At 46.2% G+C, this 121,660-nt stretch overlaps 2 protein-coding genes across 5 annotated transcripts; both read right to left on the minus strand.

Annotated features, from left to right (window-relative positions):
• Nucleotides 1–488: 488 nt before the first annotated feature.
• Nucleotides 489–21,462, minus strand: LOC127585456 (protein lin-7 homolog B). Of its 2 annotated transcripts, XM_052042921.1 has the most exons (6): nt 21,380–21,462; nt 16,557–16,675; nt 12,833–12,904; nt 12,319–12,528; nt 9,855–10,062; nt 489–6,089 (listed from the first exon to the last, which is right to left on the minus strand). In XM_052042921.1, the coding sequence occupies exons 1-5, from the start codon at nt 21,414–21,416 to the stop codon at nt 9,895–9,897; spliced, it is 606 nt and encodes a 201-aa protein (XP_051898881.1). In that variant the 5' UTR covers nt 21,417–21,462; the 3' UTR covers nt 489–6,089; nt 9,855–9,894. The 2 variants fall into 2 exon arrangements, with proteins under 2 accessions (XP_051898881.1, XP_051898879.1); XM_052042919.1 differs by having other exon boundaries at nt 489–10,062.
• Nucleotides 21,463–28,081: 6,619 nt separating this feature from the next.
• Nucleotides 28,082–101,673, minus strand: LOC127585454 (neurotrophin-4-like). 3 transcript variants are annotated; one of them, XM_052042914.1, is made up of 3 exons: nt 101,599–101,673; nt 70,683–70,984; nt 28,082–28,840 (listed from the first exon to the last, which is right to left on the minus strand). In XM_052042914.1, exon 3 carries the CDS (start codon nt 28,818–28,820, stop codon nt 28,098–28,100), a length of 723 nt encoding a protein of 240 aa, XP_051898874.1. In that variant the 5' UTR covers nt 28,821–28,840; nt 70,683–70,984; nt 101,599–101,673; the 3' UTR covers nt 28,082–28,097. The 3 variants fall into 3 exon arrangements, with proteins under 3 accessions (XP_051898874.1, XP_051898873.1, XP_051898875.1); XM_052042913.1 differs by lacking the exon at nt 101,599–101,673 and having other exon boundaries at nt 70,683–71,049; XM_052042915.1 differs by lacking the exons at nt 70,683–70,984; nt 101,599–101,673 and adding an exon at nt 65,444–65,570.
• Nucleotides 101,674–121,660: the final 19,987 nt, after the last annotated feature.

Raw genomic sequence — 121,660 nt, forward strand, 5'->3', positions numbered from 1 at the left:
ACATTTGGTGATGAACAGATTACACTGAGGGAAATAACTTACTGCTTCTGTCCTGGTAACACTCATAGATGGGAACTAAAAAAGTGCAGTGTTTGTTGACAACCCTGCATCAGCCAATGTGTTGGGGAGAGATACAGGAGTCACAACAAACAGTCTATTGTACAAAACCATTTTACTCAGAAAATGCCGTTTACCGGGTGTAGGAAACAACGTATGCCAACTCCTGGTAAAAGCACGGTAATTTCTCCAGGAAAGTGCAACGAGTGGAGGTTATTTACGTGTACATAATGTGTAGTCGGTCTCAATCACTTAAAGCAGGGTGTCACTACGTTCCATTGATGGGAAGTCACGCAATCATCTCCAGTCCAACTGGCTAAAGTGCCATCACAAAATGCACTCGTTTAAACAGGACAATGCACTTGACCTTACACAAAATAAATATTTGTGCCTTTTTCGCTGCTTTAAATAATATATTATTTTATTAGGCAATAAATTAGACTGCAGCTATATGAAAGGATTATGGAAACATTTAAGACTTCAGCTGCATATAATATACATCAGTGCATATTACATCAGTACAGTAGTACAGTTACAGTACATTTAGGATTTACAGACATCCCTCCATCAGCTTCCAGTTAGCACACACGATGTGTTCCAGGTATACAACAATATTTCACAAGGTTATGTTAGGAAGTCATGACCCCGTATCTAGCTGGCTTTCAATTGAAATACTGGTGACATACAACAAGTATTTCTGTGGGGGAGGAGGGAAGGGAAGGTGTTTCACACACTATATTAAGGTTATTGGTAATAGAAGCAAATAATTTGCCAAAAATCAGCTAATTTAAAGATTCCACACTGATCGGACATCGTGATTGCCCAGCACTGAAGAGCATATTTATTTGCTTTTTAAAAAGTAGTTTATGCTCAGAAGTATCTGACAATCAATCCCATTCATCCAAAGCAAAGAACTGTGGATGATGAAAGCCTTAAGTAAAACTGGAAAATATAGGTCAGACAGCCCATGGAGGTAGAAAGAGAAAGAGTTAATGCTCCAGTTCAATGAGTGATGAAGCCTTTCTCTCTCTCCAAACTTGCCACTTGGCCTGCCGAGGATTTTCTTTTATTTATGACTGATTCCATTGGCCTTGTGGGAAGAGGAACAAACAACAAGAGTTCGACAACAAGCAAACTGTTCAGCTCCTTGCACTTCAGGATCCAAGCCAGTGTGCAATGGAAAGCTTTTAGAGAGATTTATGAGAACATTGCTAAGTTTAGTTACGAAGGAAGAGTGAGTGGTCTTGGGTTTTATGCTTTGGAACAGGGGATGCTGAAGGGAGATATAACTGAGTTATACAAAACTGTGTGAGACTTGACAGGGAATGGGAAGAACTTATTTACTTAGCAGAGCAGTCACTAACCAGTACGCATAGATTTAAGGTGTTAGGGACAATTAGAGTACAGCTGAGGAAAATAAACGATCATCCAGAGTGGTGCGTGGATCTGGAATTGACACCCTCACAACATTCATTAAGTATCCAAATGCGCATGTGAAAATCTGTAATCTACAAGGCTACAGACTGAGAGCAGGAAGTGCGATTAATCTCAGCAACTCTATCAGAAAGGAGGGATGCAATGGGACAAACGGCTTCCACCTGCTATGAAGTTTGATCATTCTTTCCCCTACATAATTGTGTTTATTTCCTTATGACGAATGCACACTTGTCCAGGAACCATCTCCGCTGGTGCCATTGCTGCCCGACTTTTGTCAGTTTTGGTTACCAATAATTGAGGTTAGCAACGTAAATTGTGCAAACACCAACCTATAGTAATGGTCACCAAGCAGCGAGTGAGACACTGACCTCCTTTAGCTGCCTTTTCATTATACAGGCTCTCAAGTATTAGTTAAAATCAGTTCTGCTTGTTTTCTCATTGTTAACTTGAAGTCATTGGCTTAACATCTTATAGATTAAGGTAAAGAATATCTATGAATGAATGTTCATAGGGTTGCTTAATGGCCTAGGGAGTGAAGGCACAACTCAGTGTAGCACTGAAGCATACAAAGCTGAAGGTTCCAGGTGGTGGTCCATGGTCTGTGCCAAGCAAACTGCTTATAGCCATGGTAGCAGTGGGAACACTGCACGTGAAACATCCCCTGGGCAATGGAAGGAATAAACCGACTGGATTCCAGTGAGACTGTCATTTACTGGAGGCGTGCATAACAAGGCAGGTGAGGATACAGACTGGGTTCAGTTATGCTTCTTGTCATAAGCTGTGCACTTGGTGAACAGCCACTTGGATGAGGTATCCGAACAGCAACAAATGTTTACATTGGTCGGCATAACATCGTTGGCTGAAGGGCCCGCACTGTGCTGTACTGTTCTATGTTCCATGGAAAGGACATTCAGGAGGAGAGAGGAAGGCTGGGGAATGCTCAGGGGAGAAAAGGGAAAGAAAATGAACATTCTGAAAGACAGCACAGTCTTGACAAATCAAATGGGAATTTCTGCCCATCCTTAAAACTAAGTTACAAGTTTCAAAGTCCTATGAGAAACACACACAAAATGCTGGAGAAACTCAGCAGGACAGGCAGCATCTATGGAAGGAAATGAACAGCTGACTGTAGTGTTTTTGCATCAAAGTGAAAGGAAACCTTCTGGACAGAGTCCCATCTAAAATGGACTTTCTTTTTGTTCTAAATGTGTTCTTTCTTGTAAAAATTGTGTATAATTTATGTTTAATTTGTGTTTTTCTTGTGAATCCTGCTTATATGATGCTAGGTGCCTGTGATACTGCTGCAGGTAAGTTTTACATTGCATCTGTGCATACACGTATTTGTGCATCTGACAATAAACTTGACTTTGACTTTGTCTGTCTCGTCCAAGGGCAACGATCACTCACAAGATCTGCAAAAACAATGCGGTTCAGACATAATATTTGTATCAAAGAGTGACTGGACACAAGGCTCTCAGACTTCTGTAATCAGTTAGCCCTCTCACAATCAGTTGGCCCCATCTCCAACAAGGTGCCCAGTGGTTGTGCTACCGGACTAGTAGTTCTGAAGCCTGGACTAACAACCCGGAGATGTGATGTCATATCCCACTATGACATTTCATACATTTAAGTTCAGTTAATTAAATAAATCTGGAATAAAAGATAGTATTACTTAGGTTGACCACTGCAGCTACATGACCTCTGTTGTTCCTTTAGGACATCTGCCTTCCATGGTCAGTTTGATCTAAATGTGACTCTGGACCCACAGTGAAGTGGATGCCTCTTACCTGTCCAGCACCCACTGTCTCAGGGTCATGTAGGGATAGGCAATAAATACAGACCTTGGGAGCAATACCCACATCCCAGAGAATGAATTTAAAACATGATGCAGTATGACAGAAATAAAATTAAAGCACCTTAAAATTGGAAACAATACTGAGAATAGTTAATGAATAAATGGTTTAAAATTTAAGTAGGACATAGAAAGAGGGAATAGAAGGGAAATGGAGAACATAGAAAGGTAAAAGAGTGCTCCTGTCAAAACCATGTTTTACATATTCCTCATTTCTAATATCCAATTAGCTGTATTATAGCAAGGTTAAGGCTAATTCAGACTGCACAGATTGAGAACTAAATTAAACGTCTCTTTGAAACTGCCAGTAACATAAGGGTTAGAATCCAAAAAGTTGTTTGCTCTGAGAATACAGTGCATTAAGGAATTAGTCAGGTCATTTCTAAAGTTTCACAAGTCAGCATGTTTTTTTGCAGGGACACTGTTCCCATCAGCAGGGGTGCAAGAATACTGATCCAAACTCTCCTTCCTATTCGACAACAACTAGTTTGCAGAGAGTAGAATCCAAGTAATGAAGGCAGCGACCAAAGTTTGAGAGGCAAATTATGCTTATCAGAACTAAGAGGGTGTGCCTTGTGGGGAAAATCAACAGGCTGGGGCTCCTTCCTCTAGAAGAGAGAAGGCTGAGGAAATGACAGCAAAGATTTCAAAGTTCTGAAGATGTTTCAGCTTATGTACAGACCAAACCAGGGAGCCATAAATATTCAAACAGGAAATTAAAAAGGAATTTCACCTAGAATGTACCAGAACTTGCTGGTTAAGGTGAATGGTATAGGTGCAGTTAAAGTAAAACTAAATAAACACAAGGGAAAAATAAAACAGAAATAGGGTAAAGTATATATGAACAATGGCATAGATTTGTTGAACAGAACAGTGCGTTTCTCTACTCTACATATAGTTTGAAGTGTCCATTTACTCTCCCTTTACTTGACCATGCCCTGAAAAATGCTGGAAACATTGTATGACAGTGGACTATCATGGTCACCATGGACTTTAGAACTGACTGCTGGGTTCTCTGAAGAGAACAAGTTTGTCCAGACTGTTTCTATTGTATTGTAACTCATCCACAGTATGAGCTGTTTTCTCAGTACTCTCTTTAAAATAAAATACTGCTCCCAACAAATAAAATGCCCCACTCTCTCCCATCTCAAGAAATATTATTTCTCATATTTTTTTAATCAGACAAATTTGTGCATTAATTATTGGTCATTCTGTTGCCATCAACTGAGTTGGCACAACAGTCACCAGGATAACGACCAGTGAACTAATGAACTGTACGTGACAGTAAATAGGCAGGTAGGAAGCATTCCTGATGTAGTACTAGCCCAAGGGACACACTGGCTACTGAGCTTTCAGTAACTACCAGGAGTGGCAGAGATGAAAGTGAGCCAACACAGGCTGCTACACACACCAGTAAGAAAGTGGCCAATGCTATGTTTCTGACATGACTGCACCAGTAAGGAATTTACACACAGTACTGGTAAGAACTTTAAGTACTGCACCCCTGAAGGATGGATAAACAAAATAAATCAGTCCATATCTTTACCAATATACAAAATCAAGAGTTACAGTGGAGGAGGGGTGGCGAACAACACCACCAGAAATAGCTACAGTCAGCTAAAGACTTCAATACATATAACTAGTAACCAGAGCCCAGTATGCAAATCTAGGTCCGATCCAAAGTTCTAAGACAAGCTACGAAGGCACCACTTTTCAGACAGTCAGCAGCTGCTCAGAAGGGGACAGGTTCACATTAGATCAATGCATTTTCAGGTAAACTGCAGTCAATTGCACAAACAGAGACAAAAATAATTAGTGCTGCTGTACAATTGTTCACGAGATATTTCTTCCTGGGAGAATGAGGGGAGGAAGGGAGCGAAGACTGGACTCTATTGGAAACAGAACAGTTCATTAGAGAACCTGACTCATAAATCAATCCCAGTTGTTTCAGCATTTAAAGCTCTCCACAAATAGTTGTAATTCTGTCCAGAATTCCAAATTATTACAATAATTTCAAAAGGTAACAAATTTCAGGTAATTGGGTCTCATTCAGGTTTTCCTGACACTACCCAATTAAGCACTGCCAACTTTATACTGGGAACATGAAACCTCAAATTGAATAAACATAGATGAACCTCTTGTTTCCTGCAAAATAGCAATGTTCTTAAAATATAAATGTTAAAAGTAAACTTTCAATCCTATTCCTAAACCGATTTCTAATACAACGAAATACCTTTGCTTGTGGAATTCCTATAGATGGATGAATAACTCAAGTTATGGAGTTGGGATGTTATTTCAGGCCTCGATATGAAAGAACCCATTCACAACAGGAAAATGGGACAAGAGATTGAAAACATATTGGTCAATTAACAGGAACTATGAATAGATTTTTCACAGCTGGAGATTTCGGCTCTTTATAAGCTCCTGAAATTTAAAGTGGTATCACCTTCAACGAGAAATGTCCTTCACATGGAACTACACCATGACGTTATTGCACTGAAGCACATCACTGAACGTACCTCCAGGTGCCCTCAACCCCACCAACTTCTCCCAGCATGTGCCAACATTTAATTGCGAGAAGATGATACCCTTGCTCAGTTTAATTAAGCACACTGTTTCTCGTGGTCAGACCTACAGTGTGGGGTCACTTGGCTACATGCATAACAGCTATATCACATGCTTGGTACCATGCCCACCTCTGGAGACAGGAGATCGGAACGGCTATCCTCTGGATTCCAAGGACCTGGCACAGAGAATGAAAAGTAAAAAGCTGCACACTGTAACTTCCGATATCCCCTGACCTTTTCCCTCCAAAAATTACATCTATGACAAAAAAAACATATTCTGTACTAAAGATCTAGGATATCTATGGTTTGGAAATAAGGTCAGCGAAACAGGCAAATGTGTTGGAGCATGTCGAGGTTAAGAAAGCAGTGTTGGAGCTACTAAAAAGCATCAGGATAGATACGTTCCCAGGGTTGAATAGGTGAATTTTATAAATGACTTGGATGAAGAGGTGGAAGGGTGGGTTGGTAAGTTTGCAGATGACACGAAGGTTGGTGGTGTAGTAGATAGTGCAGAAGGTTGTCATAGGTTGCAACAGGATATAGGCAGGATGCAGAGCTAGGCAGAGAAGTGGCAGATGGAGTCCAGTCTGGAGAAGTGGAAGATTGAACTTGAAGGCAGAGACATGGTTAATGGCAGGATTCTTAGCAGTGTGGAGGGACAGGGAGATCTTGGAGTCTAAGTCCATAGATCCCTCAAAGTTGCTGCGCAATTTGATGGGGTGGTTAAGAAGGCGTGTGGTACGCTGGCCTTCATTAGTCGAGGAATTGAGTTCAAGAGCTGTGAGGTAATGTTGCAGCTCTATAAAACTCTGGTTAGATCACACTTGGAGTATTGTGTTCAGTTCTGGTCGCCTCATTATAGGAAGGATGTGGAAGCTTTGGAGAGGATGCAGAGGAGATTTACAAGGAAGCTGCCTGGATTGGAGAATAAGTCTTATGAGGAGAGGTTGAGCAAGTTAGGGCTTTTCCCTTTGGAGCAACGCAGGATGACAGGCGACTAGATGGAGGTATATAAAGATTATGAGAGACATAGACATGGACAGCCAACACCTTTTCCCCAGGGTGGAAATGGCCAATGCAAGAAGTCACCCATTTAAGGTGCGTGGAGGAAAGTTCAGGGGAGATTTCAGAGAAGTGTTTTTTTTAAAAACACAGAGTGGTGGGTGGCTGGAATGCACTGCCGGGGGTGGTGCTAGGGGCCCATATGATAAGGTAATTTAACAGACTCTCAGATAGGCACATGGGTGAAAGAAAAATAGAGGGTTATGGGAGATGAAGTAGAGAGGGGGATAGATTGAATGTGGATAAGGTTTATATAGATCAGCACATCGTGGGCTGTGCTGTACTGTTCTATGTTCTGTGCTTAAGTCACAAATTATGCACTGCCCCTGTACATCAATGTTATTTTACGCATTATAACAAATTGAACACTACTTCTCACCAGTGTTCAATCCCAGTTTACAAACATCACAACAGTGGCTACACTTTATAACAGAGCCTGGCTACCTGACCCCAGCCCACGTGACCGACTGGATGTGTTGGCTTTGTTTCTGGTCGGATGTGTATTCTGATATAGGTTCAGGTAGGGTCTGTACCTAACCAGGTCAGGCTGATTTATTTAGTATTAACACATGTCCTCTGATCTTCATCAAAGTTTCATTCTCAAACAAATCAATTGCACAATTGCTGCTTATATGGTGCTATGTGCCTGTGATGCTGCTGCAAGCAAGATTTTCATTGCACCCGTGCACACATGTGCATGTAACAATAAACTTGACCCGACTTGACTTAAAACAGAAAATGCTGGAAACACTCAGCAGGTCAGGCAGCATCTGTGCAGAAAGAAACAGAGTTAATGTTTCAGTTTTGACGAAGGGTCTCGGACCTGAAACATCACCTGTTTCTCCCTCCACAGATGCTGCCTGACCTGCTGAGTGTTTCCAGCATTTTCTGTTTTTACTTCAGACTTCCAGCATCGACATGTTTTTGAGATTGTTGTTAATGATACAAAAGAGACTGTAGATACTGGAATCTGGAGCAACAAACAATCTGCTAGAGGAACTCTGCGGGTCAAGCAGCATCTGTGGGAGGGAAGGAATTGTCGATGCTTGTCCCAGGTTCCTCCAATGGATTGTTTGCTGTTCAAGATTGTTATACTTAGAGCATGGGGAAAAACTATAACTCCTTAGATTCAGATCGGGCACGAGTAGGTCGGGTTTTAATTTTGTACCCAACAGACTTCTACTTTATACATACTTTATATTGGCTATGAAGACGATAATCTTTCGCATTGATAAGAGGATAAGTAAAGACAACAGTCTGTAACTTTCTTCCCAGGTAACTCTTGGTTTCAAAAAATCACAAAGTGAGACTTTGACTTAAAAAAGCAACACATTCTCGTACCGTTCCAGACAAATCTTTGCTTTTGCTATATTAAAGCCTCCAGCTGTCATCAGGAGATGTTTCCACGGGTGGTCCTCCAGGAATTCAGCTGAGGAGCTGAGCTCAGATCATTGAGTGTTGACAGACTACCTGATTGGGGGAACATCAGCTACAAGTTCAGTCCTGCCCACCACATCATTGGACAGTGAGTAGGAGCAAGGGTGCCATCTGCATTTTACATCCTCCATGGGCATGACTCCAAGGGATCTAAGAACAACATTGCACACTGATCACTATGTAATCTTTGGAGAGATGGATCACAGACTGGGTGACCACTGTAGTGAATACCTTTATCTGCAAGTTTGACTGGGGCATTAGTCACTTTAATCTCTCTGTCCTGACCTCCTTCAGTGAGGCAATGAAGCTTAACATAAGCTCTGTGAGGTGCATTAATACTTTCAATTATGTGCACACTACAATGATTTCTATGATTTCAGATGTGACTTTCTTATTTCCATTTACACCTCCTCCATCTTTTCTTTCTTTACTTGTCCTTTTCTTTCCTTTTGCCTTGTACCAGCACGTCTTTTGTGTTTTTAACTTCAACCCCATCACACACCTTCCATTCTACTCTCTCCTTTCCTGCCCTTTCATCTCTAACTTTCATCAGTGTTGATGAAAGCTCAATAACCTCAGATGTTAACTCTGATTCTCACTCCACAGATGCTGCCCGACCCAAGTATTTCTGGCATTTTCATCACAGACTGCAGAAGAGATCAGTGATGGCCTGGAGTTCTGAAGATTGCAGCAACATTGCCTTTGTACATTAGGCCAGTACTGATGTTACACCACTATTTTCAAATTCACTAATGACGAGCATTTGTTACTCAAATAAGTTCAAGGATATACTTTAGAGCAGCCCAAATATAGAGGCAATGATAGAAATATATAAATAATGAAAAGGATTAATAGTGTGGTTATTGATCATAGTATTCTAGCTGGATAATTGGGGACAGCAAGGGGATGAGTTAAGCCGTGAACTGAACATTTCCGAGAGCTGTGAGCCTCGAGAATGTAGCAGCCTGCTGTGGTGGTCGATGACTCTCTGCATGTCTGCAAGAAGGAACTGGCAGAGTCCCTGGCAGAAGCAGAGATCATGTACCAAAAACTGAGCATTGGCTTCAATGATGGAGAAGCAAATGGGCAGAAAACTCAGGTTGTATTAGAACATAGAACAGCACAGGAACAGGCCCTTCGGCCCACGATGCTCTGCCTAACTTCTTGTATTCTCCTAGATGGTTTCTATCACCCGTGTTTCAGTGAGATATTCTGTTGAATACTGTGCTTTTTGCCTATCACAAGATTACATGGGTGCAGAGGTGGTTGGAGAGAGAGGTGGTGGTGGTAGAGGAGAGGTAGGAAGTGTCCAGACATGATAGTTCATCGTGGGCCAGCTTTGATGGAGCAGCTCCCTTCCTGCCCACTGTTTCTGCACATTTGCATGAAGATTTACACCAGCTTTTTTGTGACTGCCTCACATGTCATGAGGCCAACATTACCAGGTGAACTCCTGACCAAAGCCTTCTGCCTTCCTGAGACCTACGAGTAGCTGGTGTGCTGCTGCCTACGGCGGGCGGTCCTCATCTTCTCGAAGCGAGCCTCCATTTCTTCCAGCACTTTGGGCGTGTACCGCACCACCAACTTCACAGTGCCTTGTGCTGCTTTCAACAACTCCACAGCCTTCTCATGCTGCTCCCCCTCCACGCTCTGGGTACAGAGAGGCAGTGAGACAAAAAGAAGCAACAGGTGAATTTCAGTAATACAATGGAATGAAACGTACCTTTCGAAGCAGTAATGCCCCAACTCCTGCTCCTATTTACTTGCGTCCTTTCCCTTCGCCACACTGCTTCTGATGGTCCACAGTCAGACAGCGAGTCTGGGCAGGGATTACACAATATATACAGCACAGAAGCAAGACGTTTGGATCAACCAGGCCACGTTGACATTTATGCTCCACTCTTTCCTCATTTCAACCTGGTCAGTGCACTACCTGATAGTAAGTAAAAGCTTGTTGAATTCCCCTAACTTGGCTGTAGATCCAAAACATTCCATTGAGCCCCTCTGCAGAGCTGATGTTTCTGCTTTATGTACAGTACATCTACATCTTCGAGAAGAATGCAAAGTAGAATAAAATCCAGTGTGTTGGTAAAATGCAGATGTGCTGTAATCCCCATTCCATCACCACCCATCCCTGTTACAGCACATCTGGAGCTGCTGGTGAGCAGGGTGCCAACCCCTGGTGGTTTCTGTCAGGAGCAGTGAAAGTGCCTCCACAGTCTGACTCATTTAGCTACGACCTCAACGTTGGAAAAATAACTAAAACTTTAAAATATGGATCTAGTAAACACAGATATTTAAATGGCATGCTTTTTAAAAAGATATTTATAAAGGTAAGCATAACCTGTACCCTGTGGCTAAGCATATCTAAGCTGCCAACTCTGGTCACCAAATGAAGTATTTAAATATATGGAGACCTAAAACAGAATAATATCAAACTCTGTGACGGTGTCCTGGAGAATTGACCGTTAATATAAAAGCTCATGATGAGGGATAATTTCTTCTCCTCAAGGGCAGCTGTGACTTGTTGTAATTCTTTGTCACAGGGAGGAGTGGAGGTGACTGAATGTATGCAGGGTGTAGAGTGACAGACCGTTGGGGAGTTGAGGGTATGGCGAGAGTGTCGGATGGTGCTACTGAGGCCAGCACTGAATCCACCCTGATCTCACTGAAGGATGGAACAGGCCTGAGGGGCTGATTAGCCAACTCCTGCTTCTGTTTTTCCTTTTTACTCCAGATCCCCAGCTGAGGGGAGGCCCATCACTGTGAAACCCATCAGAAGATGTGAAAGAAGTGAATGGGATTTATAGTAACCTTTGTGAAGGCTGAAAGAGACGGCCATTCCTGGGAGGTGTCCCCAGGCAAATAACTTGGTCTAATCGGCCATGCACCAATCGAAAAATAGGGGGCTATGTGGGAGGGAAGGGTTAGATAGGAGGGTGAAGTGTTGGCACAACATTGTGAGCCGAAGGGCCTGTATTGTGCTGTAGTGTTCTATGTTCTATGCAGACTGAGCCCAAATGAACAAGGCGAACCCTGATTGGGCAGCCACTTCGCCAGTCTTCAAGTTATGACGCGAAGCTTCACTTGGAGTAACCACATGCATTTCTGAGATCTGCAGCTCAAAAGGAAAAGGTGCAGTGTAGATTCACTAAACTAGATCTAGTGAACACATGAGCTTCACCGATACCCAAGCTAAACAAATTGAATTCTGAGGGTAAATTGCATAGGCACAGCTTTATTTCCTCTAGATTAAGGGGAAATCTGACTGACATTTGAAGATAAGTAATTGGGTGGATTGAGACAAATGATTTCTGCTGGAGGGGAGGGCAGGGCAAAACAAGGGTTTAAAGTTTAATAGAAAAGCCAGATTGCTCAGAAGTTATGTCAGAAAGAACATCTCTGGATAGAGATTGGTGGGAATCGAGAACTCTCAACCCTACAGGTTGATGAGACTGGGAGTCAACTGAAAACACTGGACCTCAGATTGATAGAAATCTGTTTGGCAATGTGTTCATGAATATGGAACAAAGGGGGTTGAGGTGCAAACCTAACTGAACTACAGATCAACACACAAAGGGCTGGAGGAACTCAGCGAACACAGTTGCCTTTTCAGGTTGAGACCCTTCATCTGGACCCAAAACACTGACTGTCCATTTCCCTCCATGGATGCTGCCTGGCTTGCTGAGTTCCTCCAGCATTTAGTGTGTTGCTCCAGATTGCAGGAACTGCAGTCTCTCATGTCTCTGTTGAGCTACAGATCAGCCTCTGAAAACTTTAATGGCTTCCTATAACATTCAGTATTTTTCTGACAGACAATGGAAGACTAGTGCTTCAAAACACATCAACCACTTCACCCACTCAGAGATCAGTCGAAGTTTTAAGATATTAAACGTCGGCACCCACCACTCCGTTAACCGAGAGAAGCTGATCACCGCGTTTAAGTCCTCCATGTCTATCAGCCACTCCTCCGGGAATGATTCGGGATATGTAGATGGGGGAGTTCTGTTCCTTCCCACCCATTATGTTGAAGCCAAGTCCCTCTTCTGTCTTTGGAAGTTCCACGACCCGAGGGTGTGCGTGGCCCTCACTGGCTGCAAAAGCTGCAACTGTTGCCTAGATTTAGGGAGGGGCAAGAAGTTAATCGTCACGGCTGGAAGCATTTTCTCCGACAGGAAAGACAAACTTGCATTTACAGAGCCCCTACGCATTCTCAGGACCAGAAGCATTATACAGTCAACAAAGTACTTTCTGATGCATTGTCACCATTTGTATGAAATGTAGTGGGTAATTTGAGCACAGCTACATCCCACAAGTAGCTCAGACGTGACCCACAGCCGCAAAAGGTGCTACAAAGTGTACATTTCCCCTTGGGATATGGTTAAGCAGCTACAACTTGCATTCAACAACTAATTGTTACCTTGGCTGTTGCGTGAGCTCTGATCTCAGGGCTGCCACTGATGTCGAGCGTCTCGTAAAGCTGTTCATACACCTGGAATGAGAAACATGCAGCCAATTAACAGCACTTGTCCCTGGCCTTACACCCCTCTGGACCTGTCCAAAAGACAATTCCTGTGAAGTAACAGAACTACAGGAAGGAAAGAAAGATGAACGGCAGCCAGAGAGCATTCCCCAAGCACACGTGCTGGTGCTAATCCTGTGCTTGTAAGGAACTACTGCAAGTCCACCCATGCAGACAGAAACAGCCAACCCCTTCTTCACGCTGTCTGCACATCTGTGGTTCCCAGCACACAATCAGGGGAAATACAGTAATCCAGATGCCTCTGTAGCAAAGCAGTCCCACAATACCCTGTATCATTAACGAACTGCACTCTGCTCTTCAGAAATTAGTGGAATAGACTAATAACTATAATCACCCAAGAACAATAGATATTCACTGGTGGGTTATAAGCTAATATCAACATATCTCTTGTGGCAAGTTCATGGTATAATTATAACAACAGGACCATTAATCAAGAGCAGGCATCACATTTGCCTTCAAGACTTAAAAAAAAATTACTAGTTGATCTCCCATGGAGTTGCACACAGAATGAAGATTGAATACAGAGTTTACAAGAAGCAGTGTTGGGTGAGAAATATGCAAAGTCTGTCCTTAACTCGATCAGCTTCTTTCATTACAAATTCCAGCATTTATAAATAATGCTATGAACGTACAGATGGTGTGCACTCCTGCCCACGAGTGATGGTCCTGCAGTATCCCTACTGGATGGAGGGAGGCATTGCAGCATGATGGTTGCACAGGCAGATCCCATGACAATGCAGACTTTTGGAGAGATAATGGGAATTGTAATTGGTTTATTATTATCACTTATACCAAGGTAAAGTGAAAAACTTGTCTTGCATACAGTTCAGAATGCAGAGTAAAGTGTCACAGCCACAGAGAGAGTGCAGTGCACGTAGAAAATAAGGTGCAAAGTCATAATAAAGTAGATTGTGAGGTCAAGAGTCCATCTTTCTGTACTAAGGAAACATTCAATAGTCTTATAACAGCAGAATAGAAGCTGTCCTTGAGCCTGGTGGTACGTGCTTTCAGGCTTTTGTATCTTCTGCCCGATGGGAGGGGAGAAGAAAGAATGTCCCGGGTGGGTGGCGTCCTTGATTATGCTGGTTGCTTTACCGAGGCAGCGGGAAGCATAGACAGAGTCCATGGAGGGGAGGCTGGTGTCCGTGATGTGCTGGGCCATGTCCATAACTCTCTGCAGTTTCTTGCAGTCACAGGCAGAGCAGTTGCTGTACCAAGCAGTGATGCATCCAGATAGGATGCTTTCTATGGTGCATCAATAAAAGTGTGAAAGGGGACGTACCGAATTTCTTTAGCCTCCTGAGGAAGTAGAGGCGCTGGTGAGCTTACTTGGCTGTGGCATCTACGTGGTTGAACCAGGACAGGCTATTGGTGATGTTCACTCCTAGGAACTTGAAGCTCTCAACCTCAGCACCGTTGATGTAGACAGGTGCATGTGCACCACCCCCTTTCCTGAAGTCAATGACCAGCTCTTTTGTTTTGTTGACATTGAGGGAAAGGTTGTTGTCATGACACCATGTCACTAAGCTCTCTATCTCCTTCCTGTACTCCGACTCATCGCCATTTGAGATACGGCCCACTACAGTGGTATCATCTGCAAACTTGTCGATGGAGTTAGAGCAGAATCTGGCCATGCAGTCATGAGTGTATAGGGAGTAGAGTAGAGGGCCGAAGGTGCAGCCCTGCACCGTAGGGGGCCGAAGACGTAAACTTGTCATGCCACGCATTAACTCCAGCCTCCCAGTGTTGAGAATAATTATGCTGAAGGTGTTGCTGCCTATCCTTATTGATTGCAGTCTGTTAGACAGGAAGTCAAGGAATAGGCTACCAGCAACGGTGGTGGAGGCAGATACGATAGGGTCTTTGAAGAGACTTTTGGATAGGTAGATGGAGCTGAGAAAAATAGAGGGCTATGGGTCTCTAAGGTTGGGACATGTTCGGCACAGCTTTGTGGGCCGAAGGGCCTGAATTGTGCTGTAGGCTTTCTATGTTTCTATCTAGTTACATAGGGAGGTGTTGGGTCCCAGGTCTCAGGTTTGGTGATGAGTTTGCCTGGAATTATAGTATTGAAGGTGGAGTTGTAGTCAATAAACAATAGTCTAATGTAGGTGTCTTTACTGTCCAGATGCTCCAGAGATGAGTGTAGGGCCAGGGAGATGTCATCTGCTGTGGACCTGTTTCAGCAGTAGGCAAATTGCAGTGGGTCGAGTTTGTCTGGGAGGCTGGAGTTAACGCGTGCCATGACCGGCTTCTTGAAGCACTTCATGATGGTGAATGTCAGAGCACCAGGCAGTAGTCATTAAGACATGTTACCTTGTTTTTCTTAGTTACTGGGATAATAGTGGTCTTCTTAAAGCAGGTGGGAACCTCAGGTTGAAGCAGGGAGAGGTTAAAAACATCTGCAAATACCCCCGCCAGCTGATCTACACAATATCTGAGCACACGGCCAGGAACACCATCTGGGCCAGATGCTTTCGGCAGGTTCACTCCAGAAGACTGATCTTACATTGTCAACTGTGACTGTGGGTTCAGGTGCATTGGAGGCCGTCGGGGTGGGTGGTGACATTTCACTCCCCTTCTGTTCAAAACGTGCATAGAATGCATCAAGCTCATTCTACACGGGAAGGGACGTGCCGTTGTCGGTGGTGCTGCCCAACTTCGTTTTGTAGCACGTAAGCCTTGACACAACTGACGACTGTTTTGGAACTCTATTTTGGACTGGTATTGTCTCTTGGCATCTCTGATAGCTTTACGGAGGTCATATCTCAATTTCTTGTATAGGTCAGGGTCACCTGATTTGAATGTTGCAGTCGTAGACTTCAATAGGGAGTGGAGCTCCTGGTTCATCCATGGTTTCTGGTTTCGGAACGCCGTATTGTCCTCTTTGGTATACAGCCCTCAACACACTTGCTGATAAAGTCTGTGATGGGGCAGCTATGGTGGAAGATACGACTGATGGATTTGTATCAAAGGTGTAAACAGAGTGTTGGAAACAGTGGATTCTTCAGGTGGTTTGGATGGTGGGTTTGTGGTGGTAAGAATTGAGGAGAGGGAAAAACAGAGACAAAGGCACACTGCACCACCACCGATGACAGAGTGCAACTGCTGTGTGTAACACGGTTCTGTTCCATAAGAAAATAGTGGAACTGGAAGATTTTTAACATTTTCTCCAAGGTGAACTGATAAATTAGACAGACCATACAGCAAAAGCTTCAAATTAACCGGTCTGTGCCAGTCCTATAATCCTTTTTTCAACCCAACATCATCAGTACACCTTTCCTTCTTTCCCTCTTTTCCCCACAAAAACACTTTTCATTCCAACTATTCCCAGGGCAGGAAATTCCACATTATAAGCATGTTCTGTGTAAAATTTTAAAACTTCGAATTCATTTTTCCCCATTGTTAATGGGATGTCAGAGTAAAATCTACAGATGAGCTTCAGGGAAGGGCAAAGGGGAATTAGGGGAGGGCACTGGGAGTTGAGGGAGGGCACTGGGAAAAGGGGATACACACTAAAAAGGTTACAGGATGATATTCACGCTGAGCAGACAGCTTTGCAAGCACTAGTAAGCAATGGGACAGTCGGGAACTGGGCACTGACCTCTCGGATAGCAGAACAGAACTTGCTCTGAAGAACCCGCTGCAATGTCTGCAGTTTCTGAGGCGGGACATTGCCACTCCGCTGTAACTTCTCCAGGAGCTCGATTGCTCTGGCAACATCTGGAACACACAAAAGGTGTCATGAGTCAACCAGCCCTCGAGAACTCAGGCCCTGTGTCCCTCATCTCAATCTCTTCCATTCCCCTTCAACTGCCATCCTTGCACGAGGTCTCTCTCCCTCAATACTGACCACAAGGCCCCTCTTCTGCTCTCTTCCCTCATCCATTGGATTGAATTTACTCCCTCACTATGTCACCAACTCCCAATATCTCCTTCAGCTTACTCCCCAACTCACCAGAATATCCCAGCTCAACTGCAACAGCCTTTGGTGTACCAGACCACATCTGTCTGCTCAGGTACTGCACAACATCTCACAAACTAGTTTGAAAACAAGCACAAGAGGTGGCCTGGTCAAATTGTTATACCCAGAATGAACAGCATTAAATCATCTGGTCATCATACATTTTTGCTTGTGGGAGCTTATTGGTTGCAGAGGTTTCAATATTACATCAATGACTGCACTGAGAAGATGTTCGCTGGCTGTAAAGCACTTTCCATATTCCATACAACATGGGAGATGACCATTCAGCTCATCAGGTCTATGCTGGTTTTCAGAGCAATCCAGGCCGTGTCCCTATTTTTCCCACAAATTCTCCCCACAGTCCCATCAACAGCCCCAGATTCCACCACTCACCAACACAGCAGGGACAACTACGGTGGCCAATCAACCAACTCACATATCTTTGGGATGTGGGAGGAAACCCATTCAGTCACAGGGAGAATGTACAAACTACACACAGACAGCAGCGGAGGTCGGGATTGAACCCAGGACTCTGGAGCTGTGAGCAGCAGATCTACTAGCTATACCACTGTGCTGCCCTTTGGGGTGTCCTGGGGTCATGAAAGGCATTAGATAAGCCGATTCTCTTTCCTTCTTATAAAGTCCAACAAAAGGACTAAAGAGAAAAACTGGGACTCATGAAATAAAGGGGGGTTAGTGTTGTATGAACAAAATGTTAACTTGAGAACAGTTGTAAATAGGAGACTGGTAATTGGTATAGTTCCCAAGATTCAGTAATTGGAACAGTTTTTTTAAAAAATGACTTGTGTAGGGTAAGATTTCAAAATTTTTAGAGAACACCAAACTAAGATGTGTGGTAAACAGTGAGAAAGGCAATAGACTGCCAAGGCATTCAGGGCTTACAATAACGTCTCCTCTACTTGGGAAAACCAAACTTAGATTGTCTGTCTGCTTTGCAGAACAGCTTCATTCAGTTTGCATGCTTTAAGTTGCCTGTTACATTAATTCTCCCTCTTATTCTCAACTCTTCATCTTTGACTCCTACACAGTTCCAGTGAAGGTAAATGAAATTTGAGCATCAGCACCTCATCTTTCAATAAGCCATGTTATAACCTTCCAGAATAAATAATAAATTCAACAAATTCAGGTAACTATTGGTTCCAGCATTTGCATTTCTTTCATCTAGTCATTTCAGATTTCATTCTCCTGTGTAGCTCCAAACAAACTTTGTTATTCATTAGTCTCTCCCACTCACTACTACTTTTGTTCCATCTCTCTTGGTCTCCACCCTTTCTCGGAGTTTCCTTTTTGTTCTCTCCACCTCTCCCCTTTCTCTACAATTTAAAACACATTTTATTTCTAAGATTCCTTAGTCCTCATGAAAACTTACCAACATGAAACATGAAAGGCAGCAGAGTGGTGCATTTGGTAGAACTGTTACCACAGAGACCCAGGTTCAATCCCGACCTCCGGTGCTGTCTGCGTGGTGTTTGCACAGTGACCATGTGGGTTTCCCCCGGGTGCTCCGGTTTCCTCCCACATCCCAAGGTGTATGAGTCTGTAGGTTAATTGGCCGCTGTAAATTGCGGCTCATGTATGTGAGTGATGGAATCTGGGGGGAGCTGGTGGGAATGTGGGAAAATTAACATAGGATTAGTGTAAGCAGCTGCTTGACAGTTGGTGCAGACTTGGCGGGCCTGTTTCCATGCTGTATGACTCTATGGCATTTCTCTTTATAACGTTTCCCTCTCCACAGAAGCTGCCTGACCTACCGAATATTTTTAGCACTTTCTGTCTTTATTATGGATTTGCAGCATCTACAATTCTTTTGCTCGCCAAGGTTACAGCGAACCACAATACAAAGATTAGGCCACAATAGGAATACTGCATATCATCTCTGGTCACCACACTTTAAGAAGGTCTTGAAGGTCCTAGGGAGGGTGAATTACTAGAATGATATGAGGGATGTCATGATTCAGCTTTAATCAAAACATAAACTGATGGAAATACGCAGCAGGGTAAGCAGCATCTGAGGAGAGAAAAATGGAGTTAATGGTTCAGGTTGAAGGCCTTCCATTAGTTGAAAGGCAGCGAGGTCCACCACACCCATATCAGATGGGAGGTCATCAACCTGAAATATTAATTCTCTCTCTCCATAGATGTCTGACCAACACTTCCAGCATTTTCTGTTTATATATCACATCTAAAGTTTATTGATTTTCAATTTCAAATTTCAGCTCCAGAATTATGGACATGGTTACAGGAGAGGGTGCAGTGGAGATTCACCAGGATGTTGCTTGGGATGGAGCATTTCAATTATCAGTAGAAAAAAAAGACAGGAGACGGCAGCTGCTGGAATCTGAAGCAAAACAAACAAACAGCTGAGGAACTCAGTGGGTCAAACAGCATCTGCAGAGCGAAATGGACAGTCATGGTTTCAGGTCGCGTCCCGATGACGGGTTGCAACCAGTAATGTCGACTGTTCATTTCCCTCCATAGATGCTGCCTGACTCCGTGTTCCTCAGTTAGCTGGATTTCTTCTCCTTGGAATGGAGGAGGTTTGGGGGCGTGGAGGTGAGGGAGAGTGGAAATCTGATACACAAATTTATGGAGGGGCATTGATGGGGTGGATGGTAGGAAACTATTCTCCATAGCAGAGGTATCTGAAAATAGAGGGTATAGGTTTTGGATAAGGGTTAAGAGCTTAGAGGGGATCTGAGGAGGATTTTTGTTTTGCACGGGGGTGTTTGAAATCCAGAACATAATGCCTGAGGGGTGGTGGAATCAGATACTCTCATGATTTAAGTATCTGGACAAGCACTTGAATCACCAAGGCTTAGAAGTTTATGGATCAGTACTGGAAAATGGGTCTACTACAGACAGGTACTTGATGGCTCGCATGGATAATGGTGGGCTGAAGGACCTGCTTCCGAGCTGGATGACTCTATGAGTAGACTGAAGAAAATTGGATTGTTTATCATAGAGCAGAGGGAAGATTTGATAGACGTGTCCAAGATCATGGTGCATTGAAATAGGATTAATGGAAGGAAGCTTTGAAATAGTTCAGCCATGGGATCACACTCATGAATGTTCTCCGTGCCCACCCACCAGTGCAGTTATTTGCTCCCCATAACGTACTGCCTACTGTACACAGAGGTAGTGTGAGTAAAGAAAGTGTGGGGATCAGAACAAAAAGTTAAGGATTTTAAATTCAAGGCAATGCTTAACCCTGTGCTCAACAAAGGCTTGATTCAAGTTAGGACATGGGCTGTAGAATTTTGAATGACTTGAAGCTTACAGAGTGAAATAAGGGTGAACTACCAGGAGTGAAATTGTTTAGTTCTACAAGCAAAGGAAGCTTGGGCAATGTGACACAGGAGAAACTAGAGGGTCTCCTCAAATGGAGTAACATGCAACTCCATGACTGTAACAATCCCATTCAACTTTAGACTGAAAGGGGAAGAGAAATTAAAAATTACTTTATAATGGGGATGAGAATAGCAGTTTCAGTCTTCCAATAGTCAGAATAGTCATACAACACATAGAGGTCTTTCAGCCCACTACCTCTGTGCCATCCATCTGGGCTAATCCAATTTACCAACACTTGGTGTTGGTACTATGCAGTGTACTATGTTGATTCAAGTGTTTATCTAGACACTTACATTTTGTGAGAGTACCTCCTCCACCAACTCCTCAGCACGTTCATTTCCAATTCCAACTACCCTCTGTGTGAAAGAATTCCATTTCAGATACTCTCTGAATCTCTTACCCTAAACTTAAACTCATACTCAATGGATTTGGACACCTTTGATATAGGACAAGGCTTCCTACTCTCTACACCATCTACAATTGGGAGTAATTTTCCATGACTGGGTGTCAAGATAGTCTGATGATTTAGACAGTCGAGGGCTCAAGATAGTTGGTGATGAAGCAAAGTGCTGCGGGATGGCCTCAGGTAAATAAGGGGAGAACATAAAATATTTCTTGAGTAGATACCATGAAGAAAGGAGACAACTCCTCGCCCCCGCCCCAATACACACCTACCTAGGTATGTGTTAAGTGCGCTAACACCCCCAAAGTCCACACTTGGTGCCAGAACATCCGCCCAATGGGCCCGATCCCTCATCAATGGGGCAGTGAGAATAATGAACCAAGTACCAGCGCACAACCTGACCTCACACCACTAGGGCTCCGCCTCTCGCACCTATTGGCTCTATCGCCTCATGCATATACAATCTGATCTCATGTATCGACGGCTGACTGGCCCGCCCAGATGTCAATCAAATCCTAGCCAGACTTGATTGGTCAGTGGAATAGCGGCACCTCATTCATAAAATAATCTAAAAAGACACCGAAGACACAGAGCGCCGTCTCTGTCCGCCCCGCCAGCTGCCGGCGGGACAGACGCGTCAGGCGCCGGTGGCCGGTACTCTGCGGCAGCCCGCCCGCTCCGTCCCGCTCACCTCTCTCCAGCGACAGAGACTCCGCCAACGCCGCCATGGTCAAGCCGGCATCACCTGACCAGCAACTATAGAGGGGCACATGACCTGCCCTAGCAACGCCCCGCCCCCATGTGTGCTGCACTGAACAGCTTCAGCCGCTGGCGTCGCTGTTACAGAGGACGGAGTCTGGACCTTGCTTCCCATTGGCTCTCATTGCTTGTCTCCCATTGGTCTATCCTGCCAACTTTCTATTGGTTCATGGAGCAGGCTTCCCATTGGCTCTCACTGCCTGGCTCCCATTGGTCCATCTTTCCAACTTTCTATTGGTTCATGGAGCAGGCTTCCCATTGGCTCTCACTGCCCGGCTCCCATTGGTCCATCTTTCCAACTTTCTCTTGGGTCACGGAGCTGGCTTCCCATTGGCTCTCACTGCCCGGCTCCCATTGGTCCATCTTTCCAACTTTCTCTTGGGTCACGGAGCTGGCTTCCCATTCACCCTTCCCCTGCCTCCCTTTGCCTCCCTGTTGGATCTCATTGACCTCAATTACATAAGAATGTAAGAAGTAGGAGCAGGAGTCGGCCATCTGGCCTGTCGAGCCTGCTCTGCCATTCAATAAGATCATGGCTGATCGGGCCGTGGACTCAGATCCACCTACCTGCCTTTTCCCCATAACCCTTAATTCCCCGACTATGCAAAAATCTATCGAACTGTGTATTAAATATATTTAATGAGGTCGCCTCTGCTGCTCCCCTGGGCAGAGAATTCCACAGATTCACTACTCTCTGGGAAAAGCAGTTTGATAAGATTTCTTTATTAGTCACACGTACACCGAAACACACAGTGAAATATATCTTCTGTGCAGAGTGTTCTGGGGGCAGCCCGCAAGTGTCGCCATGCTTCTGGCGCCAACATAGCACGTCCACATCCTCATCTCCGTCCTAAATCTATTCTCACGAACCTTGAGGCTATGTCCCCTAGTTCTAGTCTCACCTACCAGTGGAAGCAACTTTCCTGCCTCTGTTTTATCTATCCTTTTCATAATTTTATATGTTTCTATAAGATCCCCTCTCACTTCCAGCGAGTATAGTCCCAGGCAACTCAATCTCCACAGAGGCTAACCCCCTCATCTCCAGAATCAACCCAATGAACCTCCTCTGCACTACTTCCAAAGCCAGTATATCTTTTCTCAAGAAAGGAGACCAGAACTGCATGCAGTACTCCAGGTGCGGCCTCACCAGTACCCTGTACAGTTGCAGCATAACCTCCCTGCTCTTCAATTCAATCCCTCCAGTAATGAAGGCCAACATTCCATTTGCCTTCTTGATAACCTGTTGCACCTGCAAACCAACCTTTTGCGATTCATGCACAAGCACTCCCAAGTCCCTCTGCACAACAGCATGCTGCAATCTTTCACCATTTAAATAATATTCTTATCTTCTATTTTTCCTTCCTAAGCAGATGACCTCACATTTACTAACATTGAACTCCATCTGCCAGACCTTGTCCACTCACTTAACCTATCTATATCTCTCTGCAGACTCTCTGTATCCTCTGCACAGTTTGCTTTTCCACTCAATTTAGTGTCATCAGCAAACTTAGATACACTACACTCCGTCCCCTCTTCCAAATGGTTAATGTATACCGTGAACAATTGCAGGCCCAGCATTGACCCCTGCAGCACCCCGCTCACTACTGATTGCCAATGTGAGAAACACCCATTTACCCAACTCTCTGCCTTCTATTGGTCAACCAATCCTCTATCCAAGCTAATACATTACCCCCAACTCCATGTATCCTTGTCTTATGGATAAGCCTTTTATGCGGCACCTTATCAAACACCTTCTGGAAATCCAAGTATACAACATCCACCTGTTCCCCTCTATCGACTGCGCTCATTATATCCTGAAAGAACTCCAGTCAGCTTGTCAAACAGGACCTGCCCTTCCTGAATCCATGCTGCGTCTGCCTGATGGAACCACTTCTATCCAGATGTCTTGCTATATCTTCCTTAACGCTAGCTTCAAGCATTTTCCTAAATACAGACATTAAGCTAACTGGCCTATAGTTACCTGCCTTTTGCCTACATCCTATTTTTAAACAATGGCGTAACATTCGCTGTCTTCCAATCTCCTGGGACCTGCCCAGAGTCCAGAGAATTTTGGTAAATTATCACAAATACCTCTACTCTAACTTCCACCATTTCTTTCAGTACCCTGGGATGCATCCCATCAGGACCAGGGGACTTGTCTACCTTTAGATCCACTAGTTTGCTCATCACTACCTCTTTAGTGACAGCGATTGTATAGAGGTTCTCACCTCCCATAGCATCCATAACATCTCTCTTTGGCATGTTAGACGTGTCCTCCACCGTGGAGACTGACACAAAATAGTTGTTCGAGGCCTCGGCCATTTGTCAAACAGGACCTGCCCTTCTATTGTTGCCTCCTGAAGTTCCTGCCTCCCACTGATACCTTGTCAGTGTCCCCCTGTTCTAGCTACCTGGAATCTATCGGCTCCTTTTGGCTGCATCCTGTCGGCCCATTGAAGCCATCCATTTGCTCCTATTCCCCACTTCCCATCATCTCCATTTGCCAACTTTCCCACTTGCTCCAAGTGACTGCCTCCCAATGGCACACGTTGCTGGTTTCCATTGGCTGTTATTTATTACCTCCCACTATTGTTCTATTGAAGGAAGTCCCTCTATATCCCTCTACCCTCTAGCAATGATCATCTGCAGTCCAGATGAAGGGCCCTGACCCAAAATGCTGACTGTCCATTTCCTTCCACAGGTGCTGCCTGACCTGCTGTTCTCCAGCATCTTGTGTGTTGTTCCAGATTCAGCACTTCCAGTCTCTTGTGTCTCCCTCCATCCTCTGTCTGTTCTGGCCTCTTAAACATTGCCAGCTGTCTTTCATGACCAAGCCAGTTTTGAATCTAACCTACCAAGTCACTATGGATCCCACGTGACTTAATCTTTTGGAATCACCTACCATGAGGAACCTCGTTAAGTACTTTACTAAAGTCCATGTAGACAACATCCACTGTCTGAGCTTCATCAATCATCTTCATCTCCTCCTCAAAAAGCTCAGATTTGTGAGACATGACCTGCCCCGTACAAAGCCTTGCTAACTATCCCCAATAAGTTCATGCCTTCCAAAGTTGAGTCAATTCTGTCTCTAACAATCTTCTCCAATAATTCTCCTGCTACTGATGTAATTTCCTGGATTATCCCAATTACCCTATTTAAACAAAGAAACAATGTTGGCTATTTTCCGGTCTTCTGAGACTAACTGCGGCTAAAGAGGATATAAAGATCTCAGGCCCCCTCAGTATCCAGCGATAGAGATGTTGAGGTTGTTGTGTGGATACAAAGAAGGCAATAGGGGTGAGTGAATAGGCAACATCTTGGCAGATGGAGTACATTGTGGAAGAATATGCAGAAATACCAAATATTCTTTAAAAGAGAAATGTTGATATTCAAAAAGACCATGATGTCCATCTACATAGGTTGCCGAAAGGTAACATGTATGTGTGGCAGGCAGTCAGGAAGAAAACTGGATGTTGGCCTTTCATGCTCATGGATTTGAGTATGAATAAAAGTGCCTTGCATGATACAGGCCTTGGTGAAACCGTACTGAGTATTTTGGTCTGCTTACTTTAAAAGGGATGTAGTTGCAATGAGAATTCATATAGATTGAATCTTAACTTCTGTGGTGTGAAGAGAGGTTTAAATTAGACCATTATTCCCAGAGTTTCAAAGACAGGTGACCTTGAAACATTTAAAACTCTTGGAGGGATTAACGGGATATAAACAGGATGTTCCCCCTGGCTGAGAAATCTAGATCTAGGAATCAAGGCTCAAAGTTATGGGTAGGCTGCTCTGGTGGAGTGAGGAGGAGAGTAGGGAGGTGGGTTTAAAGAGGAAGTTGACTAAACACAAGAACATAAGAAAATAGGAGAGGTCACTTGGCTCCTAAAGCCTGCCCTGCCATTCGATATAACCATGGCTGATATGCCCCAGGCCTCATTTTTCCAGTTCCCCATCACCCTCAGTCCTCCCCATCTTTCAAAAAATGATCTACTTCCTCCTCAGATACCCCCAGTGGTTTAGTCTTTAGGGTAAAGAATAAAGAGAGGGGGACAAGGCTAAAGAGGAGCAGCAACACTGGCATGGACTGGAGTGACCCAATGGTTCTGGAACATCATCAGGAAAAGTCGAGGGAGGTTTTGTAGGTCGTGTTGCACAGTGATGGGGGGAGTTCTGGAGGTTTCACCATGGAACTTACCAGATGGTCAAACAACTCTCTCCTGTCCCCAACGTGACCTCTTTTTACAACCAATAAACAGAAGTAGTCAAAGAAAATGATGAGTTTTAATGCTTCTGATTTATTATTCCTCCTAACAGTGTCCAGGAGATGAACATTTAACTCCTGAATCGCTGGTGGAGGCATTGGCCAAGAGGCTTTGAGTAAGTAACTAATTTGTTCAAACAAAAGAATTACTTTTATACCTTGGACACCCCCCGACTGACTGTGAGATGCAGTGACTGTTACAGTGTAGAAAATGCAGCAGCCAATTCACACACAGCAAGATTCCACAAACAGAAACCAGATCAAGACCAGATTAACGACCCTGGATGAGGGATAAGGGTTGTCCAGGACACATCAGACAACTTCTTTCACGTATGTTCAAATAGGAGCTTTAGTGTTAGCCCTAAGAGGGCAGAGAGTGCTTTGGTTTAATACCACCTCCAGAAGAAGACACATCCAGCAGTACAACTGTCCCTCACTGCTGCTTCAGAAGAGTCCGCTTCAACTTGTCCTCAAGTCCGGAGTGGGTCTTGAACCCACACCTTCAGCTCAGGGCCCCCCACTGTACCACTGAGAACTTTCCACCCCTAGGACCTGGGTTTGAATCTGGCTGTCCTGAGTAACAAACTGGGTAGAGATTGGTCACAATTTTCCAATTAACCTCACCAAAATAATTCCAATTGGATAGCCTCCACCTGGCCCAGAATGGCGGTCGCTCCATTGTATGCTCAGTCCATTCAGATGGAGGGCTGAGTCATCACACCAAAAGAGAAATCACATGTCCGTGTAGTCCTGTTGGGGTTGAAGGTAAAGGGTCTCACAGTGGGTTTGATCCCGGGATCAGCTGGTCGCCTGTCAATGTTGGTTCCCTATTTGTGAAGCTGCACATAGTTAAATCATTAATTCACAACATAATACTACGGGTTGTTGAGTTACACCAGTGGTAAGTTCTCTCCCTGGATTATACAGGCACATTTCCTTCTCTTTCTCCCTGTTCGACCCCTCTCTAGGCAGCATTTGGATAAGAGAGTGGTCTCCATAACATTCAATTTACCCTGACAAGGTGTGTCTGGGATCCTTGACCAGCGAACCTGTCTCTCCCCAATACTTTCCAAACCTGCCATTACAGCAGCACAAGTGAATGATCCCTGCTGTGCCTCAGGCAGACATTCTCCCTTCAGGTTTACAATGTTAAGGAAGGCACCCCCCCCACCCTGATATTTATCTGTGGGGATACATATTGAGAAAAACATGGCCTGATTCAAAGGTCCAGTGTGCTTTGCAAAGCAACATCAAGTGGAATCAGAAGAGTACTGGGCAAAACTCTACAACATGCTGCTTTACATGCTCCCACATGGCAGTGCTGTGGTCACACTGATTTGCAGTAAAATTCCCAAAATCTGACATCTGATTGTTCAGAAATCCTGACAGTCTGGTCTCTGGGTCACTCTGTTGTCTGGAGTATGAGCCGTGGGTCAGAGACCAAGCAGGGTGTATGGCCAGAACCGGGGTCAGGGGTATGGGGTGAGAGTACAGCCAGGAAGCAGGAGCCGGGAGCTGGGAGCCGGGAGCTGGGGTCAGGATCAGGGGCAGGAATCGGGAATGCAGTCAGGATCCGGGAGCTGAGTTGGGGTCAGGAACATGGGAGGTTTGTGACTGGAGTTGGGGTCCAGAGTGCTGCCATATTTCCTGCTCCCTTTAAACCCACGGGGTAACATGTAAAATGTGAAATAACAGTGTGTTTGTGTGTAAGTGGAAGTAACATTCAATAGTCCAGATAATCTGCTGGTCCGGCCCTATCAAAGTCCCAAGGGTGCCGGATTATCAGAACTTTACTGTAATTCGGAACCTGCAGAGAACCCCTGCCACGACCCAAAACCCTGCCTTGCAGAATAAATACATCTGGACGTCTGCCCTACACCATCACAGTGGAGCAGCAGAAGTCTGCCTTGTACAAACTCTTCTCTCCTAATCCCATTTTTCACAGTGGCGACTTGCTATGTAAACAGTCACACTGCAGGTACACTTGGCAGCCTGAGACGGCATACCACAGTGGCGACCGTCCCTGCCCCTCCCCAACCCCAAATGACCCAGGCTTGGAAATTAAAAGCAGCACTTTCCTCTCCTGAACCCCGCGCCACTAATTGCACTGGCCCATAACCAGCTTATAGACTCCCCACAGCTGTACCAAGACACAGTGTCAAGTGAAGAAAAGTATATTTCAAAATACAATAAGTTAATACAAACGGTACCAATATGTAAATTCAGGAATAAATACAGCAGTTCAATGTATAAACATAACTTTTTACATGCAATCCATAAAACTTAGTGAAATAATTTATATATTTTATATATTTACAACAATATAGATAACACCAAATAAAAAGGAGGGGGTGGATTTGGGTCCTGGGCCAAAGAAGGATGAAGGTCACACCCGTCCGGTCCGGTTGATCAGTGTGCAGACACAGGAGGTGTCTATCCGTATCCAACGCCAACCCATTCGCTTCTGGGCGTCCATGGTCAGAGCTCGCACGTACGATTGCTTGGTCTTGCACTCTGAGATCCAGTGCCTCTTGTCGACGCCCCTGCACCCACCCTGCGCGGTGGAGGAACGCTCATTACACTTGGTCTCATAAAAGTACTGTTTGAGGGGGCCGGTGGAGGTGGGCACGTCTGTCAGGATGGTCACTGTCTTGCCCAGGACGTCCACGGCTACCCTTCGGTCCGTCACCCACTCGCTGCTGCTGTCACACACCGAGAGGTCGCCCCTGCGGGATGGGTCCACACTCGCTGACTGCCTCTTCACCCTTGAAGTCCTGTTAGCCATCTCAGTCTGGCTCAGAGACTCCTCCATGATAAAGAGCAAGGGTGGGTCACCAGGGGGTCTGGTGGCCAGGATCACCCTTGGGGAGTAGAGGTCCCACTCCTTGCTCGAGATCTCAGAGTCTAGACCCTGCATGTCCAGCATCACCTCCTCCAGAGGGCTCTCTCCAGTCGCCTCATCGACCATCTCGCTCTCCATCAGCCGGGGTTGCAGTCCCAGCCTGTCCCAACCAGAGCCACGGCCTGTCGAGGCGACGTCTGATTGCACAGGAGCAGCCTGGATGTTCCCAAGATACAAAGCGACCATGGTGTAAAGGAGGGTGATCATTACTCTGCTCCCTCACAGACCTGCAGAGAAAGAAGAGCAGCTCGTGGTTAAATATGGACCCAGAAAATGTGAGGGGTCAAAGCAGCACTCCATGAGTGGAAGCAAGAAATGTCTGCACAGCTGACCTCCGGTGCTGTCAGTGTGGAGTTTGTATCTGTGATTGCATCCCAGAGATTTGCTGGTCGGTAGGTTAATTGGTTACAAGTGTAGGTGGATGGTAAGAAAATCAGAGGGCAGTGTATAGGCACATTGAGAAAAACAGTTTATGGGGGGACATAGGACTTGGGGATGCTCTGAGAGCCAGCATTGGCTTGATGGGCCAAATGGCCTCCTTCTATGTCGTTCTGAGATATGAGGACTGAATTTATGGATCAGTTATGTTGTGATATCTTTAGTATGGAAGACTGCCTTGTACAATTTATGTATAATTCATGTTCTGTGTGTTGTCTGAACCTACACGCCTGTGATGCTGCTGCAAGTTTTTCCTTGTGCCTGTACCTCACCATACTTGTGTGTGTGACAATTATAAGGCAGTGATAGAGGGGAACTATTTCCCTTGTGGGGTAAAGCCATTTCCTCACACAGTCTGGAGGGAGCAAGAACATGGAGAAATCACGGGGAGAGGGTGATGGGGAGGGGGATGGTGAGGTGACGGGGAGGTGATGGGGAGGGGGATGGTGAGGTAATGGGGAGGTGACAGGGGAGGAGGCGGTTCTGAAGCACAAACAGCACCAGGAAGAGAAGGGCCGAAAGGCCTGTGTTATTACTGAGGTAGCCAGAGCAAGAGGCCTTGGGATTTAGTGTGGGTCAGACAATGGGAACAGTCACCTTTCACGTCTGAAATCATGTGACAACCTCAGCCCCAACTCACTGCTGAGATTCTGTTGTGAGACACTTAAACACTCTGAGTGGGTGAGGTTTAGGGAAGGTGTGAAATGTTTCGAGGGGATCTGAGGATGAATGTTTGTCCCCCAGAGGGTGATTGGACTGCCTGAGTGGTGCTGGAGGCAGGGATGCTGACATTTAAGAAGCTTCAGGACAAACACGTGAATCACCGAGACTGAGAGGCCAAGCGCTAGTGAAGGGGAAAGTACTTGATGGTCGTCATGGACACAGGGGGTCGTTTCTGTGCGATACAACTCTACAATGCTCAGCCCAGGTGGGGGGGGGGGGGGGGGGAGTGTCTAGGACATCCCCTGATGGGGATCACAGGCTGTGAGTCACAATTACAGTGAACATGTAGGCGAAAATTCTCCAGCTTGCTGTCCTCTACTGCCGAGGGAGTCACGGCTCGGAGACGAGTTTGTGACTCAGGCCCAGTCAAAACCTTTAAATGTCTCACAACAGAATCTCAGCCCATGAGTTGGGGCTGAATCTGTCCCCGATTTTAGAGGTGAAAGTTACTGTTATTCCCATTGCATAATCCATCCTAAATCCCACAGCAGTCCCTAAAATTTTATTATTAAGTTATCCATGAGCTATTAAGGAAAAAAGATCTCTCATGACCTTCCTAAATTGCTGTGGATCTGTTGATACAGATTTTCCCAATTGAAAATTGAAAGGAATAATTTTGCAATATTCTGCATTCTGTTATTGTTTTCCCTTGTACTGCCTCAATGTACTGGTGGGGTGAAATGATCTGTGTGGATGGCATGCAAAACAAAGTTTTTCACTGTGCCTTGGTACATGTGACAATAATAAAGCAATTACCAATTGAAAAGCTGATAGAATGTTATTGTTTATTGCTGAGAGAATTGAATATAAGAATGAGGAGGTTATACTTCAGTTGTATAGAGCACAAGTGAGACCACATCTGGAGTACTACTTACAGTAATGGTCTCCTTATTTAAGGGAGTTAGTGCATTGGAAGCAGTTCAGAGAAGATTCTCTCAGTGAATATCCGGAACGGGTGGAGAGGTGGGACAGGGTGGGCTTGTATCTGCAGGGCTTTGAGGAGTGAGAGGTGACTTGATTGAAACCTACAAGATCCTAAGGGGTGTTGAGTGGTGTGGAGAGTGGTTCCTCCTGTGTGAGAACCTAGTATTGGGGTCACTGTTTAAAATAAGGGGTTGCTCATTTAAGGCAGAGTCAAGATGAAACTATTTCTCTCGGAGGACAGTGAGTCTTTGGGACCCTTCCTCAAAGGGCAGTGTGAGGCGAGGCTTTGTACTTTATAAAGGCAGAGGGAGATAGAGTCTTGGTAACAAGGGTGAAATGTTATGGAGGGTAGACCAGAATGCAAGAGGGTAAAGGCTTGAGTTGCCTATTCCTGCTCCTAAATCCCATGTTCTCATCCTGCCCAATGCCGTAACACAGAAGGTTGCTACCAAGATTATTGGTATTGGGATTGGTTTATTATTGTCACTTGCACCGAGGTACAGTGAAAAACTTGTCTTGCATACCGTTTGTACAGATCAATTCATTACACAGTGCAGGTACATTGAGTTAGTACAGAGTGCAGTGAAGTAGTGCAGGGTAAAAACAATAACAGAATACAGAGTAGTTTCACAGCTACAGGGAAGTGCATTGCAGATAGACAATAAGGTGCAAGGTCACAATAAGGTAGATTGTGAGATCAAGAGTCCATCTCATCGTATAAGGGAACCGTTCGATAGTCTTATGACCATGGGATAGAAGCTGTCCTTGGGCCTGGTGGGGTGTTCCCTCAGGCTCCCGTACTAACTTCTCAAACACCAGGTAGGGAACTCCAGAACCAGCACATGGGTTTGCTACAAAAGTGGGGAACAAGAAGAGGCTTTTACGGCCTACTGCTTAACTCACTGAAGCCTGCAGAAGGTCCCTGCAGAAGTCCCTGCAGAAGTCCCTGCACTCACTTCACTCCCAGCCTGTGGGGAGAGGACCGAGACTTCCAGAGTGCGCTGCAGAAGGAAAAGTTCCCTCGTCCTACTTTTCCTTGCTCTGTGTCCCCTCAGTCTCACTTCCTACACCAAAGCAAATATTTTCTCCATATCAATAATATCAAATGATTTCAACATATTGAACATCTCAGTCAGATCAACCACCAACTGCATCCATTCAAGGGAACACAGTCCATGTTCAAGTAACTTCTTCATGGGTTTGGGATCTCCAGGAATATGAGGAGATCCTGGAAAATGGTGGGATTGTGCTGGGTGGGTCCATCATGGACACGATGGGCTCATTGGCCTTGTTCTGCATTGTAAGTTTTCAATGATTTTGTATCGCCATTCCTTCATCGTCACCTGGAGTCCTGGAGCTCCCTCCCTCAGCAGCAGCAGCGTGGGAGCAGCAGGGGCACCTTCATTGCACCGACTGCAGCGGTTCTGACTGTAGCCCACCCCCACCTTCTCAACAACGTGCCAGCTTTTGCACTCTTGCCCAGATTCCGTGAACGGACAGGAGAGCTCTGGCCTGTAGGCCTTTTGCTCCACACGAGACTCTTTCCTCTCAGGGTACCAGATCCTTCTATCCTCTCTCCCTCATGCACTTACACCGCTCAGTCCTTTGGGGTGAGTTCAACATGTTTCCCACTCTCTGGGTAAAGATGCTTCTGAAGTGGGTCCCTGAGACCCTCCCTTGTACTCGTGGGCCCTAACTCTGGTCTCTACGGGAGCAAACATCTTCCTCCCGCTACAATTATCCCACATCCCAGCAAATGGGAGGTCACATGTTCAAGGTGAGAATACACAGAGAAACTGCAGGCTCCCTTTGAGGGAGAATGCTCCAAATTCCTCAAATATTTGCAGTTTCTTCATCAGAGATCAGTGTACCTACTCCTGCTCAAATGGCAACAGGTTCTCTGTTGCATCAATGTCACACTGTGTCCACCCTTCATACCTGTGAAGGATGTCTTTAAGTATTGGGTTGCCTGCAATAACACTTTGTATCAGGGACTGGGTTACCAACAAATGAAGGAGGTTTCAAAACCATAGCTTCTCTCCACGTTTCAGTGGGTAGAGCTGCTGCCTCACAGCTCTAGAGACTCCAGTTCAATCCCGACCTCCAGCGCTGTCGGTGTGGAATTTGCACATTCTCCCTGTGACCCTGTGGGTTTCTCCCGGGTGCTCCGGTTTCCTCCCACACCCCAGAGGCGTGTGGGTTGGTGGGTTAATTGGTCACAGTAATTGCTCCTAGTGCGTGGGTGAGGGGTAGAATCTGGGGTTAGGGTGGGGTTCGTGTAAATGGGTGGTTCGTGGTCAGCACAGACTCAGTGGGTCAAAGGGCTGTTTCTGTGCTGCATCTCTGTGTCCCCTTCTGTGTCCCCCCCTCTGTGTCCCCCTCTGTGACCTCTGACCCCCCTGTGTGCCCCCTCTCTGTGACCTCTGACCCCTGTGTCCCCCCGTGCCCCTGCCCCCCTGTGTCCCCACTCTGTGTTCCCCTCTCTCTGTGCCCCCCTCTGCGTCCCGCCTCTCTCAGTGACCCTCCTCTCTCTGTCTCCCCTCTCTGTGTCCTCCCTCTCTGTGTTCCCTCCATCTTTGACCCCTCTCTCTCCGTGACTCAGTGGTGCTGTTGTGGGGAGTTCCAGGATTGAGATCCAGCAAGGATGAAGGAACAGTGATAGAGAATCATTGAAAATTTACAGCTCAATTCAGGCCATTTGGCCCAGCCTCCCCTTCTTGGACTCTGCCTTTACCTCTCGCTGCCTTGGTGAAGCAGCCACCCCACCCACCCGGGACATTCTCTCTTCTCTTCTCTTCCATTGGGTAGAAGATACAGGAGCCTGAGGGCACGGACCACCAGACTTAAGGACAGCTTCTATCCCACTGTGATAAGACTATTGAATGGTTCCCTTATACAATGAGATGGACTATGACCTCATGATCTACCTTGTTGTGACCTTGCACCTTATTGCACTGCACTTTCTCTGTAGCTGTGACACTTTACTCTGTACTGTTATTGTTTTTACCTGTACTACATCAATGCACTCTGTACTGACTCAATAGAACTGCACTGTGTAATGAATTGACCTGTACGATCAGTTTGTAAGACAAGCTTTTCACTGTACCTCGATACAAGTGACAATAATAAACTAATACCAGCACCATCGTGCCTGTTTCTGTCACAAATACTCAGAGATGAAATTAAATCGAGATTAATCTCAGTCAACCTTCCCCACAGCGCATGGAACCGGGTTTTTACTGAGGTGCAGAGGCCAGATATGGTGCTGTTATGGCATTGCAGAGCCAACGTTTCCCAAGCCCCTTTAGTCACAAATTTGGACAAGTTTATTTTTTCAGCTCACGTCACGGTTGCAGCTTAGTTATGCACAGCAAGATTCCAAAAACTACCAGAGAACATCGGCCACATCCCAGAATAGACTTCCCATGCTTCTTCCAGGGCAGTTTCCTGGAATCATTTGCACCCACCCAAAAAAGCAGAGGGGACATCACCAGATAACAGCACCTCCAACAGGGTGGCACTCCCCCTGCACTGCGCTGTGATCTTTGTGCTCGCCTCTGGAGTGAGATTTGAATCTATAGCCTTCTCATTTGATAAGACTGCAAGGGTGACATAGTTCAGAAGTCGTCAAACTTCACAGTGCTCATTTTCTCTCTGGCTCCACAGACTCTGGTTTCCTTTCTGGTCTGGAGGTGCCCGACTGCCGGTGTGAGGCTCCCATCCCAGCCTGTAGCAACCAGCTCTGCCCACTGGGTGGCAGTGCTGTCCATAAACTGCATGTCTGCCTGGCTCTGGATTCTCCTGGGGTCACTACACTTCGCATCCAATTATCCAACCTCAATCCCGCCTCTCCAACCCCTCGCCCAGCTCTCCCAACCCCACACCCGCCTCTCCCAACCCCTCGGCCTGCTCTCCGGGCAGAGATGGAGCAGACTCGGGGCTGTAGTCATGAAGCACCTTCACATTCCAAAGCTCATGTGTAATTCTGGAGTGTTCCTGGGTGGCAGAACCCCCTCATGTTGACAGTGTTGCTGTGGTAACAGGGGTTGTGCAAACCCTGTGCGCTGGAATTGGATTAAAGCACCGTGGTTCCCCTAAAGGCTAGGCTATGTCATCTGGGGGGTGCAGGGTGCAGGAGACAGGGTGCAGGTTGCAGGGGGCAGGATGCAGGGCACAAGGGGCAGGGGGCAGAAGAGAGGCAGAGGGCAGGAGACAGGGGGCAGGGGTCAGGATTGCAGGGGGCAGGGGACAGGGAGTACAGGGATTGCAGGGGACTGGGTGCAGGGGGAGGGGGCAAGGATTGCAGGGGACAGGGGGCAGGGGTGCAGGGGACGGGGGGTGCAGGGATTGCAGGGAGAAGGGGGCAGGGGACAGGAGGCAGGGGCCAGGAGGCAGGGATTGCAGGGGGCGGACCTGCCTTTGGAATAAACCCAGGGCGGACCAGGAGGAGGAGGAGGAGCGTGGGTGTGATCAGCCTCCTGCCTCCGTCAGGATCAGTTGTGGATCAGCGTGAATGTTCCCACACAGAGAGACAGCAGAAACAGGCCCTTTGGCCCATCGAGCCTGTGTCAACTATCAACCACCCCTTTACACTAACCCTCCACGTCCTATTTTAGTGTCTGCTCGTTCCCCTTCAGCTAAACACCAGCAGCCGGAGGTCAGGATTGAAACCTGGGTCTCTGGAGCAGTGAGGCAGCAGTACTACCTGCCACTCCAATCCGCCATCCCTCTTTCCATTTGAGAAATAAACAACTCAGTCAGAAGGTCTGGTCCCAATTTCTCCCGCTAACGCCCCACAGACACCGAGCAAAGGAGGAGCTTGCACTGGGGCAAGGTGCCGACTTTCAGGCAAGGCCTTGAACCGTCTGCAGGGAATAAACTTCGCAGGAAGAGCAGTTCCCCTCTGGGCCCGAACCTACCCCTCAACCAATGTCGCTGGGACGGAATGCCTGGCCAATCATCACAATCTCTGGGATCTTGCTGTACAAGTCAGCATTAGGTTCCTCGCATTGCAACCGGGGGGAATCTGGGGAAAGGCCCTTGTTTCTGGTGTCCATTGAAAGTTAAATGTGAATACTCCTCAGTACATGGCTCTGCACACAGTTCTCTTTCACAGATCCTGTTGTGTTGGGAACTGTACAATGTGGGAGAATGTTCCGGAGTCATGCCCTTGGTCCTCTCAGTCCAGGACATGCCCTCTTCTCATTACTACCATCGGGGAGGAGGTACAGGAGCCTGAAGACCCACACTCAATGATTCAGGAACAGCTACTTCCCCTCCACCGTCAGATTTCTGAACGTTCCATGAACCCAAGAACACGACCTTGATATTCCTTTGTTTTTGCACTATTTATTTATTTTTGAAATTTATAATAATTTTATATCTTTGCACTGTACTGCTGCCATAAAACAACACATTGCATGTGTTATGTCAGTGATAATAAACCTGATTCAGATTCTGTCAGCAGGGGGTGTGACTGAGCCTGGGTCTGCGGTACAGAGGAGGGGACTGTCATGCTGTTTCTGTTCAGCAAGGGGTGGTGTTGAGCTGAGGAGGGAGGGCAGAGAGTGCCAGGCCTCATGGTCAGGGCAGGGGAAGGATGGGGAGGTGAGGACCGGGGTGGGAGGGGCTGATCTACCTGTTAATGGAGGGCTCTTTTCCATCTGTTCTTCTAAAAAAAAGTCTCCAACACTGATGTGGCACAAGCCGTGGTTAGAGAAGACAAAGGCAGAGTCACAGAGAGATCCAGCAGGGAGACAGGCCCTGAATCCATGCTGCCCATCCATCACCCATTTACACCAACCCCGCACTGTACTGTTTTATTCTCCCCACATTCCCATCAACTCCCATCAGATACCCCTCACCTGCGGACAATTAACCCACCAACCCGCACGTCTTTGGGATGTGGGAGGAAACTGGAATATCCCAGAGGAACCCCACATGGTCACAGGAAGAACGTGCAAACTCCACACAGTCAGCACCCGAGATTGGGATCGAATCCGGGTCTCTGGAGCTGTGAGGTGGCGGGTCTACGAGATGCGCCATGGAGCTGACCAAACAAGACAAGGGAACAATGGCAGGAATTTAAACAATGCCCCTTCACACTCTTACTCCACTGTCACCAATGAGGTAGCACCGCGTGTCTGCAGAGTCCCCCAGACACACTGGAAGGATCAGTGAACCAATATCAATGTCCTCCCCTCCGGCCAACGCCCCCATCAGTGAGACCCCGGTCACAGCCTGTCAGTTCAGACCCGACACCAGACTCCTGAAACAGACTCTTTGTTCCAAGCTCAGTCAAGGGAAGAGATTCCCAGGCAAGGTGGAGGAAGAGATTTGAGGATTCACTCCCGTGAATCCCTTCCCACTGTCACTGAGGAGCAATGGGACGGCGTTGAGAAGCTCGAGTCCATGAATCCGGAGCACAGGGGTCCAGTGTAAACGGAAGGAATGGACTGGTTCACAAACTCCCTCCCTGTCCACCTCCTGCCTCATCCGTGGAAGAGGCTGCACTTCCCACATCCTCCTCATTGGCCCCCAAACCTGGAGCGGAACCAACTCATCCTCCACTCCAAAGGACCTCCAGGATAATTGAGAGTGTCCCGTTCCCTAAAGGGCCGGAGAAGTTGTAGACAATGGGACTGGATCGAGGAAAGGGACATCTGCCCACTCTTAACCCAGAGGACAATGCACGAGATCTCAGAAATCAAAACGCAGTCAGATATGTTCCTTGACCTCGATTTGAACTGGTCTACAATCCTTCTGGCCCTTAAAGGGACAGCCCCTTGTTGCATTGGTCACCGTGTGGACCAAGTGTGGGGAAGGAGATAATGTAGTGAATTTCAGCAACATGGGGCCCTGATACAGCACAGAACAGTGGCCTGAAAGGTCTCTTCTTTTGGTGGTCCTGAGGGGCTGGGTCAGAGTCTGTTGGCTGTAACTCAGGTTGTGCCTGTGGGTCGAGTGTTCACTGTTCAATCACCCAGACCAAGACCGGCACTGACGGAACACGTCATCCAGCACTGCCCTCGGCTACCTGCTCTCAGCTGGAGGAGGAGGGTCATTTCTCTCCAGTGACCCTCAATCAGCATTTGTGGGATCTTGCTGTGCACCAAACTGGCATCCAGGCTTCCTCCAAAACAGTGTGACCTCACCTCAAGGGCACTTCAATGGCCGTGGGCCATTTTCAGAAGCTCCAAGGTCTCAAAAGACCACAAAAACGAAGTTGCTTCTATATCCAACTGGCAACGAGAAGTTTGTGCTGGGGTTTGAAGGGAGCTGTGCGTACAGCGGAAAGTTTCACGGTGTGGTGGCAGTATACAGAGCAGAGAGGGAAGAGGATTGGGCCCAGTCACTGACGGAAGTGTCTGTGGAAATGTTGTATGCATCAGCTGAACACCCTGAGACAATTGATCCGTCCCACCATCATTACCACAGTGAGGAGGGCAAACAGAAACAACTGGAACATCTGGACGTGAATGCTGTGAGTGAAGGCTAGCTTGTTCACTGATACCTCTCATGAACTCGTTTACAGCATGGGTTAAATAAGGAGTAAAGCTACCTCCGCACTGTCCCTTCAAACACTCCCAGGGCAGGGACAGCATAGGTTAGATCCAGACAAGTTTCCCTCTTCACCTGCCCAACACTGCCAGGGCAGGAACAACACCGATCCGTTCCTGGGTCCGGTCCGGTCATTCACTGGTCAGTTCCTGAGTCCGGTGAGTCAGCAGTCAGTTCCTGGGTCCGGTCAGTCACCAGTCAGTTCCTGGGCGCAGTCAATCACCGGTCAGTTCCTGGGCCCAGTCATTCACTGGTCAGTTCCTGGGTCCGGTCAGTCACCGGTCAGTTCCTGGGTCTGGTCAGTCACCGGTCTGTTCCTGGGTCCGGTCAGTTCCTGGGTCTGGTCAGTCAACGGTCAGTTCCTGAGTCCTGTCATTCACCGGTCAGTTCCTGGGTCCGGTCAGTCACCGATCCGTTCCTGGGTCCGGTCATTCACCAGTCAATTCCTGAGTCCAGTCAGTCATTGATCCGTTCCTGGGTCTGGTCATTCACTGGTCCAGGCAGTCAGGATATCTGTCCAAGCTGAATCCCTTCCCCTGTCCGAGGTTATGTCCGTGCCAGGGAGTCTTTGGGAAAGGAGCTCCACCGTCACTGTCTTGCTGGGGACTTCCAGGACCAGAGAGTGATTAACTTTTGGAATTCCTAATCCAAGAGGTCTGGAGGCTCAGTTACTTCCGAGACAAGGGTGGATGGGGTTATGGGGAATCAAGCGATCGGAGGTTATTGCATGAACGGAGCGCTGGGGTAAAAGATCAGCCGTGATGTAATTGGATGGTAGAGCGGGAATGAGGGGCCAAGTGGCCTCTCCCACCCCTGCTTCTAATTCTTATGTTTATATGTCATGTTGGCTCAGAGCTACTCAGAACATCCATTCCCATGTCCAGCTCTTACCCATGGTTCTGCAAGTTATTTCATGGAGTCAAAATGATGGACCACAGAAACAGGCCTTTCGGCCCACCAACTCCATACTGACCATCAACCACCCATCTGCACTGATCCCATTCTCCCCACATTCCCATCAACTGCCCCCAGATTCTACCCCTCACCTACACACCAGGGGTAATTTACAGCAGCCAATTAACCTTCCAAACTGCACATCTTTAGGATGTGGGAGGAAACCGGAGCACCCGGGGAACCCACACGGTCACAGGGAGAACGTGCAAACTCCACACAGACAGCACCCAAGGTCAGCATCGAACCCAGGTCTCTGGAGCTGTTAGGCAGTGGCTCTATCAGTTGTGCCTCTGAGCCACCCAGTGTATCCAACATCAGTGTATCCCCAATTGGTTCTGTTCCCACCAAAGTCAAGAGTTCTCATTCTCAGAGCTCAACTCAGAAAATAAATGCACCATTAAACATTGAATGAGTGAAACTTTGTCAACAAAATTCTCAGATAGTTGCTAAGATGATCAAGACCAAATCAATCATCAACAATGGCTGATGTAACACAACCAATTCAGTAGCACTCATCACTGATCCTGGGTCCGGTCAGTCACCGATCTGTTCCTGGGTCTGGTCAGTCACCGATCTGTTCCTGGGTCCGGTCATTCACTGGTCAGTTCCTGGGTCCGGTGAGTCACCGATCCGTTCCTGGGTCCGGTGAGTCACCGATCCGTTCCTGGGTCCGGTCATTCACCGGTCAATTCCTGGGTCCAGTCAGTCATCGATCCGTTCCTGGGTCCGGTCAGTCACTGGTCTGTTCCTGGGTCCAGTCAGTCACTGGTCAGATCCTGGGCCCGGTCATTCACCAGTCAATTCCTGGGTCCGGTCAGTCACTGGTCGATTCCTGGGTCCAGTCAGTCATCGATCCGTTCCTGGGTCTGGTCAGTCACTGGTCTGTTCCTGGGTCCAGTCAGTCACTGGTCAGTTCCTGGGCCCGGTCAGTCACCGATCTGTTCCTGGGTGGCTCATCACTGGTGTGGTAGGGGCATGATCAAGTTGGGAATTAAAGGGCTATTAAAGAAGCAATTCAGGGGGACCTTCCTTTACCATCAACAGTTGCCACAGCTGCCTGGCAGTTCTTGGTGGGCCATTGCAACCTTACCCTACCTTGCAAAGGAGGAGAAACAGAAAAGGCTGGAAACACTCAGCAGGTCAGGCAGTATCTGCAGGAAGAGTTAACATCTCGGGCTGAAGACCCTTTGATGAATCTCTGCTGAAGGGTCTTGGACCTGAAGCAATGACTCTGTTTCTCTCAGACTTCCAGCATCTGCGGTCGTTTGATTCCTGTACATTCAGTCAGCTATAGAGGATGTACAATGCGACTGTGAGGAATTACAGTGTGCTCACAGAGTAGGGCTCAGTCACAGATCCCCAGTGCTCCTGGTTACCTGCGTAAAACAATCTCTACAATAGCTGCAACACTTGTGTGAGGGCAATAACTACAGGCTGAACAGAACATTAACATCGATCCTGACACAAACTGGAGTGAGAACTGGAAGGGGGAGTGAGGGGTGCAGAACAAAAGGGTGAGGGGGGTGAGATCAGAGCACAGGTGGGTGAGGGATCTAGGAGACAAGAACGTGCAGACAGCAGAAACAACAGCAGAGGGGAAAACTGAGGGAACGACGTAGTGAGGACAAGAGGAAAATTCCACAGGAGTTTGTGACAGGACCAAAGTGTGCAGGGTGAGAGGGAGAAAAACATTACACGAATTAAGAAGGAACAAAACAGAGACTTGAAATTGAAAAGACCAGTCAAGAGAGTGAAGCAGGGAGGAAGGGGCAATGCACAGGAATGTATGAACAGAAGGTGCTGTCTGCAAATGCACTGCCGTTACTTGCCTGGTTGATGCTGCCAGCAGCCCCTCAAACTCCTAGCCTCTAACACCAAGGGTAGCAGGCACATGGGAACACCACCCCCAGCAGGACCCCTGCTATCTTGACCTGGAGGTACATCGCCATCCCCTCACCTTGCTGGGTCTAGTTCCTGGAACTCTCTCCCTAACAGCACTGTGGGAGAACCGTCAGCACATGGGCTGCAGTGTTCAAGGCCGTGGCTCACCAACACCTTCTCAATGCTAATCAGCGATGGGCAACAGATCCGGTCTTGCCTGAAATGCCAACATTCCCTGAATTAACTACAAAATAAGGAGAGAGAGAGTGGGAAGACAAATCTGAAGAAGAGTGCACAACAGAGACAAATGATGAGAGAGCACCCATGGAACGTAAACCATGTGCGGAGAGATGAAATTATTGATAGAACCCACACCCTGTTACAAACATCTCAATGAGCCAGTTCTTGGAAACACTGAAAAGCAGTTTAACTTAGCAATGACGGACACACTGAAACTTGTGTACAAAACACAGGATAGATGCATCATCAGGTCAGGAACAGAATACACTCCAATTACCGTCATACAACATCAATTACCTCCTTCCAAGGACAACTGGGTGATTGCAAAACTTTGTTTCATTGTCAGAATCTCCCGGGGGGAGGGGGGCTTTTCTTTGGGGGGATAAACTGTTTATGAGGGAAAAAAGCCTGTTGCCATGGAGATGGGTGAATAGTCATTTTCTATGAGACGACGGCAATAATGAAGGTGACCTCAGAGTTGCTGTACACCACATATGCTGCTGAAACTAGGGAGTAGGCAACAAAAAGTACACCTATGGCTGCAAGGTTACTTGGAATATCCTGAAGCCTAAAAGGTGCTGTACAAAAGTGCGGCTCAGTATCACTGTGGGTAGTGTCATGCCTCACAGATCTAGAGACCTGGGTTCGATCCCAACCTCTGGTGATGTTGGTGTGGAGTTTGCACGTTCTCCCTGTGACCACGTGGGTTTCTCCTGGGTGCTCCGGTTTCTTCCTACATCCCAAAAATGTGTGGGTTGGTGGGTTAATTGGCTGCTATAACTTGTACCAAGTGTGTAGTTGAGGGGTAGAATGTGGGGAGAATAAAATGGGATTGGTGTAAAAGGGTGCTTGACGGTCGGCACAGACTCAGTGGGCTGAAGGGCCTGCTTCTCTACAAACTCCTGACTAAATAAGATATTTATTTATTAGTCACGTACATCAAAACACACAGCGAAATGTGTCTTTTTGCATTACTGAGAATGTGCTGGGGGCAGCCCACTAGTGTCGCCACACTTCCGGTACCAACATAGCGTGCCCGCAGCTCCTAACCCGTACATCTTTGGAATGTGGGAGGAAACCCACACAGACACAGGGACAACGTACAAATTCCTCACAGACAGCAGCAGGAGATGCAGGTTTCCCTTTACAAGAATACCCCTTTCACCCTCTCCATATTCAGATAAACACAAGCTCAGAAAGAGAAATAGGAGGGGCCATTCAGTCCCTCGTGCCTGCCACACTGTTCCAGAAGATCACTGTTGATTGTTTGCCTCAGACTCGCTTTCCCGCACCAACTCCTAATGAAGAAAATGAAGGGCAGGAAGAGCCCCGGCATCTTCGTCACTGGATCCTTTATGGAATCTTGGCATGACGTGGAAGGTCGACCAGATGAATCAGGGTTACTCTGCAGATTGGTAACTGGGCTAACAAAACTCTGGAGCTTCCATCCAATCCTCTGACCACTGCTCAGTACAATTTATCAAAGAATTGAAGCAAAAAACTGCAGTGGTGGAAATCTGAAACAAAAATAGAAAATGCTGGAAATATTTGGGAGAGCCAACGCACAGCTCAGCAGACAAGGAGCATTGGATGAAAGGTTGTTGACCTGGAACTCCTCTCCCCATAGATGCTGCCTGACCTGCTAAGTATTATTTTACCTGACACAGCTGGTGTTTATGTGCCCACCCCTGGGAGGGGGCAGTGGGGGTGGTAAATCTCAGCCGGTGGTTATCAGATAATCACACTGCTGACTGGAGTCACATGGAGGCCATACCCCAGGTAAGGACAGTGGACATTAGTGAACCAGGCGCGTTTTTACAACTGTCATGGTCACTGTTAGTTAAACTAGAACTTAGTTGAGATTTATTTCATTAATTGAATTTCATTTTCCTCACCCAGCAACAGTGCATCCCACCCTCAACCTCGGAGCCCCCCTCCCTCCCTCAGCCTCGACACTCTCTCCCTCCCTCAACTTCTGACCCCCCCACTCTCTGATGCCTCCTCTCTCTCTCACCACCACCCTCCCTCACCCTCCAACCCTCTCACTCTCCAATTCACTCAATTTCTCACCCTCCAACCCTTTCTCTCCCTCACCCTCCAATGCCCCCCCTCCTTCACTCTCCGCCCCCTTCCTCCCTCCTCTTCTGCACTTCATCTCTCTCCCTCACCCTCCAACCCTGTCCCTCCCAAGAGAACAACACCAACTTCTGCAGTGACAAAACCAGACAATGCTGGAAACGCTTGGCAGGTCAGGCAGCATCTGCGGAGTGAAGTTTCTCCACGCCAAGATGCTGCCTGACCTGCTGAGTATTTCCAGCATCTTCTGCTTTGGTTTCAGATTTCCAGCATTTGCAACTCTTTCTATTTTCATTACCAACTTCTGCACCTTACAGCCGAAACTCCTCACACAGGAACACAGGATGTGTGATGGACCGGATGAGAACACAGGACGTGTGGTGGACCCATTGGTGAGAACACAGGAGTTGGAGCTCACTGATTGTGGCTGATCTGCCCCAGGCCTCATCTCCTCCTCTGTACTGGTCCCCACAGCCCTCAATTCTCTGATCTTTCTAAAATGTATCCAGCTCCTGTTTATACACCCCAGTGATCTAGTCTTCCGCATCCTCTGAGGACCTCCACATCCTTGTGAAAAACAACAAGACCAGATATCATCCTCCAGTTGTGCCGTAACCAGGTTTCTACTCCAGCTTACCACAACTGCACCACCTTTGTGTTCTCTGCCTCATTCATGAACTCCCAGGACCCAATTTATTTTAACACCGGCACTTGAAACGTACCCACACAGGGGCCTTTGCTTGTGGTTACTCCATAACCAATGAAGTACCTTTGCGGTGTTGGTATTGTTGTAATGTCAGAAATGTGGCAGCTGATTTGTGCACAGCAAGTTCCCGCTAACAACAGATCAACAAACCATCATCTCATGATGATTGAGGGACAAATATTGACCAGAAGCCCAGGGAGAGCTCCCCTGCAATTGCTTGAATAGTGCCATGGCCTGGGTCAGGGTGGGATGGGAACTGTGGGGAGGTGTAGGGCTTCAGCTCACTGGTAGTGAGGGGGGCAATTGGTGGGCTGCTGGGGCTGGAATGCTGGGTCGTGCGTCCCCCGGTCCACCTACCACCCACAGATGGCCTCCCCTCCACTGCCCGTCCAAGTCCCTCTGGGAAGGCGCAGTGAACAGTCCATGGGACAGGAGATGGATGGAATGAAGGCTGCCTCATCCGGTCCAATCCACGGAAAAGATCCCAAGGTATTCCCTCAACAAAGAGCGGAAGATTATCCCCTGTGCCTAGCCCAATGTATGTCCTTCAGTCAACAGCAGCAGAAATGTACTCTCTATCCACTCACCCCACTGCTGTGTGTGGGATCTTGCTGTGCAAGAACTGGCTGCTCTGTTTTATATCTTCCAATGGACTATGAAGTATAATGAGGCTATACAAATGTAAGCTCTTTGCCTTTATCTTGCTTTGGCAACTGCAGTGGCCTGAACAACAGACAGGGCTGTATGTACACATAAGGAACTTCTTAGCTTCAACCAGGCAAGAAACTCCAGCGATTACAGGAACAGATTTCAATCAGGAACCGGGAACATATTGTGCACTAGGCAGCCCTCCCACTTACGAGATTGTACATTTGTTTGTAGGTCGTCTGAAGCATTTTATTATAACTTTCCCATGGTGGCAATAAAAGTGGACGATATTTGTGAGGGGAACCACTGAGCCCACTCCCAGCAGTGTTTGTGCGGAGGCTGGGTGTACCGAGAGGCGACTGAGGGGGGGCCCAAGGCAGAGGTTCTGCTCTGGACTAACAGAGCGACTGTGGTGAGAGGCAAGAGAGAGATCCTGGGTAAATGGTTGCTACATGGGCAAGTCACATCGCTGCTCAGAGACCTGTCATTAAACTGCTTCTGCTGAAAGGCTTCCCTGGATAAACTGCTCTTCCATAATGAAAAATTCCATTGGGAAACATTCCATGAGAATTCCAGGTCCATGTTGAGCAGAGGTTGTTTGGGATTTTTGGGCAGAGACTGGATATCCAGTTTCCTCCTTCTGCTCTTCACCTCGACCACTCCCAGTAGGACAGTGTCCACATTCCCACCGCTCCCTGGGAAAGGCATTCTTCCCCCAAACTCCTTTCAGATTTATTGGAGACAGCTGCACTCATAGCCCAGAGATGGACATGTCAAAACCTTTCCTCTCTCAAACCCCGCTCTCAGTCTACACTTTCCAACAGGTCAGTCCAATCTCTCAATTGGCGAGGCTTCCCAGTTCTACTCTAATTCTGTACACGCAGCTCTCTGTCCTTCCTGGTAATATAGAATTGTTTGGAACAGCACACCAAGTATGGTCTACAGGTCCTAATCTAATTTTAACGGACTATTCTTTCTAATCCCTTGAGGTTCAGGGTAAATCAATGGTCACTTGGTGGTTTGATGCCTCCCATGATAAACTTCAACTACTGAGGATGAGCCTGTTCTTAATATTGCTCGTTAGCTCAGTGAGTGGCACACTCACATGTGTCTAGTTCTTAGGCCCAACCTCAAAGACTTGAGAAGAGTCATGGAGGCACACATCACGGAAATAGACCCTTCAGCACGACTTGTCCATGCTGATCAAGATGCCCATCTAAGCTAGTCCTATTTTCCTGCATTTGGCCCATATCCCTCTAAACCTTTCCTATCCATGTACATGTATTTTAAATGTTGTTATTGTTCCTGCCTCAACCAGTTCCTCTGGCAGCTTGTTCCATATATGCACCACCCTCTGTGGGAAGAAGTTGCCCCTCAGGTCCCTTTTAAATCTTTCCCCTCTCACCTTAAACCTGTGCCCTCTAGTTTTTTTATTCCCTTTCCCTGGGAAAAAGACTGTGTGCATTCACCCTGTTGATGCCCCTCATGATTTGATACACCTCTAGAAAGTCACCCATCAGTCTCGTATGTTCCAAGGAATAAAGACCTAGCCTGTCTAACCTCTCCCTATAACTCAGGCCTTCGAGTCCTGGCAACTTCCTCGTAAATCTTCTTTGCACTTTTTCCAGTTTAATGACCTCCTTCCTATAACAGGGTGACCAGAACTGTCCACAGAGAACATAGGCCTCAGCCTGATACACTGGTGAGGTACGTGCTGCATTGTTAGTGGTGCTGTCTTTCCGATGAGATGGCTGCCCTTCTAGAGACATGCAAGAGACCCATGTCACTTCAAAGAGCAAGTCAAATTGCTCCATCAAGACAACTGCTTGTGGGAGCTTGCTGTGCACAGATGAGCTGTCATGTTCCCTACATTACAACTGACTGCGTTGTAACTGTTCTACGGTGGCTGAAAAGTGCTTTGGGAGGCTCTGGTATCTGCACTAAAGCGACCACAGGTGACCTCCATGTTACGGGGGATTTGTGTTCCTACAAAACTGTCCGTATCGGGATTTTCTGTAAGGTGAAGCCTCATCACCTGTGTGTGCATCAAGAAACGCAAGCTGACAACAATTTTGTGTTAAATTTTTAAATTTTTAAAAATTTTTATTTACAGCATGGTAACAGGCCCTTCCGGCCCAACGAGTCCGCACTGCCCATTTTAAACCCAAATTAACCTACCCATATGTCTGGAATGTGGGAGGAAACCGGAGCACCCGGAGGAAACCCACACAGACATGGGAGAACACACAAACTCCTTACAGACAGCGATGGGAATCGAACCCCGATCGCTGGTGCTGTAATAGTGTCGCGCTAACCGCTATGCTACCGTGCTGCCCACAAACTTATTTTGAATCCTTGAATTATGTGTTAACTTATTTACTTTCCTTTCACATAAATTTTGTTCTGTATCTCAGATTTTTGGGTGGTGATTTGTCAATTCTGTAGGGGTGACTTTCTGTTACCACAACTGCCATAACACAGGGGTTGCCTGGATAGTGCTTTCCTGTGAAATATTAGTGCGAGTATTTCTGTTACTTTACTTATTGGCCTGTTTCTTTAGTGCTAAAGTCCAACTTTGGTACATAATATTTATGAAGGAACCATGTACCACGCCCTGATTCTCTCAGGGTGGGAACTGTCGTTGCTGAGAGGTGTTCCTGATTTGCAACTACGGGCCCAGATTTGACTGCATTTTCTACCAGAGCTAAAGTACCGACAGCAGCTTAATTGCCTTTGATCCAAGGCCTTCCTGCTGCTCGCCTGCTCTGTCACAACATGTCAGGAGAAAAGTTAGCCAGGAGTGTGCTGGTTATGTTCCTGGGCCACTAATCCAGAAAATGTGTGTTCACATAGCAGTGTGAGAACGTAACCAGTTTAAATTGAAATCTGGCCACTCCATCAAGGATGGGCACAGGAAGACCATTAAACATGTAGGTGAACCTTGTCAACATTGTGGGGATCAAAGTTCTCTCACCTGTCTTCCCCCCCCCCACTCCCCCATTTCTCCCCCCCTCCTGCTCCCTCCCTCATCCCCCACCCCACTCTCCTGCTCCCCCTACCTCTCCTGCCCCCACCTGCACCTTTGCCCAAAGCAAAATACTGCAGCAGCTGGAAATCTGAAAGAAACTCAGAAAACGCCGCAAATGCTCACCAGGTCAGACCAGCATCTGTGGAGGGAGAAACAGGGTTCAGGTCATGACCCTTCATCAGACCTTCCCAGGACAGATCTGCCAGAATGAGGGGCCTTTTTTTTGTCATAAAAGGCCCAGTAATTACAGTTAATTTTGGGTTTTCTGGAGGCGATACCGAAGAGCAGAGGGTTCCTGCCCTGAAGAGCATTGATGAGCCAACAGTTCAACAGTTTGTGGCCCCTTTCACCAACACCAGACTTCAGTTTTAAACTGGTGAAATTGTCCATCGGTGATGTGAACACACATTTTCTGGATTAGTGGCCCCAGAAGATAACCAGCACACTCCCAACAGGTGCTGACTATTCTCCTGGCGTTTTGTGTTTGTAGTTTAGCAGATTAAACAGTCTCACACATGCACACATTACATCACACCAGTTAATACCTCACTGTCAGACCAGCGAGTGCTCCTCATCACTGGGGCATTTGATGTTGATTAGTGACCCCATAAACAGAAGGAAGACTGAAGATAAGAAGCAGGAACAGATCACAGTGCTCCTCATGCCTGCAGCGCCACTCGCTAACATCATGACATCCATTTATCTCCATCCTTAGTCCCTCGAGTCCTTGGATTCCACACTCCCATCAATATGGATGCATCTCTATGCAGCCTCTTGTGACAAGACCATTGCAAAGTGCCTTACAGCCAATGAAGGAATCGCTAACAATTCACACATAAAATGTAACCCTACATTCACTTCATTGCTGTAGGCGCTTTGGGACGTACTGAGATTGTAAAATGCACAGAAATGAGGCCCATGTCGCATTACAGCAAAATCAGCAGTTAACATGTGCACAGCAAGATCCCATAAAGCACAATGCAATAAGGAGGAAGTCATCTGCACATTCACTGACTCTGGTTGAGGCAGAGATATCAGAAGTGACTATCTCCTCTTTGAGTAGATTGTATATGGGGCTGTGTTTTGTCATCCTAACTGAGGGACATCACTGACATTGCAGTCCTTTCTTGCTGGGAGGGTCAGTCAAGATTTTTGTGCTCAGCTCCCTAGAGTGGGATTTGAACCCACCTGACAGAGGCAGGATGTCCCGAACGTGCAGGTGCCGAGAGGGTTTGCTGTTTGCAACAGGACAGATCAAAAAAGTAATTCAATATTCGTGCCCCTTCTCTTTCTCCTCCCTCGCCCTCACGACCTACCCATCACCCACACCTCCTTCCCTTTATTCCATGGTCCACTGTCCTCTCCATTCAGATTCCATCTTCTTCAGCCCTTTGCCGCTTCCACCCATCATCTCCCAAATTCTCACATCATTCCCACTCCCCTACCCCCCTCCCCATCTGGATTTACCCATTGTCCACCAGCTCGTGCTCCTCCCCCTCCCCATACCTTTTTATTCTGGCTTCTGCCCTCTTTCCAGTCCAGATGAAGGGTCTTGGCCCGAAATATTGACTGTTTATTTCCCTCCATAGATGCTGCCTGACCTGCTGAGTTCCTCCCCCTGTGTGTGTTGCTCTCTCGTGTCTCCAGTATCAGACGTCTGCAGGCCCAGAACCAAACACCTCAAGGATGACTCTCCTGATCTGAGCCAGCGGAAGACTGGGGCCAGCCGTCACATCACCAGACCCCGTCCACACAGAGCAGAATGTGACTGACTCAGTGACTGTGTAAGGAGCAGCACAGCTAACCACCCAGAACAAGGCCGATTGATATCGTTACCAGGGCACTTGGAACGTGGGAACATAACTGCACAGTTTAATCACAAGGGGGCTACTAGGAATGTGTGGGATCTCATGAAATTGCTCCACCTGCTCTTTTAGAAGAGGTTTTATTGCTTTAAAAATAAGATGAAAAGGTCAAACCATTTGCTATTAATTCACAGACAAAATGAATGCAATGGACCACTCGTTACAGCACTTCATTGTTGGAAAGTACTTTGGGATGTAGTTAGATTGCAGAATGTACTGGCAAGTCTTGCTTCTCTCATTATGTTTTTTGGATCACGATCGTCCATCTGCAGGGACCTGGAGCTTTGCCCCACGCGTGGCCACTGCAGCTTTTCCCAGGCTCTTTATTTCTCTGCCAGAAGATCTGGCACTGGCTACTCAGCCCCCTGGCCAGCTGAATCCAGCTCACTCCTGCTTCCGGATGAAAGGCCAAACCACAAAAGACCTTACAAAGCACGTTCGCTGCCTCCAAGGGGAGGAGAGGCACTTGATCTCAAACAGGTTCACACCACGGGTCTACAGTGTGGAGCTGCTTAGATGCTGTGTGTCCCATAACAGCCATTTTACTGAACCAGCATTCCCCGGGTGAAAATGTGGCAATTTAAACTTCATTAGTCAAATAAACTCAGAATAAAACTGATGTCAGTTATAAATCGTTACAACAACCCACAAAATTCCTTCAAGGAAGGAAATCTGCCGTCGTGAAGCACAGGGTGGTGGAGACCACAGAAGCTGGTCTCACGACCCATAACATTCGTACTGACCTTTCTCTACCATCTACACTAGACCCCTTCCCCCACATTCCTTACCCATAGGTGACCCCATTCACACAACTGATTGAGGCTGATTCTGAATCACCTCTAGCAATGGCTCAGCAAGAGACCCAGGTGAAGAGCAGTCAGAAGTAGAGATAAATTCCAACAATGGCTGCAATTCATGGAAGAAACTAGGCCACTGGTCAATCGTTTGGGAGTAGAGCAAGCTTTTATCCTCTGGCCTGGCTCTCCTTCACTGTACGTCAAACGAGGTAGGCAGGTTCATAACAGTTGTACTCTGACGGAGGCTCGGGTTTGCTAAGTGGCCTCAGGCGCTGCTGCCGTGTTTATCCCACAACCCATGTTTCCACAAAAATGGGTCTTCTGCTTATTATTGCATTGTTGCCTCTGGGACATTGTTGTGTGGAGCCGTATCCCAGTGCGACATTGACTGCTCTCCTGCATTAGTTGTGGTGTGCTCCAAGGAGTGTGCCCATTCTCCAAAGCCCTCCTCCATGAGGATAATGCCCAGAGTAACAATATGGGGAGCTGCAACCCCTGGACTGAGGTGTTGGAGCAGAGGGACGAGCTCCCCAAATCTGTGACCAATATTTCTCTCTTGACTACAAGTCAATCTGATCTTTGCTCTTTGAGGGAGCTTGCTGTGCACACATTGGTTACAGTTCCTACATTACAACAATGACCATGAATCGGAAAGTTTTTAATTGGCTGTAAAGTGCTTTGGAATATTAGGAAAAGTCCTATAGAAATGCCCTTGTTTCTTACTGCTGGTCTTTCCGATTGCTACTGGAATGTTGGTCATTGGCCAAGTAGAGGAAAGCTCTGATAATCCTAGGGACTGTGGTGGTGCCGGACCACCAGATTTTCTAGACACAAGGACATATACCTGTTAATACCGAAACACACTCTTATTTCACTGTTTTTACAGGTTACACAATGATAAAATAAATTTTCCAATGAACCTGGTGGTTTTAAAGGGAGTGGAAAGTACACAAACACTCCTGACCCCAATCCCAGTTATAAACCTTCCCAAATTCCTGACCCTTCATGCTCTGGATCCCAATCCCTCTCCCAGATCACATTCTGGAGTGAGCCAGATACCAGATCATCAGGATTCCCTAACAATTGGACGCCGGATTATCAGAGTTTTACCGAATAACATAATCAAGTCCCAACATCAAACCATTCTTCTTACTTTCATCTTCTACCTTGGTCTTTTAAAGCTGCTGCTTACTCAGGATGAGGAGGGAGGGGAATATTGTGCCGAATTGCTCAGTTATTCAAACCTGAGGTGGCAGGAATTTCTTGCAGAGGGTAGCAAATCTCTGGAACCTTCTGTGGAGGCAGAATCATTGGAAGTACAAAATGGAAGGAGATGGGGGAGTTGAGGGCAATGGGGAACCGGCACAGAGGAGGAGGTGACACCTGGGGCAGATCAGCCGTGGTCCTAGTGAACGAGGCTGAGTGATCTCCAACCCCTGTTCTCACCGATGAATCCACCACACATCCTGTATTGAATGGTGGGTTAGGCTCGAGGGGCTGAGTGGCCTCACTTGCTCCTATTTTCTTGTGTTGTTGTGAAGGAGTTTCAGTGGGCTGATCCACCACTGGATGCATCACAGACCAGACTGATGCTGCTCTTACCCCACTCAGCAGTGGGTGCAGCTGCTGAGCTCCCCCACTGGTATCCCTGCCCACAGAGCAGTCACCCTGATTGTCCGTTGCACCCGGGCAGGCCATACCTCAGTCCCCGGCAAGGCCTTGCAGCTGGCACATTAGCATCGTGCCTTGGGATGAGCCGAGCTCCACCACAAAGCCATCCAGATGCCTGTAAATATTCTGCTTCTCATTGAAAATGAACATTGAGATTTGAGACGACGGGGACCTGGATCAGCTCTCATCCACAACACTGCTTTCATCTTTCAGCCTAGCCCTCTCCTTCTGATGAACTATTTCTGGAAAAATGCACAGAAACAACAACAAGAAAAAGCCAGCAAGGAGGAAAGCACCTGTCCGGGGTCTGACGCTAATCAAAAGCAGCTTCTCCCTTTAACTCTGATTTGCGGGAACTCTCAGTGACTCAGTTTTGTCCCTGAGCTACAGCCCCTCCAGGGAAGCTTTTGTTGGTCAAATTCTCTCACTCCAAGGTTCCTGACTGAGCGTCTGGACATAATAAATCACCACAGACTCACTGAGAGAGACAGGGCAGGAACAGGCCCTCCAGCCCACTGTTCATGCTGACCCTCAACCACCCATTTATACTGATCTTATGTTAATCCTGTTTTTTCATTCTCCCCACATTCCCGTCAACTCCTCCCAGATTCTACAACCCACCCACCCACTGGGTGCAATTTACAGCAGCTAATTAACCCACCAACCAGCACATCTTTGGGATGTGGGAGGAAACTGGAGCACCCAGAGGAAACCCATGCAGTTACAGGGAGAATGTGCAAACTCCACACTGACAGTACAAGAGTTCAGGATTGAACCTGTGTCTCTGGAGCTGTGAGGCAGCAGCTCTGCCAGCTGTGCTCCCCTGACATCCACGGAAACAGCTGGACGGTTGTTGGGAGCTGGGGCGGAGTTTCCACATCTCCCTTTGTCACCCTCACCTCCTCTCTACCTCCAGCCTCCTACTAAGGTCTCCTCCAATTCCAACCTTGCACCATTATTAGTGGCCATGCCTTCATCTGCCTGAACCCTAGCCTCTGGGGTTCACTCCTCAGATCTCTCCGCTACTCTTTTGAGACACTGCTTAAATCTGACATTTTCCCCAAAATCTCAGTGGCTTGGTGTCAATTCCTGACTCATTCCATGAAGTGTCATGGAGCACATTAGCACGTTAAAGGACAAGTCATTGTTGAGAGGCATTTGTCATTATACAGACCCCAATTACAAAGCCTGTCTTGGCATCTGGTGCTTTGAAACAGAGTTTCTGCCTATAGACCATAAGATATATGAGCAGAATTAGGCCATTCGGCCCATTGAGTCTGCACCATTGTTTGATCATGGCTGATTTTGTTTTTCAACCCCATTCTCCCACAATTTCCCTTTAACCTTTAACCCCCTTACAGATCAAGAACCCATCAAGCTCTGCCTAAAATATACCCAATGACTTGGCCTCCACAGCCGTCTGTGGCAATGAATTCCACAGATTCACTGCCCTCTGGCTGAAGAAATTCCTCCTTACCTCAGTTTTAAAGGGACATCCCTTTATTCTGAGGCTGAGCCCTCAGATCCTAGACTCTCCCACTGATGGAAACATCCTCTCCATGTCCACTCTATCCAGGTGGTTTCAATGAGATCAACCCTCATCCTTCTGAACTCCATCCAGTACAGGCCTAGAGACATCAAACGCTCCTTATATGACAAGCCTTTCATTGCTGGGATTATTCTTGTGAACCTCCTCTGTACCCTCTCCAGGACCAGCACATCCTTCCCTAGATATGGGGCCCAAAATTGTTGACAATATTCCAAATGCGGTCTGACCAATGCCTTATAAAGTCTCAGCAGTACATCCTTGCTTTTATGTTCTAGTCTCTCAAAATGAAGGCTAACATTGCATTTGCCTTCCTTACTACTGACTCAACCTGCAAGTTAACCTTAAGGGAATCCTGAACTAGGACTCCCAAGTCCCTTTGCCCCTCTGATTTCTGAATTCTGTCCCAATTTAGAAAATAGTCTACACCTTTATTCTTCCTACCAAAGTGTATAACTCCACACTTCCCTATGCTGTATTCCATCTGCCACTTCCTTGCCCACTCCCCCAACCAGTCCAGGTCCTTCTGCAGACTCCCTATCCCCTCGACACTACCTGTCCCTCCACCTGGCTTGGTGTCGTTGGCAATGTTGGCATTCATTTCTAGAGGAATAGAATATAAGAGCAGGGATGTGATGTTGAGGCTCTATAAGGCATTGGTAAGACCACACTTGGAGTACTGTGTGCAGTTTTGGGCTCCTTATTTGAAAAAGGATGTGCCAACATTAGAGAGGGTTTAGAGAAGATTCACCAGAATGATTCCAGGAATGAGAGGGTTAACATATGAGGAACGTTTGACGGCTCTTGGGCTGTATTCCTTGGAGCTCAGAAGAATGAGTGGAGACCTCATAGAAACATTTCAAATGTTAAAAGGCCTGGACAGAGTAGATGTGGCAAAGTTTTTTTTCGTGGTAGGGGAGTCCAGTACAAGAGGGCACAACTTCAGGATTGAAGGGAGCCCATTCAGAACAGAGATGCGGAGAAACTTTAGCCAGAGAGTGGTGAATCTGTGGAAGTTGTTGCCACGGGCGGCTGTGGAGGCAAAGTCATTGGGTGTATTTAAGGCAGAGATTGATAGGTATCTGAGTAGCCAGGGCATCAAAGGTTATGGTGAGAAGGTGGGGGAGTGGGGCTAAATGGGAGAATGGATCAGCTCATGATAGAATGGTGGAGCAGACTCGATGGGCCGAATGGCTGACTTCTGCTCCTTTGTCTTACGGTATTGTCTGCAAACTTGGCCACAATGCCATCGGTTCCTTCATCCAGATCATTAATGTATGAAGTGAAAAGCTGCAGTCCCAACACTGACCCCTACAGAACTCCACTAGTCACCAGCAGCCATCCTGAAAAAGACCCTTTATCCCCACTCTCTGCCTTCTGCCAGTCAGGCATTCCATTTTGGGAGTTGTCAACAGATTATAACTTCTAGGACAGTCCCTTGTGATGAAGGATGAGGAGTGGAAGGTTCCTGTGTATGAATTCTTTGAAGGTGGGGTGTACCAACAAAAACACCTCTTTACATTCCATTTATTTCATCCAACTTGATGAATACACAAGGCCATTCAGCCCCTCAGATCACACTCCTGCAGCTCCACTTCTGTCAGACTTTCCAAGTATTCATCAAATCCCCTTTGGAAGTTCCTGTGGAATTTGCTTCCACAGCCTTTCACCAGATCACAACAGCTCGCTGAGTAAAATAAAATTCTCATCCTCTTCCCCTCTGACACCTTTGCTAATTTGCTGTCACAGGGGACAATCTCCTCCTTACTTGCTCTGTTAAAACATTGCAATTTGAAACAATTCTAATGAGATTCCCCTTAATCTGCTAACAGGAACAGGTCTCTCTGGTTTAAGGGATATTGAAAGTAATTACATCCAGGATTGGCCAACCATAACTTGACCTTGGCAGGTAGTGCCATCAAATTGTTATTGCACAGGAAGAGGCCACTCTGGCCATGAATCCAAGTAGGGCCCTCTATCGAACAATCTAGTTCATCCCGTTCTCCCACCCTTCTCTGAAGCTCTGCAAATATCCCTCAAGTGAACATTCCCTCAGGAATGCCCTCACTGACTCCACCAACACTTTCCACTACCTTCACAGCCAGGAAACTTCCAGAGATCAAAACCACATAAAAAAACATGGTCCTATCTTGTTTATCAAAAGCGTAAAAAAAAACCTTCCCTCATCTCCCCTTTGTACCGTCTCCCTGTCAGATGATACCCTTGCCCTTGAGCCATCTACCAATGGCAATTACTTCCCTCTGTTGTCTCAGTCCAAGCCCATCATGGTCTTGTCCACCTGCACCAAATCTCCGCTCTTCCTTCTCCCTCCAAGTTTCCAAAACTGCTCACAATAATCCAAATGTGGTCTGATCAACACCTTATAAAGCCTCAGCATTACATCCTTGCTTTTATATTCTAGTCCTCTCGAAATGAATGCTAACATTGCATTTGCCTTCCTTACTACTGACTCAACCTGCAAGTTAACCTTTAGGGAATCCTGCACTAGGACTCCTGAGTCCCTTTGCACCTCCAGTGTCTGAATTCTCTCCCTGTTTAGAAAATAGTCTATGCCTTTATTCCTTCCAACAAAGTGCATGACCATACACTTTCCTACACTATATTCAATCTGTCACTTCCTTGCCTGTTCTCCCACCTGTCCAAGTCCTTCTGCAGACTCCCTGCTTCAACACTACCTGCCCCTCCAACTATCTTTGTATCATCTGCAAACTAGGCCACAAAACCATCAATTCCTTCATCCAGATCATTAACACATAACCCAACACTGACTCCTGCGGAACACGACTTGTCACCAGCAGCCAACAAGAAAAGGCCCCCTTTATTCTCACTCTTTGGCTGACTGGCAGAAGGCAATCTTCTACCTATGCTAGTACCTTTCCTGTAATACCATGGGCTCCTATCTTGTTCAGCAGCTTCATGTGCGGCACCTTGTCACGGGCCTTCTGAAAATCCAAGTAAACAACATCCACTGACTCTCCTTTGTCTAACCTGCTTGTTACTTCCTCAAAGAATTCCAACAGATTTCTCAGGCAAGATCTCCCCTTAAGGAAACCATCCTGACTTCAGCCTACTTTATCATGAGCTTTCAAGTACCCCAAAAACTCATCCTTAATAATGGACTCTAACAACTTACCAACCACTGAAGTCAGGCTAACTGGCCTATCGTTTCCTGCCTTTTCCCTTCCTCCCTTCCTAAAGAGCAGAGTGAGACTTGTGATTTTCCAGTCTTCTGGAAACATTCCTGAATCTAGTGATTCTTGAAAGATCACTACTAATGCCTCCACAATCTCTTCAGCTACCTCTTTCAGAACCCTGGAGTGTAGTCCATCCGGTCCAGGTGACTTATCCACCTTCAGACCTTTCAGTTTCCCAAGTACTATCTCCTTAGTAATAGTAATAGAAGTACACACACTTCTGCCCCGACTCTCTCGAATTTCTGCCATGTTGCTGGTGTCTTCCACAGTGAAGACTGACGCAAAATATTTATTCAGTTCATCCGTTATTTCTTTGTTTCCCATTACTATGTCTCCAGCGTCATTTTCCAGCGGTTCGATGTCTACTCTTACCTCTCTTTTACTCTTTATATATCTGAAAAAACTTTTGGTATTCCCTTTTATATTATTGGCTAGCTTACCTTCATACTTCATCTTTTCTCCCCTTATTGTTTTTTTAATAGAACATAGCACACTACAGCACAGCACAGGCCCTTCGGCCCACAATGTTGTGCCAACATTTTATCCTGCTCTAAGATCTACAGTATCTAACCCTTCCCTCCCACATAGCTCCCCATTTCTCTATCATTCATGTGTCTTTCTAAGAGTCTCTTAAATTTCCCTAATGTATCTGCCCCCACAACCTCTGCCGGGGGTGTGTTCCATGCACCCACCACTCTCTGTGGGAAAAACTTACCCCTGACATCCCCCTTATATCTTCCTCCAATCACCTTAAAATTATGTCCCCTCATGTTAGCCATTGTCGCCCTGGGAAAAAGTCTCTGACTGTCCATTCGATCTATGCCTCTTATCATCTTGTACACCTCCATAAAGTCACATCTTTTCCACCTTCTCTCCAAAGAGAAAAGCCCTAGCTCACTCAACCTATCCTCATAAGACATGCTCTCCAATCCAGGCAACATCCTGGTAAATCTCCTCAGCTCCCTCTCTAAAGCTTCCACATCCTTCCTATAATAAGGCAACCAGAACAGAACACAATACTCCAAGTATGGTCTTATCAGAGTTCTATAGAGCTGCAACATTACCTCGCAGCTCTTGAACTCAGTACCCCGACTAATAAAGGCCAACACTCCATACGCCTTCTTAACAACCCTATCGACCTGCATGGCAACCTTGAGGGATCTATGGATGTGGACCCCAAGATCCCCCTCTTCCTCCACACTGCTAAGGGTCCTGCCATTAACCTTTTATTCTGCCTTCAAATTCAATCTCCTGAAGTGTATCACTTTACACTTTTCCAGGTTGAACTCCATCTGCCACTCGTCAGCCCAGGTCTGTATTCTATCAATGTCCTGTTGTAATCTACAGCAACCTTCTGCACTATCCACAACACCACCAACCTTCGTATCAGCAGCAAACTTACTAATCCACGCTTCCACATTCTCATCCAAGTCATTTATAAAAATCACAAAGAGCAGGGGTCCCAGGACAGATCCCTGAGGAATACCAATGGTCACCGACCTCCAGGCAGAATACGCTCCATCTACCACCACCCTCCATCTTCTATGGGCGAGCCAATTCTGAATCCACACAGCCAAGTTTCCCTGGATCCCACGCCTTCTGACTTTGTGAATAAGCCTTCCATGAGGAACCTTTAGTTGCCTTCTGCTGGTTTTTAAAAGCTTCCCAATCCTCTAGCTTCCCACTAATTTTTGCAATATTGTATGCCCTCTCTTTTGCTTTTATGCTGTCTTTGACTTCCCTTATCAGCCATGGTTGCCTCATCCTCCCTTTAGAATGCTTCTTCTTTGGGATGAACTGACCCTGCATTTTCTGAATTACTCCCAGAAACTCCTGCCATTGCTGCTCTACCGTCATCCCTGCTAGGATCCCCTTCCAATCAACTCCAGCCAGCTCCTCTCTGATGCCTCTGTAGTTAACTTTACTCAACTGTAGTAAGGATACAAGTGATTTTAGCTTCTCCCTCTCAAACTGCAGGGTGAATTCTATCATATTATGATCACTGCCTCCCAAGGGTTCCTTTACTCTCAGTTCCCTAATCAAATCTGGTTCATTACACAACACCAAATCCAGAATTGTCTTTTCCCTAGTGGGCTCAGTCACATAAAGCCATCTCGTAGGCATTCTACAAATCCCTTCTCTTGGGATCCAGTGCCAACCTGATTTTCCCAGTCTACCTGCATATTGAAGTCCCCCATGTTCATCGTAAAATTGCTTCTTTTACATTCCTTTTCTATCTCTTGTTGTAATTTGTACCCCACATCCTGGCTACTTTCAGAGGCCTGTATGTAACTCCCATCAGGGTCTTTCTACCCTTGCAATTTCTTAACTCTACCCATAAGGATTCTGCATCTTCTGATACTCTGTCACTTCTTGCCAAGGATTCCAGGCACCCACTGCTCTCTGTGTAAAAAACTGGCCCCGCACATCTCCTTTAACTTTCCCCTTCTCTCCTAAGATGCATTTCCCCTAGTATCAGGCATTTCAACCCTGGGAAAACAATACCGGCTCTCTACTCAATGTAGACTCTCATAATTCTATAAACTTCTATTACATTGAGGCTACATGCTGTTTGAGGCCAGCAGAACCCTCAATAACTAACATTGGCGATACCCTCATTGCAAACCTGACGCATTTACCAAGCCATTGCTGACCTCTCTGTTCCAATGTTCCTTTGTTCCCCTCACTCTAGATCATTAACAACCTTTGCTCCCCTATTGCTGGTGGTTCTCCCAAAGCCATCTTGGTGTTTTGGCAGAGGTTGATCCAGGAATGCTGCCGAGGGAACGTGCTGGGCTAGGAACAGCAGAGCAACTGGAACCAGACTGATATCCTTGGAGATACGGTCAGTGACGCAGAGCGCCGGGGGAAGAGAGGTTACTGAGGGATGGTGTGAGGGAGGGGGATTAACGTCAGTAGGGATACAATCAGTGACGCAGGGCGCTGGGGAGGGGGGGGGGTTGCTGAGTGACACCATGAGGAAGTCAGGATAACATCAGAAGGAATACAGCTGTTGTAACTTCATCTGCTCTAATGATAAACACAAACATCATTTAATGGATGGCACACCATGAACACCAACTAAAACAATGTCTCAAGCATGACAATTTTAGTTTCTTCCCTTTCTCACCTCACCGCTTGAAAAGTCCCAGATTAAAATGAAGGGCAGCATGAAACAATGTAGGGTTTGCAATTCTGAAACTAATCTGGATGAAGTAAAACCATAAATAAACAATGCTTCTGTGTATAAAAATGCAAATGATTGATTTGAAACTCCTGCACAGATACCTGGCTCAGTGCTCTGTGAACATACTCCAGGGGGCCAGAAGTTATAGAACCACCCATCAGCTGGGATCCAATCAAGTGCTGGGACAGGCTTGAGGACTGGATGGTCACCTCCGTCCTAGGAATGGATGTAGGGAGCCTATGGTGATAGGTGGACTCAATGGGCTGAAGGACTCCTGCCCGAAATCATTGTAGTGCAACAATGTTTTGTAAAATGGGTGGCAAAATGTTGTGGAGGTTAGTGCTGCTGACTGAGGCTCCGGGATCCAGGTTTGATCCTGACCTTAGCTGCTTTCGGTGAGGAGTTTGCATGTTCTCCCAGTGACTGTGAACATGGCAGGTCTCCCCATCAGGTTGTGGTCAGTCAGTTGGCAGTGTAAACCACTCTTTAATGGAGGTAATTGGCAAAGGGAATCAAAGGGGAGTTGATGGATGTGTAAGAGAGAGCAAGTTGCAGGGATAGAGGGAACTAGGGAAAGAAGAGTGGGACCAATGGGACTGTTTCCTTGGGAAAGCACACAGGCCAATGGGCCAAATGACCTTTGTCTGTGTTGTAGTGAGTAAAATGAAAAGAATTCTCAATGTTTCAACAAATATTAAAACACCTCAGAAGGGAGCTTCATAAACAACCTTGGGCTATTCTAGAAGCTGTCCTTCCCATTCCTGATCCATGGTTATGGATAACATGGCCGGTATCTCAGAGGGACACAGGTTCCTCACTCTCCAGTGGGAGGTTGTGGTCAACACCCCTGGTGCAGGACTGAGGCTGCAGTCAGTGGGTCATCTTCCAATTACACAGAGGCCTGTCAGCTCACTAACATGGATGGAACAAAGCTTCACCACATGACATTAAAGAGCTCAGGCCCAATGTCATCCTTCATCCAACTCAGAGGGACAAGAAATAGAAGCAGGAGTCGTCCTCCTGCCCGGTTCAGCCCTGCTCCAGCATTCACCAAGGTGGAGGCTGACTTACCTCCACACCGTTAACCTGCCCTGTCCTTCAACGCTTGTAAAGTCCTCAACTATATTCATCTCTGCTTTGAACGAACACTGACTGACCCTCCACATCCCTCTGGGGCAGAGAGTGCTGAAGATTCACGACCCTCTGTGTGATGAAATCTCTGCTCCTCTCAGTCCTAAATGGCAGACCCATATTCTGAGGCATTGAGCCTCGGTTCTCTGCTCCTCAGTCAGGGGAACATCTGCCAACATCTGCTCATTATCATGTTGCTGCTGCGGGAGCTTTCTGTGCACTAATTATGTCCTGTGTGAAAGCAGTGACCACTGATTGGCTGATCAGCAATTGTATGAAGGCCAGTTTGTTGTTCTTTATTAATTAAAATAAACTTGTTTGGACAGTAATAACTTTTTATGGTGTTTGAAACAATTTTAATAAAGTGGTAAAGTAGTAAATATGAAAGATACAAGTCCTAATTCTGGTAAACCACTGACTGAGCCTTGGGCTGAGAGTGGCAAGGATAGGTCATAAAATGGGCTGACTTTGTTTTCAAATCTCCCTCCTAGGACATTTTAATATTGTTTTATTATTTTTCATTTTACTTACTATTATTATGCCTCACTATAGTTTCAGACGCAAGTCCTCAGCTCCATAGAGCCCATATTTCCTTCCATTCAGCCCACTGAGTGTGTGTTGGCTCACAGAGCAATCCCATTCCCCCACTAATTCTGCCTACATTACCTTCAATTCCCCTCAGATTCTATCATTCACTACACTCAAGCAGGGGGCAATTAACTTATCTGCAAATCTGTGGGATGTGGGAGGAAATGGGAGCACCCGGAGGAAACACAGGCAGTCACAGAGAGATTGTGTAAACTCCACACAGCGCCGGAGGTCAGGATTGAACATGGGTCTCTGGTGCTGTGAGGCAGTGGCTCTACCTACTATGCTTCACTATCATCATTACTTTGGGTCTTTTTGGTCCACTTGTCCAGGATCCCATTCTAGGAGTTTGGGAATACTCAGTCCCTTCAGCCTATCCCAGCATTTGATTAACTCACTACTGATGTGTGGTTCTGTTACAACTTTAAATCTTTTGGTCACCTTAATTGTATTCATAGCATATTTATGGAGAGACAAATGAAAAAAAATTAAATTAAATTCACTTCTAATTTTATTAATGTTTTGGCTCTTTCCGAGATGATTGAGATCCCACCCCCAGTGACTGGAGCAGACAGTCCTCAGTACTTCATCCTGGGTACAATAGTAAGCTGGTTAAATTACTGGACAGATCCAGATGCCAGAACTGTATTGATCCAGGGACCAAGAGTTCAAATCCCACCACAACAATAAGGGAATTTCAATTCAACTAATACCTCACATCTGGAATAAAGATCAGTGGTGGTGACCATTAAAGTACGATCATCATAAAACACATCCGGCTCACTATTTTCTTTATGAAGGGAAATAGGTACGTGACTCCAGACTCACTGGTTTGGAGTTGTAATTGCCCCCCGAAATGACCCAGGAAGTCGACGGTAAATATGGATGGAGAATAATTAAACCCCCTTCCCCCCCCACCCCCGCAACTTTAAGGTAGAAAATAAAAGCCCACTCCCATCAGTCTGGCCACCGTGGGGCACATCATTGTTCAGCCTGATGCCCAACTGATTCCAAATTCTCACTCTTGTTTTCAAATAATTTATCACGCCCTCTCCTCACCACTGCCGCGGCCCACTCCCGCCCCAATGGGCCCTCGTAGCTGGTTCCAGAACCATCCAAGATCTGTGTGGGATCTTCCTGTGCTCCTTGCAATATCCAATTTCTTGTTGGTGACTGTGCCTTCAGTTACCAACCACCCAAGGTCTGGTATTTCCTCTCTTGGCCTCTCCCTTTCAACCTTTACCATACTTCTTGAAACAAAGCTCTCTCACCATCTGTGCTAACATCTGTCATACTTGTATCTCTTAATGCTCCTGTGGCTATTTAAAAAAGGTGCTAGATTACATCTGGCTAGCAGCTTATGATTCAGTGGCCAAAAGGCCTTCTAAGTCATGACAATCCTATGTAAATGCAAGCTGTTGTTGTAGAGCTGACAGTGACCCAGAGTGTGAATTCTTCCATCTTTTCCCCAGACCCTGCAACCAGTGATACACCCCCACCACAACCCCAAGGGCCAATGGAATCAGAGAACAGGAGTGTGATGGTTCTGAACCAACCCTCAGCAGCAGTGTCAGAGAGTCACAGAGAGATCCAGTCCCCAGGCAGAAAGTCAGAAAGGGAGTTTTGTTGAGCTTTTCATTTTCAATTTTATGCACAATCATCCAACTCATCCCAGAAGTGAGGGATGAACCATTGTCATAGGGCCATACAACACAGAAACAGGCCCTTCAGCCCATCGCATTCACACCAACCATTGACCATCCATTCACAACTATCCTATCCTAACCAGTTTTACTCTCTCCACATTCTCATCTACTCCCCCAGTTTCTACCCCTCACCTGCACACTCAGGCAATTTACAGTGGCTAATGTATAGGCAGAGTTATATAGCATGAAACAGGCCCTTCAGCCCAGTGAGTCTGCACTGACCTTTGACCATCCATTTTTTAAAAAATTCTCCCCACCCCACCCCCATTCTCATTAACTCTCTCCCCACCCATACATTGGGGGCAATTTGCAGTGGCCAATTAACCCACTGACCCACACGCCTTTGGGATGTGGGAGGACACAGGAGCACCCAGGGGAAACTCACGCGGTCACTGGGAGAATGTGACACAGGACGGAACCCAAAATCATGATCAAACCTGGGTCTCTGGAGCTCTACTCCTCTACACCTATGTGCTGCCCAGTTACTATCTCAGCACTTGTTTACCAAAGTTTTAGCTTTAATGTACACATTAGGAAAAAGAACATTCAGGCTATGAAGCCTGCCCTGACATTCAGTTAGAGAATGTTTGTTCTCTCTCAACACTTTAGCCACAACTTTAGTTCCATACAAGAGCCTGGCAAACTAACCATAAACATTGGCTTTGGATTAGGTTGGAAATCAAAGAAATATAAATTAATGGCCTTAAATTGGGTTCACATTGTCTCCAGTGATGTTGGCTTTTAATTTTATACTGGAGTAAATCTCTAGACTTCTGGAGGAGCGAGTTCTACATTTCAATCACAGCGACAAACACTTCCTGATTCCAGCACTAAATGTCCTTTGTCTAATTTTAAGAGCATGCTGATAGGCTTTGAGAGGAAATAGTTTCCTTGTATCCATCCTGCAAATCCTTTAAAAGACTGCAAATTAGATCACACCTCAATCTTCAATACTCCAAGGGATTATATGTCCAGATAATGCACCTTGTTTTCATAATTTAGGTCTATTATTGCAGTAAATCTGCACAGTATACACTCCCAGGTACAAATCCTTCCTAAAGTTCAGTGGCAATATTTAAAGGAATTATCCTTTTAATATGACCAAGGCTCTGTAAATTGAAGCACAACTTTGTAATACAGCTCCTTTGAGATTAATTACCTTCTTGTGTAGAGCAAACTAACGGAACTTATTAAAGTGGTTACCTCATTAATGAAACCACAACCTTTGAAAAAGTAATGTTCTACAAACACTGTGCAAGAAAGACTCAGTGTTTGATGTGGCTATCTGTGGGGTTCCTACCAGACTCTAGCAGGTGTTCCTGGAGTGGTCTGGCACACTGCTGTAACATTCCAAAGCTCCTGCACAATAAATCCCGTGTCTCTGAGTCCAGGTGCTGACTGGCATGTGGGAGAAGTGAATTTGAATGAAAGAAAGACTTGGTATTTCCCCAAACACAGAACATCCAGAGGCTCCTCGCAGCTAGCCAAGTGCTAGCATGTAGGCAATAGCATTGCCAAAGTGTGCACAGCAAGATCCCACTGATAAACATGAGATAGTAACAAGGGACTGCGGGTGGTACAGCTAGTACCGCTGCTGCCTCAAAGCTCCGTCAACCCGAGTTCAACCCCGACCTCTGGTGCTGTCTGTGTGGAGCTTGTACGTTCTCTCTGTGGCCACACGAGTTTCCCCTGGGTGCTCCAGTTTCCTCCCAGATTCCAGGTTGTCAGGTTGATTGACAGCAGTAGGTTGCCCCTAGTGTGTAGGGGAGTGGTAGTCTGGGGACAGTTGAGGGGAATGTGGGGGAAATAAAGTGGGATTAGTGTACGGGAGTGAAAATGGGTGGTCAGTTCAGACTTGGTGGGCTGAAGGGCTTGTTTCTGTGTTGTGACTCTTTACAACAACAATCTTATATTGGCAAAGAGACTGGGGGTTGGCAAGAACTTACTTGCTTGGCTTCAAAATTGGGACACGGGCTCGTTTGTATCCACCCGAGGGCAGACGAGACTTTGGTTTTGCCGAATCCTGCACCTCCAAATGTGCAGGGCTGCTTCAGTTCTTCACCCAGAGCATCAGCTTGCATAACACACTCTGGAGTGGGGTTTGGATCAATGGACCTTCCAACTCAGAGGTGTTACATTGATGCACGGACCTTACTCACTGTACAAGTCTATCCACAGAGTCTGGGGCTCATGCTCTAGGTCTGTACAACAATGAAAAAGTGAAACAATTAAAGTCTGGTCCAAACTAGGCTCAGTTTAACTCCATTAATCAGTCAGTTGATATTCCTAATCAGTATCCAATGACACCTATTGTAAAGAGTTCGTACAAAGGAGGTGGGATTGCATTGAGTTGGGTTTGACGGCAGCAAACCAGCTGACAGAACAATCTCCACTTGGTGTTTATAGAAGTACAAGAAACATTATCTTTGGAGGGACATGGGGCAAGAGAAGCATTATTACTCCAGTGAGATCCCACACTTTGAGGCGGTGGAGGAGAAGTGATTATGGTATCAGTCACAGTCATACAGCACAGAACTGCCCTTTTGGCACAGGTCCACACAACATCAACACCCATTTACACTGATTCCATTTAAATGGGAGCCACTTTGTATGTGTTTACTTGCACTGCATTTTCTCTCTAGTTGCCACACTGTATTCTGTTTTCCTTTTTCTACCTCAATATACTTACCTATGGCATGATCTGCGGATGGCATGTGAACAAGTTTTCCACTGTATCTGGGTACATGTGACAACAATTAACCAATTCCAATGAGGAAAGAAACCAAAAAACTGATCAGGAAGGTGAAGACAGAACATGAGTAATGTAGTGAACAGCAGAAAATCAGACTGCAAACTCCTGTAGATTTATGGAAAGGAGAAGATTACAGATTAAGATGGAAGAAATTATATTGCAGAATAAGGAAATGGCAGGAAATGTGGAATAAACAAATATTTTGTGTCCGTCTTTGTGGGGAGGACAGACGGAGTGAGTGAGCAGCTGGAAGAACTGATCACTCAGAGAGAGACATGGGACTGATGGCCTGTATATCTCCCTGGCCTGCTGCCCTGTGTTCCTAGTCTTTGAATAAGGCAGGGATGGAGATAGTGGACACAACGGTGGTCACTTCCAAAGCTCCATAATGATTGCCACAGATGTAAATGTAAACACAACATCTAGGGAAATAGGGAGAGAGAAAACAGGGGACTACAGATGATTACCTGACATCAGTGGTAGGCAAAATGCTAAAATCTAAAGAAAATGGTTGCAGGGCATTTAGAAAATAACAGGACTGGGCAGAATCAACATGAAAGGGAAAAAACACACTCGACAAATCTGTTAGCTTCATGATGTGTTAGTTAGTGGAGTAGATCATGGGGAACTAAGGTATGTGGGGTGCTTGGATGTTCAGAAGCCGACATTAAAGTGCATCGACAAAGGAGGATGGCATTATACATGGAAATGCCATGGAAGATGTTATTAAACACGGGATTTGGGATAACATATAGTCATGGATCAAGGATGGGGTAATGCATGTAGGGATGGCTGGAAGGTGGTGTCTACTAGTGGGACCAGCTGTTCACAATCTATATCAATGATATGGATGAAAGGACTAAGTGGAGTGTATCCAGGTTTGTTGAACGATACCAAGCCACATGGCAGTGAGGTGTATGAAGGATACAGATAGGCTTCAAATGACAGGCTTGGTGAATGGTCAAGGACTTGGCAGCTGCAATATAGCTGGAAAAATATGACTAGATCTTTGGAATTTTCTATCCAAATGGCTGTGGAAATGCAGTCACTGAGAATATTCCAGATGGTGATTAATAGATTTTTAGACATTTGGGGAGTCAAGGGACATGGGGTTGGTGCAGGAGAGTGGTGCTGAGGTCAAAGCTCAGATCTTACTGAATGGTGGAGCAGGACGAAGGGCCAAATGGCCTACTCTTCATTTCCCTGACTTCTTAATCTTTACATTTTTTTAAACAAATAAGAGCATGAGGAGTTTGTGGTTCACAATCTTCACACAGACAAGATGAACTGGCCATTGACCTCACTCCATGTTTGTGGCATTCTCGGTTTGCGGCATGACTGCTGTCTGTCTGTAGAGGACGTGAGCACATTTCCAAAAATCACGCAAGTTATAGACATTATGATCTGCCAAGCGGCCCAGGACCTCAAACCCTTTCCTCACATCCTGACCTCTTCCTGGGCAAGAAGATGTAAATCCTGCACATCCTTCCCACCTTGTCCAACACAAAAATGGCTGACAACTGGAACCAAACCATGGGTGTGCTCCGCGGGTTAGACAGCGTCTGAAGAGAGAGGAGCAGAGTTGATGCTTCAGGCTGAAGATCCTTCACCAGGTCTAGGAACAATGGGATGGGTTTTAAGATGCAGAGGAAGGGGGTAGAGGAGGAGAGAACAGAAGAGGGTAGCAGGAAGCCTTTCCCAGTAGCAGCAGTGTCCAAAACCAGACGCACAGCTTCAGGGCAAGAAGGTTCTGAGGAGGAATTTTCCCCTGGGGGAGGGTTGGAATCTGAACACACTGCCCGAGGGGGTGGCGGAGGCAGAGACTCACAGCACTTAAGTTGAGCGCTTGAATCACTAAGGCAATTGAAGGAAGTGCAGGTAAATGGTATTAGTTCAGATACAGAGGGTTAGGGCCAGGGTGTGAGGAACCTGCTGCCTCTGTGAGACGGGAGCCGGCAAGAGAGACGAAATGACAAAAGGGGCAACTAAATTAAGGAGGTAAATTCTCTGAAGGTAGGAGTGAGTGTGGAAGGAATGGTGGCGGTGGAAACTGCCAGAAACGTTGGGTAACTGGCAGCGTTGAACTTGGAGCTCAGCAGAGATAATGGGAAGTTGAGGGGCTGCCCTGGAGTTCACTGTGGCCGCCCTGGGACAGTGCAGGAGGCCAAGTACAGAGGAGTCGGGATGGCCAGCCAGCCGTTAGTTCAAACCGAACAGGGGGGTGTTCCACAAAGCAACGACTAATCTGCTCAATGTCGAGGACATAACATCACCAACAACGCGTGCCCAAAGGAAAACGGCTTAAGCAAACGGTGGCTTCATCGGGAAGGGGTTTTGGCCGGTGGGGGTGGGGGTGGGGGTGGGGGTGGGGGTGGGGGTGCATATCCGCAGTTGCTCGGGAAGGGAGAGCGAGGGATGAGACGAAGCGGGCTGGCGCTCAGACTGAACTCCTGCTGGGAAAGCTCCCAGTCCCTTTGGTGCGACCTGTGACAGAGACAGCTATCACTGCGGGCTCAGCAACGCTGAACCGCAAACACAGGCACAAACCAAACACCCGCCGGCAACACAGACGCAACCAACGGCAGACGCAGAACCCGTCTCAACCACGGAACACGGCGGTGTAGTTCCCAAACCTCCGGCCGACACGTGAATGGGGAGGACCCGCCAGTGCTGCTTAAAGTGAGGCCCATCTGCCCACCACGCTAACCCTAACCCAGAGATCCCACAGAGTCAACCAGGCGGGTCGGGGAGTTCTCCGTGGTTCCTGGCCAACTCCTCTAACCCCTCAGTCAATCTCACACCATCTTCTCCAGCCACGACCCGCCGCTGTTTCTGGACCACTGACTACGGGTCAAAAGGAATTAACTGAATGTAAAACACCGACGATGCAAATGCAAACTGTTCCTTTGGAGGTTTATGAAAGGCTGCAGCCCGGAGAATATACGGGCTGAGACTTGGGGAAGGGGCCAAACTTCGGTGTAAATGCCCGGCGAACGATTCTCCAGGTGATCGCTTTACTGACCGGAGGGTCTGTCAGAAATGGGGCCCACGGTCGCCCTGCCGGGGTCTCGGGGCGATAGTGCTGCCTCGGCCGGCAGGCGGGGGCTCCTTCACACGCAGGTGTTTAAGGGCAGCACGTCCCCGGTTAAGCTCCAGCGGACGCGTTTCACCGTTGACACTCGGTAAACGGGTGCCGAACGGAAGGACGCCAATTTACAACGAAAAGTTTATCCCCCAAATGCAGCGTGAACCTCAAACCCAGAAATAATTGCAAAGCAAATTGATTTCATGAAACATTCTCTGGAACAATTTGTAAACAAGAATCTATTAACAACAAAAACAATTCAACTTCGAGGATTCAGATCAAAGACCAACCAATTAAACACTAATAATTACAAACAGACCCTGTGGGGGATTCCTTCACACCCAAGACTATCCGACACCAGAATTTAAATTATATAGCTTAAGGGAGAAAAACCTTCTCACCTTTTAATTTTGACAAACTGCATCAATGAGCCCTGACTGACCCTGGGTCCCGGGTGAGGTCACCCCACCTCCTCTCAAAAAAGTTACTCTTCCCTCAACATCTCCGGCAGCTGTGGATAGGCGGCGATTCCTCAGGATGGTGCCCTCCGACTTCACGACATGTTTACAGCCACCAGACTCTGGCGAACAGGGACGGGATTTTGCTTTGAGGTGTTCCCACAGAGGTGTAAGTTCGAACTGGGGCAGGGACCCAAAAAGGAAAAAAAAATGACAGGACGGCTCAAATTTCCTGTATAATCTTTATACCTAGTACTCTTACCGGGATCAGTTTCACGCCGGAGCTCTAAAAAAACACAGGGACATCAAATACTGTTTAAAAATCCCAGCGCAAAAGAGAATTCTTCCACTAAAACAATTCTGAAAAATACTTATTGTAAAATCCATCGATTACAACCAATATTTTTTCTACCGTCTACAAAGGATCTGCATCTGAACGCAGTGACATTGTGAGGCCAGTAATATCAGACAAACTCACTCAAGTTCAAATAAAAACTCCTCCCCTCCAGAGAGAACATTGACAAAAGTGAGGTATTTAATTACAATTTAAACGAAATGTTCTTCGGGAGGCAGAGAGAAGCGTGTTTGTAAAATGTATATCTGAGCAATGTTTTTTTTCGCTGTGACACTCGACAAGGGTAATGCATCATTGATGGTGATAATATTCCTTATATATTTAACAACCTCAGTTGTTGAAGGTATTGATGTCGTTTGTAACAATCCCGTGTCGAGTTTTTTTAAATATAAAGGAATGCAATTAAATTAATGCATCCATCACTTATTAACGAGGTCTTATCAGTTTCCAGTCTCACTAACATCATAGACAGCAGCGGTCAACAAGTCCGAGTCTGTCCATCAATGTTAACATTAAACTATAGATTGATTCTTACCGTCGGGGGCAGGGTGGGGGGATGTTGCTTTGATTTCAAGCCAGACTCGGGGGAATCCTCACACACAGTGGGGTGTAGGAACCCCCAGAGCCCGAGTCGCCGATGAGAATCGTCCCGGTTTCCCCGTCAGCCCCGTGGGGTGAAATACTCAAGGTGAGCGGTCGTCTCTCTGCCATGCCGCGCGGTGCCCGGAGCAGCCTGGTCGGCAACGAAAGCCTCCAAACCAAAGATCCAATGCATCTTTAACACCGACCCCTCGAATTCTATACAGACTGCTTTCCCCACGGAGAATCACAACTTTTCTTTAAAAAAAACAGAAATTGGAAACAAAAAAAACACAAGTGGAACGTTTCTTGCAAAAGAAAAGTTGAGGAACAGCAGAGCGAGTTGTTGAGTAAGTTGTCGGTGACGTGTCACAAATCCGCCCCTTCTAAAACCGGGGAAAGAATGATTTCATTCCATTTGTTTCGGTTATTCCCAGGACGGGGAAAGGTTGTCATTGTGTTCGGGAGATGAACGCGAGCACACGTCCCCTGTGTGGTGGGTGGGGAGAGGCTGGAGACACAACACGGCCACTTCAGGTGCAGACATCAGCCAGAAGTTACTTTTCCCTCCGGCCTCCGCTCGGACCAGTAAACTGATCCATTCCCCTCAGCGGAACCAGGCACGTCAAGCGTTGGTAGAAATCGCCCAAAACGGATCGGGGAGAGACCTTAATGTGAGATCCACACAAACGGTGGGGAAAGAGATCACTAAATGTGCCCTTTTGGTATCACACCTGGCAGGTAACACCCCCCATACAGACCACCCGTGTGTACCACTGCACCATACCTGTAACACCCCCCATACAGACCACCCGTGTGTACCACCCCACCATACCTGTAACACCCCCATACACACCACCTGTGTGTACCACCCCACCATACCTGTAACACCCTCATACACACCACCCATGTGTGCCACCCCACCATGCCTGTAACACCACCCAAACAGATCACCCATGTGTACCACGGCACCATACCTGTAACACCCCCCCCCCATACAGACCACCTGTGTGTACCACCCCACCATACCTGTAACACCCTCCATACAATCCACATCTGTACCACCTCTCTATACTTGTAACATTCACCACCTGGGGGGTGTTACAGGTATGGTGATCTCTGTATGTTTGTAGTGCCCCCAACAGGGATTACCTGTACTGAGATCTCTAATTGGTCACACCACATCTATCCACTACCTGCCTCTACTGGCCCCCTCTATAACTGTACCACCTACTAATATAAACCACCCACGTGCACTGACGTTCTCTACCGTAGCATCCACCAAGTTGGGCCTCCACAGTGTCCCCCATCTCCATGGTACCCATTAACATAAACCATCTGCTTCATCTATATCTGTATTGTAACATGGACCCCCTTGTCGGTATTGACACCTCAATAGTTATAGCACCTCCAGTAATGTAATGGTTAAGTTTCTAACTAGTAACCAGGTTAGGATCCTACAACAAGAGTTCAAAACCCACCACAACAGCTGGGGAATTTAAATTCAAGTTTTTTTTTGAATAATCTAGTAACAGTAACCAGTTCATCATAAAAAAAACATCTGGTTTATAAATGTCCATCGGGGAATGAACTTTGTCAGCCTTGTCCAGTCCGGTCCAGTCTGATCCGGTCTGTGACTCAGGACCCACCAATGTGACTCCTAATTGCCTCGGTTCAGGGCACCTTAGGGACAGCCAATAAACACCAGCATGATTAAGTTTAAAAGAAACACCTGTCTGTACTGAGACCTCTGTATTATCCCTCAATATAGACTGCTCCAGTGCCTGGTATAGGTGTCTGTAGCTCCCATTGCTTATCAGTTATGTATCAGCTAAACCCATTTTTACAGGTAATTTTTGTTACTCCCAAGTGAACAACACAAGACAGATGAAGCTGAGTTGCAAAGTATCTTCACCTGCGTCAGCTAATGCACTGCTGACAAACTCACCTATGCTTTAGACTTTACAAAGCACTTGTGGCCAACCTCCTTCTAATATCTTCTGTAAACCCAGGACATCAAAGATCTGTAACCCCTTGCCTAATGTGCATTTTGTCCCATTTACCTATCACTTCAATGCTTGCTGACCTACAGACCCCTCCGGTTAAGCAAAATCATGACTTAAAATTCTCACCATTATTTTGTTCCACCCATGGCCTCATTCTTCCCAGTCTCTGCATCTTCCTCCCCGGCACACAACCTCCAAACCCTCTGCACTGTCCTATTGCAGCCTCTCAATATCCCAAAATGTAATCACTCCCCCTCCAGCAGTCTTACTTTCCCGATTTTGTGAATTCTGTCTTTGTGCCTCTCTTCCTTCAACATTCATAAACATTCCCTCCTAAACCTAGATTCTGGCTGACTATCAGGTGACTTTTCATTACATTTCGGTTGATTACCACTTCTATGTTCAAGGACGGTGTTGCCTTTAATGTGGTTAATGAGTTGACATCAATTTATCTAATGACCCTAACAAGGCAATCTATCAGGTGATTATGGTGAGACACTCACTCATATAGTGGTTAAGATACTGGACTGTCGATTGGGATTCATGTTCAAATCTCACTGTGGCAGCAAGTGAATCAAGTAATTCAAAAAAATCTCAGAAATGATAATTGTGAAACTACAGATTATTGTCAGGACGACCTATTTGTAGAAACTATCTGGTTCACTGGTGTTCTTCAGAGAAAGAAATCTCGCATCCTTTCCCAGTCTTGGCCAACATGTGACTCCCCACCCACCAAAGTGGTTAATTCTTAACTGCCTCCTTAGATCTAGGGATAAGAAATGCCACTGAAGTCCATGTCCTGTGAATAGATAAACTCACAGTAACCACCTGCTTCACACCAGATGTTTAATATCAGCAGAATATCATTGAAAAAGTTGGCTGAATAAAATCTGAACTATCTAAATCAGAAGAGAAAGCACATGTTTTTATTGCTTTTCATTACCACACGATGTCTCACACCTAATGAATGACTTTTTAAGTTTTGCAATGTCGGAAAACCTGGTAGTCGGTTCACCCACAGCAAGCTCCTGCAAATAGCAGTGAGGTCATCTGTTTGGTGGTGTTGCTTGAGAGGTGGATATGGGCCAGGGTACCAGGGAGAACTCCCCTGTAAATAAATGAATGATTAAACTATCCATAGTCCCTCATAATATCTCCACAGATATCCAGAAAATCTAATCAGGCTGTCTAGAGTTGATCCAGGGTACAAACACCAGTGTACCTACTCCCTCGGGTTTGGCTACAAGCTCTTGTTGTTTATCAACAGGAAGAGTTGAAATAATGACTTTAAAATTGATAACAGGGTTTAAAGCAGTTGATTTAAAGATGTTTCTGTGTGTATGTGTGTGTGTGTGAGAGAGAGAGAGAGAGAGAGGTGTGCTGGGAAGGGGGCATAGCTCAAAGCTAGAGGCTTAAGTTGGTAATAAATTCAATCAGGAATTCAGAAGCGATCTCTCAGAGAATGACCAGAGAATGTGAAGCTTGTCAACACAGGAGAAAATTGCTGAACCAGATCAGACGCACAGACTTACAGGGAGGTAGATAAACCCACGAGACAGAAAGGTTTGCCAAGAGGATGCAAGTAAAGAGGGAGGGACAATAAACACCAGTAAACACTGGATGGGCCAAATGGCCTGTGTCTTGCTTTAATCGCAATGTAAAAGGGAGAGGCGACAAACCGTTCTTGAGCATTTCGGTGAAAGGTTGAGGGAGATCACCATAGGCAAGGTATGTGTTTGTACTTAGGCTGGGAGCAACCACGTGGAATAATTCAATGTGGGACAGGCTTAATGGATGCTCGTGCAGAATTCTGCTTATAGCGAATACCATCTTTAAAGAAAAATAATTTAACCAACATAAAATGTGGCAAATTGAAAATCCTCTTCCCAGCCACTAACCTGTGTGCCATGGGTGTTGACAAACTGGATCCAAACTGGGCTTGGTGATAGGAGACAAGGGGTGGTAATGGAGGGGTGTGTTTCTGTAGCCAGTGGTGTACCGCAGGGGTCGGTGATGGGACCTTTGTGGTTTGTCATATGTATAAATGACTCGGATGAGAATGTCTGTGGTCTGATTAGTAAGTTTACTGAAGACATAAAGATTGGTGAAGTTGTAGGTAGTGTTGATGATTGTCCAAGGATACAGCAGGACATAGATCAGCTGGAAAGTTGGGTGGAGTGGTGACAGATAGAATTTAATCCCGACATGTATGAGGTGATGAACTTTGGTTCATCTAATACTGGCCGGACATATACAGCAAACGGCAGGGATGTTAGAAGCATTGATGTACAGAGGAACCTTGGGGTGCAAGTTCATAACTCCCTGAAAGTGGTGACACAGGTGGATAGAGTAGTGAAGGCAGTATTTAACATTAAACACAGAACAGTACAGCACAGAAACAGGCCCTTCGGACCACGGTGTTGTGCCGATCTGATTAAACTTGTAATTAAATGCCTAACTAAACTAATCCCTTCTGCCTACACAATGTCCATTTCCCTCCATTCTCTGCACATCCATGTCCCTGTCCAAGAGCCTCTCAAATGCCTCTATCATATTTCCTTCCACTACCACCCCTGACAGCGCTTTCCAGGCACCTAAAACTTGCCCCACACATCTCTTTTGAACTCACCCCCTCCCACCTTAAATGCATGCCCTCTGGTATTAGACATTTCAACCCTGGGAAAAAGATACCGGCTGTCTATCTATGCCTCTCATAATGTTATAAACCTGATGCTCCCCTCAGCCTCTGCCGCTCCAGAGAAAACAATCCAAGTTTGTCCAACCTGTCCTTATAGCACATGCCCTCTAATACAGGCAGCATCCTGGTGAACCTCCTTTGCACTCCCCCCAAAACCTCCACATCCTTCCTATAATGGGGCAACCAGAACTGAATGCAATACTCCAGACGCGGCCTGACCAGAGTTTTATAAAGCTGCAACATATCTTCCCTACTCTTGAACTCAATGCATCACTAATAAAGGCAGCATGCCATATGCCTTCTTTACTGCCCTATCGACCTGTGCAGCCACTTTCAGAGAGCTATGGACTTGTACTGAGTATAAGAGCTGGGACATCATGTTGCAGCTATACAAGACATTGGTAAGATCACACTTGGAATATTGTGTATAGTTCAGGTCACCACACTATAGAAAGGATGTGGGAATGCTGGAAAGAGTGCATAAGAGATTCACCAGCATGTTGCTTAGAACAGAGGGTTTCAGTTACAAAGGGAGATTGGACAGGCTGGGATTGTTCTCACTGGAGCTCAGGAGGTTGAGGGTGACCTGATAGAACTTTATAAAATTATGATGGGCTTGGATGGGATATATCATCACAGTCTACTTCAAGGGTACAGGAGTCTAAAACTAGAGGCACAGTAGTGTAGTGATTAGCGTAACACTATTACAGCGCCAGAGACCTGGGTTCAATTCTGGCCGCTGTCTGTAAGGAGTTTGTTCGTTCTCCCCGTGTATGTGTGGGTTTCCTCTGGGTGCTCTGGTTTCCTTCCACATTCCAAAGGTGTACTGGTTAGGAAGTTGTGGGCATGCTGTGTTGGCACCGGAAGCGTGGCGACACTTGCGGGCTGCCCCCAGAGCACTCCACGCAAAAGATGCATTTCACTGTGTGTTTCAATGTACATGTGATTAATAAAGATTCCTTATCTTATCTCTTATCTTAGAGGTGAGAGGGAAAATACTTAAAGGGGATCTGAGGGACAGGTTTTTCACACAGAAAGTGGTGGGTATATGGAACAAGGAGGTGGTAGAGGTGGGTACAACTACAACATTTATAAAGCATTTGGACAGGAAACAATTCGAGGGACATGGGCCAAATGCAGGAAAATGGAATTCGAGTAGAATGGCACCTTGATTGACATGGATGAGTCAGGTTTCCATGCTGTACCCTCCCAAACGTTGTCAATAATATGACTCTGAGGGAGTGCTGAATTGCTGGATAACTATCTTCACGTGATGTTAGCCTGGAGCCTCTTTTTCTCCCAGGAGTGGGAGGAGAGGTTTCTCTGACACTAGAAAATGTACTAATGTTTATTATTGACAACATTTGGGAGGGTACTGGGGAAGTCGGTGCACGTGCAGTCCTTAGTGATGATATTAATGATAAATGACAAGATTAATGTTCCGACTGGCTGCTCTCTGCTCTCCCTGTACATTCTTGTACCACACAATTTCAAGCAAGTGCAGAGCAAATCATCTTGGTGTCTTGGTCCACGTTGAATGAACCAACATTGTTATGAACAGACTGGCTTCCCATTACTGTTGATGGTCTGGTCACTAGCTGTCCTGCACTGACAACTTTTCAATTGGATTAAGTAGGCAATGGGGCACTTAGCCCATCCTGAGACTGTGAAAGGTGAATAAGATCTTTTTCTTGTTAAAAACTTTCCCTGCAGTGTACCTTGCTGTTCGGAGAAAAAGTAGCTATGCCGGTATTGTAACTTTAAAACCGCAAGATGAAAGAATACTTAGTCTATTTTGGCACCGCTTTCATGGAATGTTGGCTCAGTTTAATTGGCCCAGGATACCAGGAGAAATGTCTCTTCTTAAAATAGAATAAAAAATAGAGAGTATCTTAAAATTCTTAAAATAGAAATGTCTTTTCTTAATTTTCTCCCCGCAGTCCCATCATCTCCCCCCAGCTTCTACCCCTCACCTACACCAGGGGCAATTTACAGCGGCCAATTAACCCACCAACCTGCACGTCTTTGGGATGTGGGAGGAAACCAGAGCATCTGGGCGAAACCCACACAGTCACAGGGAGAACGTGCAAACTCCACACAGACAGCACCACTGTGCCTCCAGATGTAAGTATTACAGATGTTGGAAATTTGAAATAAAAATGGAATCTGCTGGAACCACTCAGCAGCTGAAGTCAAAACGTTTCTTGATTTCTAACTTGCCCAGCTTAGATGAAAGGTTGTTGAGCTGAAATGTTAACTCTTCACTGTCCAAAGGTGCAGTGTGACCTGCTGAGGATTTCCAGCATTCTTTATTTTATTTACATTCAATCAAAGTCTTACTTAAGATCAAAGGATGATTAGCTTAATTAGTTTGGCACAGCATTGTGGGCCGAAGGACCTGTTACTGTACTGTTCTACATTCCATGATGAGGATGGGTTTGGATTTACTGGAATTAAAGGGGACAAGAGGAATACATTGGGAGAGGGAGGTAAGTTTGGTGGCAGTGGGGGATTGATTGAAAGTGGAGGGGAGCAGAAAAAGTACAGATGCTGGAAATCTGAGAACAGAGAAAGTTGGTAACACTCGGCTGGTCAGGCAATGTCTGTGGAGCATTCCTCTGCACAAACTTTCCGACAAGGGACTGGGGTGTGGCCTGGTCTGACGGAATGGCAGGACCCATCCTCCACAACGCTGGGGACAGGTAAGACCTGAAGTTCAAGACGGTGACACCTGGTGATTGTGTACCAGTCAGAAGTGGGAGGTGATTTTACTTTTATAATGAGAAGGAGGAATGGTGATATATTTCCCAAGTTATGACTTGGAGGGGAACATGCATGCGGTGGTGCTCCCAGGTGGAAGAAGTTGTGAGTTGGGAAGGGCTCCCTCAACCTCCTGAGCGGGTTACCTTCCAAAACCTGTTTTTGAAGTGTAATTATCTTGTATTCAACACATAGCAATAACACAATTCATAGAAATTCCTGATCACTTCACACACTGTCCAATCCAAATGTCAACAACTGAAATTCAAAAAACTACACTAACTTGCAAATACTAAGGCAATTTAAAATAAAAATCATGGTGCATAACTTTAAAGGAAATTGCTTATTTCAAGTGATGCCGGAATACACTGGGCATTTTCACTTGCCTGGACCTTTTCTTTGAATAGTGTAGACGGGAAGAACAGTAACGTTGAAAGCCCAAAGCAGCAGAATGCTTTCGAAAGAATTTGTAATGGACTTGAAGCCTACAACCTAACAGGTTTCCCAGTCAGCACAGACAATAATCGATCAATGATGGTTGTAAACAACACGGAAACAGACCCCACCTCCCCAACCTGAGCTCAATGGAACATGACTACTTGTGTTGGGTTCTAACTGGTTAGGGGTACATTCTGATAAAACATTCTGGGTTGACTCAGGCTGTGTTGTGGACGCAGCTGAATCCATCACGACAACCAGCCTCCACTGTCTACACTTTACACTGCCTTGGAAAAGCGGCCAACATAATCAAAGATCCCTCCCACCCTGGACATTCTCTCTTCTCCCTCCTTCCATCAGGCAGAATAAACAAAAGCTTGAAAACGTGCACCACCAGGCTCAAGGACAGTTTCTATCCCACTGTTATAAGATACTTGAATGGACCTCTTGTATGTTAAAGATGGACTCTTGACCTCACAATTTACCTTGTCACGGCCTTGCACCTTATTTCTGCCTGCACCGCACTTTCTCTGTAACTGTAACACCATACGCATAAACCCACACGTCATTGGGACATGGGGGGAAACCGGAGCACCTGGGGAAACTGAAGCACCCGGGGGAAACCGCGCAGTCACAGGGAGAACATGCAAACTCTACCCACAGTCAGGATTGAACCAGGGTCACTGGAGCTGTGTTTCCCGGCTGCTCTTATTTCCAGCAAATAACTGTGAAGGAGACTAAATGTTTGGAAGTTTTCCCACCAGCATGTGCCGGGTGTGCAGTAGGGACTTATAGTGAAGGAGGGAAGAAATGCACACGTGATCCCTTTCCAATGGGATTCTCGATGGGAAGTTTGTGCTCTGGACTTGTGGAGTGAGGGTGCCATTTGTGCCCTGATGGGTGGGGGCACCACTGACCCTTCCAACAACAGAAGCTGTTGGAATCACTCAGCAGGTCAGACAGCATCTGCGGAGAGAAAAACAAAGTTACATTTCAGGTCCAAGATTCTTTGTCAGAACCAGGTCAGAGAGGAAAACAATTAAGTTTTAAGTGGCAGAGAAGGTAAGAGGGGTGGTGGACAGGACAGAGGGAACATCTGTGCGGATAAGCATCTCTCCACAGCTGCTGTCTGACCTGATGAGTGTTTCTGTTCCTACTTGAGATTTCCAGCACCATTTTCATTAGCTGCCCCGAGTACTAATGGTCTGTTCCAATATATCCTTCTATGGCTCACTGTCAGATTTCTCTTTGATTGCCGAGGTCTCCTCAAGGCAGTGAGAAAGCTGTTGCCCACGGAAATGGTCCAAAGCCGTTCCATGGTCCCAGCAACCACTGGGAATAACTTCACAGGAACCTACCATGGATAAAAATGTATTTGGTCGCAACCTGCTTCATTTTCAAAAAGAAATTCCTAGATTTCAACATATTATAGTCTGAAAAGCCAATACTCATATATAAAAAACATCTGGAGTTGAGAGTGGAAACACACTCCAGTGTAAGTTTAGAACTATATTGGGGATGCAGATTGATGTTGACCTATCGTACAACTCCAACAGCTGGGGCAGGGGGTGAGGTGGTGTGGACCACCAGAAGATAGAGAGAATCATCCTGCAAAAGGACAAACTCGTCAGAAGTGAAGAAATGTCTCCATGGCTAGATAAATCCAGGGATCAGGCATTTGTCACCTAATTATCAGGCTATCTTCTGGTGCTGAGCAAATTTAACCAAGCTGTAAACCTCAATTTAAGACCTGATCCTGGAATACATTGCACAGTGATTAACTGTCCAATTAAACAAACTTGTGTGGATTATACAAACTTTAATCTTTTAGATCTGCATACAGAGGGACCGGAACCTTGTGCGAGGAGGCGAGGTGCATGGCCCACCCAATAATCATCTAAAACAAGTGTGTATGAGAATAGAGATGGAGGCACACATGTGCACATCTGTAACGTTACAGATGCAGGGACATGTGCTTCAGAGCTGGTGAACTCACACACTGTGCAGGAAGCAGAGTAAATGCAGCCCTGATCTGTGTACAGGGAGAGGTTGGAAATTTCTGTGATTAATTTTGATCTTTAATCAGTTTCATCCTGCTTAACAACAGGCAACTTCAGAGAGACCGGTCAAAACGCTCCTTGACATTGAAGGGACACACAGGTCACTGACATCAAACCTTTTCCCTTCCAACCCCCCTGGACAATATGAAATTCCAGGATCAAGGGGATTAAGATAATTTTTCTTGTTTGGTGACTACAATAAACTGAGGTCAGGTTTCCGATTGAAGGGAACAGGAGTGAATGGTGCACCTTTTTCAATTGGAAAGACCTTTAATCAGTCTAAGAGCCTGAGACAGCAGTGGAGACTTCAACCCGTCAGGATCCAGTTACTTTAGCGCTTTTACTTCTGTATCACTTTGAAGTAACTTTGCTATCCTGCCCTCTCTCTTCCCCACCCCCACACCCCTCCCATCCTGTTTCACATCCCAAGCTGAGCACCAGTATAACTTGGTGTGGGTGTGGGAGTGTGGACCTGTTCCTCACTGCCTGCCACTTGCTGATCCATGCCAGCTCCCAGCCTAACAACGCCTTGACTTTAAAATGTTTACGTTTACTTTTTAAATCCCTTCTTGGGCTTGCCCTCTCCCCTCTCCACAGCCCGCCGTGATCTCTGTACCCCTCTAATTCTGGTCCCTGTTGTGAATGGCTTCACTGCTGTGGACTGCCTGCAGATGCCGAAACTCTTGCCTTTCAAACCTTCGAACTTTCCACTTTTAGAATGCTCCTTAAAATGGAAACTTTGACCGATAGTTCAGTGACTTGCTCTGTTATCTCTGTACGTGGCTGAGTGTTGTACTCCTGCCCTATTCAGACAAGATGTTCTGATGAAGGCCTTGGACCTGAACATTAACTCTGGTTCTTCTTCCATGGATGCTGCCCGACCTGATGAGTGTTTTAATTGATTTACAGCATCCGCTGATCTTTTGATTTTCAATATGTTCTGTTCTTGAATTAGATTGTGTCTGATTGGTTATTAAACATAGAACAACACAGTGCAGGAACAGGCCCTTCAGCCCACCATGTGCTGACCAGGATGCCAACTTAAACTGACCCCATCTGCCTGCACGTGGACGTATCCCTCTACTTCCCGTCTGTCTACATACCTCTGAAACATTGCTGTTGTATCTGCTTCCACCAGCTCCCCAGGCAGCGCTTTTCAGGCGCCCACCACTCTGTGTATAAAAAACCTGCTTCGCAAATCTCCTTTAAACTTTCCACCTCTCTGTACAGTTTTGTACAATTTTGGTCACCTTGTTATAGGAAAGATGTCATTAAACTAGAAAGAATGAAGAAAAGATTTACCAGGATGTTGCCTGGACTTGGGGGCCTGAGTTACAAGGAGAGGTTGTGTAGACCAGGACTTTATTCCCTGGAATGTAGGAGATTGAGGGGTGACCTGATGGAGGTGTATAAGCTCATGAGGGGCATAGACAGGGTGAAGGCACATAGTCTTTATCCCAGGGAGGGGGAGCTAAAAACAAGAGGGCATCAGTTAAAGATCAGACGTGAGAGATTTAAAAGGGACATCAGGGGCAGCTTCTTCACACAAAGGGTGGTGTGTATTTGGAATGAGCTGCCAGAAAGAATGGTTGAGGTGGGCACATTAGCAACATTTAAAAGCCATCTGGATAAGTCCATCGATAGGAGAAGTTTAGAGGGCTATGGGTCAAACGTGGGCAGATGGGACTAACTCACTGGGCCACACAGTTGGCATGGATGAGTTGGGCCAAAGGGCCTGTTTCCCTGCTGTGTGACTCAATGACTCTGTGGCACTCACCTTAAACCTATTCCCTCTACTATTTGACATTCCACCTTTACATTTACACAGAGAGTAAACTTACTTGTGACAGGACGTGGACCATAAGTGAGGTGAGAATCAGCCAACAACTCAAAGCAAGTGTGGTCCATTGCAAATTGCAAAGGAGAGATTGGACAGGCTGATTTCATTCTCACAGGGATGTAGGAGGCTGAGAGGTGAGCTTAAAGAGGTTTATAAAATTATGAGGGGCATAGATAGGGTAGATAGTCACAATCTTTTTGTCACGGCAGAAGAGTCTAGAATGAGAGGGCACAGGGTTAAAGTGGAAGGGGAAAAGTTTAAAGGAGGCCTGAGGGGTAAGTTTTTCACACCGAGGGTGGTGGGTGTGTGGAACGAGCTGCCAGAGGAAGTGGTGGAGGCAGGTACAATTACAACATTTAAAAGGTACTTGGATAGGTAAGGAATAGAGGGGGATGGGCCTTGTGCAGGCAAATGGGATTAGTGTGGATAAGCATCACGGTCGGCATGGACAAGATAGGCTGAAAGGCCTGTTCCTGTGCTGCACAGCTCTATGACTTTGGGACCACAAACTGTTGCCCAGTTTATGTTAGTCTAATGTTAACTCATTTGCACAACATCTGTCCCTGAAGCTCACCACAAAAAGCTGTCTCGTGTTAACATCCATTTAATGAAACAGTCATTGTTGATCACTGGCCAATCAAACTCTCGTCTGCAAAGCGAACAATGAAAAGTGAAGCCTCATTCCTTCAGTTTGCAAAATTATTGACTTTGTGTTGTTCTTTTCTGCCATTGTTTTTCTGAATTCATTATTCCTTCCCCTTGTGTTCCTTATTCTGGTCTGCAAACCATCTCCTGTTTACTTACGGATCTCTAACTGTCATAGGTGGGGGGACTGGACTATTCACAAGGTCTGGACGTCCCTCCCACCACCCCATCTCCCAATGCCACCTTGTTTTCTGGCAACGTTCTGGGAAAAGGTTTCTGAAGCAGGTGCAGACAACCCTGTTCCAGTGAGTCTGCACCAGCATCAGATAAATCTCTTGCAACAGAAATTATATCTCATAATTATATTTACATAACACCCTGCACTGCATCAGTTATACACTCTATAATTTGATGACATTTCAGTGACTCATTTTACAGTTAACTATCTGAAGTGTATCTACCAAATACCAACGTTGTCTTAGTTTTGAAAGAGCTTTGGGCTTCTTGCTCTGTGAACACTTCCTCTCCGTGTCTTGCTTCAGATGATCTGACGTTCCCTTTGATTCATCTTTCTACTTCACAGGCTGATTAACGTTGCATGAATGGTTTCCATGAAGGTTGTACAGGCACATTTATTGATCTGTTCTCGATGAGAGCTTGCACGAGGGCATTTCTAACACGACATTATAGAACAACCACAGCCGGGGGACCTCAGCTCGGACAATCCTGGGCTGGAGGGGGTGGTGGGAAGCATTATTCCATTGAAGGGAAGGACACTAGTTCAGGAATGCATGCATTTCCTTTGGGTGCTCTGGTTTCCTCCCACATCCCAAAGAAGTGCAGGTTGGTAAATTAATTGGCCGATATAAGTGGCTCCTAGTGTGTAGATGAGGGGTAGAATCTGGGAGGGGTTGAGAGGAATGTGGGGAGAATAGGTTACAGGGAAAATTAATGGGGAATGAGTTTGTTCTGTGAGATGGCATAGACTTGTTGGGCTGAATGGCCTCCTTCCATGTCACAAGGAAATATGGCAGTAGGATAATAAAGAACAGAGCACTTCCCACAGAGTTCATCAGACACAGCGAGTGGGCTCGCAGCTGCAGCAGTTATTAGGTTCCATTGTAAAGGGGATGGAATACCAGAGGAAAGAGGTTTTGCTACAGGATGAGATCGTTCCTGGAGTATATGGGCACTTCTGGACTTCCCATCTAAGGAAGTATATGTGCTTTAGAATAGGGTAGCAGACAGATTTCTGTCTGCGGGGGTTGTCCCATAAGTAGAGAGACGGGAAGGATCCTTGGAGTTTGGAATGAGAAGTAATTTCACGGAGACGTTTAAGGTTCTGAGAGGGATTGGCAGAGTGGATACTGGAGGGTGTTTGGCCAGCTGAGGAAGCTGGAACCAGGTTAGGGTTAGTCCAGGATAAGAGTGTACAGTCAGGGTTGAACCTGGGTCACCGGAGGCAGCAGGTGGGCCACTAAGCTGCCCCTGGAGTGAAGGTTCTCCTGTACAACAACGCTTCCTTACAGGTAAAGAACTGAGAGGGTTGGCAGGTAATGCCCTTCCTGTGGCGAGTGGCAGCCTGGGACATAGGTTTGCCCCTTTTAGCCATCAGCTGAAGTGGTCTTCAGCTCCAGAGGGAGCACGGGCCCGTGCCATTGACTTCCCAACGTACTTGACGGTCAACAAAGTCCTCTTACAGTGTTGTCACTTTTGTAAACACAGCCACTTGTGCACAGGAAGCTCCCAGAAACAGCATTGTCACTGTGGCTGGTTGATCTTTGTCTGGTCATGTTGGTTGAGATAGAAATGTTTACCAGGACACCAGGAAAACTCACACCGAGGGATATTTTACATCACCCCAGAGGGCAGATGGAGCCTTGGTCTCACATCTCACCCAGCAGCGAACACTCCAATGTACTGCACAGATCTCTGTGTGCAAGAATATAGCGAGTTTTGAACTTAGAATGGAGAAGGCAGGTACTCATGGATACAGAGCTGATCCCCAGGTATGGTTTAAACTTCCAGAGGCATTTCTCAGTGTGGATTAGCACAGAGTGTGAGAGAAAAAAATGGAGAGATTGACAGAGTGTGTGTGTGTGTGTGTGTGTGTGTGTGTGTGTGTGTGTCTGTGTCTGTGTCTGTGTGTCTGTGTCTCCGTGTGTGTCTGTGCGCGTGTGTGTGTATGTACTGTATGTGTACGTTCCTGTTTGTGTGCGTGTGTGTGTGCGCGCACACGTGCACACAAGTGTGTAGGCATGTCCGTGTCTTCCACTAAATTCCTTTGCGCGATTTTCCCACTGGTATCACAGGTGGAAGAGCTCCTGGGGTGTGGTCCCGAGAGAGATCTCTTCCCAATCCGAGGCACCACATCACTTCAAAGAGTTGTCTCCATGCACAGAAAACACTGTGGGTGCAACATGATCCAGGAAGACACTTGATCTGTCCAGTGCTCACAGTGCACACACACAAACAACTGTCAGTACAAGCTGTGGAGCCAGGAAATCAATATGCTTTCGCTGTGACAGATGTCTTGATTAGTGGGAGACTGCTGTGTAATTATCTGTCTGACAACTCACTGGTCACCTGCGTGACACAGACCACAAATCTCCCTTCCAAGAGAAAAGGATCTCTGTCATTTACCTTCTTGACAAATATCTTGCCCTTAAGAAATGTACAGGCTGTGAATGATTGTGTGTTTGCACACACATGTTGGAAAGGATGAGCTCCTCTGCTCCCTCATTGCCCCCACATGTTGCCCAACACCCCTCACCCCTGAAGAAATGTTATCAAACCTGTGCACAGCCAGCCCCTCCCATGTTAACGTTTATCACTGGGGTGATTGGACTTGACCAGGAGAAAGCCCTTGAGGAGTGAGGGAGAAACACCTTGGTTACGGATCCAATGATGGTGAAATATGATTGTCAGTTCAACAGCAGAATAGGCTTGAGGGGCTGAATGGCCTCCTCCTGTCTCTGTAACTGGTTGTTAGTGGCGCTGGTTGAGACAAAACTGGCCTGCTTCCCACAGCCACAGGATCCTCCATGTCGAGTCGGATACTCAGACTCAGCCTTGGCTTCCGATCTCAGGATCACAGACTCACACAGCACTGAACTCACTGTTGACCTCTGTGACACAACTATCTCCTTGAGTGGGGCTTGAACCCACAACCTTTCAAATCACAGCCCAGATTGCTATGAATTAATGCAAGACTGACGGGCAGCTGGTATGATGGTTTGACTGACATGACCTCAGAGGGAGGGAGATACAGGAAAGAACATTCCACCCCATTCCATGTCACCTGCTCCATTTGATGGTTTAATCAGTGATCTCGACCCACACAGAGCATGAATCCAGGGACATGTGGAGTGGGACGGTCCTGGCTGGGTTCATTGGAAGGTGACCATGGCAGGATGCCAGGGAGAGGCCAGAATTGCCCCAACCTGGCAAAGTTTAAAATCAACCTGAGTTTCTGCTCCCGCTTATTACTCAATGACTATTTTCCCTCACCTGCCAGTTGCCAAAATGAGAGTGTTTTGGAATGCCAAGCAGGGTTTGATTGGTTTAAACAGTTGAGTGTTCCATAAATTATCACCTCAGAGGGTCAGATGTGATCTACTGAGCAGAAGCTGGAGGTAACCTGACATTGCAGCTGAGTAAAATGTCCTGCGATTAAACATCTTAAACAGTGAAACAACTTAAGCTGCTTCACAGGAACGTTATCTGCTCACTGAAGTTACAAAGGAAAAGAGCAACAGGGGCTGGAGATGGAGAACTACGATAGGAACCCTTGGATGAAAATGTGCCCAGTTGGCTCCACTTTGATCAGGCCTTTGTTACCTGGCCAATAACTCCCTATGTGAAATAAAAACAGATCATACTGGAGATAGCAGGTCAGAGCATCAGTGGAGAGAGAAACAGTCAACTTTTCAGGCCAATGTTCTTCCATCAGAGGTAGGACGTTAGAAATCAAGGTTGTAGAGAAGATGGAGGGGACCAAGGGATTGTCACAGACATCCCCGTTCTCTTCATCCCATCAATTCTCTACAACTCAGAAGTTTTGATTCTAGTTATGATGAAATTTGAGGAAGAGAGTTCCAAAGAACCCTCTGAGAAAAAGTTTAATCTTAAATTAGCAAACCCTTAAACAGTGACCCTGAGTTGCAGATTCTCTTGTAAGTGGAAATATCCTCTCCACCTGTCCTGTCAAGATCCCTCAAGGAGGTTTCAAGGAGATTCCTCAAAATGTTTTCCCCATCCTCCTGGAAATCCTTTTGAAAAAGAGTAAGCTCTTCACCCACTCGTGGAGATCCCAGGCCCAAGGCCACTCAAGGTGGAAAACCATCCAGGGTATTGAGGATCTCTCCAACAGGACCAACTGGAGGCTGAGCTAATTACTACAGAGGCAGTGGAAGGACTGCCCCATCCCCCAAACAACCCATCCGCCACCCCATCACCACCCATCCCACCAGATTCCACAGGACTTTCAGCCTCCTCAGAACCAACAGAAGCTGGAGAGGGAAGGTCTCCCCCTGGAGGGACTACCTGAGAGAGAAGGAACATGTAAGAGGTCACCCTTAGTTGCAGTTCTGCAGGAATTACCCCACCCACCCATCACGATGAGCAATCCCAAGAGACTTTCTTTCAGCATCCTTGGGTGGGCAACCTCAGCTGTGAACATTGAGGAGAAGCATTGGCTGCAACTCAAGCATTTTATGGCGGAAGCTTTTGAAGTGATCACATTGACAAGCAAATTGCATTTGTGTAGTGTCAGAAATTCAGAAAACACATATTACCTGACATTACCACCTTTTACACAAACTTACCATTTATTAGATTTCTCAGCAAATCACGTCACTGGGAAATTACTTTGAAAGCAACAACCTCCAAAAGGCCGTGATGGATGAGCACATCAACCTGCTAACTCAGTCACTGACTGATGAGAAAACTTTACCTACACATTAATGGTGTCCCAGAAAGAAGGATTTTGAACATGGAACATTACAGCACAGTACAGGCCCTTTGGCCCACAATATTGTGCTGACATTTTATCCTGCTGTAAGATCGATCTAACCCTTCCCTCCCACATAGCCCCCCATTTCTCTATCATTCATGTGTTGCTTCTACTGTTGTGTAGCATGAAGACAAGGAAGAGTGCAAAAGTCTACTGATTAGAGACTTGGCACCTGCCAAAAATGGTGTGACAGTAGGGGAAGGGATTGAGGGATGAGGCACTGCAGGGGAAGATGCTTGGAGGGTGGGTTATGGAAGGGAGACACCCATTGAATTGACAATGGAAGCATAACAAAGTACTTACAGTGCCTTCTGATTCAGTGGTGTGACATCCACTGGGAAGAATTTGGGTTTATGCAATTTAGAGTCATTGAGTCATAGAGCAATACAGCACGGATACAGGCCCTTCAGCCCAACCAGTCCATGCCGACAACAGTGCCCACCCAGCTAGTCCCAATTTCCTGCATTCAGCCCATATCCCTCCAAGCCCCGCCCCTCCATGTACCTATCCAAGTGCTTCTTAAATGATACTCTTGTACCTGCCTCACCCACTTCCTCTGGCAGCTCGTTCCATACACTCACCACCCTCTGCCGGAAACAGTTGCCCCTCAGGTCCCTTTTAAATCTTGCCCCTCTCACCCTAAAACTCTGCCCCCTAGTTTTGGACTCCCCTACCCTGGGGAAAAGACTGTTACCGTCCACCTTATCTATGCCTCTCATAATTTTAAACACTTCTATAAGGTTGCCCCTCATTCTCCTACGTTCCAAGGAATAAAGACCCAGCCTGGCCAAACTCTCCCTGTAACTCAGGCCCTCGAGTCCTGGCAACATCCTCGTAAATCTTTCTGCATTCTTTCCAATTTAACCACGTCTTTCCTCTAACAGGGCAACCAAAGCTGTACACAGTACTCCAAGTGCAGCCTCACCAACGACTTGTACAACTGCAACATAATGTCCCAACTCCTATACTCAGTGCCCTGACTGATGAAGGCCATCATGCTAAATGCCTTTTTCACCACCTTGTCTACCTGTGATGCCAATTTCAATGAACTATGCACTTGTACTCCTAGGTCCCTCTATTCCATTACACTCCCTAGTGCCCTACCATTCATAGTACAAGTCCTACACTGGTTTGACTTCTCAAAATGCATCACCTCACACTTATCTGTATTGAAATCCATTTGCCACTCCTCGGCCCACTTCCCTAACTGATCAAGATCCCCCTGTAATCTACAATAACCTTCTTCACTATCAACAACACCTTCTAATTTCCTGTCATCCACAAACTTACTGATCAAGCCTTGTGCATTCGCATCCAAATCATTGATATAAATAATGAATAACAAGGGTCCCAACTGACCCCTATGGCACACCACTTGTCACTGGCCTCCATTTCAAGAAGCAACCTTCAACCACCCCCCTCTGTACATACTTATGCACATACCTCCAATATCCTGCCTTTTAAAGTGCTCTAGGCAGCCACAGTCTGTGAGTGACAACAGATCACTTTATCCAGTCAGCAGAAGCCTAAGTAAAAGCACAGAAGCAAATTGCTGGAAATACCCTGCCAGGTCTGGCAGCATCTGTACAGAGAGAAGCAGAGCTCGTGTTTCAGCTCAGTGGCCTTTCTCACTCTGCTGGGACCACTTGCCCACCTTCCAGATATCAAAGACCTGAGTCATTGAGGCACACACACCGAGACTGTCTTGTCAGCTTACTGTCCACACCAACCATCACACCCATGTACGCTTTACTCTCCCCACACTCCTGTCAATATCCCCCTTTGTTTTCTGCTCCCACCTCCACTTTCTCTGCATTTGCAGAACCTCTTTATCTCTAGTTATTCCAGTTCTGGTGAGTAATTATTTCTCAGCAGATGCTGCCTGACCGGCTGGCTCTTTCTGTGTGTATATCAGAGGACCAAGATTCTTCTCATTACTACCATAGGGCAGGAGGTACAGGAGCCTGAAGACACAAACTCAATGATTCAGGAACAGCTTCTTCCCCTCCGCCATCAGATTTCTGAATGGTCCGTGAACCCATGAACACCACCTCGTTATTCCATTTTTTGCACTATTTATTTAGTTTTGTAATTTATATTCTTAAGTCTTTGCACTGCACTGCTGCTGCAAAACAACAAATTTCATGTCATGTAAGTCAGTGATAATAAACCTGACTCTGAATCTGATTCTGTGTGATTACCTACACTTGAAGTCCAATATATTGATTCATTTGTCAAGCTGGATTCCCTCTTCTGAGTAGTGAACACAAGATAACAGAGTGGAAATGTTGGTGAGGGTGTGGAGTACGTGTACTCTGTGGGTTCTTAACCTTCAGAAAGTGCATTGCAGAGTGTACAGAGCAGGTCACGAGGAGCTCAGACAAAGGTGCATGTTTTATGCAAGGGCTTTTCTTGTAGAAACTTTCTATACGCAGGGTATGATGGTGTTGTGGATAGGTTACTAGAGACATGAATTCAAATCCCATCACAGCAGGTGAAGAATTTAAATTTGAGTAATTAAATAAACTGGAACTTAAGAAGTCTCTGTAAATTCCTCAACCATTGAAAAAACCCATCTGTCTCACTGATGTCTCCAGAGAAGCGAGTTTGTCATCCTTTCACAGAGTGGCCTATGTGTCATTCACCTTCCTTAGTTCACGGGAAATGAGGTTTGGAAAATAAAAGCTGTGAACAAATAAACTAGAACAAAAGTGCAGCAATCCAGAAGGCAATTGGTTGAGGACACAATCTGAGCTTAAACATTTATTGTTTACAACTAATATATCAGAAGCTCAAACCTGTGGAACGAGAGAACATTCTGCTCCAGGGAGTAGCAGAAGCAATTTTGATGTCAGCTCTTGGAAGGCTCGTGAAGCCTCAAGGGTTGGAGTGGTGAATCATTGCTGGTAGGAGCTTGCGATCTGCTCAGCTGGCAGATTCCTGCCAAGTCCCAGCCAAGAGATGGCTGGTTGATAAATGGAACTGTCACAGAAAGTTAAGCCTCACTGCAAACAGCCTTGTCATTGAAAACACTCATGGGAATCTGATGTGATTCTGGGACACCTGTTGTATCATGGGAACTTTCCTGTAAATCACCAATAAATTTATCCAGATGTTGCAGGACTGTGTGTTGCTTTATCCCTGTAATTGGGAGGTGGGAAATGTATTCCTCTTTTACATTTGTCCTGATTTAAAAAGAAAATTTGCTTTTTAGTATTTGGTTTGTACCCAAAAGCCCTCAATGCATTTTATTTACGGCGGGGGTAGATATCTCAGGTAGGACAGCTACAATTGGACTCTCTTTCCTGGGTACAGTGAGGAAAATGTGGGTAAAAATATTCTGTCTTGTGGTCCTCAGTCGAGCACTTTTTGTTCATTTATTGCAGGAGGTGGCCACTCCAGGCAAAACCAGCATTTACTACCCATTCCTAATTATCCTGAACGGTGTGCCTTGTTGGACCACTGCAGAACGTGGCTGTCACACAGAGGCAGGCTTCCTTCGTTGGACATCAGTGAACCACATGGGGTTTTACAACAATCAGAGTCATCCAGCTCTGAAACAGGCCCTTCGGCCTGGCAGGGCCGTGCTGACCAGCAAACACCCTCCTGCACTAATCCTACTTTATTCTTCCCACGTTCTCATCAACATTGCTGCAGTGCTTTGGGTTTCCTTGTGTTGCTGCTTCATATGTGGAAAGGCAGTGGTAGAGGTGGAAACAGGACCACCTCCAATGAAGGCAGCAGCTTTTAACTATCCGCCAGCATTTGGGTACAGTAACATACTGGGTACCATGAAGTACAAACTGGTTCTTGTATATTTATATTTATTTATTTTCTATATCTATTTATTAGTCACATGCACATCGAAACATACAGTGAAATGTGTCATTTTACATTACTGAGAATGATCTGGGGGCAATCTTCCGGTGCCAACATAGCATGCCCACAGCTCCTAACCTGTACGTCTTTGGAATGTGGGAGGAAACCGGAGCCCCCCGAGGAAACCCATGCAGACACGGGCCCCGTTGGCAGTCATTTCAACTCCCCCTCTCACACCATCACTGATATGTCAGTCCTAGGCCTCCTCCGCTGTCGGGAGAATTCCAAGCGCAAACTGGAGGAACAGCACCTCATTTTCTGTCTTGCAACCTTGCAGCCCAACGGCATGAACATTGAATTCTCCCACTTTAAGTAAACCCCAAACCCCTCCCCACCCACTCCCCCCCCACACACATGCGCACACACACACACACACACAAACACACACACACACGCATGCACGCACACACACACACACGCACACACACATGCACGCACACACACGCGCACGCACGCACACACACATGCACACATACACACGCACGCACACACACACACATACACACACGCACACACACATGCACACATACACACACACACACACACACACACGCACACACACACGCATGCACACACACACATGCACGCACACACACACGCACGCACACATACACACGCACGCACACACACATGCACACATACACACACACGCACACACACGCACACATGCACACATACACGCACACACGCACACACACACATGCACGCACACACACACGCGCACGCACGCACGCACACACACACACACACACATACACACGCACACACACACATGCACACACGCACACACACACGCCCGACCATGGCTCTTCTTTTCTTCCCTTTCCCAGTCTCTCTCTCTTTTTTCTATCCCTTTGTTTCCCTCTCTCTCCTTACCTGTGACCCATCCCCCGGTGGATCTGCTCTCCCCTCCTCCCCTGCACCTGCCATCACTGTCTCTTACCTGCATCTCCCTACCACCACCCCGCTTCTCCTCCTTTGTCCACCTATCACTGCACTGCTTTTCCCTCCTTTTCCTATCTTCAGTCCTGAAGGAGGGTCCTGACCTGAAACATTGACTGCCTGCTTTTCTCCACGGATGCTGCCTGGCCCGCTGAGTTCCTCCAGCATCGTCGTGTTTTTCATCCTTACAGACAGCGGCGGAATTGAACCCGGGTCGCTGGCACTGTAATAGTGTTACACTAACTGCTAACCCCTCTCTCTCACACACACACATGCATACAACAACACACATACGCATGCACACATACACACGCTCACACAGACAGACACAGACAGACAGACAGACAGACACACACACACACACACCCCCACACACACACACACACACACACACAGGTATATCTTCACTCTTTAAAAATAAATTAAACGGATATGCTCAAATTCAGGGATCGGTGCTGCGACCTTTCCTATGTTAACAGTTTGGATGTGAATGTCGGGGGATGATTAGCATGTTCACAGCTGACATGAAAATTGGTGGTGTTGTTGATAGTGAGGATCGTTGTAGGTTCCAGGATTACATTGTATAGTTACTTCACATCTCACCATGAGCTCAAGCTCTACCTTAGTTGCTGCTTAAAACTCTCTCTCACTTTCATCTGCTCTTGTATCCTGAGATCCTCTCTGACTCACAGCCTCTTTCCTGTTGTCACAAATTGATCTCCAGATTCTCCCGTGCTGGATCATTGCCAAGGCTGTTGGCTCTGACATGACAAATTCCGGTCTGTCCAGTCGCACTCAGGCTCACTGAGCAGTCGTTACCAAGTCCATGCTTGCTGGAACACTCCTCACTGCATCTTACACCTGCCTCCACTTTGCAATGCAGCCCTTTCACAAAGCATCCAACCCAACCTGCAGAATTCAGCAAACCTGAAAACCTTGCAGACACTGAGCTCCTGCCCAGGATTTACAGGCCCAGTCTGTCCGTATCGACATTGCAAGCATCACTTCACCTGTTGCTTCTCACCCTGATAGTCGACCCTTGGAGAAACACAGTTCCAACTTCTCTGAACTGATTCTCCCAGGCTGTTTGGATTACGGACTTTTCCTCTGCACTGCCCGACTCAGAGATTTGTGAACAACCCCATTGTTCTAAAAATGCCAAGTGATATCGTTGACGGGGTTTGCCACTGACCTATTCATGGTTGTGTCATTGTCACAACTCAGCTTAGGGGCCCCATTCTCTACTTCCCTCAGGATCCCTGCTCCTGCTCCCCCCTTGAGTTGCAACACCCCAGACTCCATGACAAGGTACTCCCTGTGGCTCCCCCTGAGTTCTTGCTTGTATAGTTAACACAAAGGTGATGTCTTGAAGGATCTCATTCTTATAAACCTTTTCCCCACATGTAAATAGGTTGAGGTAAGGCAATGAAATAGGACATTACTTCAGGAAGGATGTAACTCTCAACTAAACTGCGGTCTGGATACAAAAATGTATCATAATCATATGCCACGCACACACATTGCAAGTACGAAACTCTTTTATTTCAGCTTCACTTCGTTAGCTGAATGTAAATTCCCTGGGTACCATGGTGGGATTTGAACTCATGCCCTGATCCTCTGTCTGAGTCTCTGGGTGCTAGTCCAGTAATTTAACAACTCTGCTACGGTACCCAGACTGACCTAGGGTCATACAGCACGGAAACAGACCATTCGGCCCAACTCGTCCGTGCTGACTGTTTTGCCCAGTGACATTCTAGTGCAAAGCTGAAACCTCATTTTTTGGATGAGCTGCTGTCTATCCTCTCAGAGGAAGATGAAGGATTCTACAGAAGAAGTTCTCCCTGGTCCCTGGCCAACTTTTGGGCAACAGAGTGGTGTAGATGGAAGAGCTGCCACCTCACAGCTCCAGGGACCAAGGTTCATTCCTGACCTCCAGTGCTGACTGCGTGGAGTTTGCATGTTCTCCCCGTTACCACATGAGATTCCTTTGGGTGCTCCAGTTTCCTCGCACATCCCAAAGGTTTGCGGGTTGGTGGGTTAATTGGTCACTGTAAATTGCCCCTGGTGTGTAGGTGAGGGGTAGAATCTGGGGGAGGTGATGGGAATGTGGGGAATAAAATGGGATTAGACTCGTTTTAATGTAAATGGATAATTGATGGTCAGCATGGACTTGGTCGGCCGAAGGGCCTGTATCCAGGCTGTATGACCTCTATGACCTCTAGATTCTAACTAAGCCACTGCCATGAATGCAGAATGTCCTGGAATTTGTCAACAGCCTTCAACATTCCAAGACCAATGGACCTTCTGCAAACACCATTATTTCCAGGGGCATGCCTCTGTCCTTTGCTGGATTCCTCACTGACACACAGACAGGACAGAGTGCACCTTCCCTAAGTTTCACTGCATTGTCGACCTTAATTGCCCCTTTAAGGGAACGTGTTTCAGGAAGGTTCCTGGAGACACAGGCCCAACAAATCCATGCAATTAGAGTGGTTCCAGCTGTAGCTTTAATGACCAGGTGTACACCACAAGATGGAAACCATTTAGAACACAGAATTTTCTATCATTAGGAAGTGTTACCTCACAAATAATAAATTTTATTTTCAACAGCTGCAAAAACCTATCGGGCACAACATCGGGTTGTGTACGGCAGCACTGTACAGCTGTTTCAAACATAGATGAATCAACACTTATGCACTGGCCCAGGGCTTTTTATTCGGGTAAAATGTTCCCGGGTGCTTAGTAGGAGGGCTTTACAGAAGTTGGAACTGGGCAGTGTGAAGGGATGGTTTGGACAGGTGGGTTTCAGGAGGATGTTAAGTGAGAGAGGAGGAGAGGTTTATGGAGTCACAGAGTGGTGCAGCACACAAACAGGCCCTTCGGGCCACTCCATCCATGCCGACCTTTTTGCCCATCCTCACTAATCCCATTTTCCTGCACTTGTTGCCTTCTGTGCCTTGGTGATTCAGGTGCTCATCCAGACACTTGTTAAATGCTGTGAGTGTCTCTGCCTCCACCACCCCCTTGGGAAATGTGTTCCAGATTCCAACGCCCCTCTGAGTGAAACAGTTTGTCCTTAGCTGAACCTCTGACTTTTGGGTTTAAACCTCTGCCCTCCAGTTTTAGATATTTCTGTGACAGTGATAAGTTTCCCACCATCTCCCCTATCAATGACCCCACAACTTTGTTCCCTCAATCTGATTCCTTCCCCCCCACCCCCACTGCCTCCTCCTCTCCAGGGAGAACAGACTCAGCCTCTCCAGTGTCTCCTCATTACTGGAATGTTCCATCCCAGGCAACCTCCTGGTGGATCCCTTCTGCAGCCTCTCCATATTTAAGGGAGGAATTGCAGAGCTTGGGGCACAGGGAGCTGAAGGCACACTGCTGCCAGTAGTTGGAAGGAATAACGTTTGTGTGAGGAACAATTTCTTCCCATTTGGAATTCCCTGCCCCAGAAGGAGGTGTGTAGTCGGCCATTCCAAGCATTCAAGCCTGATGGCTTGTGGACTAGTGGGCAATCAGGGATTATGGGGATTGGGAAGGGAAGGGGAATTGAGATCAGATTGACCATAACCTACTTAATGATAGAGCAGGACTGATGGGCTGAATGGCCTCCTGCTGTTAGGTTTTAATTTTATGGGAGTGTCTCATGTTATTTGACTGTCTTCCTATTTAAAGAAGCTTGCAATAAATCTGAGGTATTCACGCTTCTGGGTGGTTTATGCAGATCCTGAGGACAACCTGTCTGTGGCTGGAGTCTCTCAAACATAAATCATATCCACGCACATTTGAAGCACAATGTTTGGCGTAATGTTGCATGGACTGCGGTAAGCCGTGTCCAGGAGGTTTCTGAAATGACCCCAGGCTCAACAAAATCATTCTTTATCGCTAATACCATCTTAGGTTTCACTAAACGAAGCTTGCCCCTGAGGTCATCTTATAAATCATTTTTATTCTGAAATCAACCTTCTCAATCTCTGCATAGTATTTGTTACACCAATACAACTTGGTCTTAGCAGTAGCTTTGAAAACAATCGTTTACACTTTCTACATCACAGCAAGTCTCAAATGATCGCGCTATCCGTCATCTGGATAATAATGCAAGGCTCCCTGCATTCTCTGTGATTCACACAGTTTGTGCAACCTCCACACAGACAGTGCCCGAGGTCAGGATTGAACCTGGGTCTCTGGAGTCAGGGAGAATGCTCATGCTCTTCTCAAGACTCTTCTCCAATAGTTTCCCTACTACCAATGTAAGGCTCACCCATCTAATTTCCTGGCTTGTCCCTGTTGCCTGACTAAACAAGGGAACAACATTGGCTGTTTTCCAGTCTTCTGGCACCTTGGCCGTGGCTAAAGAGGATGCAAAAATCTCTGTCAATGTCCCAGCACTTCCCCCATTATCCTGGGATAGCTTCCATCTGGCCCTGGGGACTTATCCATTTTAAAGTTTTTCAAGACACCCAGCACCTCCTCCTTCTTAATACTGACATCCCCTGGAACATCAACATACCCCTCCCTAATGCTGTCCCTACCCATGTCCTTCTCCCTGGTGAACACCACTGGGAAGCAGAGATGGTCTGCAATGGTTAGGGATGGTCAAAGTGTCCTTGCTATGTCCAGATCCCAAGTATGAGAAAAATAACTAGAAGCAGTATACAAATGCAAGTTTGTTGTTGAAACTGTAACCACAATGTTGGTCCTGATGTCTGTGCAATATCTCGAGATTCAGCCTTGCGGCTAGATTGACAGTGACATCTTCCTTGTCATCAACAGTCTGGAAACGGTTAAACAGCTGGTGCAGATGCAAAATGACAGGTTCACTGACTAACAATAAAATTATCTCTTGCAGTTTTGTGATTTAATTCAGCATACCTCAAGTGCTTTGATAAACAAAGCCCTTGCAATGATTTCCTTTAAAGGAAGACAAAATAAATACACAGCTAACAACCTTTGTGAAGATATTTGGCAGTTTCCATAGCTCTGCATCGGGAACCACCTGGTGCATTTGTACATTCCTTTCCCACATACAAAAGATATCAAATTCAGTGTTGGCAAAATCAAATGCCTGTTCCTGCTAAACCATTTGCCATCTCCTCAGTGAGAACTTCAGCACACAACCCTGACCGCAGCGAGAAGCACCAGCATTAGCCATGGACTTTTCAGCCTCCTAAAGCCTCTGACTCCGGATTTATGATGGTCTTCACCAAGTCAAGAAACATTTACACATCCTCTGATACCCGGGGTGTACAGAAATCTCTGCAACAGAGTGCCAGCAGCTCATTGGGGGAGAGAATTCAAAGGATTCATGGACACTTGACCTCATCAGTTCCTTACGTCAGACCAACCAGAGGAACCATTCTCTACCCAGCAAGCACATAACATCTTTAAAAGCAAAAAAAAATAGATGCTGGAAATCTGGAATAAAAACAAGATTCCATTATCTTTCATTGTATTTAGGAATTTTATATGTTGCACCGAGACCTTCTCCTTCTCCTGAACTTCTATTGATAGGTCTGTGGTTCCCAATCTGTGGATGAAAACCTCACGTGTTTACGTTTGGTCATTAGCGCCTTATGATGCCATGGAGTTGGGGTGTCCTGGGAATCCCAGGGATTCCTGGGTAAATAAGATCAGTGTAGGATTCGTGTAAATGTATGGTTGATGGTACTGAGAATATTTTTATTTTTACTATTTTTGTGAACGCTCTAAATAAGACTTCATTTTTATTAAAGACCCACATATCCCCTGTGACCTTTGGTTCCTTCAGGGAGGGAGGGTGTGCGCCGCATGGCTAACTTTGGGAATCATTGTTACGGGCTACGTAGTGGCTCCTCTCAGGGTGATCTTGTTGCTGGGATTAGCCTGGTGAGCACTCATTGCCCTCCCTGAGGCAAGTATCCCCTCCTTCAGATAAGGAGATGGAACCCACACCCTGTGTTCCTGGTGTGATCCCACCTAGATCCCAAATAATTGCAGCATGACTTTATCCTTCCGAGCTGATCCTTCTGAAATGAAAGTTATTGTAATATTTACTTTTATAATAGATTGTCACACCCATGTTAACTTTCAGGAAACATTTCAAGGACTCAGAGTTTCGTTAAGTCCCAGCACTTCCAAGTTTTTAAAAAAACTTGGTGGGCACAACATGGTGGGCCGAAGGGCCTGTATTGTGCTGTATTGTTCTATGGCTTTTATATTCTGCTTTCCTCTTCCTCCCACCCCACATTCCACAGAGTCACAGAGAGAAACGCCATGCAGACAGGCCCTTCGGCCCTCCCAGTCCGTGCCAACCATCAACTACCCAGTTACACCAATCCTACACCGATCCTACTTTTTCATTCTCTCCAATTTCTCATCATCTCCCCCCTGATTCTACCACTTACCCACATATTAGGAGCAACCTACAGCAGCCAGTTAACCTACCAACTGCCATCTTTGGAATGTGGGAGGAAACCAGAGCACCCAGGGGAAACCCACACAGTCAGAACCGACAGCAATCGAGGTCAGGATTGAACCGAGGGTGCTGGAACTGTGAGGCAGTGTGAGGCCCTATCAGCTGTGCTTCTGTGCTGTCTCACTCTCTCAGATGCCCATCAACTCTCCTCAACCCCAACTCTCCTTCCACCCACCAACAGAAGGAGCAGTTCACCAACACAGGAGGTCAGGATTGGTCCCAGGCCACTGGAGCTGTGAGGCAGAAGCTCCACAGTGTCATCATACATCTTGTCGCGATCTCGCTGCGTGCATGCACGTTGCTGGCATCGCTTCCTGAGGAGGCGTGACTGAAACCGAACTGTGCAATCATCAGTGAATACCCTCACTTCTCACAGTATGAGTGAAGGAAAGTGGTCAGTTAAGAGATATGGAAAGCAAGAGAGGAAGAATGTTGAAAGAAGCAGAGTGAATCAGAATCAAATTAAAGATAGAAAGAAAAATGAAGAGGGAAAATGAGAGAACGTCCTCCCTGGAGCAGGGGAGCTGAGAGGTTTGAAAGAAGTGCACGTGCCCGTGATGGTTTCAATGAGCAAACAGAACCTCTTCTTGTGAGCTTCTGGTTCAAGGACAGGTCTTCAGTTTTAGACAAAGATACAATATGAATGTGAGGAAAAACTTGTTAATGTAGAGAGATTTAATCTGTTGGTGGAAAGAGGGGTTTCTAAAGGGAATTGGAGAGACTCCTGAGAGATATTAGTTTCCATGGTTACAGGGAAGGTGAGGAGGATGTGACTGATAGCATTGATAACACAGATCCGATGGGCCAAGTGGCCTCTTTCTGTGCTGTTCTGATTTTATGAATTGTGAGATTAAAACAGCAGTTTAAAGTTCAAAATGCTAAAAACTTCACACTTAAAGGAAGACCAGTTCCAGTTATTCTCATCTTGGAGTCGAGAGGTTGCAACCCAGTCCAGGAAGATAAATCCCACACGAGCAGGGTATTCATTGCACCCTGGTGTGTATGACAATAACTTAGTCTGAATCTGAATCTTAATAAATTGGCTTTGACATGACTAAGTACCAGACCAAGCTTTCTACAGTGAGTTTAATTAATTTTATAGAGAATTTTCTTGAAATTTGCAGAGATTAGCAACCAGTTCCCACGGCATGTGGCAGATAGCTCCACAGTTTGTGGTAACTCATAAACTTGCCACAAGTCCTGGGGAAATTCACAGACCAACAAACAGCAGAAGCCTCTGGTTTGCCCTGGCTCGATGTATTTATCACTGCTACGCATTCTCATACATTATGAGGATAAGCCCTGGGATGTACTGAGGGACTTGTAGGACTTGGCAAAGGTGAGAGATGACAGATTGTGATGCACAACTTTGCTTGGTCAGACCCAATTAGCAGGAGAACCTCGCTTTAGATGAGGTACCACGGCGATCATGCTGTAGAATGAGCGATCTGCAGGTCTGATCATGCCGTGGTGCCGTTCAAATACCAATGAGAAAATTCTCAGTAACAGAGCCCCTATTACTTTGGTTTGTATTTTCAATGTCATCAGTGTCACTAACGTCCGCTCGTGGGAGGAAATCTGTCATCCTCACCTCGGTTCAATTACCTCACTGAAGTGCTCAAGATGGCAGCCTGCCTCCTCAAGGGGCAACTGGGGATGGGAAACAAATGCCTAGAAATAATGAAAACAAGATAACTCTTCCTCCATATCGGGCAACTTCAAAGCACCATGGGACCTGTCTGCAGAAATGCATCACTGTCGAAAAGTAAGGATTTGTCATTCTGTACTCAGCACTTTCCAGCTACAGAGAGCAGATGTTAAAATGGTTAACAGAATTTACTGATGACTTCAGGGCCTCTTCCAGTAACTTGCTTACTGTGGAAATGTAAGGAACCCTGACATTATTGATTAAATCTGACCAGCAATTAGTAGAGCACACAGTTGTCAAAGTGTCACCTGCAACTTTCCTTTCTGACATCTGCCACACTCTCTCCTTTGCTCTCCAGCAGTTTTGCAAGACTCTGCTGTATTTGTGAAGGCAAAACCCATTTCATTTTCCCCCAAGCAAAGGCCGCCAATGGCATGAGCCTTCAATAAACACGCAGGGGGGTGGGGAGTAGGGTGTGCACTTACCCGCTGTTCTCCTCATTGAGGGCAACACGCCTCCCATTTGCTTTTCTTGTCTTCCTTTGTTTCTCTGTGCCTTAAACTTCACCTGATTGTAAACCCATTATATTGCTGCCAGATGGAGCTCCCATCATCCCTTGCACTAACAAGGAAGTTGCCCAAAGGGTGACTGGACATGTGACTGATAATCGATATTGCAGCACAGCTTGCAACGCCCATGGTTACAAACGGGCCTGTCACCGCCGCTTACTGTCAAAGTCATGTCTTGTGAATCATTTGATTATTGCAAATTATTCAATACACAAAGCTGAGTTATGCATATATTGCAGGTTATTTCTATACCTGTTATTCTACTTACGTCCCAGAACCAACAGGGATTTTCAAACATTTGTACACATCACCCTGTTAAGTAAAATCACAAAACCGAAACTCATAAAAAAAATTCATGTTGGCAAATCATTAAATCGTATTTCTCATTCTTGGTAAACTTTTGCCCTTTTTATTGTGCAAATTAACACATTTTATTTCATTAAATGTGTTGCCACTGTCCCTAATTCTCTCCCCCCTCCACAATAAGCCCAGCTCTTGAAAAAGAGGTTTGGTCATCTCTTCTGACGTGTCTTGGTGGCACATTTTATCTGAGTATCACGGAAGGTTCTATTACAAAAAGGTGAGAATATAACTGGAAGCTGGCACCATTGGATTCAACATACCCCTGGACACCCGGCCTTGTTCTAACCCCTGTAAGCTCGAGGTCTTTAAATGTCTGTTGGCTATCTGTTAGTTCACATGAGCCATTCACCCCTCACCTGTGAAGTCCCACCTCACCTTCACAGTTCACTTTAACAGAGAAAGGTGGGCCACGGGAGTGTTGTGCAATAGAGTACAAGTACATGGTTCCCTGAAAATGGTGTTGCAGTTACACAGGTTGGCGAAGAAGGTGTTTGGCACACTGGCCTTTATCAGTCAGGGCATTGAGTACAGAGGTCAGGACGTTATGTTGCTGTTGTACAAGGTGTTGGAGACGCTGCATTTGGAAAATTGTGTTCAATTTTGGTTACTTTTTTTGGGTGCAGGAAAGATGCCATTAGGCTGGGAAGAGTGAAGAAAAGATCTACAAGGATGTTGCTGGGACTCAAGGGATGTTGAGCAGGCTGAGACTGTATTGATTGGAGTGTAAGAGAAGGAGGGGTGATCTTACAGAGGTGTATAAAGTCATGAGGGACATAGATAGGGCAAAGGCACACTGTCTTTTTTCCAGGGTTGGGGAATCGAGAACTAGAGGGTTTAAGGTGGGAGGGGAGAGATTTAATAGGAAACTGAGGGGCAACTTTTTCACCCAGAGGGTGGTCTGTATCTGGAATGAGCTGGCAGAAGAAGTAGTTGAAACAGGTACATTAACAATATTAAAAAGGAACTTGGACAGGTACATGTATAGGAAAGGTTTAGAGGGATATGGGACTAGCTTAGATGGGCATCTTGGTTGGCATAGACCATTTGGGCTGAAGGGTCTGGTTACATAATGTATGACTCTGTGACTCTATGACTCTACAGTCTGTGAAGTCACATTGACTTACCACACCTGTGGTCCCATTCACCCATCACACCTGTGGTTCCATTCACCCACCACACCTGTACCCGTTGGGTTCACTGACTCCCAGTTGAGCAACAACTCAATGTGAAAATTCCTGTTTTTAATCACTGCCTCATACTTGCCCCTTTCTGTATCTCAGCCTCCTGAGCACTGGCAGCTGTGTTCATGGATGTTTACCTCTGTTCCTGGATGTATACCTGGATTTCTCCCTGAACACCTCTCCTCCTTTAAGCTATTTCTGAAACCAACCTTCTTTGGCTGAGCTGCTGATCACCTGCCCGAATATCTCACATTGTTTGTTTAAGAAAGCTCTTGTGATATGCACGGGTGGAGATTTTGGTACTTTAAAGGCAGAAGGTAAACAGAGGTAAACAGAAGTTCATTGGGACAAGTGAACGATGTTTACTGAGCAAAGGATTTTCCCATTTGCTGTTTGTAAGGTTTGGTTTGACTGGAAGGCATGAAGTGAGTGACCTTGCAAGTGGCTCCATTGGTGAAGATGCTGCTGCCCTTGACTGGTTGCTTCTTCCTGGGAGTTGACACGACTGCCAAGAGGTAGAGAGGAAGAGGCTGCGGACTCCAATTACATTTGGAACTATTAGACTCAAGTTTATTTCAAAGACAGGTCTTTGTAGCTAAAGGCCAAGAGTTCTTCACTCATAATAAGAGAATTGTAGTTATGTCAATGTCATTAACTCTATGCTCAGACTTGAAGATGAAATATTGACTCCAAGTACACCTTTCCCTCAGAATGCCATGAACTTAATCCTGCAGTTTATTGAGATTCGGGTCAGGCGCACTAGAGATAGTGAGAGAGCCCAGCCCATTTGTAAGACTGGTCATACAAGCCGTGTGGATGTTCTACCCTCCAGCTTTCTCACCTAAACTAGTGATTAATGCATGACTTCATTTCAACTTAACTACCACACAATGTATCGCCAAACAAGTTTAAAACTGTATTTTGCATGGTCACCTTGTGGAATGGAGGAGGGTTTCTATAATGGGTTAAAACTGGCACAAAATATTTAGTCTGGCCTCTGATTAATGGCGGGTTATCTACCAGGAATCAAACAAGGTTCCACCTTTTTTCAGTGCAGTGATTAATGATGTGAATTTGAATGAGCAAATACTGAAATATGTGGTCGTGGTTACCATGTTTGGTAATCAATCACTTTTCAAATTATCATCTCCAGGTCAACTTGATGTGAGAGTTGAAAGATTTGCAGGGAATGTGATTTGCAATTGTTCATGTTGCAGCTGTGTAAAACTTTGATTAGACTGAACTTGGAGTATTGTGAGCAGTTCTGGTTGCCCCATTACAGGAAGGATGTGGAGACCATGGAGAGGGTGCGGAAGATGTTCACCAGGATGTTGTCTGGATTAGAAGGTATGAGCTATGAGGAGAGGTTGGCCAAACTTGAGTTGTTTTCTCTCATCTACATATTAGGGGTGATTTACAGTGGCCAATTAACTGACCAACTGCACGTCTTTGGGATGTGGGAGGAAACCAGAGCTTTGGGATGTGGGGGGAACCCCACACGGTCACAGGGAGAACGTGCAAACTCCGTCAGGATCGAACTCGGGTCTCTGAAGCTGTGAGGCAGTGGTTCTACTGCCTGTGTACCTGTGACTTCTCTTACAACAGATTAACTCTCAGCCTTCGTTTGTGTTCTTTGTACACTTGCTAGCCAGCACTGTATATTAAAATAAAGAAAATTATCATACCAGATCTAAATGGAGCATGGACCCTCTTGTTCTCCTTCCCCCCACACTCAAAGAACTTCGCAGGACGAGGAAAGGAAAAGACACAACAAGATAAAATTCCAATGTTATATTGTTAGGTAGGAAACTATGGCAGCTGAACTATGATCTCACCAACATAGTGACATTAATAACAAAGATACACCTACTCAACACCTAGAACCCACCAAGTCATCTATCACAGTGGTGTTCAACTTGCTGGGCAGAGCCCTAGCCCATGTGACACACTCTTAATTTTAAAAGTTAATTTTTTTTAGTAAATTTGGTTGTCTGGCATGTGTGTAGTAGAAACTTGATAGTGTAGAAATGAGAGAGATGATAGATACAGGAGCCAGAGGGCACGTACCACCAGACTTAAGGACAGCTTCTACCCCACTGTGATAAGACTATTGAACGGTTCCTTTATACAATGAGATGGACTATGACCTCACGATCTACCTTGTTGTGACCTCGCACCTTATTACACTGCACTTTCTCTGTCGCTGTGACACTTTACTCTGTACTGTTATTGTTTTTACCTGTACTACATCAATGCACTTTGTACTAACTCAATGTAACTGCACTGTGTAATGAATTGACCTGTACGATCGGTTTGTAAGACAAGCTTTTCACTGTAACTTAGTACGTGACAATAATAAACCAATACCAATACCAATACCAATACCAGAATTGATGGTCAGATTACAGGTCCATTTTTTGATGAATATGGAATAAGTTGTGTGGGTGCAGTCTCACCAAATGTGGTCCCCTCTGGTAAATGGGTTGAGATCCACTGTTCTGTTGGATTGTGACCCACCTGCTTGACCACTCCTGCCTTTGCTCAGTACCTCCTAACCAACACATCTCCACTGTCCTCGGGTCTGTCAACATTTTTGGTGCGAGGAAGGTGCTGAGATGGAGCTGTAAGCACTGAGTGCAGAAAAATTCCTGTTTCCATTCCCAAGTGGCCAAGCTCCAAGACTTTCCCTTCCGATACCATTCCTGAATCCCCCACCGTCAGTCCATCCCGCCATATCCTTTTACCATTTCAAACACATCAGTGAGATGAGATTAACATTAAACAGGACTCCAGACCTTCCTGCTCTTCCGTGAACTGTCAGGGGATCTTTTAATATTCACTTGAGCAGACTGACAGGGGTTTGGTTTGACTTTACATCTGAGAGACAACATTCGTTTCCAGCACTGCCTGGCTAAAGTGTAAAACATGGAAATGTGGAAACATGAATTGGCCTGGAGAGGAGGGAGCCTTCACTCTATCCCTCCTACGTGCATTTGATCAAGTACTTCCCTTTGTACTGGCTTCTCTACGGAGCGTAACTACTGGTCATGAAAGTTACCAGTTCTACAGTACTTAACCTAAGCGCTGTGACTGCCCCAGAACACAGTGTCCAGATAACTTTCTCCCTGTGTTTGAATCCTGGGCTCCTGCTCATCAGCCCTGAGCCCAAGTCTTAGAAAAAATGGTAATCAGAAACACTGCAGAAACTGCTGGGAACACTCAGCAGATCAGTCAGTACCTGTGGAGAGAGAAACAGAGTTAACGCTTCAGGTCTGAGACCTTCCACAGATGCTGCCTGACCTGCTGAGTGTTTACAACAGTTTCTGGTTTTATTTCTTACTGCAGATGTGGATCCAGTGAAGCCTTGCACAGCTCCAACGTCTGCATCTCAACACATCACCTCCCCCCCAGTTCTGTCATAATTTCAGTAATACTTAAATATTAATCTTTTAAATCAGCCATATATAATTTTAATTATTGGCATTTGTCTTAAGCTCAGAGAAGGGAGAAATTGTTTATTAGAATCATCGATATCAACTTCCTCAGGGCACAGAAAATCATAAAATACTCCACCAGAATAAATTGAGAAGTGGGATTAGAGAAGGAAGAGCCAGGGCCAGTGACGGGAAGCTGGGTCAAAGAGAAGGGTTAGATTCAGTAGATGATTGGGGCAGGGTGAAGGCACAATTGGCTAAGGACAAAGGACTCAAGAGGTCATGCAGGCAAGGTCCAGAATGACTTCCTGCTAACACCAATATCCTGTTGCATTCCTCAGTGGAAGCACAGGGATCGGCTTCCAAAAGGTCAGCTGCCTCACAGCTCCCGAGCAGGAGTCAAGAATCAATCCTGTTAAATCCTGAATTACCTTTGTATCAGGGGGACATTGCAGCATGGTGGAGAGGTTGCTGGGAACGTCCGAAGGTCTGTTCTGCTGAGTTTAAATCTCAGCACAGCAGCCGAGAAATTAAAATTCAAGTAATTAAACAAGTATATTTTTAAAAGCTGATATCAATAATGGTGACCATGAAACCATGAAATTGTTGTAAAATAATCTGGTTCACTAACATCCTTCAGGGAAGAAGATCTGTTCTTACCCAGTATGGACCACCTATGACTTTAGACTGACCAATATGGTTACTCCAGCAGGCGCAACAAGTGCCAAGACTACCAGCAACATCCATGCCCATGAACAAAAAAATTAGAATTATTTTTGAGGTGCCTGAGGTCGTTGTGTCAAACATCCCAGTGTTGAAGAAGTACCGTAGCAAGTACCAAACTGGTGAGAAACTGTGGCCCCATGTGCAGTGTTAAGATGATCTTGCAAAATTACACTCAGTGTTGTGATTTTAATTACTAGGTGCACTCAAAATTACTGCAGCTTTTGATTGACTTATAAAGGGTGTACTTAGGTAATTATTTCGAGCTGCAATAATACACAGTATGTATGCCAGGTTTCAGTTCCTTTGAAGTTTAAGATTTGGAGAACCGGTTGTCGGAGATAATCCAGAAACTAATCATGAATAAAATCTCAACCTGAGTCACAACAATTAACAGAGAAACAAATTAAAAAGGAAGCAGATATCCACGATGGATGCATTTGTTAGATTCTTTCCAGAAATGAACAAACTGTCAGTTAATTATAACCACCACCCTGCAAACCGAGCAAATAGGCAAATCCCTTTCATGAGGGGACTAGAACCAGTTGTGCTTTCTGACACTTCACTTGTTGCAAATAACCTTTGAAGTTCGTGCTGCTGCCTCACAGCTCCCAGGACCAGGTTCGATCCTCAGCTCATTGCTATCTGTTTGGAATTAGCACCTACTCTCCATGATCGCAGGGGTTCCTCTGGCTACTCTGGTTTCCTCCCACATCCTAAAGAAGGCATTGCAAATTGTCCCTTATAGGCAAGGAGAATCAGAGGAGAGTTGATGGGCATGTGTCTGAGCAAGAATAAATTGCAGGGATACAGGGAAAGAGGGAGTGACATGAACACGATTGCTCCCCTGGGAGCTGGCACAGACTTGATGGGCCAAATGGTTTTGTCCGTGTCAAATAAGATTAGTTCCTCACTCTGGATGAGGGAGTCCATTGTCAGCTCTTTAAGATGCTTCTTCAGTTGGATTTGTACTTGATTTTAAATTGTGGTCACAAAGAATTTCTTATCTCTGCTTAACTTCAGCACTTATTCCAGTGGGAGAGTTTGTTCCAGGTTAATTCTGGTATTTGTAACTTGAGCTTTCATCTGAGGATTGAATAAAAATTAAATTCTTCACCTGTGGAAGGTGTGGGCAGAGTATTGTGCAGCAGTTGAGAATTATTATCAATGGGGTAAAACATAAAGTCACTTGTAACCTATCAAGTTGGGTCCTTGTTTTAATAAAAAAAATGATTTATCAGATGTTTCAAAGACTTGGTTGCTCCGGATGGTCCAGTGATTATTTTAATGCATTATTTTATGCTAAAATTATTTCATTACTTTAAAAAAAATTGCAAATGGAAAGTGAGCAGCCCGTAAAATTATTCCCTTTTCTTCTGACTCCACTGCATTGAGTGAGGCAGAAGTGTGTCCAGGGATGTGAGTTTGCTGCTGTTTCATCCCCACAGAGGCAGGAAGAGCTGAAGTGGTCAGTGCGGGTGAAACCTCCAACGGCAATAACCCGAAGGCAAAATATCGCAGGAGCTGGAAATGTGGCAGTTCCAGTCTTTGAACCACAACATTTTGTTTTCTTTCTGTTCTCTGCATCTTCCCCGAAAGTGGTGCTGCAGGTAGGCAGGGTGGTGATAAAAGCTCTTGGTGTGCTGGCCCTTGTCAGTCAGGGCATTGAGTACAGAGGTCGTGATGTGTTGCAGTTGTACAGGATGTTGGTGAGGCCACATTTGGAATATTGCACACAGTTTTGGTCGCCCTGTTTTAGGAAAGATGCCATTAAGCTGGTAAGTTGAAGAAGGAATCACAAAGAAGGCACACCAGTGTCTCTACTCTGTTGGGAGTTTGAAGAGATTTGGTACGTCACCAAAGACTCTTACAAATTTCTGCAGCTGTACGGTGGAGAGCATTCTGACTGGGCACATCACCGCCTGGTATGGAGCCTCCAATGCACAGGATCGCAAGAGGCTGCAGTGGGCTGTAGACTCAGCCAGTTCCATCACGGGCACAACCCTCACCACCATTGAGGACATCTTCAAGAGGTGGTGCCTCAAGAAGGCAGCATCTGTCACTGAGGACCCTCATCACCTGGGATATGCCCTCTTCTCATTACTACCATTGGGGAGAAGGTACAGGAGCCTGAAGACCCACGCTCAACAATTCAGGAACAGCTTCTTCCCCTCTGCCATCAGATTTCTGAATGGTCCATGAACCCATGAACACCACCTCATTATTCCTTTTTTTTGCACTATTTATTTATTTTTGTAATTTATAGATTTTTATGCCTTTGCACTGTATTGCTGCCGCAAAACAACAAACAACAAATTTCACATCATATGTCAGTGATGATAAATCTGATTCTGATTCTGAAAGAGTGCAGAGGAGATTTACAAGGATGTGGTGGGACCTGAAGGACTGTTACGGAGAGAGGTTGAACAGGTTGGGACTTTTTTCATTGGAGCGTAGGAGAATGAGGGGTGATCTTATAGAGGTGCATGGATAGGGTCAATGCGCACCATCTTTTTCCCAGGGTTGGGGAATCAAGAACAAGAGGATATAGGTTTAGGGTGAGAGGGGAGTGATTTAATAGGAACCTGAGGGGCAACTTTTTTATTCAGGGGTTGGTCAGTATATGGAACGAGCTGCCAGAGTAAGTGGTTGAGGCAGGTACATTAACAACATTTAAAAGGAACTTGGACAAGTACACGGACAGGAAAGGTTTAGTGGGATATGGGCCAAATGCAGGCAAATGGGACTGGCTTAGATGGGAATCTTGGTTGGCGTGGACCAGTTGGGCCGAAGGGCTTGTTTCTGTTCTGTATGACTCTATGACTCTATCTTCTCACAGTTGGTTCTGCCAGAAAGATCTCGCATTGTTCATGAAATGTCTTTCCTACCCTGTTTCCCCTGACGACTTCTCCCCTATTGTCGCTTCATCTCCCACCCCACCACAAACCTTCCCTCCCTCTGCATCTTCCAACTTGTTTCTATCTCTCACCTTCCAAGCTCTGATTAAAGCTGCTCCACGAAAAGTGAAGTCTCTCTCTGCACAGACGCTGAGTACACCCAGCACTTTGTTTCAAGTACAAAACAGGTCCATCAATTTCTTTTATGTAAAAAATATTTGAATAAATACTTAGACAGGTAGATAATTAGGAATTAGGTGAACTATTGAATTCCTTTACCATTCTCCTCCCAAAGGAAACCTATGAACATTGCCAACAGAAACACAACCCAGTTAAATGTTGTCCTTCTGACGACACCACGACTGACAAAACACTTGCAGCACATTTAAAGTTTTCCACCACCGTAGAACATCATAGCAGAGCAGACCCTCTCAGGAGGGTCCACCAGACCATCACCCTCCTGCCTCCAGCACAGAACATCCTGCAGACGCTGCAGGAGAAGGACTCGATGGACACCGTGGGGTGGTTTCCGGAGCAGACTGTCCAGACCATCTGGCAGAATGCCTCATCGCCAGAACTCACCAACGAGTACTAAGACCTCGCTTGGCTGGTGGTGAGAGGGGCCCTCTCAGTCAGATCCTTCCTGCATGGTTGGGGCATCACCCCCAGTGCGCGCTGCCCCCGGGAGGACTGCGCTGGGGACGAGACGGTCGCCCACCTCTTTGCGGGCTGTGGGTTTGCGAGGAGGGTGTGGCAAAAGATGCAGGGGTCCTTGTCACGTTTCATCCCTGGCAGCTGCGTAACAGAGGATTCTCTGATCTACGGGCTGTTCCCGGGGACACACACAGAGACGGACATCAACTGCTGCTGGAAGGTCATCAACTCGGTGAAAGACGCCCTTTGGTCTGCCCGAAACTTCTTGGTCTCCCAGCACTTGTGAGATGTCCGTAGGGGAATGCTGCGGACTGGCACATTCCAGGCTGCACGCGTACGTGCTGAGGGACACACTGAAGCTGGGTGCAGCCAACGCAAGGGCTCTGTGGGGAAGGATGACAGTTTAGGGTTCTTCTGCCACTGGAGAGGGAGGGGTGGGGTCAGGCGAGGAAGCCCCTCAAATATTGTAAATATGGGATTGGGGTATCACCCCAGGGAGCCACATGAGTGGCATTGGTGCTGTGTTTTTTATATATAAAAAGTAACACTAAGAATGGAACTGTACACGAATGTAAAGATTTGAACTGTTTTATTATTGTATATTGTTTCTTTTATTATGAATAAAGTTTATTTTGTTTAAAAAAAATCACCCTCCTGCCTCCACCACACAGGAGGGTCCACCAGACCCATCACCCTCCACCCTCCACCAGACCCATCACCCTCCACCCTCCACCAGACCCCTCACCCTCCATCCTCCACCAGACCCCTCACTCTCCACCAGATCCCTCACCCTCCATCCTCCACCAGACCCCTCACCCTCCATCCTCCACCTGACCCCCTCACCCTCCACCAGACCCCTCACCCTCCATCCTCCACCAGATCCCTCACCCTCCATCCTCCACCAGACCCCATCACCCTCCATCCTCCACCAGACCCCCTCACCCTCTAGCCTCCACCAGACCCCTCACCCTTCATCCTCCACCAGATCCCTCACCCTCCATCCTCCACCAGACCCCATCACCCTCCATCCTCCACCAGACCCCCTCACCCTCTAGCCTACACCACCATTTGGCTAGACCAAGGCTGATCTGATCTTGGCCTTGGCTCCATTTCCTTCTCCCACGATTTCAGCTATCAACGCCTTCATCACCTCGGCCTCCGCGCTCCCTGGGGTGGAGAATTCTGAAGATTCATGGTGGAAGAATTTTCTCATTTCCGTCTGAAATGAACAACCTTTATTCTGAAACTCAGTGAGTCAGGTTGCACTGAAACAGGTCCTTCGGCCCATCATGTCCGTGCTGACCAACAAATCCATACAAATTCCCATTTACCAGCACTCACTCCATCTCCTTTCTGCCTTTGTGATTCAAGTGCTCATCTTAAATGTTGTGAGAGTCTCTGCCTCCAGCACCCCCTCAAAAACTACGCCTCTTGGTTCAAGATTCACCCAATAGGAGAAACATCCTTTCAGTAACTACCCTGTCAGCCTTCCTTAGAGTCTCTGATGTTTCAGTAAGTCAAGTCAAATTGAGTTTATTGATCACCTCTCTCTGTTCTAGGCCAACCTGCTTAATCTGTTCCAAACTCCACTGCCTCACAGCTCCAGAGACCCGGGCTCAATCCTGACCTCGGATGCTGTCTGTGTGGAGTTTGCACGTTCCCACTGTGACTGCATGGGTTTCTCCCGGGTGCTCCGGTGGGTAGGTTAACTAGCTACTGTAAATTGTCCCTAGTGTGTAGGTGAGTGGTATCTTTGAGGGGAGGGACAGTTAGTGAGAAATGAGGAGAATAAAAAAGCAAGATTGATGTAGGCTTGGTGTAACTGGGCAGTTGATGGTCCATGTGGCCTCACTGGGCTGAGGGCCAGTTTCAGAGCTGTATCTCTCTATGAATCTATGACCCGGCAGGCATACCATTCCAGTGATCTCATTTAAAGAACAATGCGATGGCACTGGAGAGGAGGTTGAAAACATGAATGAGGATATGCCAGGAAAACTTCAGCGGTGCCGAGATACAGGCTGGGGTTATTGTCTTTGGAACAGAAGAGGCTGAGGGGGGACTTAACTGAGGTATGGAAGTTGAAGAGGCCATGACAGCTTAAATCGGGAGACCCACTTCCCATAGGAGAGGAGACGATATCCGGGGGAAGGGGACAGATTTAAGGTGTAGCAGGGCAAGGAGAACATTTCTTTCACTCCGATGGTGGTTGGGGTGTGGAATTGACTCCCCAAAAGTGTGGTGGAAGTAGAAAGGCCTCGTTTTATTTTTAAGGCTATCTGGATGTGGATTGCAGGGCCATGAAGCCTGTGCTGAGAGGTGGATTGGGCTAGTGACGTCTCTCTCGAGCAGCACAGACACTGTGGTCTGAATGACCCACGTCCATGGGATGGTTCATTTCAACAGTCACATTTTCACAGAATCACAGAAAGTCATAGCGTGGGGTGGCCATTTGGCCCATCTTGTCCATACCTGCCGAAAATGGACTTCCTGGATCTTGGCCCATATCCCTGGTGGTCAGTGCTCTGTTCTTCAGCGATGAGGGTTCCTGCCTCCAACACACATTCAGGCAGCGAGTTCCAAACCTCCATCACACTGAGTAAAATAAGGTTTTTCTCAACTCTCTTGCAGTCCTTCTACCAATGAACTTAAACCCTTGCTCCTGGTTACTGACTGGTCTTTTTACGCTCTTTATACCTGTCATAATTTGGTACACCACAATTAAGTCTCATCCTAGTCTCATCTAACTCCTCCCAACACAGTCCTAGCACATCACTATAATTCTCCAGTGCTGGTGGAGTTCTCTGCACCTTCTCTTAGGTTGTCACGTCCTTCCTGTAGTGTGGAGACCAGGTATGTGGAGTGGCATCATTAATACTTACTTGTTCTAACTTTTGTAGTTTATGCCTGGCCCCATAAAGCAAGTATCCCGTGCATCTGCTGAGCCATCTCGTCCACTTTTTGTGGGATTGGTGAACAATGAATGAGCCCCTGATCTTACTCTTTATCTTCTTACACTGTTCCTGGGGGTTGAGATGACTTGCTTCCACTGCATTCCTGCAAGTTCTGAAGTGGCTGAAGAGACCATGTGAGGCTTGCAGTCTCTGCCAAGAGTGAGCAGGCGACATTTGACGGAACGCTGGTGGGTAGTTTGGAAAATCGTGCGTTCCTCCCAGCATTTACGCTGGGATTTTGTGTGCTCCCAGCTGTGACGGTAAATAAGGTCAGAGCTGTGGAGGTGAAAGGTCTTCATTCAGCACATGCAGACCCTCTGAGGAGGCACGGTGGAGGAATCTCTGAACTCAAAGTACATGCGGATTTTATACTCTTTAATACAAAGGTAACAGCATATTATTAAATAGCTTCAATAGTTATAATTACAACAGTTTATTTAACATTCTGAGTGTAGACTAATGGTTCTTTAGACTGACAATGGGAACACATCACAAATGACAAGACCCCTCTGCATATTCAACACCTTTGTTGGCAATGCAGACACCCAAAACTGCCTCCGTTCACCACTGCATTGAGAAATGGCTCTCTCTGCAGACAATGGTGTTTATTCATGCAGCTATCCTTGTCCGAGATTGAAGACTAGTTCTTGTTTGTATTAACAGGCTGCTACCCCATAACTCCTGAAGGGTGTCCCACAACCCCTAACACTCCCAACAAGTGGATTTAGTGTAATGTCACTCCAAATGCTCTGTTCCCATTTTGAGTGCTTTCCGGCCAGTGTTTCCCATGGTCAGTGGTTCCCATGGTCAGTGGTTCCCGGCCAGTGTTTCCCATGGTCAGTGGTTCCCATGGTCAGTGGTTCCCATGGTCAGTAATTCCCAGCCAGTGGTTCCCATGGTCAGTCATTCCCATGGTCAGTGGTTCCCAGCCAGTGGTTCCCATGGTCAGTAGGGTGGATCTACCATGTATCATGTACTCCCCTCCCTTGTTTTTCCTCCCAAGTGCATTACTTCACTCATCAAAGTCAATATGCTATCAAACATCTTGGCAGCCCCGAAGCCACGTTTTAAGCTCTATTGATGAAAATTCTTTCCTTTGTATATTTGGATAGAACGAATGGTGTTAATTAACAAAGATGACATTCACTGAAAGTACCCAATCAACATAAAGCTGTCACCAATTGCATACAAGAATTCAGTTACAGGATGAAAGAAATTATTCCAACATTTCATATCATTTTATAAAATGCTTTGATTTTTTTTCAGGCAATCTGCTTAAAAAGGGACACTAACGGGTTGAAAAGATCTCAACAAAGAGCAATAAATGGGTGACTGTGGTGTTTGAAGTCTAAGTTACGACTCCCATCGTTGAATGTGTTTCTAACTGCGGAAAAGATTGGCGAGATATAGCCCGAACTTTGACAAAGACAATTGCACACAATGTGGACACAAGCAAATTCTTCATCGAACTGTGAACAAGGAGATGGCAAGAGTAGAGAATTAACATGCCTTGAGCAAGATCTGAGCCAGGAAGGAACTCCTTTTACTGTGGCCAGAAGGTAATGGGCACAGCTTAACTCGATTAATGTCGGCAGACACGTGGGAATAATTTATGGATTCATGCATTGTATATATTCTGTGAAGGAATGGTTCAATCTGGTGTCAATTCAGTTTATGAACTAATGATCACCTGTTTGGCTTCACCACCATGGCTTTTATCAACTGAAAGGGGACAGGGTATTTCTCTTCATCAATTGGAGAAGAACATATTCCCTGCTCTGCTGGAGTGTACCTTCTGCAAGTTTGCTGAAAATACAAAGTGGGAAATAAGGATGAAGAGAGTTAGGAAATTGATAAATGCAGGTTAAAGCAATGAACAAGAAGGTGGCAGATGACATTTGGTTATTCACTTGAGTGGAAAGAATAGATTTTTATTTTACCTATTTGACGACTAACAAACATTGGTGTCGAGTGATGTGTGTGTTCCTGAAAAAGGGGTTAACATGAAGGCACAACAAGCAGATAGGAAGATATTGACAGAGAATGACAGAGTAAATATTGAGAGGCTGCAGAGTCTAGAAGTCATATTTTGAGAAGAGTACATTCATTTAAAACTGTTATTGACAGACATGTGAATCCCCTGGTAAAGTTTGTGGATGCTCAGTCGACTATCGTGAGATTGATAGATATGGACACCAGGGGACCCATGTGACGTGGGTTCAGGCAGTAGAGCGGATGAGCTGGAGGAGTATCTGTGATATTGAATTGTGAAGCAGGATTGACAAGCAGAAATATACAAGCTTCCTATTTCTTGACCCTACGTTGGCTTGCACTGATGAGCAGAAAAATGGTCAGACATTAATGAGCATTTATTTCAGTATCCCTGAGCCCCGTGCACTCAGCAGGAAGGGGCATGTCCCATGGAATAGAATTGTTGGGGTCAGATGTTGAAACTGAGGGACCCTTCCTAAAACATTATCCAAGGTCACCTGCGGATGCTGATCGTTTCCAGACCCTTTCACCACTTCATTACTTTTCTGTCTTTGAAAGTACAACATGGCTCCAATCCTTGGTGCAAAGTCCAATCGAGAGTTTCCCAACAACTGCCTGAAGGCTCAGGAAATACTTACAGTTAAATGAGTTCTGGTTAATAAAATATTTAACTAACATGACAAGACCTGTAGCCTTTCACTCTTTTCATGAAGTCATTTCAACAGACGAGGCATCAAGGCAGACTGGCACAATTATGAAATAACATCACGGCCAATATACTGCTAGGAGAAGGATTTTGTCACACCTACATCTGCAGCCTACCTGCAACTTTTATATCTAATGTAGACAAGCCCTGCTGCATTATCGCAAAGACACCCCTTCTCCCTTTATTGCACTTGAGTAAAAGGTGCACAGTCACTGAGTCCCGCACAAGAACATTTAGTCAAATAGATGACCTACAAGGGTGCAGTCACGGTCCAAGATGTGCATTATGGTCCTCATTTGGTCTCGAAGTCCATTGAGTAACTCCAGCTCAACTAAGTATTTGCTCTCTAAAGTGTGAATGTTTGCATAGCAGGCCAGCAAAGATCAGTTTTATTGCAAATGTGTGACAATGAAGCATTCCAACTGCGGCTGAAAACAACAAATGCTTCATTTCGCTTGCATTGTTTCATTCCCAGACACAGTTGCTGGGACCAACATCAACAGGAACAGGAATAGGCCACAGCTTGGACCTTGTCAGCCAACCAGTAAGATCAATTTTTGGCTTCAACACTTACCAGCCCAAACCCTCAGAGCTTTCACTTCCCCATCACTCTAAAATCTCTCAGCCTCTCACTCACAGCCCTCTGGGATTGAGTTCCAAAGATTCACATTCCTCTGGGACAAGAAATTCCTTTCTTTCAGTCTTATGTTTGAGCCCATGTCCCCAGATTTTGGACCTCCCCACACCACCTCGCCTGTCCCCCACCAGAGGAAACATCCTCTCAACACCAACCCCGTCAAGCTGCCTAGAGTCTTGCATGTCTCAACAAGATTAGTTCCTAAACTCCAATCCTTCCTCACATCAACATCGTGCATCCAGTGAAGATTCACTGCACTGCTTCCAAGTGTATCCTTTCTGCAGCACTCCTAGCCCAAAGGTACATACAGCCCTGTGTATACACGTCATGGTACAGGTGTGCACAAGGCCTGACCACATGTAACAAGCCTTCCCCTCATGGACACTCCGGCCCTCCTGCATGGTGGCCACATTCCATTTCTCCTAATGAACTGCATTTTGCTTCCTAGCAGAGGACGGGAGGCTGTTCAGAGGATGGGAAGTTGTTCAGATTTCTCTTAATGCCCAATTTAACGATTTTATACAATTTCAACAGTATTCTGCTGCCACAGGGAATAACCTCACATTTCCCCACACTATGGTCCTCTTCACCCCATATTATCCCTCCCCCCCCCCAAGCTGTGTACCCCTCCCCTCCCCCCAGGCTGTGTACCCCTCCAGCCCTACACCTGCTACCTAGAGGTGACAACTTCACCTCTAATTCCTGAAGTCAGAAGCTGAAATTCCGACCAAACTTCCCCACCTTCTACCCTCTCCCATCAGCCACCCCCACTGTGGATTGGGTGATGGAGTGGAGTCTCTTCCTTAAAGCCCACCTCCCTGGCCAAACCTTGGGTCACCTGCACCATCCCTCTGTTGTAGCTCTGTTTGATCTCCAGGGAAGGACCTGTGCACTGACTATATTAAAGCACTTCACAAATGTGGACGTGTAATAATCCAGCATTAATAACTTTGGTCAATTAATGATTCATCTGTAGATCAAGGAGGGATGGTGACCTCTTGGTGCCATTTCACACAATTATTAAAAAGAAATATGATACAGGAGGCCATTCAGTCTATCACGCCCATTGCTAAGTTAGTCCCACTTCTCAGCTCTTGGCCTCCTAGCCTTGGAGGTTACGATTCTTTAATGGCCCATCTGTGTACATTTTAAATGTGATGAGGCTCCCTCAATTTTTAGGGTTTTTTTTTCAACTGCCTTCTACTCTTTCTACCAGTAAGTTACATCCATGGTTGCAGTTATCAACCTCTCTACCAAGGAAAGTAGACTGCTCCTGCACAACCTGCCTGTCATAATGTTGTATACCTTAATTAAATCTCCCTCAGTGTCCTATGTCCCAAATAAACCAGCAAATCTCTCTTACTAAAAGTTTTGAAGCCCTGCCAACATCCTTGTAAACTTGGAGCAAGAAACAAACTGCTGGAGGAACTCAGTGGGTCGAGCAGCATCTGCGGGGGGAAAAGGTTTCAGGTTGAGATGCTGCATCAGGACTGGATATGTTGGCCATTCCTTTAGCTTCACAGATGCTGCTTGACCCACTGTTCTTCCAGCAGCTTGTTTTTTTCGCTCCAGGTTCCAGCATTTACAATCTTGTGTCTCCAAAGAGTCACAGAGCAATACAGCACGGATACAGGCCCTTCGACCCAACCAGTCCATGCCAACCACGGTGCCCACCCAGCTTGTCCCAATTTCCTGTGTTTGTCCTATATCCCCTGAAGCCCCGCCCCTCCATGTACCGATCCAAGTGCTTCTTCAATGATACTATTGTACCTGCCTCACCCACTTCCTCTGGCAGCTCATTCCATATATTCACCACCCTCTGTGTGAAAAAGTTGCCCCTTTTAGATCCTTCCCCCTCACCCTAAACCTATGGCCCCTAGTTCTGGATTCCCCTACCCTGGGGAAAAGACTGTTACCGTCCATCTTATCTCTGCCTCTCATGATTTTACACTCCTCTATAAAGTCGCCCCTCATTCTCCTACGTTCCAAGGAATAAAGACCCAGCCTGGCCAACCTCTCCCTGTAACTCAGGCCCTCGAGTCCTGGCAACATCCTCGTGAATCTTCTCTGCACTCTTTCCAGTTTAACCACGTCTTTCCAATAATAGTGACCAAAACTGTACACAGTGCTCCAAGTGCAGCCTCACAAACAATTTATACAACTGCAACATAATCCATCCTTGTAAATCAATCCATTCTTGTAAACTTCCTCTGCATTCTCTGGTGCTTTGAAACTATCTGACCACACACTTCCATCATCTGTTTTGTCAGTTAATCTTTCCTGCACTCCATCCCATCACAGCCATTCCCCTTTGTTCCCCCTCCCCTCCTTTCTCCGCATCCTAACACTTATTTTTCCTCTAATTTATTCCAGTAATGAAGAACGGTCATTGACTGTTTTGATCTCCCCTGCTACCTGGACATACAGGTCCAATTTATTTCAGATTTCCAGCATGTGCAGTATTTTACATTTGGGTCACAGATGAAGCCAATACTGAACTCAGGATCAGTTCCTCAGCCCAGAGTAGTTACATTCAGAAACCTGATACCACAAGCAGCAGCTGAAAAGATAAGCTGAGTACATGTAGGAGGAGGAAATAAAGGGGCATACGTTGATATGGTGACGAGAACAAGGATTAGGAAGAAATTTTTGTGGTCTACTTTGCTGGAAATCTGAAGAAATTCTATGTTGATGGTTCCCCGTCAAAAATAAATTGGATACAAGGTCTAGGGTGGAAGTTTCATCCATCAATGGTGATCTTTGTTGCTTCTTAATTCACCAAAACTGTTTTCCAACAACTTCCTTTGTTCTTCCTGTGGGAATAAAAAAACACCGAATTTGGGGATATCACAATCACAACAAAGGCAGTGATGAAAGGGAGCTGTCTTACAAACAGAGCAACATTCTGATCACCATTGATGGATGAAACTTCCACCCTAGACCTTGTATCCAATTTATTTTTGATGGGGAACCATCAACATAGAATTTCTTCAGATTTCCAGCAAAGTAGACCACAAAAATTTCTTCCTAATCCTTGTTCTCGTCACCATATCAACGTATGCCCCTTTATTTCCTCCTCCTACATGTACTTACAAACAGAGCAAGATTCTGAGATAAATTATACAGGACTATGGGGAAAGAGCAGGAGAGGAGGAGGAGTGGTGGAGGCAGAAGAGCTGCTGCCTCACAGCTCTGGTGACAGGGGTTCAGTCCAGTCCTCCGGTGCTGTGTGTGAGGAGTTTACACCTTCTCCCTGCGACTGCTGGGTTTTCTCTGACATTCCAAAGTCCTGAAGGTTGTTAGTTTAATTGGCCAATGTTAATTACCCCTTGTGTGTAGGTGAGGGGTAGAATCTGGGGAGTTAATGGGAATACGGAGAATAAAATGGGATTGGTGCTTGATCTCAGCACGGGCTTGGTGGGACAAGGGTCTGTTTCTCTGACTCAAAGATCAAGCTTTATTAGATATTCTACCAAAAATGTAACATATGCACAGTGGCACAACGTGAACGCATTCCACACTTCCAGATCTTAAATTAGAAAGACAATGTTCATTTGTACGGTAACAACCTACATATGCCATATGTAACACCAAGCATGGCCCTTTTAAATCTTTTCATACTCCATAGGATCACAAATATTTATCCACTTGGACACCAGCTCCTTTAAGTTCTTAGGTCTCTGCACTACATGCACACACTTAGTTCTTCTCATCAACCAGATGAACACACGTGTCCAACAGAGTAGGCCACTTGGCCCCTTCAGCCTGCTCCACCTAAGATCACAGCCGACCTGGTTGTAACCTCAACTCTCACTCCCTTCTACCCATAGAAGAATCAGAATCAGGTTTATTATCACTGACATGTGTCATGAAATGTGTTGTTTTGCGGCAGCAGTACAGTGCAAGGCATGAAAATTACTATAAGTTACAAAAATAAATAAATAGTGCAAAAGAGGAATAACAAGGTTGTGTTCATGGGCCGTTCAGAAATCTGATGGCAGAGAGAAAGAAGCTGTTCCTGAAACATTGAGTGTGGGTCTTCAGGCTCCTGTACCTCCTCCCTGATGGTAGTAACGAGAAGTGGGCATGTCCCGGATGGTGAGGGTCCTTAATGATGGATATTGCCTTCTTGAGGAACTTCCTCTTGATGTCCTCGATGGCGGGGAGGGTTGTGCCTGTGATGGAGCTGGCCGAGTCTACAACCCTCAGCAGCCTCTTTTGATCCTGCGCATTGGAGCCTCCGTACCAGGCAGTGATGCACCCAGTCAGAATGCTCTCCACCGTACATCTGGAGAAACTTGCAAGAGTCTTTGGTGACATACCAAATCTCCTCAAACTTCTAATGAAGTAGAGCCACTGGCGTGCCTTCCTTGTGATTGCATCAATGTGTTGGGTCCAAGATAGATTCTCTGAGATGTTGACACCCACGAACTCAAAGCT

This window comes from Pristis pectinata, chromosome 33, assembly GCF_009764475.1.
Source record: "Pristis pectinata isolate sPriPec2 chromosome 33, sPriPec2.1.pri, whole genome shotgun sequence".
Lineage (NCBI taxonomy): Eukaryota > Metazoa > Chordata > Chondrichthyes > Rhinopristiformes > Pristidae > Pristis > Pristis pectinata.

What these genes read in the sequence shown, in the direction of transcription:
- LOC127585456 (XM_052042921.1), bottom strand. Translation starts at nt 21,416, where the DNA reads ATGGCGGCGTTGGCGGAGTCTCTGTCGCTGGAGAGAG. An exon ending in GTCTCTGTCGCTGGAGAGAG is followed by an intron (nt 16,676 to 21,379) that starts GTGAGCGGGACG and finishes TGTGTGTTCCAG; the next exon opens with ATGTTGCCAGAGCAATCGAG. An exon ending in GAGCTCACGCAACAGCCAAG is followed by an intron (nt 12,529 to 12,832) that starts GTAACAATTAGT and finishes CCCTAAATCTAG; the next exon opens with GCAACAGTTGCAGCTTTTGC.
- LOC127585454 (XM_052042914.1), bottom strand. Translation starts at nt 28,820, where the DNA reads ATGATCACCCTCCTTTACACCATGGTCGCTTTGTATCTTGGGAACATC.